At 46.6% G+C, this 144,179-nt stretch overlaps 2 protein-coding genes and 1 pseudogene across 2 annotated transcripts; 2 read left to right on the forward strand and 1 right to left on the reverse strand.

Moving 5' to 3' along the window:
* Window positions 1-34,367: 34,367 nt before the first annotated feature.
* Window positions 34,368-61,202, forward strand: Usp22 (ubiquitin specific peptidase 22). The gene is made up of 13 exons (XM_038326270.1): window positions 34,368-34,698; window positions 40,424-40,556; window positions 42,312-42,425; window positions 47,097-47,198; window positions 47,953-48,122; window positions 51,538-51,685; window positions 52,310-52,415; window positions 53,630-53,788; window positions 54,650-54,776; window positions 55,829-55,920; window positions 57,300-57,362; window positions 57,770-57,919; window positions 58,567-61,202. The coding sequence occupies exons 1-13, from the start codon at window positions 34,528-34,530 to the stop codon at window positions 58,607-58,609; spliced, it is 1,578 nt and encodes a 525-aa protein (XP_038182198.1). The 5' UTR covers window positions 34,368-34,527; the 3' UTR covers window positions 58,610-61,202.
* A 6,155-nt stretch (window positions 61,203-67,357) lies between these two features.
* Tnfrsf13b (TNF receptor superfamily member 13B) lies at window positions 67,358-76,877 on the reverse strand. Its single transcript, XM_042054884.1, has 5 exons — window positions 76,764-76,877; window positions 75,643-75,769; window positions 73,428-73,673; window positions 67,977-68,147; window positions 67,358-67,572 (listed from the first exon to the last, which is right to left on the reverse strand). The coding sequence occupies exons 1-5, from the start codon at window positions 76,875-76,877 to the stop codon at window positions 67,358-67,360; spliced, it is 873 nt and encodes a 290-aa protein (XP_041910818.1).
* A 31,877-nt stretch (window positions 76,878-108,754) lies between these two features.
* Window positions 108,755-109,366, forward strand: LOC119813279 (annotated as a pseudogene).
* The last annotated feature ends 34,813 nt before the right edge of the window (window positions 109,367-144,179 follow it).

The raw sequence follows: 144,179 nt of genomic DNA on the forward strand, positions 1-144,179 counted from the left end.
TATCTAATTCCAGTTCCGTGGGCTCTGATGCACTCCTCCGACCTCCACAGGCACCAGGGACACTTGTGGCAAACAGATATACATGCAGGCAAAACATCCATACACACACACCATAAACAAACAAACAAAAGCCAAACAAATAAAGGAAGGAGACTGAAAGGGGATGTCTTGTTTACAACGGTCTAGGAATGCCTCTGTGGTGGTGTGATCGTGTGATTTAAGAAAGTTTTTCCCTGGCATCTGTATGCCCTTCAAGGAGCTATTATAAGCCCACCCCTCTTCCTTCCTCTTCTGTTTTCTGGCCACCATGATTTGAGCAGCTGCTTCTGCCACATGCTCCCTGAATACTCTGAAGCCACCGACCCAAAATAACAGGGCCAGCTAACCAAGGACTGAAATCTCAGAGGTAGGACATGAGCCAAAGTCAAGTCTCTTTACAAGCTGAGTTACCCCAGGCACCTTGTGAGAGTAACAGAAACCTGGTCGGCACAGCCGGTAACACTGTGGCAACCTGATGGGCACAGCTCAGCAGATACAAGGAGAAAACAATGGGGTGCTCTCATAGGCACTTTTCTATACTCTGGAGTGTGGGTACAACTGTTCCAAAAATGCCAGACGACATAAATGCGCTGCTCCTATGAGTATTAACCACATGTAATGCATATTGAGTCTCCAATTCATGGAAGACCAGTTTGCAAAGGCAAAGGTTCTCCCAAAGGCCTTGAACTTACTGGAGATTTTACGCTTATGTAAGAGTTTCCTGGGAGTGTTTTCATTTTTAATTCTCCGTGGTGTTGTCGGATGTTGTCCCACTACGGCTGATCCTGGGAGTCTGAGGCTTCGATAGGGTGTGTTGTCCTATGTGGCAGTCCGGGTAGGACTTTCCCACACACACTGTCAGTTTGCATCTGTCAGTAGCGTCCCCGCCTGCACAGCCTCTGCTGGTCTCACTCTCTCGTGTGTGAGGGGCTTTGTGGTGTCTTCTGAGTTGAATATTTATATACTCAAACACTCTATTTGCATTGTTCCAGCTTAGGTTAGGAGGGTCCTCTCTGCCCCTAAGTTGTTCCTTCCTCCAATTCTCTGGTTTTCCTGAAAGATTTTGGCTGTTCTGCTGTCTAATTTGAATTCATCAAGAGTTCACCTCACATGTGAGGTGACTGGTAATCTGGGTTCCTTTCTTGTAAATAGACAGTTTGCTGTACTCAGAGAATCTAATTACACCACCTCCCCTGACTGTGGCTTTGCTGCATGGCACGGACCGTTCCGAGCACATTGCGGTTTTAATGTACTCAGTCTTCACAGCCACCCATGATATAAACATTATATACATGGGGGTGGGGGGATGGCACAGGGAAGCTGTAATTGGCCCCGAGGTCACGCACCCAAGGAATGCCACCTCAGTATCTCCCTTAAGAGACTCTGCTGAATTCACCTCCAAGTCTTCAAACCAGTTGCCAGAGAGTTGAGTGTATGTCCCCTACAGTTCTTTTACTGTCTCCTGGATCTGTGCTTATGTCTCATTCTCATGACATAGAGCGTATGATAGCTTCACCTCTTTGCCATTACATGTTGCATTCTCATTCCTTAGAGTGTGTGTTAGCTTCGTCTCTTTGCCATTGCCATGGAAACCGTTTGGCATCAAGGGCTCAGGCTTCAGGCAGAGAGTGGCAGCTGTTCTCCTTAGCAGTGCGAGTATAAATGTAGACTGACTTTCTGGTTTGTTAGTTTTCGCTTTGATCCTTGTGGGTCCTTTCTCCCCTTCACTGGTACTTAAACTACATCAGCCCTTTCATTTTTCCCTTCTTATTCCAACATATAAGGGATCTAACTCTATTTTTTTTAACAGAATATAGTTCGGCTATGTCCCAGAATGAAGTTTTTATTCTAATTGCTTTCCCAGTATTTTTTAAATTTTTAACGTGTGTGTGTGTGTGTGTGTGTGTGTGTGTGTGTGTGTGTGTAGGAGGAAGGTTTGAGGTGGAGGGCTATACATGTGCCATGGTGTGTGTGCGGATATCAAAAGACAACGTGTGGAAGTTAAGGCAGTTTATTAATTAATAAGATACAACTTTAAAAATAACATAGAGATTGCTTTCCTCTACCTTAAACTGGGTGGACTCCTTCACTGGGCCTGCACAAGCATTCAGTGGGTGACCTTTTGATATGAGGGGCCCAAAACTCTACTTTCTAACCATGCTCACCCCCACAAAGCTCTATATCTGCTCTTACCATGCCATCTACGTCTCCTTCTCAGGCCGTGGCTTTTAGCATGCTAGCAAGGCAAGAATGACTACACTGTATTAGTGACTGTTTTACACACGTGTTTTCCCTCATCACCTGGAACACGCTCCTCATCAGAGACAGCTTCGAACTGGCCAAAAAACAGGCAGATCACTCTCTTGTCTCCTGGGTTTGAGTTTAGGGATGTGTTTCTCTTGGCAGTGGCTTCTTGGCAATGCCACTGCCCACAGAGTATCTGAAGGCTGAGCAGGCTTGCTGGCCATTCGTCTACACACGTGTTGTATTCATTTCACAGCCCTAAGGAAGTCCACATGACTGAACTTCCTAGCATGTGTGCAAACCCCATGGGATTGATGGGGAGCTAGGATGCCTCAGGTGTTGACCAGGGTCAGTGTGAGAGGCTGCCTCCATGTGTGTCTGGTTAGTTTGTTTTGTTGTTGTTGTTTTAAATTTAATAATTTTATTTTGTATTTAATCTAAATCAGCAGATCATTCTTCAGTGACAAGGTCCTGAGAGAGAGGACCAGGAGATCAAAAGACAGGAAGACCAATAAGTTTGGGATCAGGAGGTCTTGCACAGACTATATCTATGCCAAGCAAGCTTAAGGAGTACAGCGTCTTACATACTATTCAGGGAGAAATGGATAGAGTCAGCAGGAGGCTAATCAGGCATTGATGAACAAAGGGGATGTAGGGTAAAAGGGCTAGCCACAGAAACGCACCCTGGGCCTAACCAAAGCCAGCCAAAGAAACACACTTTGGTCCTGAAACCAGAGTCAAAGAAACACACTTTGGCTCTGACCAACAAATCCCTGAGCACAAAATCCAGCCAATCTTTGAGCTTATCCAAGCTTAAGGATTGAAATCTGACCAATTCTTACCCTGAAAACCTTCACCCTGAAAAAACTCTGCCCCTAAGAAGCTCTATGTAAGCCCTGTTCAGCTGGGAGCTGCCTTTTTCCACCCTGGCCGAAGCAGCCACCCTCCTGGGTTCCTCCCTCCCAATAAATCTCTTGAACAAAGTTTGGGTGGAGACCCTCCTTATCCAGAGTGGACTGAGCCAGAGCAGAGCAGAATTGTAACACCTCACTGGGGAAGCCTTCCCCTAACCGAGCAGAGTTGTTAGATTGGGGAAAACCTTTCTCTGGAGCAGGGCTGGAAGCTGATACATTTACAGTGACTTTGTGGTACTCTTGGCTCCCGACTGCCATCATCCCTTTCCATCTGAGCTGCAATGCTTACAGGGAAGTCAAGGTATCTCAGCACACAGCAGCCTTGGTACTGATAATCTCAGTCTCTTCAGAAAGAAGCCAAAGTCCCAGGAATTGAAACCTTAACTCCTTCAAGGCCCTGATACTCAACTCTAGATTGGCCTTGCCAATCTGCTCCTGAACAAGGACACAGAGCTAGGTTCCCTTTGTCCTTTGATCAGGGCCTCTGAAAAAGCCTTGGATTGGTATGGCTCTCAACATATGTTCATAGTACTTTGACTGCATTTATGTGTGTGAACCATGTGTATACCTACAGATAGTTGTGAACCACTGTGTGCCGGAAGAGTCTTCTGCAAGGACAGTAAGTACTCTTAACTTCTGAATCATATTCCAATCCCGTTTGTTTTATATATATTGTCTTGTGAAGTAGGCTAGTCTGGTTTTGAATTGCAATTCTCCTGCCTCAGCCTTCTGGGTGATATTGTATTACAGCGTATATCACCATTTCTGGCCCCTCCAGAGTTCTTTTACACAGCAAGAGCAATTCTCTTTGTTCCCCATGCTTTGATTTTTCTGGGTATTTTCCTGTGTGGGGAAAAAAAAATCTAATCCCAAGAGAGAGAGGTTCATGCTTGTCCTTGAATCACAGTGTGAACTCAGCAGGTTCTTCCCTCCTCTGGGACATAAGTGTTCCTGTGTCCCTAAGAGGCAGGGCTGAGGAGGACATGTGTGATGTTGATGATCCAGGCTCTCACATCTACCATGGGACCACCACACCTTATCACCAAGTCCACATGGCTTAGTGAGGATGAGAACACTCCTTGCCTTCAGGAGAGTGGGGACAACAGGACCTGGCACTGAAAGAATGACAGGTGTGCTTTGTGGCCCTGGTCCCACACACATGTTGTCCACAGCCCACGTACCGTGTGACCAGCTGAGAACATGAGAACCATTTATGTCACACGGAGTCCACCTGCATCTGTCCTGTGAAGGAAGGATCATGTCACTCTGAAGTGTCGTCCCATGCATTCCTGCCCAGCAGGAAGGGAACACTGCTTCGTTCACATTGAAGGGTGCAGCGTGGTTTCACTGTAAGCCTTCAGGGGAATATTTGGGAAACCAAGGCCCAGAGAGGTGTAAGGACTATCCCAGGGCACAGGGCATGGGCGGAGTCCAAAGAAGTTAGGGACTGACTTACTAGGCCAGGACTCCATCATCAAAAATGTAGATTGCCTTAAATAGAGTCCAAAGATCCTGGGGACTGTAGGCAATTCTTCCCACATGAGACATTTTTCTCTCAGCAATACTGCAGATGAATACACACACACACACACACACACACACACACACACACACACACACACACGTACACTGACACCCCAGCTATGGGCTGATGTTGACTCAGAGGAACACGGAACTCTGGAAGATAAGGAAAAAGGAGAGTGGCTGTAAGCATCCCCTCAGTCTCCAGGAACCATGATCAAGGGCCAAGAATGAATGAGTCAGAGATGCCAGAATTTCAGGTCTGAGGGGTCTTTAGGGCACTCAGTATTCCTCCTGGTATAGGCCATCTCCATGGTAGCCAGAAGGGGACAGATCCTAGCATACAGTGTTCACCAGTCTGGCCACCTTCAGCTAAGACAAGTCTGGAGGGGGCACAAAGAAGGTCTCTATTTTCTCCCCACATATTGCAAGGTCACCACCTGTTACTTCTCTAGTTGGTGGTGGGAACCTGGGAGAGTTGGGCAGACGAAAGTCTCATGCAATAGCCAACTTGATTCGGAACATCAGATAGTTTATATTCTGAGGGTTTTCTGAGGGTTAAGCATGGTCTTGAGCAAAGTTCACATACGTTTAGGCTGTATACAGTCACAATGACAATCAATGCTTGGAGATATCTTTGAATAGCAGAAGTAAGATGGCGTGTAATCAGAAACAAACCCACTCCTATTTACTACACCTGGGAGGGGCACAAAAAGTCATCCCAAGCCAGGCGGTGGTGGCGCACGCCTTTAATCCCAGCACTTGGGAGGCAGAGGCAGACGGATCTCTGTGAGTTCGAGGCCAGCCTGGTCTACAAGAGCTAGTTCCAGGACAGGCTCCAAAGCCACAGAGAAACTCTGTCTCGAAAAACCAAAAAAAAAAAAAAAAAGTCATTCCAAGAACAACGCATGTTATGGAGGAACAGAGGTCACAAGACTCTTGTCACAAGCTCTCGGAAGTCACTCATGGACCATGTTCCAACAACACCTGTGGCTATACCTAGCTACAGCCACACTCATTCTCTGAGAAAGGGGTAAGGCTGTGGGCTTTGGTCCCATCTTATTGTAAAGAACATTCTGGCAGTTTGGTTTTGTGACTCAGAAAGTTTGCTGGTAAACTGTTTCTTGTAGTCGACTTTAGTTTCTTCTGTGCCCTTGGTGCCAATTTGTGAAGAAATCTTGAAAAGAGGCCAAATGGAATTCACAGAGGTGTGGCCAGATTAGAGGCTCCACTGTGTGGCTGTGAGCAAAGGCAGACTCGGGGCTGGAATGGGACGGCCCATCTAAGAGGACCTCTCAGGGTGGAGAAGGAATCTGACCATTCCAGAAGAGTCCCAACAATCAGGCCCACGTAGTTCTGCTCTCAACCTTGGTCGGTTGTTTTTAACTATGTTGTTCTATTTACCAATAAAGACTCAGGAGTGAGATAATTGGGGTGAAAACATTCTAGATTAGAGAAGCTGAGAAGCAGCCAACTGACCTTACTTTTTGGTCAGAGACACAGCAAAAGAGCGTCTCTCCTCCATCCCAAACCAAAAAGGACCATGAATCTCTAAGTCTCTCCATATCCTTCCTGTGTGTCTCTCTATCCATATCCCTGCTCCTCCATATTCTCTGTGGCTAATTCCTGTCAACTAGATGCTGGCCCCATCTCCTGATCCAAGATTAACTTTATTAACACAGTATCAGAGTTTCCCACTGTGATCAAATATCCACATCGGTCAAAGAAGCTTAGGCTTGCAGGGGAGCAGCAGTTAGCAGTCAGACTCACAACTGGCAAAAGTGCTAAGAATAAGGGACTGTGGAGTATTTTCCTCCAGGGCTCAGCAGACATCAGGGGAAAGGCATGGAAAGGACGTAAGGGGCGGAGGATGGGGAGCAGCATATGCTGTGCAATGTTGGTACGATGTGACGGATGCAGTCCTGAACTCAGAGCAGTGGCCTCCTGCACAGGACCTGCACAAGCCTGGGCCATCAACGTTCCATGACAGAAGGGAAAGATACGAATGAGGCCCCCATCCCTAGAAGGGCTACAGGCAATTGGTGCTTGCTGGGAGAAGGGGAATCATAGTCTTCAGTGGTGTAGCCACTGGTAAGTCGCCCTTGCTCAACTAAATAATCCCACCCTTATGCTCATGCAGGCAACCTTAAGAAAATGTAGTGAGACACACACACATGCACACCCACAAGTGTGAAAAGAGAAGGGGCCTTTTTTGGAAGATGAAGGGGTTCAGAAGACAAGAGATAAAAGAAAATGGGGGTATGTGATCAAAGTACTATATATAAGTGTGTGTTGATACATATATATTCCATATATTCTACATAATGGGGATTGAATTGAAACTGCATCTTATTTTTTATAATATATCCATGCTTACAATAGTAATTCTGCCAATCCAGAAGCATAGAAAGTCTTTCTATCATGGTATATTCTTTAATTTCTTTCTTTTTTTAATTAAAATGGATTTGTGTGTGTTTGTGTGTGTGTGTATTTGTGTGTATGTGTTGTGATGTTTGTGTGTGTCCCATGTCCTACGTGTAGGAGGCAGAGGTTACCTTTGTAGAATTGGTTCTTTCCTTCCCCTTTTATCCACAAAGATCCAATGTCTTACAAGTCTCATTGTAGGGGTCTTTCACTTTTGTAGTTAGGATAAGTCTTAAGTATTTTCTTTAACTTTTTCCTCAGCAAATTTATTTCTATTATATATTGTAGGTGTTGACTAATTAGAAAGCCATTTCCAGATACTTAAAATATTCATCTTTACACTTCTGTTGCTCTAAAGCCACTTCTGGTACCAAAATCTGTAGTAGTCCAGGTTTTCTCGAGGAACAGAATTTATTAGAATTAATCGTCTATGTGGAAAGGGGATTTATTAGAATGGTTGAGAATGGCTGCCAATGAAGGTCCAAGAGTCCAGAAGTTGTCAGTCCATGAGGCTGGGTGTCTTGGATGGTCTTGAGTATGAGCTGGAATTCTGAACAAGTAAGCTCCAATCAGAGTGAAGGACTGGACTTGCCAGTAAGAATGAGAACACACAGGCAAGGAGCAGGTTCCCTTCTTCCATGTCCCTTCCACCGGCTGCCAGCAGGTGTGGCCCAGATTAAAGGTGGATCTTCCCACCTCAAAAGATCTGGATTAAAGGTTTACCCTCCCACCTCAAAGACCTGAAATAGAAGTGTGTCTTCCCACTACAAATGATTTAATTAAGAAAAAGAAAATCCCTTCCCTCACAGGTGTGCCCAGTCGCTTGGTTTTTAGGTAATGCTAGACATAGTCAAGTGGCCAACCAAGAACAGCCATCAAATATACGAAAGCTACTGATTTTAGTAGGTTGATTTCTGTATACTGCAACTTTACTGAAGGTGTTCATTAAGTTTAAGAACCTTCTGGTCGAGTCTGTAAGATGGTCTAACTACAGGCAAGAGGTGTGTCTCTAATTAAGGGCAGTTTGGCTGCTTGTGACTCCCGTTTCCTTCACAGGTCTCTTTTGCTTGAGTGCTCTGAGACTTTAGACCCTGAACCAAAATGAAGAGAGCTGACGCCCTTGTCTCAATCCAGGTCTTAGAGAAAATGCCGTCGGATTTTCTCCGTTTCATATGTTGGATATAAATTTGTCATATATAACCTTTGTTATTTTGAGGTGTGTTCCATCGATTCCTAATTTCTCCAGAAATGTTATCATTTAAGAAATGCCGGGCACTGTCGAATTCTTTTTCTGCATCTACTGATCATTTTCATAGTGTCATCTTTGACTCAACCTCACATCGCTGGGATGAAGCCCACTTGGCCACGATGTGTGAGCTTAGGGCGAAGCAAGTGTTTTGCTGAGAATTTTCCCATCTGTGTTTAGAAGAGAAACTGGTCTGCAGTTTTCCTCTTTTGTTGTCTTTGTCTAGTTTCAGTTTCAGGACAGCATTGACTTCCTAGAACAAATCTGGTCGTGCCACTTCCCTCCTGGCGCCATTTGAGAAGGATTGTTACTAAATCTTCCTTTAAAGTTTGATAAAAATTTGCTGTTGAATCCATATGATCCTTTGTGTGTGTGGGGGGGGGGGCTTTTAATTACAGCTTCAATTTCATTGCCTGTAATGGGTTTATTTAAGTGTTTTATATTTTCTGACTTTAAATTTGGTGGGTCATATTTGCTTAGAAATTTGTTTTAGGTTTTCCAGCTTTTTAGAATACAAGTTTTCGAAATAATCCCCGATGATGCTCTGGATCTCACTGGAGTCTGTTGTAACCACTCCTCTTTCTTCTGCAACTTTATTATTATTATTATTTCCTCTTTCTTCCTGTAAGCAAGGATGCAGTGAAACTTCCAAATGGACCATTCCATAGGTAGAAAGAAAATTTAACTGGAGAAATTAATTGCCAGACTGCCTCTGGGAATAGAGGACAGCCACTTGGCAGGAAAACCAAGTGGATCTTACATGATAGTCAGCAAGATGGTGTTGAGGGGTAGTAGGGTTGAACTGACGTAGGCTAATAGGAGTAATAAGGAACCAGGTGCCCTTGTCTGAGGTAGTTAGGGAAGATAAGGGAGATAGTAGTTTTTTCTGGTAAACAGAAATTGGCTTTGCAAGATCCCTGAGGAGTGCTGAATTTAGGCTTCTGTTTACCTGGTCAGAGTCTAAGATAAAAGTTCAACACATAATATTGATATGGAGAAACCAGGGTGCCTATGGGTTTAACAGAGGCTTTCTCTCTTGCCTCAGAGCAGCTCTTATCTTGGGAGATACGGTGCTGGCTACTTAGAGTCACATAAAACTTCCACCGAGCCAATGGCCTCTGGGTTCTCTCCTTGAAATGTGAGGAATGAAATTAATGGACCATAAAGGTTGAGTTTTAGAAAAGCTTTATCACAGATTCATAAGTGGAAGCTTAAGGAAAAGAGAAAACACAGCTCTTGTACAGAAGGGTGGGGTCAGCTGAAGTGGGGTACCATTCAGGATCCTCAGACTGGCATTTATAAGGCTTTGCTGGATGGAAGCATGGAGCAGGAGGAACTGGTCAGTCCAGTTGGTCCTTTCTCAAGGTGTCCAGGTGCCTCTCAGTTCTCGTCACCCCTCAGATACAGCTCCCAGGAAGGGCCATCTCTGGGGGAAGCCAGATGATGAGAAGCCAGCATTCTTGCCTGACACCCCTAGCTCCTGGGCCTAATGATTCTGGCATCTCTGGCCTTCAGCAAGGACAGAACTGCTGGGAGGAACAAGGATACCTGGCTTTTAGTCGGGGAAAACCTTTGAGGGTCCTCTACCCTTCAGACAAGCACCTGGCCAGTTTCTGTATCCTGTTCTCATTAATAGCAAGCAAATATTTGAACCAATAGAGTTTTCTTTAAATGTTACTCATGGTAACATTTACAAACACTGAATAACTCTATATTCTATCAAAATGACTACTTGGAAGCCACTGACACACTGGTGTTCTCTCTCTCTCTCTCTCTCTCTCTCTCTCTCACTCGTTCTGAACATCTATACTGAAGTTTACTTTTTTACTTTGATCTTGATGCTTTCAACTCCCATTGGTTTTCATTATGTTAATTAAAATCTGCAAATAGATTAAAAAAACTTTCTAGGTGGAAATTGCACTTCTGGTAGGACCCACACGATGGGTCTTGTACCCTCTATTCCCTATGACTCAGCCCTGTGGGGTCAAAATGTTTGTTTAAATCTGTCTCTCAGACTCTCAGAAAGAACTTTTCCTTTCTAACAAAAATTCCCCTTTGCGCCCACTTTGAGACGCCATCTCATGGCACGCTAGGCTGCGGCCAAACCTTACTCTTTTGGCAAAATTTAGAAAATGGCTCTGAGATCCCCTGCATCTGAGGCACTGTGACCTCCCTCTCAGCTGTCAGAGGATGTCACATGTGCCCCACTAGGTCTGACACTAGCCTGTCTCTGTAAACTTAGCCCTAGAGGGCATTCTTGACACACAAGCCCCCCCCCCACCCTTGAGCTTCTCCACACTATTCATACCTCCACCTGCTAAAATTCAGCTCCTACTTCCTCCTGTTTAACGCCTCCATCTCCCCTCCTTCCACCTGCTTCCTCACATACTCACTTTAGAATTTCATATGTGGAACCGAGGGGACAATTCTCCTCAGAGAAAATCCTTTCCCTTCATGAGACGACTAAAAATGGGGACTTTGGTACCATCTGGTTACATGTCTCCTTCTCCATGTCTGACCAGTCCCAGATACAGAAGTATGGTCATTTAGCCAGGATCCCTACACTCTTCTTCAGGAATTCAAAGCCTGCTGTGGCTTTTGGTCTAACGAAATAAGATATCACTGTCATCCCAACCACCCACTGCACACACAAGAAATCCTGTACCCATTGCACACGCTAGGATTCCTGCGTCTGGTCTTTAGCACAGATGGGTTAATGGGTTCACCTGGAACCTAGTTACAGCCACGCAAAGCACCTCTGGGGTGCCAGGTTTGGAATCTCATTGATCATGTCAAATCACGGACATAGGAAGTGATGGGGAAGTCCATCATAAAACCCACCACCATAGAAGGTTGCAGGGATAACACATGGAATTCCTTCTTTGTCAAAGTCAGCTGAAGCCTGGACCCCCAGACTCGGGACGGCCAAGCCAGCCTGTCCATAAATCGACCCTCTTCAGATTTGAAACAAAAGCTTCAAACACCACACCAGGCGCCCCTAGACCCTCTCCCCACTTTTTTAGGCGTGGTCTTCATGTCTTTAAGAGACCTTGAAGGTGAGAACTGGAGGCTTCTGCAACTGCCACGTCCCGTGAGGCTCAGGAGGTCCTAGAGCTCCATCTAGTGACTGCCTGCTGCAGTTCGCGGAGCGGAGCCGGCCGCGCCTCTAAGGACAGTTTCCTATTAAACAGGGAAGGTCCAAAGTCCGGTGGTTTCCGTGAGACCGTGTCTAATCTGCAAAATGAGGAACCACTGGAAGCGAGATTCTCCCTTTCCCCCTTGGGAAGGAAGGGCAGCCTCCATCCAAGGACCCTCACAGTCAGGTCAAATGCAGCACAGCAATACGGCCCTTGCCTAGCACTTGTGAGATTCTAGATTTGATCCACAGGAATGAAAGGCGGGGAGGAGGAGGAAAGGGAGGAGGAGACTGGTGTCTAACCTGGCTGATGCCTGCTTACTTAATAACTGATTTTACACACACACACACACACACACACACACACACACACACATATACATATATGTGTGCGTGTGTGTGTATATATATATATATATATATATATATATATATATATATATATATATATATTTCTAATTTTGTAGTGCTGAAGATAGAACCCAGGGCCTCATTCATGCCAAACCAATACTTTACCACTAAACCATACCTCTGGTGCCCTAGAAAAGATACTTAAAAGGCTGTTTCATCTGGAAAGAGATTTAAATATGCACTTCTTAAGATTGATTTGGTTTTATTATAATTACGTATGTGTGTCTGTCTGTACAGTCATCCCTGGAGGGCAGAGGTGGCAGATACTCTTGGACTGGAGTCAACAGCTGAGCCATCTCTGTCTCAAGTATATATTTTGATAAAAAGATGTCCTCAGCATCATTTTGAAAGGACAATTGTTGTGATAGTTGCTCAAGAGAGCAAGACATCATGGATTTTTATGTTTGTGTTTGAAAAGGCTTTTCACATTATTATTGTGCGTTTGGGTACATGTGGGTGTGCATGCCACCACACACATGCGGAAGTCAGAGGACTTGGGAATTGGTTCTTTCCTGCCACCAAGTGGTTCCCAGGGACCAAACTCGGGTCATCAGGTTTGGTGGCAAGCACCTTCGCCCTCTGAGTCACCCCACTGACCTCGTGTTTCTGTTTTAAAGTACACAGGGTTCTGTGATAATCCTTCTACACTTCTTTCCATGGCTCCAAAACTTCTTTCTCATCTGTCAGACTATCAACACAATGTTCTAACAAAAGCCATCAGAGCCAAGCCAAGCCTGAAACACACACGACCAGTGTTTCAACTTCCCTGCAGCAATTAAGACACCTTGCCAAAGGAACCTGGGCTTCCAAACACAGGCAAAGACCTGGGGATCAGCTCAGCGGTGGTGGAGCCTAACACTATAGCAAACAGCCAACAAACAAAACAATAGTCAGCACAGAGAGAGGCAGGAGGTTCACAGGACCAAGGAATACAGAGGGTAGGTAGAAAAACTGAATGAAGCAGCCCTTTGATAGACTTAGTCAAGCAGGATTTATGCTCAGGAAGTTAACATGGCCCTGAGCTGGAGACTGGACCCTGGTCCTGTTTCCTCAGAAACTACAAAGTAAAAGCCAACCTGGGGTGATGACCTGTCTGAGAACCCTTTATCTGAAGCCCTGCGCGTGCTCTGCTCTCAGCTTCAAGGACTTTTCCACATCCTCGCCCACAGGTCAGGCAGCGCGCTCTCTGTGAACCTAGGGATGGGAAAAACAGTGTGTCTCAATACCAAGACCTGGGTCAAAGCAGACCTGTAGGTTCCCAGTCTCATAAAGCACCGTTGAATAAGCACAGCCTTCAGGAATGGTTTCCAAGGTAAAGGCGGTTCTGAAGCCAGCAGGCCATGCCACATGCCCAAGTGGCCCGGAAGCAGCTCCATTCCCAGTCCGAGGGCCATTCGGTGCACCTCTTCTCATTGTGTCCTCCTTCCTTCAGTCTCAGGTGCCACCAGGCTGCCTTGCTTTCCCTCGAGAAAATTGATAACACCAAGATGCAGTCATTCTTGTCAGACCCAGACAAAATTAGAGCTGGAAGTTACCAAGGGTGATGGGCCATCTGTCAAGAACTTTGTAATAACTCCAAAGAGGCTTTTTTCTTGATCTATATGTATCTGACAAATTGTTAGCCTCAGGAATATGTACAGATTTCTGTAGCAATGTTTACCTCTAACATCCTTTAAGGCTGCAACAATTGAAAGTCTCTGAAGAGAATACCTGCCCCAAAATAGTTTTTCCACTTGATGCTAGCCCCTGCCTTTGCTCTCTGACTTAGGATTTCATGACCATCGCAACTCTTACAACGGAGAGTATTTTACTGGGGCTAGCTTACAGTTTCAGAGGGCTAGTCCATTGTCATCTGGGGGGGAGGGGGAGCATGGGGCATGCAGGCAGACATGGTAGCTGAGAGTTCTACATCCAGATCAGCAGACAGCAGGAGAGTGCCACATGGGGCCTGGCTTGAGCATTTGAGACCTCAAAATCCCCCCCATGACACACTTCCCCCAACAAGGCCACACCTCCTAATAGTGCCACTCCCTATGAGCCTGGGGGCAGTTCTTAGAAATCACCAGTCTCCAAGATCAACGAACCCTGCATCAAAGTAGCTGTGGGTCCATTTTTGTCCTTTTTCCCATTCAGTGCTGGGGCTCAAACCTAGGGCCTTATAACATGTGAGGCAGGGGCATGGCCACTATGATATACCCCCATCACCCCTCTGGCCTTTAAACTCCTCTCCTTGTTTCAACTTCCTTGAGCACGCCCATCATCTCTCTAGCTGCAGGAGTCTCTTAAAACTCTGCTGCTTCCAAATGGGTGCACTTTGGGGAGCATCTCGAGCTGTTGTTCAGCTTGGTGCCTTTCCAGGCTCTTGCTTGTAAGGGGTTATGAGAGACACTTAGAAGATGGAGCTCCCCAAAACTTTTTGGTGTGTGTAGGAGCACAATCGATCAGGACTTGCTGGCCCCACCTGGGCCTTAGTTGCCAGAGGGCACAGATGGTGCTCACTCAGGCTTTTTGGGCTTGGGGGAGGGGAGGTCACAATCAACCAGCAGCCAGTCAGTGTATCTGGTACCATCATACCGTGCTACCCAATGTCTCTAGTCCTGGGCATGGGAGAGAGGAAAGGTTAACAACTCCCGTTGCTGGGGCAAGTGATGCTCAACTTCGTATTACCTGTAACCCAACCAAGAGCCATGGCTCTGGGCAGTCAGACACCAATGTGGTGAGAGAGTACAGGATGGGAGGTGGAAGATAGGGAAAAACGAAATGGTTTGTGGACTGGGGAGAGACGCATCTGAAGAGGTGAGGGTGGTGGAGAATGGGCTAACATGAATGGCCTGCTAGTCACCTGAGACCAGGGAGATGTCAGGGCCTGGGTTGTGACCAAAGGCCAGGTCTTGGTCTCTCGTCCTGGAGCAGCTAAGGGGACCTGTGTTGGTGTCTGTGACTTTTGTCACCGCTGGGGATTGTGCAGGGGCCTGTGGTCTGGGCCACCACCTGGTGTCCTCATTGGTGTCCGAGGGCTGCACTGCCCCGAGGGTCATGCCAATCTGGGTGGCCTGCACAGCCACCTGGGGCCATGTTGACAACCTGGCCCAGATTGCTGCCAAGGACCGTGTCTGGGTCCATGGTCCTGCCACAGCTGGTGTCTGTGTTGATGTCCCTGGTCCACGTTGGTGCCAGGGGCTATGCAGATGCCTCCCTCCAGGGTGGACAGGGGACGGTTCTGGGCCACAACTTGTAACCATGTTGGCATCCAAAGGCTGTATCGCCACTCTTCCAGGACCAGGCTGATTAGGGTGCCAGGACTGTCAACTGAGGCCATGGTATTATCTGGACCAGGACTATGGCTGAGGGTCAGGGTCTGTGTTGGTATCTATGACTCCTGAGACCATCGAAGACTGTGCCAATGCTGGGGTGGTAGGTAGGATGGTGGTCTGGGCTGCCACCTGGTGTCATGATGTCATCCAGGCCAGGGGTGCTGCAGACGGCCATGTCTAGGTTGGTGGCCCTACAGAGACAAGGGTCTGAGTTGATACCAGAGCTTCTGTTGTCATTGAGGGCCATGTAGATGTAGGGACAGCCACCTTGGACCATGTCAGTGTCCAAGGACCATGCCATATTTGGGATCAAGCTGATCAGGGTGGCTGGTGCTGCCACTTGGAGCCATGGAGATGTCTGGGCACAGGCTACTACTTAGGATCATGTCTGGGTCCATGAATTTAGGGTTGCCAGGGGTCTTGGGTTGTGCCTGTGGCTCCAGTTGCCACCAAGGGCTCTGCAGTTGCCTGGGGTCTGGTCAACCACCTGGGACAATGCTGCCGCCAGGGCCTTGCTAATATGGGTGGCCTATACTGCCCCTGGGGGCTGTGCTGGCATCAAGGACCATGTCTGGGTCCGTGATCCTGCTGCAGCAGGGGTCTGTGGTGATATTGATTGCCCATGCTAGTACGGGAGACATTGGAACCATGCTGTGTTGAGTCAGCCCTGCCCTTCACTGGCCATGGGAAGACTGGCCACGCCCCTTGCTGGAAACTGCAACAGGTGAGCTGGCCCTACTGCTCAGGAGAGAGCTAGCCCCTGCAATCAGGAAAGATGACCCCACCCCTCACCATAGGGGCACACCTCAGCTGGGAAGCACAACAAAACTGACCCTGTGGTCAGGGATACAGGTGAGGGATACAGGGATACAGGGCATGAGGGCATGAGAGCAGGAGAGCTGACCCCTGCGCCCCCTCGTCTGCCATGCAGTGGCATGGGTGAGGAAATATCCCCTCCCCTCTCTGCCTCTTGCTACCTGCAGCAGGTGAGAGAGCTGGCCCAGAGTCATGAGAGTGAGAGAACTAGCCCTGCCCCACACCAGGAGACTGGACCCTGCACCCCACCTGGGCAGCACACTAGGGCTGACCCTGTTGTCAGGGGGTGCAGGTGAGCCAGCCCTGAAGCCATGAGAGCAGGAGAGCTGGCTGACCTGCCATTCCCTCATATTCCCCGAACAGCAATCAGGAGAGAGGGCCCTGCTCCTCACCTGGGCAAAATGGTAGGGCGAGTCCTGGTGATGTGAGTGTAGGTGACCCGGATCTGAGGCCCTGAGAGCAGAGTTGGCCCTGCTCCTTGCTGTAGGCTGCATTGGGTGAGGTAGCCGAGGCAGTGCTGGAGAGCTTGTCTGGACAGTGACCATGAGGGAAAGCTGGTGGGCTGACCAACCCAGCTACCATCCAGGCCCAGAACCAGGGCTGTGAGGTGCCCACCCCAACATCCACCTCATCCATGAACTGCAGGAGCATGTGAAGGGGGTGAACCTACAGATCCAGAACAGCAGGATCTCCTTGACACAGGACAACAGCAGGATGTCTGCCCACTATGTGTGGTGCAGCAGGAACCAGGCCTGGAGTCAGACTGAAGACTCCAGGTAATAAAGAGGGAGGGACTAAAGGGCAAACTGTGTGACTCACGGCCCACGCCACAGCTTCCACAACAAGATTCTTCTTCTTTCTGTTTTTGTTTGGGTTTGGGGGGTGGTTCTCATTTGGGGGTAGTTTTCAAGGGCAGAGGGCAGATGCGAGGAGGCAGGAAGATGAGTGGGATCAGAATGTATGATATGAAATCCACAAAAAAAATCAATAAAAGGAAAAAAACAAAAAAATCAATAAAAGGAAAAAAGAGAGAGACTTAGAAGCTGCTCCTGCTAAAGAGCATCTGCTCCCCGCTTGGGCCAACAAGGTGGCTGAACACAGGATAGAAGCCTGGTCCCTCTGCCTTCATTCTGTGCCTGTCACCTTTTCTTTGGAATAGACACGTACTTGACTTCACACAAGAGTTAGACACTGAGTGTTTCTCTAAACTATCTCATTCCCCGCCCCCCTCCTCACACACAAACAGACTAAAGGCAGAAATCAGGCAGGGTCCCAAATCTGAAGTCAGCTTGGATTCCGTAGACTAGAGCCTCTTATGTCAGAGCATCCCCCAGAAGAGGACCATTACCCATGATGGCAAAGCTGTACCCCTGAGCAGAAGTGAGCATCTTGTAGGAACCGGATTGCTCCTGTCAGGCAAGGACAATAATGAGCAGACAGATAACATATTCGGCCACCTTGGTAGACCAGAAGTGAGACAGTGACTTGGTCTTGGGACTTGGTCAGGACTTCTTAATTATCTCTCTCTCCCTCTGCTCCAGCTCTTGTACTTAAACCGAAGCTCAGGTCATATCCTAAAGACGAGTTAAAGGATCCCTTTTCATTCCTCTTTCCAGCGCACATTGATTACATCTCCAGCTTCACACCGTAGTTTCTCCAGTCGGCCTTGGTGCGATGTGATGCCTAGCCTCTGCCCCAAGCCTCCAGGTAGTGTCCACGGCAGACAAACCAATCAGGCTCACCATGTGGTGTCAGCTTCAATGTGTCCCTTGTCGTGAGCTAGCTGAAACACCAGGGCCCAGTGAGTTTGCCCTGCACACTGAAGAGCTGTCACAAGCCATTCGTAGCTGACCGCTCTGGGTCTATGTCCAAATGTCCATGTCATGTCCTGCAGATGTCCAATGGAGGGGATGTGTTGGTAGGGTTGGCGTAGCGGCTACTTACAATATGAGAAGAACAGTCTAGTCTAGCGAGTTCTTTCTCATCCATAAAGCATATTTATTAGTATCGGGTTCAAGTTTTTAAACAATGATGTTTATATGGGTTTTTTCCTTTAAGACACCACCCTGTCTTGCTGATGGACACCAGTTAATAGGATCTAATATTAAGCCATCCATTTAAAATATTAACATTGCTGTGTGCTGTTGACTAAGTGTTTAAGATTCTGGATCTGTGTTTACTCGGGAAGGCATTAATTAACATGCAGCGGCGCATAGGCAGGAGAAGCTGGAAGGCTGTTTTGTTTAGAGTGTGTCCTGAGACTCTGCTGTTGGTTGAATAAGTAAGAGATGTTTTATTTCTAGTTTGATAGTCCTGGTTCTTTCCTTTAAATAATTTTTTTTAAGTTTCCTTCTCCCTGTTTGTATTCTCCATCTGGTTCTGTTTCTTACATAGAAAACTGGAAATTTTTCATCTTCTGAACATTTATATATTCCGCAATATGTTTGAATGAACAGTTAGCATGTAGATGCGTATAATATCTATTTTTAAAACATACTGGTAATTTCTTCTTTGGGGAGGATGGGACATCTAATCTTCCTTGTTTTTTTTTTCTTTTTTTTTTTTTTTTTTTTTTGGTTTTTCGAGACAGGGTTTCTCTGCAGCTTTTTTAGAGCCTGTCCTGGAACTAGCTCTTGTAGACCAGGCTGGCCTCGAACTCACAGAGATCCACCTGCCTCTGCCTCCCGAGTGCTGGGATTAAAGGCGTGCGCCACCACCGCCCGGCTTCTTCCTTGTTTTTTTGACATGGAGTCCGTAAGTACTGGTCTTGAACCTGTGAGCCCCAGTGGCCCTCACTTAGTCCCAGGGGAGCTCGAACTATTTGTCGTTCTACCCGCCATTTTGTTTTTCTTGATTTTTTCCTCTTATTTTCTTCTTTAATTTTCCCAAACTACTTCCATTCTCTCCTTGTTCATATTTATTCCAACTCTCTGATTTTTGGTACTTTAATTACATTTTTTCCTGCTTTGTTAGTTGAGTAATAATTTTCTTCAAACTTTGAAAGGGGGCATTTTAATATTAGGCATCTGATTACTTCTTTGACTTGATCTTATTGTTTAAAATTATTGTGTTTTCATCTGTTATTTTCTAAAACACTGGCAAGATGCCCTGTACTCCTGTTTCTCATTTGCCTTATATGTTCATATGTACTATATTATTCAACACATAAATGTTCATGGTATTTATTTACATTTTAACATGAATCCTAGTTTATTACACTAAATTCCTGGTCTTCTGTTTAGCTTGTGCTGTCTGCCAGGTTGTTTTGAGACTAGGGTAGGAATAGTCTTAGACTCAGTGACCTTCCTGTTTCGGCCTCTCATGTGCTGGGATTATTTGTGTGTGCCTTCAGGTCTTGCCACTCCACCTTTTTGTTTGATGATTATGATTGTTGCTTTAAAATGTATTTTATTTTTAAAATCTGTGTATCTGCCTGTGAGTATGTGTGCATGAATGCAGGTGTCTCAAAAGGAAACATAAGTCTCCCCTGGGGCTGGAACCAGGGTGTTGGCATCAAAACCCAGATCCCCTATAAGAGCTCAGAACTGCTGAGCTGTCTGTCTCTCTACCCCCTTTGTTTTAATCTTTTCTGAGATTTTTTTTAAATTGTGTTTTTGTACCTTCTGTTGATTTCTAATTTAAAATTTTAACAGATTTTTCTAACCACATACTTTCCTTTTTGAGATGTGCTTTTTGTTGGTGCTGGGAACTGAACTTGGCCTCGTGAATGCTAATGAGGTGCTGCCACTGAGATAAGTTCCCCACCGACATCTCTCTCTAGATGCGATCTCTCTAGAGCGATCGACATAAGGGATTCTAAAAACTGCCCGACATAATCCTAAATGAAAAATAAAATGTATCCATTTTCATTTTACTTTAAAATAGACGTTAATTTATCCATTGACTTATTAAAAGGTTTATGTGTACATGTCTGTGTAAGCATGTGTCATATGCATGTAAATGACCTTTGGAACCCAGAAGAAGGCATCAGATTCACTGAAGTGGGAGCCAGTTGTGAGCACCTGACTTGCTGGGACTGAACACAGGTCCCCTAGAGGAGCAGCAAGCACTCTTGATGACTGAGCTGTCTTTCCTGCCTCTCTTTCCTTTGGTTGGCATTTTAAGATTTGTTTTTAGTTATGTGTATGGCTGTGGGGGATGGGGTGCACATGAGCGCAGGTGCATCAGGCATGGGTGCCAGGAGTTGAATTTGGGTCCTCTGCAAGAGCAGAAGGCACTCTTTCTGAGTCCTCTCTCCAGCCCTGTTCTGTTTTCTGATACAGGGTCTCGTGTAGTCCCGGCTGGCCTCAAATTCTATGTAACTGAAGTTGATTTTGAAATTCGGATGAGATTAAGGCACGCCCAGTTTATCCACACCATCCAGTCATTAGCAGTGAACCTTTTGACTTCAGTAACTATTGGAGGATAACCGTCCAAAGGTGGTATGGACTATTCCTAAGAATTTCATAATAAGATTAGGAGAGGGAGGGGAGTAAGGTGGATAAGGATAAAGAATATTACTGGTTCGACTGTATAAAGAAAGCAACACAAGTGGGTGCAGTGCTAGGAGGGAAATGTTGGGATGCTCTTAGAGTCCCCAGATTTTAGAAAATGTTGCATCAGTGGAGGGTTGCAATTAAGAAGTAAAAACATCACACACCTTTAAATCTCAGCACTCGGGAGGCAGAGGCAGAGAGATCTCTGTGAAGCCAGTGTGATCTACACGGTGGGTTCCAGTCAGAATGATATAGTGAAGAAAGAAAAAATAAAAGAGGGGAATGGGATGAGAGAAAGAAGAAAAGGCATAGGAATGAGAGGCAGGTGTGTGAGACGAGCCTGAAATGCACAGTAAAGCATGCCTCAGGGTGAGATGGGGTAGACGAGCAAGCACTGTAAGCGGTACACAAAGGGCAGCAAGACTAGAATATACATATACACATTATACATATACACATTATACATGTACATATACACATTATACATATACATATACATTAGCAGTACACAAAGGGCAGCAAGACTAGCATATACATATACACATTATACATATACACGTTATACATATACATATGCACATTATACATACACACGTTATACATATACACATTATACATACACATTATACATATACATATACATTAGCAGTACACAAAGGGCAGCAAGACTAGCATATACATATACACATTATACATATACATATACAGAGAGGAGCCTAAGTAAGAGAAAGAAGGAAGCAAAGAGAATACTTACACTGCTGGCACAGTTGAAAGGTGGTGTCCTCAGTCAGATCTCTCTGGATCTAGAAGGTTCCATATGCTGCTGTGGGGAGATATGAGTGGGAGCCTTGGGCTTTGCAGCCTTAGTGTTCATGGGATCCTGCACGCAGTGCAGCGTGTAAGCTCTTTCCTTGTGGTTCCCTCAGCCCCCTGTGTTCCATGTTCTCTTCAGGTCCTACATGTCTATGTTTGTGAGCGGCACTGTGTCTCTTAGATTTTCCGTTCAACCCCCTGGGCAGCTGTAATTGGCAGGTAGGATGGTGCCTGTACACCGGGATATTTTCAGTTCTTTCTTTTCCATATGTAACTCATTTCCGTCTTGTACTGCCCTAGCTAAGCCTTCCAGTGCTGGAACGAATGAGAGTGGAGAGCATGAACACCTTTATTTGGGTCCCACGTTTAGTGAAAATGCTTTTAGGTTTTCCTCCACTTAGTATGAGGCTGGCTATAGTTTTGTCTTGTGTGGCCTTTGTTGAGATGTGTCCTCCCTACTCCCAGTTTCTTCAGGAATTTTTTTTCCATGAAAAAGTGTTGGGTTTTATCCAAAGCTTTTCTGTATCTATTGAAATGATTATGGATTCTACCCTTGAGTCCATTTATGTGATGTATTATACTTATCGATTTGTGGCTGTTGAATCATTCCTTCATTTCCAGAATGAACCCAACTTGATTGTAGTGAATGAGCTTTGGACAAGTTCTTGAATTTGGCTCATAAATATTTTGCTGATAATTTTTGTTTTTCATCAGAGAGATCGTTTTATGGTCTGTCTGTGTGTGTGTGTGTGTGTGTGTGTGGTGTGTGTGTGGTGTGTGTGTGTGGTGTGTGTGTGTGGTGTGTGTGTGTGGTGTGTGTGTGTGTGATGGGCGTGCAGTTACCTCGTTTTCATTATCACTATAATACTGGATTTGTAAAAAGAATTAGGCAGAGTTCATTCCTTTCCTACTTCATGGACTGTTTGAGATGCCTGGATCTTAGCCCTGGAAGGTCTTTTAGAACTTACCAGTGACTCCATGTGGGCCTGGCTGCTTTGCTATTGTTTGCTTTTTAGCTTTTGCTTTTTGTTTTATTGTTGCTTCAACCTCATTTTTTAAATTATGTCTCTCATCTTGGTTTGATTGTGGTAGGCCATGTGTATATAGAAATTCACTGATTTGTTTTAGATTTTCAGATGTAGCAGAATACGTGTTTTTAAGTTTGTTATATATTGGTGTGTATGTGTGTGCATGTACACATGCATGTTGTGACATGCCAGGAGAGGTCAGTTGGATAACTCTGTGGAGTCAGGACTCACTTTTAATCTTTAAATGGGTTTCAGAATCCAACCCAAATTGCCAGGCTTGTGTGGCAGGTGCCTTTACCCATGGTAGATTTATTTTCAGTGTTTTGAGGGTTCTCCATACTGATTTCTAGGGGGGCTGCACTAACAGTAAGCAAGGATTCCTCTTCCTTGGCAGCATTTGATGTCAAGTTATTTTGAAGGTCTTAGTCATTTTGACAGAGGTGAGATGAAGTCTCAAAGTGGCTTTAATTCGCATTTCCCTAGTTGCTAGGCAAGATGAAAAGGTTTTGAGTGATTTCTTGGCAACTTTTACTTTTCCGTTGAGAATTCTATTTAGATCTCTAGCCCGTTTTTTAAACGGGTCATTTATTTCCTTGACTCATTTTTGTTGCTGTTTTGTTTTTATTTTTTAGTTCTTTGCATATTCTGGATATTAATTCTCTGTCAGACGTATGGCTGGCAAAGATTCTCATTCTGTGGGCTTCTTCTTCACACTTTTGTTTCATGAGATCCCACTTGCCAGTTGCTTGCCTTCATTTCTGGGCAAACATGATCCTATTCAGAAGTCCTTTTCTACACCTAAATTTTGTAGGGTTCTGCCCATGTTTTCTTCTAGCAGTTTTAGCGTTTCAGGTTTCAGTTTGATGTCTTTGGTCCACTTGCAGCCATTTTTTTTTATAGAAATGGGTCTAATTTCATATCTATTCTCCTGCATGTGGGCATCCAGTTTTTCCAGCACCATGTGTTAACTGAAGATGCTGTCATTTCTCCAGTGAGTGTTTTGTGCCTTTGTCAAATATCAGATGGCTGTGGTTATGAGTACTCATGTTTCTGTCTTATATTTCATTCCACTGGTCTATGCAGCCTGGTTTTATGCCGCTAGCATATTGTATTTATTACTATAGCTCTATAATAAATCTTGAAGTCTGAGGTGGCAGGTCATTTAGTACCATTCTTTTTGTTCAGGATTGCGTTGGCTATCTGAGGTCTTTCTCGTTCCATAGTTTTGATTTTTTTTCAAGTTCTGTGAAGAATGTTGTGGGCATTTTGGTTTTGATTGCATTGAATCTGTAAGATGCTTTTAGTAGGATGGTCGTTCTCACAATATTAATGCTGCCAATTCATGGAAATTTCCATTTTCCAGTGTCTTTCTCAGGCTCTTCTTCCAGAGGTTTGAAGTTTTCACTGCAGAGGCCTTTCACTTCCTGGGTTAGGTCTATTCCAAGGTATTGTATTGTCTTTGGTGCTACTATAACTGGGTGTGTGTCCATGATCTCTTTCTCAGTGTGTTTCTTGTGGGTGTATAGGAAGGCCTCTATTTTTATAAGTTGATTTTGTACCCTCCCACTGAAATCACTGATTATTTTCGAAAGTTTTCTGATGGGGTGTTCAGGGTCTCTTGTGTATAATGTATCTCTTGAAAATAGTGACAGTTTGACTTCCTTTTCCATTTGCATCCACTTAAATTCCTTTTCATACTGTCTTGCTGCTGCTAGTGCTTTAAATGCTATATTGAAAAGGAGTAGGGATCATGAACGTAGGGATCATGGACAGCCCTGTTTCATTCCTTATTTTGATAGGATCAAATTTTTCTCCATTAAGGATAATGTTGGCTATGAACTTATTATATATAGCCTTTATTATGTCAAGGTATTTTCCCTCCAGTCCCACTGTCTCTCAGATTTCAATGTGAAAGCATGTTGGATTTTATCAAAGGCTTTCTCTGCATCTCTTAAGATGATTATGTGATTTTCTTCTTATTATTATTTAATTGAAAGTTTACATAGCAATCCCAGTTCCCACTCCCTCCCCTCCTCCCACTCCCCCACCTTCCCCCCTACACAGCCCCCCATCCACTGCTCAGTGAGGGTAAGGCTTCCCATGGGGAGTCAACAAAGTCTGACACATCACTTTGAGGTAGGACCAAGGCCCTCCATACTATATCTAGGCTGAGCAAGGTATTCCTCCAAAGAGAATGGGCTCCAAAAAGCCAGGTCAAGGAGTAGGGATAAATCCTGGCCCCACTGCCAATGCCCCAAAGACTGACCCAGTCATATAACTGTCCCTACATTCAGAGGGCCTAGTGTGGTCCTATGCTGGTTCCCCTGCTGTCAGTCTAGAGTCAAGTGAGCTCCCATTAGTTCAGGTAAGCTGTTTCAGTGGGTATCTCCATCATGGTCTTGACCCTTTGCTCACATGAGAGCCTAGATTCTCTGGGGTCATGGACTATAGGCTGGCTATCCTTTGCTTTAAATCTAATACCCACTTATGAGTAAGTACATACCTTGTTTGTCTTTCTGGGTCTGGGTTACCTCTCTCAGGATTTTTTTTTCCTAGTTCCATTCATTTGCATGCAAATTTCAAGATTCAGGTTTTTTTTTAACCACTGAGTAGTACTCCCATTGTATAGATTACCACATTTTTTTTTATCCATTCTTAAGTTGAGGGGCATCTAGGTTGTCCCTAGGGTCTGTTTATTACAAATAATGGTGCTATGAACATAGATGAACAAATGTCCGTGTTGTGGTATGATTCAGTATCCTTTGGGTATATGCCCAAGAGTGGTATTGCTGGGTCTTAAGGTAGGTTAATTTCCAATTTTCTGAGAAACTTCCATATCAATTTCTAAAGTGGCTGTACAAGTTTTCATTCCCACCAGCAATGGAGGAGTGTTACCCTTACTCTGCATCTTCTCCAGCATAAGCTATCATCTGTGTTTCTGATCTTAGTTATTCTGATTGGTGTAGATGGTTTTTTCCAGAGTCATTTTGATTTGCATTTCCATGATGGCTAAAGATGTTGAATGTAGGGCCATATACAGGAACATATTTCTACACTGTATGGTGGCCAGACTCTCAGGCCACAGTTTGCACCTGGCCTCATAGAAGATGGTCACCTAGCCTTTCCAGACAAACTGTGGCCATCCCTAACACAGGGTCAGGTATGCTAATGTTGCTTTGCTCCTTCTTTATAATTATGGAGATCGCCTGGGAAGAGGTGCTAATTCAGGCTACTTGACAGAGGAGCTATGGTTGAGGATGTGATCTTAGTCCCCCTACCTGGGAAACAGAATGCTAATGAACTTCCCCCTCAATTTACCTTTTGATATAAAAGCTGTTTGTATAATAAACGTGGGTGATCTTCAGGATGTGAGTGAACCCTGAGACTCCCTCCTGATATTGCTGGGTGAACTGTGTCTCAATTATTCCCACGCCTCTACACTGGTCCGGGAGATAATTATGTTGGGGCTAGACATTGACAGCTGAGCAGTTCCTTCTTAAGCGTCTTTCAGTCATTTGAGACTCTTCTGTTGAGAATTCTCTGTTTAGATCTGTACCCCATTTTTAATTGGATTATTTAGTATTTGATGTCTAGTTGGAGTTCTTTATGTATTTTGGAGATCAGTTCTCTGTCTGATATGGGGTTGGTGAAAATCTTTTCCCATTCAGTAGACTGCCATTTTGTCTTATTGACTATGTCCTTTGCCTTCCATTAGTTTCTCAGTTTCAGGAGGTCCCATTTATTTATTGTTGCACTCAGTGTCTGTGCTACTGGGGTTATATTCAGGAAGTGGTCTCCCGTTCCAATGCATTCAAGGCTACTTCTCACTTTCTCTTCTATGAGGTTCATTGTGGCTGGATTTATATTGAGGTCTTTGATCCATCTGCACTTGAGTTGTGTGCATGGTGATAGATATGGATCTATTTGCATTCTTCTACAAGTTGACATTCAGTTCTGCCAGCACCATTTGTTGAAGATGCTTTCTTCTTTCTCATTGTATAATTTTAGCTTCTTTGTCAAAACTCGGGTGTTCATAGGTGTGTAGATTGATATCCAGGTCTTTGATTCAATTCCATTGGTCTTCCTGTCTGTTCATATGACAAAAACAAGCTGTTTTCATTACTGTAGTTCTATAGTAGAGTTTGAAGTCAGGGATTGTGATGCTTCCAAGAGCTCCTTTATTGTACAGGATTGTTTTGGCTATCCTGTTTTTTTTTTAATTTTCCATATAAAGTTGAATATTGTTCTTTCAAAGTCTGTGAAGAACTGTATTGGGATTTTGATGGGGATTGCATTGAAGTTTTAGATTGCTTTTGGCAGGATTGCCATTTTTATTATGTTGATCCTACCTATCCAAGAGCGTGGGAGATCTTTCTATTTTCTGATAGCATCTTCAGTTTCTTTCTTCAAAGACAAAGTTTTTGTCATACAAATCTTTCACTTTTTTGATTAGAGTTACCCAAGATATTTTAAGTTATTTGTGTCTATTGTAAATGGTGATGTTTCTATGATTTCTTTCTTAACCCTTTTATCATTTGTATATAGGAGGGCTACTGACTTTTTTTAGAGTTGATCTTGATCCTGCCACATTACTGAAGGTGTTTATCAGCTGTAGGAGTTCCCTCATAGAACTTTTGGGGTGGGTCACTTATATATACTATCATACCATCTGAAAATAGCAAAAGTTTGACTTCTTCCATTCTAATTTGTATCCCCTTGGTCTCCTTTTGTTGACTTATTGCTCTAGCTAGAACTTCAAGAACTATGTTGAATAGATATAGAGAGAGTAAATAGCCTTGTCTTGTTCCTGATTTCAATGGAATCACTTTGAGCTTATCTCCATTTAATTTGATGTTGGCTGTTAGCTTGCTGTATCTATTTTTTTATTATGTTTATTATGTTTTATTATGTTTAGATATATTCTCAACTGAAGGTCCTTCAGATAACTAGTTTGTGTCTAGATGACATAAGACAAGTCAGCGCACAGAGCAAGAGCCTTCACCTGCTAAGCCATCCTGCCTGCCCAGAATTTTAAATCATTATTTATTAATGTAAGAAGAGAACACAGAAATTCTATAACTACATGACAGTAGTGATTAAAAAACAGGTACTAATGTGCATTTTTCAGTATTCAAAATTAGGGTTTGAATGCCCTGTAAACATGCTTGAATTAAAATCATACTCATTAAACAAAAGAATCCTAGGCATTCTGTACCGTTTGGAGAATGAACCATGATAACTTCACTTTCAGTTCTAATGAGTTAGTTTATGTATGCAGCAAAAGTTAGCACAAGCTGGAATAGCAAGTTGGTAAATGAAGCAGGCAGCTGAACATCATCAAAGCAGGTGCCTGTAACATCTAGCAGAGACAACCAATCGGATGGCCAGATTGAGAAAGCGACGACGGCATCATCAAATTGGCGTTTCTGACACTAAGCAGAAATCCACCGGGAGAGACGCAGTGACACTGTCATTTCTAGTTAAGGGAATCGAGTTTCTTGGCTTTCTATTCCCTCTGCAGACATTTTTTACCCCATAGGAAAACAATAGTACTGTTTGAGATGGTTATCTTTTTTAGCTCTTCTCAAGAGTACAAGGTAGGTTTTGTTTTGTTTTAGTTTTTTGTTTGTTTGTTTGCTTGCTTTTATTTTTGAGATAGGGTCTCAGTATGTAGCTCTGGCTGTCCTGGAACACTCTATGTAGACCAGGCTGCTCTCAAGCTCACAGAGATCTGCCTGCCTTTGTTTACTGAGTACTGGGATTGAAGGAATATATTACTTCAACCCAAGGACACAATGTTCTCAATACTATTATCTTCTTGCTGATTTTCCCTCTTCCTGTTACACAGTAAGGGGGACAACTTGATCAGAATAGGGTTTAGAAGACACTTAACATAAATGTGTTTAAGTCTAAGGCAAGGGAGGACCTTTTTTTTACCTCAGAGTCGATTTGCAACAAGCTTAAACAACACACGACAAACACAGAGACAGCACAGACTTAATTTAAATTATAGTTAGTCAAATTTTTATTTTAAGCTGCAGGTGCCCTAAGTTCCTTTGGTTTGGATTTGGACTTAAGGCCCAGCTTGGGGTGAGGGGTGATTTTAAAGGCAGGTCACAATTACTTCATCCCTGTGGAATTTATAGCTAAGCGAGGAACCGACACACTCAGATGCAGAGTTTAAGAAATCAGAACAACAATCATACCATACATACCAAGGACAAGTGCTCAGCTATGTTCATAACAGCACTGTTTGTCATAGCCAGAACCTGGAAACAACCTAAATGCCCCTTGACCGAAGAATGGATAAGGAAAATGTGGTACAAATACACAATAGAGTACTACTACACGTGGAAAAAATGCCATCTTGAAATTTGCAGGAAAATGGATGGATCTAGGTAACCCAAAAGGATAGTCTAAGGTAACCCAGACCCAGAAAGACAAATATAATATGTACTTACCCGTAAGTGGCTTTTAAACATAAAGCAAAGAAAAACCTGCCTACAATTCCCAGAGAACCTAGACAACAAAGAGGACTCTAAGAGAAATACATGGATCTAATCTACATGGGAAGCAGAAAAAGACAAGATCTCCTGAGTAAATTGGGAGCATAGGGTTCATGGCAAAGGATAGAAGGGGAGAGGAGAGGAGAGGAAGGGGAGCAGAGAAAAATATATAGCTCAATAAAAACAATTAAAAAGAAGAAACCAGAGCAAGTAGTTAATCATTTCATAACAATTTTATCAGTTTGGGGAGGAAGGGGGCAAAGAGTCAGAGTTGCTAGGAGCTTATCTTTAGGAATTTAAAATGGGTGCCTAGTACAAAACAGAATTTCCCTTAGCCATCACAATGTATATAACACTAGGCTGCCCTTGAACTTGTGATCCTCTTGCCTTAGCCTCCTAGGTGCTAGAAAAATAGACATGAAGCACCATGCCCAGACTCACAATATTTATGGGACTTAATCACATAAACTTCTCTGAAGTCCTGGGGGTCAAACTCAAGGTCTGAAACATGCTAGGTAAGCCATTGTCTGCTTAGAATCTAAAGTTCATGGTTGACTTTTTTTGTAGGCCAATATTCTTTTCTCAAGCATGCCTCTTTGCCACACCAACTCCAGTGTCGTCTGTGTGACATGACATATGTCATTATGCTGGACGGGAGCGACATGTCCCATGGGACTAGGCTTCCTGGAGGTCAATGGCAGACAGCCCGGTATTGGCTGCCCTTGGGGCATAGACAGGTTTCTCGATTAGTTAACTATGCGGGATATGAGCTTTGCACAATTTCTTTCATAATAGTGATAGTCTTTATATATACAAGACAAGGATTATCTCTTCAGGAACAGCTTTGAGATAGGGAAGCACAGTATGGGAATGTATAAGACTACAGCAGAACCTTTGTCATTCACGGGGAGTATGATGAGCAAGGGAATAGATGGGTTAATGTTGATGGACAAAGACTGTTATGTTATACTTTGAACTTTATGAATAGGCTTGCTAGATCCCAACCCCCATGGTGTCTCCTGCATAAGGAGGTACTAAAAGGTATATCTCCACAGGTGCAGAGAACTGATTAGGCATATTTGGTCACTAGATGATATGAAGAAAGGGTTAGAAAGAGGAAAGGCCATGATAGCGATAATGAGACAGAAACTTTCTATTCTTAAGATGAAACCACTTGACTGAGGTTTACGTTCCCAAGGACAAGATTTCCTTTTCTAAGGATGTTTTATGTCTAACACCTGTCCCTGATAATGTGACTAAGAGAAGCATTCATACTGTGCCAACTGATGACACATGACCTTCTGGTTTGTTCTTTGTTTGAATACTATATAATGAAAACATGAATTTAGTAAAATTGCAGCAGATTCCAACCACTCTCTTGTGTGTTGTGTCTGTCTGTCATTCGCCGAACTTATGCCTTCCTGTTACCAAGACCCTGCTTCTCCCACAGTCTGGGTGGCTCCCCTGAGCTGGTCTGTGGCACCTCTTCTCTCATCTGTGAAATGTTTTATTCTGTAAAGTTGTGTGTGTGTGTTTTGTGATTCTCTTATGAACATGCTTGGTTTTATGTCAGTTGCTAGTTTTATGTCAGCTTGACACAAGCTAGAGTAATCAGAGAGGAGGGAACCTCAACTGAGAAAAATGTCTTCATAAGATAGGACTTTAGGCAAGCCTGTAAGTCATTTCTTATATGTGATTGATAGGGTAAGGTCCAACTCATTGTGGATGGTCAATTCTGGATTGGTGGTTCTGGGTTCTATAAAGAAGCAGGCTGAGCAAGTCATAGAGAGTAAGCCAGTAAGCAGCACCCCACCATGGCCTCTGCATTAGCTCCTGCCTCTAGGTTCCTGCCTTACTTGAGTTCCTACCCTCACTGCTTTTGATGATGAACTGTTATATGGAACAGTGAGTGAAATAACCCTTTCCTCCCCAAGTTCCTTTGGTCTTAATGTTTCATCATGGCAATAGTAACCATAACTAAGATACAAGTTATAAATCAGCAGGTAATTTTGAATACTCAAATATTTTGTAGGCATTGGACAGTAGGAAATAAAACACAAAAATTATAACCTCATCAATTTTTCATTGGGAGTAAAAACAAAAACAAAAACAAAAAACTAAGGGCTGGGAATGTGGCTCAGGTGTTGGAGTATTTGTCTAGCATGCATGAAACCCTGGGTTTGATCCTTAGAACCTTAGACACTGGGCAGGATAGTGTTTAACTATAATCTCAGTACTCAGAGGGTGGGTACAAGAGTTGGGGAATCCTCAGCTACATAGTGAATTTGAGGTCAACATGGCAATATGAGACCATGCCTAAACTGACACACACACACACACACACACACACACACACACACGTAGTTGGATTTTCTTTTACTCTAGCCCGCTTTCTTTTAAGTTAACAATGAGAGGTTTTAATGTCATACAATGAAAACCGTCACTCTAGCCCTCTTTTTAAAACTCTTTTTACTCTTAGCTCTTTTGGGGGATTGCCACCCAGCTCCCAAATAAATATACATGGAGGCTTATTATTTTCTTATGAATTCCCAGTCTTAGCTCGGCTTGTTTCTTGGCAGCTTTTCTTAAATTATCCCAATTACCTTTTGCCTCTGGGCTTTTTCTTTTTCTTCTGCATATCTTACTTTCACTGTTAGTCTGTGGCTGGCTGGGTGACTGGGTGACTGGCCCCTGATGTCCTTCTCTCCTTGCTCCTTTGTTGCTTCTTTCCTCATGCAGATTTCTCCTTCTATTTATACTCTCTGCCTGCAGTCCCACCTATCCTTGCTCCTGCCTCGCAATTGGCTGTTCAGTTCTTTATTAGACCATCAGGTATTTTAGACAGGCAAAGTAAAACAGTTTCACAGAGTTAAATAAATGCAAGATAAACAAAAACAACACATCTTTACATCATTAAATAAATGTTCCATAGAATAAACCAAAGTAACACACCTTAATAATATTCTACAACACTCACACACACCAAAGAGAAAGTCAACTAAACAAGTAACTGTACACTGTCAGATAAAAGTGATACATTCTTTCAAGTAAAATAAAGCAGGAAGTGAGGGTGGGGTGGGAAGGTGACTGTCATTTGCAACAGTGTGACAGTGGAAGACCAAACTGTAAAGGAAGCTTCTGATGAGGCCTGGGAGCTTAGGGGATATGTACTGTGAGCATTTTAGGCAGAGGCTCTGGGTGTCAGCTAATTTGTCCTCAACACGGAATTTTTGTTTTTGTTTTTTTGAGACAGGGTTTCTCTGTACAGCTCTGGCTATCCCAGAACTTGCTCTATAGACCAGGCTGGCCTCAGACTCAGAGATCCAGCTGCCTCTGTTTCCCTAGTGCTGGAATTAAAGGTGTGCACCACCACTGCCCAGCTCAACACGGATTCTTTATTCTAGTTTCCCATCCATTAAACCCCACAGCTTTAAGCACTTCAGGATCAAGACAATCCGGATGGCAGTTTTTGTTTTGCCCGACCTTTGCTGGAACGCTGTAAAACAGAAAACAGTGGGACAGAACACACCAATAGAGCACCGCACCTAAGCTGAGGGGCTTCCCTGGCCTCTTTGCTTTTCCAAGACCGCACTTGTACTTTTCTTCAATTGCCCCCACCCCCCCGCAACCCTCCACAAAATCTGCCCTGAGCAACTCGTTTACACGTAGGATTCCCAAAACCCTCAGATGTTCAAGAGTTAACTATAAAATGGTGTAATATTTGCCTCTAACCTATATGGCCTGCATGCACACTAATGGGTTGTGTGTCCCCCACCCCCACCTTCTCTCTCTCTCTCTCTCTCTCTCTCCTCTCTCCTCTCTCTCTCCTCCTCTCTCTCTCCTCCTCTCTCTCTCTCTCTCTCTCTCTCTTTTGTTTGTTTTTTCAAGACAGGGTTTCCCTGTAGTTTCTAGAGCCTGTCCTGGAACTAGCTCTTGTAGACCAGGCTGGCCTTGAACTCAGAGATCCGCTTCTTTCTCTTTTTAATATGAGTCTCACTACTTGTTTAGGCTGGCCACAAACTCCTGGGCTCAAGTGATCCTCCTGCCTCAACCTGAATAGTTCCTGAATAGTGGTGTACACAGTCCCACCGGTATTCCCCGCTCTTCTGTATGCTTTAACTCATCTCTGGGTGATATCCAATTCATCAGAGATTCTAAATGCCAAACAGGACAGCATGCTTAACCGTGTCTAAGTCTGGGTAAGAGCATCATTGTTTCAAGGCCAGGCTGCTGCTAGCTAACTAGACGAGCCTTAACTGCAGTTGCTCCTGGGACTTGTGACATCGGAAATGCTATCTATTTCCATAGGACGCTCCCCGCCCCCCGCCCCCGGCCCCCGCCCGTAAGAGCAGTTCTCAGGATGCCTGTCGGCATTTCTCTAGGCTGCTAGTTGCTTTCACCACAGTGCATTTGGTGAACTCTCTACTTCGCCATTTTCTGTCTTGGTGAATTATTCCACTGCTCCACATCATAGGTATCTGTCACCAGAGTTTGACACCTAGCTGCTGTACTGTTTAAGGAATAAAGGTGGGGGAGGGGCTAATTATTGAGAAGATAGCAGTTTGCAGGGAAGGAAGACCGAGTTGACTGACGGCTCATTTGTGGAACCCCCAGATAGGAGAGCTGAATGCATTATAGGTCTGTTCTGTCCCCACTTAATAGGACCTAGAGTGTGTAATGTGATTAGTGCAAATTGAGTATGCTGTACCGAATGTGAAAAATACGAGATTCCAAAGCCAATGCAAATTTTTTTAATACTTCACTAACAATTTTACAGTATCACACGTGGACATGGTATTGTCTTTATTGGATTACTTTTACCTGCTTCTCGTTGCTTTCTAGTTCAACAGAAAAGCACTGGATTAGACCCTAGGGAAGGAATCTCAGTCTGTGTTCTTGCCGCACCCAACCCCTGCTGTGGCACTGCGGTACCCAACACAGTTGCCAAGATGGCAGTCTGCAGAAACGCCCACACAAGAAAACTCCAGCGACCAACAACCACAACGTGGAAAACCCACCCTGAAGAAAAAGCGCAGACGCAAGACCCACCCCACCCCGACCGGCGCCCCGCCTCATTGCGGCAGAGCTCAGGCCGGTGCAAACCGGTTCAGTGGCCTGATGGACACTCGGTTTTACCCAATCCTTAGCAAGCCCCGCCTTCCAAGTGGAGACTCGAAGCGTCGCGTCGCTACCGTCTCGGAAGGCGGCTCCAAAGCAAACCGGACCAGCCCTCCAGCCTATGATAACCGCCGACCGTGCGGCAGACAGGCAGACAACCAATGGCGTGACACGAGGGCGGGATTCCGTTGGCCCCACCTCCTCGGGCCCGGCGTCTCGCGGGATCTAGCGGACTCGAGTGGGGCTCTAGGGCGGGGCCTAGAGCGGCGGAGCCTGCGCACTGCGGCCGCCGGCCTGGGTGACGTTATCCTCTCCCGCGAAGAGCCCCGCCCCGTCCCGCCCCGCCTTCCTCGAAGCCCCAGAGTGCTGCGTGAGCCGTCAGGACTGCAGTCTCCTGCCTCGGTTCTCCGCGCGGTCTTTGTCTGCCGCTTTGTTCTCGCCGCGCTGGCGTCGTCCTCGCCCCCGTCTCCGCCCGCCCCGCGCGCCCGGGCCTTGCCCGCCATGGTCACCCGGCCCGAGCCTGAGGTCGAGGCCATGGATGCTGAGCTGGCCGTGGCGCCGCCGGGTTGCTCGCATCTGGGCAGCTTCAAGGTGGACAACTGGAAGCAAAACCTGCGGGCCATCTACCAGTGCTTTGTGTGGAGCGGGACTGCTGAGGCCCGCAAGCGCAAGGTGCGTCCGAGGCCTGCCCCGCTCTCCTGCCTGGGGCACGGGGAGTTGGTGGGGGGGGGGATAGGAGAGAAGCCTGGCAGTGCGGGAAGGGTGTGTGTGTGGGGGGGGGGGGGGAAGCCTCGCGGTGCAGGGAAGGAGCGGGGAGAAGCCTTGCCGTGCGGGGAGGGGCGGAGGAAGGGGCGAGGCAAAGCCTCGCGACGCAGGGAGGAGGTAAGGGGTGGGCGAAAGGAAGCCTCTAGGTGCGGGGAGGGGAGTGTCCGAAGAGGAAGACCCCGCCTTGGCGATCGGCCTAGACCGTCGGGGCCGAGTAGCCCTCGTCCGTGAAGGTCGTGGTGCAGGGTTGGGGTCTGCGAGGTGGTTCTGCGGATGGCGTCCGGGGCTGAGACCCGCAGCACACAGATGAGGCTGGCAGGGCCTCTGCGCACTCGAGCTGGGAAGTGAGGTTTTAGATTGTAGGAGGTGATTGACATCCGCGGCCATCGAGGTAGTGGCTGTTTTGTTGTTTACTGGTCCTGTAATCCCAGCAACTATGACTGTATTGTTAGTGATTTGAAAGTCGGAAAACGTTCTTTAATCTTAGACTTCGTTATTACAATTTGATTTTGAGGTGAAAACTGGAATGGGCAATTTTTTTTGTTTCTGTCTTGAGTAGCATTTCTTAATGGGAAAACTAACAAAACGGGTTCTAAGTCATATTAAGTATTAAATTCTCTCTTTAGTTTTTGAGACGGTTTCTCTTTGTAGCCCTGGCTGTCCTGGAACTATGTAGACCAGGCTGCCCTTGAACTCACAGAGACCCACCTGTTTCTGCCTCCTGAGTGCTGGGATTAAAGCCGAGCACCACAACACCCGACCTAATTCTCTTTTTTTTATCAATCATGGTGGAAGACACCGCAATAACATCTTTTAGTGTGACTAAAAGTTTATATTCTGTAACTGCCTGTTAGGGTCAGAAATTTATTGTATTTTGAGACAGAAGTCTTCCTATGAAGAAAGGCTGGCCCTAAACACCTAAGTCTCCTGTCAAAGCTTTGTGAGGATTGAGATTGCACAGGTGAACCATCATGGCACAAAAATGCCAGTTGACACCAATGTTCCACGGTCATAATTTTGTCACCGATCCATTCCATTGCTTCCTGGATTGAGATGTGTTGTAAAACTCATTTTTACATGGGAGTAATTGGGGGATTCTCCCCTTTCTCTTTCTATCTCTCACTTCCCCCTCCATCTTTCCGACTAGTTCCGTGAAGCATCACACAAGGAAATGAAAATTTTCCTTTTTAATTAGAACTGCTCAGCTCAATATTTAAATTTCCACTGTGCTAGAAGTTCTTTATTAAGTGATGTTCACAGCCCAGAATTCAGACACCCATGCAACACTCACAAACCGTGTTTTGTTGAACTACAGTGAAGTAGGAAATGAAGGCAGCTAGTTGTGCTCTTGAAGGTGCCTGAACTTTAGCTTATATGCGGAACTCCACTTCTCTGAAGTTCCCTCCACCTCAGAATGTTTTCATTTCACAAGCCAGTTATTCTTTTAAAAAATATTTGACCAAGCATAAGAGAGAATACAAATATCTGGAAAAGTATTGATCTACAGCCATCAGAGCAGTGTCTACCCCCAAGGAAAATGACAGCAAACAGGATATGGGAGAAAGGGGAGCCCTTATATGCACTGTTGGTGGGGGTGTAATCTACAGCCTTATGTAAACCAGCAGAGACCCCGCAAAGAACTGGAGCTAGACTACCACGTCACTGAGCTGCTCCAGTCCTTTGTATAGACAGGGACTCTAAGCTCAGGATAGTGATGCAGGGGGACCGGGGAAGAAATCCAAAAAGTTGGTGGGGGGAGAGGGATAGTGTTGGTGGTGAGTTTGAACAAGGTACAGTAATAAATATGTATTAGGATGTCATAATGAAACTACTATATGATAATTAAAAATGAAGGAAGAAGCATCGTTAGGTGTCTGTCAGGGTTGTTTGCAGCTGTGGGTTATGACTGACAAGAGAGTACCTTAATGTGAATGTTGTGGAGAAGGCTCCCTGCAAAGCCCATTCTTGTTTCCACCGTCCACAGAGCTAGCTTTGGGTACTGGCTGATGGGCAGGCTGACCCGAGGCAGGCCACATTCCTCTGAAGAGGTCACCACAACAGCCACTCTTTGTAGGTGGGAAGCAGCCCCGCTATCAGTGGTTCTAGAAGCCAGCTGTGCTGCTCCCCAGGTACCCCCTCAGCACCCTGTGCACCCCATTGTGCCTCTCCCTGGCAGCTTCATTGCTGATACATAAATTGGGTTTTTAAAACCTGAACCTTGAGGATGACTGGAAATTCATCTTCACACTTAGTGGTATTGGTAGGGTGGACGCTAGGGTAATAGCTGATAGGAATAGGAATCCTGGGTCACCGTTCTAGGGCTGCTGTAAAACTCCCCAGTATAGCCGGGCGGTGGTGGCGCATGCCTTTAATCCCAGCACTCAGGAGGCAGAGGCAGGCGGATCTCTGTGCGTTCGAGAACAGCCTGGTCTACAAGAGCTAGTTCCAGGACAGGCTCTAAAAAAGCTTCAGAGAATCCGTGTCTCGAAAAACAAAACAAAACAAACAAACAAACAAAAAAACTCCCCAGTATAGGAGGTGAGATGTCAGAAGGGCCTCCCTGCCAGGACTCTAGAGAATTCATCCTGGCCTCCCTCTTCCGAGACCCAGGCCACGGTCTCCAGTGACCATTTTGTCATTCACGTGGGCTTAGTTTCTGGTCTGGTCACTGTCTTTTAGGAGGGGAGGATGCTTGTGCCAGCATTGAGTGCTAACCAGACTATAATACCTTTTCTAAATAGGATAGCCTCACAGTTCGTGGGGTTAATACCTGCCTTTGTTTAAGCATCATGATTTTAAACTGAATGTGTTTACTCTAGGGTTTTAAGGGTTTTTTTCAGTTCTACGAATTAAAACCTTATCTAAATTAAACCCTTCACTTGTAGGATAAATGAAGCCAGAAGGCATACCATAAATAAACTCTATGGGTAAATAGCATCCACTTTAGAGTCTTAAGCTGTCATACCATCCAGTGGCCACTGATCATACATGCCATTTTTTTATATTTATTTATTTGTTTTATTATGTATACAGTATTCTTTCTGCAGTCCAGAAGAGGGCACCAGGCCTCATTACAGATGGTTGTGAGCCACCATGTGGTTGCTGGGAATTGAACTCAGGACCTTTGGAAGAGCAGGCAATGCTCTTAACCACTGAGCCATCTCTCCAGCCCCATACATGCCATTTTAAATAAAAGTTAAAATTCTGGTTGTGCTAGGCATACCAGTAGCCTGAGCTCAGCATGTTGCTGTGATATACCACAATGAGCAGTGCTAACAAATAATATAAAATATGTAAGGGGAGGTTATTATTAATATTTGTTTGTTTTTTAAGAAGGCATTTCCCTATGTAGTTCATACTGGCCTCAAACTCAGCAGTCATTCTGCCTCAGCTTTCAAAGTGCTGGGACTACAGGCGTGTGCCACTGTGTTTTGTTAAAAGTGAGGGGTTTATGACTGTATCAAAGACTACCTGCTGTTTTCTGTATCCATTACAAATTCTAGTCTTTTGACTAGCTGATAACATTTGGAAGAGAATCTGCCCCGTTTTTTTTTTTTTAATCTAGTGTCTTCTATAACAAGTGGCAAACCTGTAGTTCTGCCTTAATTTTACTGTGCTCCCCTGTGTAGAGTCACCAGGTGAAGAGAAGAGGCAGGTCTTCCTTGAGAACTTTCTCTTGCTCTCATACTCACTCAGAGACGCTGCTTCTTTCCTGTGTTGTAATCCTACCCCTTATGAGACACATGTGTACTCCACAGTTTAAACTCTGTTTACTCTCCTCTGACCCCCTTCCCCATGCTCTTCCAGTGAGCTTTGGTGACCCTTTAAATTATTGCAACATCTCACCTATTAATTTACCTATGTAGGTCCTTTTTGTGTTATTTATTTTGTATTCTGCTTGTTAAACCACTTGTAGAAGATGTGTACATTGTAATGATTATTTATTTATTTGGTTTTTCAAGAAAGGGGCTAGAAGAGGGCATCAGGTCCTCTAGAAATGGAGTTCTAGAAAGGTGTGAGTTGCCACATGGGTATTGGGAATTGAACTCAGGTACTCTCCAAGAGCAACCAGTGCTTCTAACTATCAAGCCATTTCTAGCTCCATTTTTGCCATTGTTTTCTTCAAATTGTCTGGAAATCAGTTGATGGCATCTGGGTGATATTGCCATCGACCTCCATGAGAATGAAGACGTAGTCTTATGACATGATAATGAACACTGCTCACGAATAACATGAGAATATAACTGTCTCGTCTCGTGCATAGTCCACACTTAAATACTAACTTGCATTGCCTTCAGTTAGCACAACTCCCTGAGCTAACCTACAGTGAGAAGTGACTAGGACCAGATGTTCAACACTCTGGATCCAAACCTATGCACAAGTTTAGCAAAACTAGAAATTCAGTCCAAGCCCAGCACGTACAGAGCAGTTGAACAACTCTGTACAACCACGCCACCCAGAGTGTGCCAGCTTCAGTCACTGAAGGAACAGTGGAGTATGAGTTGGAGTGTTCATTACTATGCAGTCTGCCCACCTCACCAGATTTCGGCACATTGTATCTACTCCCTGACTCCCCAGCCGAAGTCTGCACAGTTGACTTGTACTGTGTGTGTCATAGCCTGTGGTCATGCCCATGCCCATATCGGTATGTCTTTGCTACAGAGTGGTAGCACTGTTTATCTATTCATTGACTTGGTAGGTATTTGGTTTATTTTTGCCATTTTTGAGTACCATTGATAGTTTTATCTGGTGATTCTAGTGTCCATGAATGATTCTGTTTAAGTCAGTTGTTACTGTGATGATTATAGAAAATGGGCTTTGTTTCGTCTTTCCCACTACAGTTATATGGAACTCTACTAGGAAGAAGACTTCAGGAGAGCTAGTATGTGTGCTTGTATAGTAGTAATTTTAGTATGGATTTGGATGTCTTTTGTTCTTTATCAGGTTTAAGTAGTTCATTCTTACTGTTGATCTATATCAACATTCTTACTGTTGATCAGATCGTGCCTTGGTTGCCCAGTGAGCATATTAACTCCGGCCCTTCCTCCTCCCATCCGGCCTGCAGTGCTGCAGACTGGCACATTCTTGGGTGGTGTGAGTATGTAGACTTGTCTACCGCTGCATTCATACTTGCTGTGATTGCGTTGCTGGGTTTCTGTGGCCTGATTCTTAGCAGTGGGTTTTTCTTTTTTTCCTGTGTGTATTGCTTTGATTTGTGTCTCTTTTCTGTAGTTCTTGGGTTGTTTTATATATATTTTTTTTTCTTTTAAACTCATTGTACATCGTTTTTAGAACCTTGATTCTTAAGCTTCAGAATGATAACCTGGGCTAAGGATGGCTGGGTGTGAGCTTTGGCTGGAGTGCAGGTGAACTTGCCTGGGGCACTATTCAGTGCTGGGTGTGAGAAAATGATGTCATCACCATAGCTGTTCTCTTGTTGATTTGTTTTTGAGCTAAACTAAGTGCTTTGGGAAAACAGAAAGAATGGAATGCTGTGTAAAGACTCAGAAGAAAGCTCCTGTACTCCCTCCCACCAGTGCCCAAATCGTGATCCTCTGACTTGGACTCCATGTTTCCCCTTGGGCACTCCTGTTGCGTTCATACTGCTCATAACTCCTTCTCTGAATTTCAGGCAAAGTCCTGCGTCTGCCATGTCTGCGGCATCCACCTGAACCGGCTGCACTCTTGCCTCTACTGCGTCTTCTTTGGCTGTTTCACCAAGAAACACATCCATGACCATGCGAAGTCCAAGCGGCACAACCTGGGTAAGGCCTCCTCCTGCAGTGGGGGCTGGAGGGTAAGGCACCTCCTGCAGTGGGGGCTGGAGCAGGCGCTCTGGTAGCATGTTATCTTCCCAAAAAGCCCACTGGGATGAAAGAATCCTTCTGAAACTGAGCTCTCAAGTGGGCGTTGGCGTTTGTTTGAGACTTTTAAACTGGTGTTATAGTTTAACAATGAGTTTTCTTGGTTTCCAGTGGTGTGGTTTCATGAAAGGCTAGCTGAGCATTATATGACATCAAGTATATGAAGTAGTTATGCGTGTATATGTGAAGTAGTTGCACATGCGTGTGTGCTTGTGTATGTGTTATTGCTGGCAGTCTCATGCTGTGAAATTGCCATGTGGCCAAAGATAACCTTAAACTGAACTTGTGATTCTCCTGCTTCCACCTCCCCGGTGCTGGCATTGTAGGTTATGTGTACCATGCCCAGCATTTGCTTTGTTCTTTTAAACAGTCTTGTTACATAGTCCAAGATGGCCTCAGACATGGATCCCCCTTTTTTTTTAATATTTATTTATTTATTATGTATACAATATTCTGTCTGTGTGTATGCCTACATGCCATTAGAGGGCACCAGACCCCATTACAGATGGTTGTGAGCCACCATGTGGTTGCTAGGAATCGAACTCAGGACCTTTGGAAGAGCAGGCAATGCTCTTAACCTCTGAGCCATCTCTCCAGCCCCATGGATCCCCTTTTGTTAGTCTTCAGCGCACTAGGATTCTAGGCATGCATCGTCACACCTGGCTTGGTGGTAGTGATGTAAGCACGTACAGCCACCAGTTTCCACCTTAGCCCTGTGTCCGCCTCCTTCCCCAAGTCCCTAAGTTTTAGTGTGATAGATTTTTCTTTTCTTTCTTTTTTCTTCTTGAGACAGGATTTCTGGCTGTCCTGGAACTTGCTTTTAGACCAGTATGGCCTCGAACTCAGCCACCCACCTCTGCCTCCTGAGTGCCAGGACTAAAGGTGTGCACCACCACACTCGATGGGCTTTTATTTTCATTTCTCTTGAAATAGTTTCTAGGGCTGGAGAGATGGCTCAGGGGTTAAAAAGCATTGACTGCTCTTCCAGAGGACCCTGGTTCAATTCCCAGCACCCACATGACAGTTCATAACTGTCTGTAACTCCAGCTCGAGAGGACCCGACACCCTTAGCAAAACACCAATGCACATAAAATAAATTTTTTTTTTAAAAAAAGAAAAGAAGTAGTTTCTAGTTTAAAGTAGCAGTTGGGACAGATACCTTGATAAGTTTGGTGTCTGTGCTATGAAGTCAAGGTTTTTTTGAGTGGAACCTGTTTCACCTGTCCCTGGAGAAGAACGACTCAGTCAAGATATGGGACAACAGCAAATAGCTCTTAGTGTCCCTTACAAGATTGTCAGCTATTGAGGATGTAGCGAAGTCTCATTCCCCAGCCAGACAGGTCACTGAGAACCCTTGTGGACCTAAAATAAACTCTCTGAACTTTTGCCCTAGTTTTGAATTTTGTGCTTGCACAGCTGAAGCAAAGCATCCTGATCCTTGAATCAGTACTTTACAAGGCGCAGGTATGTGCCTCCCGTTCTCGCTCGGCCCTCGGGTTAGCAGACATACTTCATCCACCCTGGATAAACCCTTGCAGTTAGAACTCCTGTAGTTCACAAAGAAAGATGCTCTGGGCAGCTAGTGTTCAGCTGCCTGCAGCACTACCTTGCCATACTAGATTTAATTTTGTTCTCTTCCCTCCTTTCTTTCTGCAGCTATTGACCTGATGTATGGAGGTATATACTGCTTCTTGTGTCAGGACTACATCTATGACAAGGACATAGAAATCATTGCCAAAGAGGAGCAACGCAAGGCTTGGAAGATGCAAGGTGCGTTCATGGTGCTTAGAGAAGGTTAGGTGATGAAGAAATGGTCAAGGAAGCTGGCTTGGGCTGGGTAGGAGAGAAAAAACAAGTCCTACTTTTCCTATGGCCGTCACATAGCTCACAGAAGTGATGAAACTAATGCAGGAACCATCAGATGGGTTATTGGTCCTTAGGAGAGGATGGATGAACTGAGATGGGTTATTGGTCCTTAGGAGAGGATGGATGAACTGAGATGGGTTATTGGTCCTTAGGAGAGGATGGATGGGCTGAGATGGGTTATTGGTCCTTAGGAGAGGATGGATGAACTGAGATGGGTTATTGGTCCTTAGGAGAGGATGGATGGGCTGAGATGGGTTATTGGTCCTTAGGAGAGGATGGATGAACTGAGATGGGTTATTGGTCCTTAGGAGAGGATGGATGGGCTGAGATGGGTTATTGGTCCTTAGGAGAGGATGGATGAACTGAGATGGGTTATTGGTCCTTAGGAGAGGATGGATGAACTGAGATGGGTTATTAGTCCTTAGGAGAGGATGGATGGGCTGAGATGGGTTATTGGTCCTTAGGAGAGGATGGATGGGTCTTCCACCACAATACCCCAGGCTGTGTCCATCCTCCCCACAGAAGGTCTGTTAGACATTACAATCCCTCCCTTTTCTTACTCCGTTTTCAACCCTGGCAGATTGGGATGTTGTATTGCCTCTTGCTGGATTGGCGTGGGAATTCCTTAACTATTGGGCCAGGTGTCTGGCTCAGTGGTGAAACTATTTCCTAGCATATACAAGGCCTAGGGTTTGAACCCAGCATTACATACATACACACACACACACACACACGTATGTGTGTGTGTGTGTGTGTGTGTGTGTGTGTGTGTGTGTGTATGAGGAAGCAAAAACTGTTGAAATTTGTCTTTCTTAGATAGGGTTTCTATTGCTGTGAAGAGGAGGAAAACATTAATTGTAGTGACTTGCTTACAGAAGTTCAGTCCATTATCATGGCAGGACATGGCTGTGTCAGGCAGATGTACTGGAGAGGTAACTGAGAATTATACATTTTGCATGGGCAACAGGAAGTGGTCTGTGTCTGGGCGTGGCTTGAGTGTATATGGGCCCTCAAAGCCCACCTCCACAGTGATACACTTCCTCCAACAAGACCACACCTACTCTAACAAGGCCACAACACCTAATAGTACCGTTCCGATTGGGGACCATTTTCTTTCAAAACACCACAATGTCTGTGCCTAAATGATACAATGATAAGAGCTTCTTTTACAGTGGAGTTAGATGCATCTTAGAGACAATACCGTTAGAAATTTTGTTCTCTATTTAAGATTTATACACACACGCGCGCGCGCGCGCACATTATTTTTACATATTATGTCAAAAGCAGCCTGTCACAGCATTCACAAAACGTGTGTATTCCAGGTAAGCAAAGCCCAGAAACCATGCAGAAGTCCCCCTAACACACAGTGTCAGTCTTGTAGCTTTTATTTCCTAAATTTACATTTTATGCATTGAAACTTTTAAGTGCCCAATGAAAATGTATGGTAATAGTTACTCCTTAAATGTAAGATATTATGTCTCTTCTTGGTAAAGTTTAGTATAGTAAGATATATAGTAAGGTAATCCTTGGGTTTGTTACCTATAGGGAAGCTGCCCATTTCCTAAATGTTTCTATTTGCAGAGGTCGGCGTCTTCTATTAACCCATCATGAAAAAAGTTTTATATTATAATAAGTATTGCACAAAGATCTTTAGCAAATACTGTCTCCATGATCCAGCCCCCCCCCCCTTGGTTTTTTGAGACAAGATGTTTTGTGTAGCAGCCCTGGCTGTCCCAGAACTTGATTTGTAGACGAGGTGGGCCTCAAACTCACAAAGATTCACCTGCCTCTGCCTCCCAAGTGCTGGGATTAAAGGTGTGTGCCATCACCGTCCGGCTACCTCCATGATTTTTATACGCATTGCAGCCTTAATAAAATCTCATAGTTAACAACTGTGTACACAGTATGCCTGTTAAAGAAACCCCTAGTGAAAATGTGTAAGGAGAGGCGTTTAAATTGTGTTGTGTTGGTGCCAGTGTGTAGTGGTCTGCCTGCCCTTGTGTCAACATCAGGTGTGCTGTTGCTCTCCATCTTATGCTTAGAGACAGGGTCTCTTTTTGACCCGGGAACTCATCATTTCAAAGAGACCATTTTATCAGTAAGCCCCCAAGATTGGACTGACTCTGCCCCCCCCCCCCCCACTCTGGTGTTACAGGTGCATGCTGTTCTTCTGGCTTTTACATGGGTGCCGGGAATCCTAATTTGGGATGTTGTGCTTACATAACAATCACTTTAGCCACTAAGTCATCTCCCCAGCCCAGTGAAATGAGTTTAATACATATGATTAGAGGCCTTGTACATTTTCTCTCTATAACACAGGAGGTCAGTCACAGTGAGGGTAGAAGTTGGTGAGACAGTGGGACACACGGAGCAAAGGAGAGCCTGGCAGTGCTGCGTTTGTCCATATAGACATCTGGCCTCCAGCAGCTCTGTCCTTCATTCTCAGTGGCATCATTCTGGCCATGTGCCCCAATGCCCCTGTGGTTGTGACTCCTAAGGGACGCTGCCTGAGTCAGAAAGAAGGCAAAACTCACTCTGAGGGCACATTTGAGAATCTGGCTTAGTCTAACCTTTACCAGATCAGTATCTCTACCTACCTCATCCAGACTGAATGGTTCTGCCTGCAGAGATCCCTGAACAATAATTTACTCTTAGCCGTAAAGTATTGTGGAAGACATTCTGTCTGAAATATCAGAAGTACATACCAGTTCCTTGTAGGAGAGGCACCATTTCCCTGATTGGATGGAGAATGGAGCGGTGGCTCTGCACCAGTTTCATGTTTCTGTCCTTACATGTGTTTCGTGTCACACCCTTAGTCACAGGTGCAGCAGTGCTGTGCAGCTTTGTTCTTTATTATTTCTGGGTTTACCTGGTGTCCTAGAGTTTCTATTTCTGTGACAAAACACCATGACCAAAAAGCAAATTGGGGAGAAAGGGCTTATTTGACCTACACTTGCAAGTTGTTGCTCATCTACAAAGGAAGTCAGGACAGGAACTCATGGGAGGAACCTGGAAGCAGGAGCTGTGCAGGCCATGGAGGAGTGCTTCTTACTGGCTTGCTCTACATGATTTGCTTAGCCTGCTTTCTTACAGAACCCTGGACCACAAGCCCAGGGATGGCACCAATCACTAATTAAGAAAATGCCTTACAGCCAAATCTTATGGTGGCCTTTTCTGAATAGAGGCTTCCTCCTCTTAGCTAATTCTAGTTTGTGTGTCCAGTTGACATAAGACTATCAGCACACATGATTTCCCCCACTTTCCAGAGAAGCTCACAGTTGTCAGCATTAACAATGCTGGGTCTGTGTCCCTCTTGACCAGTAAGCAACATGTCTCTCATGTGTCAGCATCATTGCTGTGTGCTGGGGAAGTAGACCACAACCCTGACATGACTGGGGTATTTTTTTGAAACTTCCCCGTTTGCCTTCTGTTGCTGTCAATCAAACACTGACCCAGAACATTGTAGTCTTCCAGGTCACAGTCCTTCACTGAGGGAAGTCAAGGCAGAAACTGAAGCAGAGGCCATGGAGGAAAGCTGTGTACCGCTTTGGTTCTCATGGTTCACACAGCTATCTTCCTTATGTACCCCAGGACCACCTGCCCAGGGGTGGAGCTCCCTGCAGGCCAGTTTGATGAAAGCAGCTCTTCAGTTGAGGCCCTCCCCTCCCAGATGATCCTAGCTGTATCAGGTTGACAAAGAGTTTCTGGAAGGTAGAAACAGGTGCTCTCAAGAGTCCAGCATTTCGTGGGTTTTAGCCAGTTGTTTCTGTCCCCTCAAAACAATTCATATCACCATTATGTGGGGGATATATTTCTTTGTGCAGAACACTTGAACCATTAGTTGACATTCATGTGCTAGGGTCATCTGGGCAAGCGATGGTTACTGAGTTAGAAACTGAAAGTAGTTTGGGACAAGTCCTTCTGAGTGGGGTGTGCGCCAAGTGCTCTGCGTTACCTTTCGGGTACCATTGTCGTGGGTTCCAGTCTTCAGTACTATCATCAGCAAGTAGATCAGAGTGCATTTTCAGCAGGCTGTGGTGTATGATTTCTGGCACTTGGGCGATGAGCAGACTGATCTTTGAGGCCAGCCAGTCTACATAGCAAGTTCCAGGCCAACCAAGGCAACATAACTCAGCCGACAAAACAAAAAAAGAAAATGCATTTTCTTTCTCTTAGGCAATTCTGAGGATCAAATATGGGCCACACATCGGTAGGTAAATGCTCTCCCACTAAGCTGCACCCCAGACTTAAAGTACATATTCTGTTAGTCTCATTTCCGGAAAGATCCTTTGTGAGTTACTAGGTTGCCCCATTGTAGCTGATATACTATCTCTGGATCCAAGGCATTTGAGAAATATTAGTGTCTGGCAGTTTGATGGGTCGTGTTTCTTTCCTTAACTCAATAAACATGGCGTATTCATAGACACTCGCTAAGGGAGACTCGTGTGGTAATCTGGTACCTCTCAGCACAGTAGGGTGTTAGAAGAAGGGTCCCTTCTCTGAAATGCAGCCTTACAACTGTTATTTACAAGAGAACTTAAATAGCAGTGCCTGAGACTGTTTTCCACTGCTTAGGTGTTGGAGAGAAGTTTTCAACTTGGGAGCCAACCAAGCGGGAACTGGAACTGCTGAAGCACAACCCAAAGAGGCGGAAGATCACCTCCAACTGTACCATAGGTGGGTGAGGGGGCGTGCAGGGTGTCAGATAGGTAGAAAGCCTTGCCTTTCTGTTAGTACAACATTCTTTCTGGGCCATGCCTTAGTGGCCTTCCTGGATTTGTTCAGCACTCAGCTCTTAAGTGCCTAGTCTTCAGGGGTCTTGTAGATGTGGGATGCAGAGGAATGAGTGGAGATGATCCCTCCCAGTTCCTTGGCATCTGCATGTTTGAAGGCACTCGCATGTGTTTTGGTCAAAGCTGCTCTTCATGGAGAGTTGATAATGCAAGTGAGTGAGATTGTTCTTTTTTTGTTTTTTTGAGACAGGGTTTCTCTCTGTAGACCAGGTTAGCCTCATACTCAGAGATCCGACTGCTTCTGCCTTCCTGGTTCTGGGATTAAAGGTGTACATCACTACCCCCGCTTATAACCACTTCTTCTAAAAAGGGGGAAGTATATTTTAGAGCTTGTTTGAAAAGTATTTTGACTTGTTACAAAGGCTCTTTTCTGATTGACGTGCCTGTTTTCATAGTAAATACATTTGGGTAATACTGTGGAAACATAAAGAACAAAGTGGAGGGGGCAGTGGTGAAGAGCATTCTGCTGTCCATACAGAAGTTAGAGAGCACTGCACTTTCCTGCTCTTCTCACACTGCTTGAATGGGTGAAGAAAGTGACTGGTCATGGGGGTGTGGAGGAAGCTTCGGCTGGGATGTGGCGTCCTGGGTCTGCACTCAGTACACGGGTAACACTGCTCTCGATGGCTCCCATCCAGGTCTGCGTGGACTGATCAACCTGGGGAACACATGCTTCATGAATTGCATCGTGCAGGCGCTGACCCACACACCACTTCTGAGAGATTTCTTCCTGTCAGACAGGCACCGCTGTGAGATGCAGAGCCCCAGCTCCTGCCTGGTGTGTGAGATGTCCTCTCTCTTCCAGGAGGTGAGTGCAGGAGCAGCTGTACCGCTGCTTCTTCCCTGCTTCTAAACAAGTGAAGCAGTTGATGATAACCATACCTAAATATTTTTCAATATGTGACTGTGCTGTGGAAGGCATAGCTTTTTACAAAGGGATTGCTAGAGATAGGTTGTTGGTTTGGTTTTTTTGGAGACACATTGTTCACCAAAGAGAAGAGCCCTCAAAGTAGGCAGTCAACTTAAGGATGGCTTTCATCTCCAGGAATCCTGGACGTTTCATATGTAAATGCTGTTGTCTGGGTGCTGGAGAGTTAGCTCAATGATTAAGAGTACTGGCTGCTCTTCCAGAGGACTCAGTTCATTTCCCAGCTCCCATATTGCAGCTAACAACTGTCTGTAACTCTGATTCCAGGGAATTTGATGCCTTCATGATGCCTTCATACATATACATGCAGGCAAAACACCAATGCACATAAAATATAAATAAATAAATCATTAAAAAATTTAAAAAGCTATTGTTTGATCCCTACATTCAAGACATGCTGCAGATGTGCGCCAGCCCCTTTTCCTGCTTCATTCTCAGTGGCAGTGGATAACCCTTCCCAAGTATGCTCAAAGGCCTCTGCTCTGCAAACTGGCAGCACAGAGAGCCAGTGCTTACTAAGGCTGTCCTTGATCTCATGATAAAACTTGTTGTGCCTATCAATGTTTATCCCTGAGCAAAGCGATGTCCCCTTGTTCAGGCTTGGTCTCAGCACTTACTTAGTGGCCTCAGACCAGGTATCAGAGCTGAAATAATTCTTTGCCCATCCTAGAAATGGGTTGCTCTGACCTGCACAGAAGCCAGCAGGCTGGTCTCATTTCTTTCAGTGATCTTTTACCAGTGTGCATCCAGGCATCTTTGCTCATGTGTTGTCAGGACTGCCTTAGGCCACAGCCCAGGATTGAGGAGTGTACAGAGTTAAGCAGTGACTTTGTAACTGAAATGATTCAGCTGACCTTTCCAGAACAAGTTTGCCAATTCCTGTCTAGTCCAGCCATTACTAACACCTGCAGTTACTGGTGACTGAGGCTACGTGACAGACAGGAAACATTGTCAGAGATCATGAGGGAAAAGAAAACATGGTGAGAAGTGAGTGCTGGGGTTCACTGGTTTTAACTATTACTTGTAACTAATGCATCGCTCTTGGATCATTTTAAATCTCAGGCTTAGTAAGGTGTAGTAAGTAAACTTCCTAGTATATACATCTGTGAGTACCAGATGCTTAACACCTCCAACCTCATACCTTTCTGAAGCCAAGCCCCCTGCTCCTGGTGACACAGGTTTTTGTCCCCTGTGCACATGATGTGGATGGATGTGTGCAGGTGCAGGTTTTGTGTATGTGCAATGCTCTGCCATCCTTGCTGGGTTTTACCTGCTGTGTCTTACTGTGTGGAGCATCAAGGTCCATGTGCGGCACTTTGATCAGTGCTCTCCTGCCAGAGAAGCCTCTGTTGTGCAGGGGCCACAGTGCAGTTGGAGGCTGCCTGGTTCAGACACTTTTGAGTGGTTTCCAGTTTTTACAGTTAGAGAATGTAAGTGCGTTACTATATACAGGGTTTCGTGTGCAGTGTTTTCCAGCACCTTTCTTGGTTTAAGCTGTTATTTTCATTGCTGCCCTTGGTTTTTAGTACACAGTCTTAAACAGTTTACTGCTCTAAGTACTTCATGGCTTTAGTGCTGTGTAAATCTAGTTCTCAGTTCTAGTCTCTAGCTGGTAATTGCTAGTAGAAGTTGAGATCGCTCATCTGATAAGCAAAACCCAAAATGTTCCAAATTCCAATACATTTTGGTCACTGATGTGATGAATTTCACACCTTCCCTGGGATAGTTGAGTGCACACACTTCCTAAATTACTTTCTTGCTTTATGTTGAGTTTTGCATCTAGATTGGGGCCATCTGCAGGATGCCTCATTTGCAAACACTCCACAGCCCTAGACACTCTGGTCCCGGCCCTCTCAGGTTCTCAGCTGTTCCTCGGGACAGGCTGCAGCTGCAGCTCTTCACTCACCGCATGCGCACAGAACTGGGTAAAGAGTGATGTCAACCTTTGTTGGATTTTCACTACACACTGTTATTTTCTTACTAAAACATGAAAGCAGATAATTTGCAGCTCTGAATTAGTTTAATACACAGCCTTATGGGTCATGACAGAACTGGAGGTCTCTCTCTCTCTCACACACACACAAACACACACACACACACACAAATCTGAAAGCACAATAGTCAGAACTTCAAGTCCAAGTAGATTCTGATTCTGAGGTATTTTTGGCAGGGCTTGCCAGGGTTGTGTTGTGTGACTTCACCCCAGCCTTGGTTTTGAATACAACACACTGTTCCATCTGTGCCAGAGCCAGTGTTGCCCCAGACACCTCAGTGACAAGACTGTTGTGTGATTCCAATGTATATGCAAAGTCTTCTGCTCTTACAGAAACATAATGGTGTTATTACAGAAAACAAAGACATTGAGTATTTCCTACCGTCATTTCTCAGCATGTAAAATTATATCTTCATATAGCTTTAGATTGTGATGTTGAATGTCTGATTTTAAAAATTGCTGTTTGCTGGCTCGAGTTTCATTTTTGTTGTTATAAAAAGGCTTGGAATTAAAACAATTTTCCAGTTTCTGAAATGGCCTTAAATATACTTAGTGTCATTGTGTGCTTGAATTTCCATGAAGTGACTTCCCAGGCAAAGAGGTGACAAATGAAAAAAGTGGAAGAAGCCCTGAGATGAGTTTGGGAAGTGCACTCTGGTAGAAGGGGTGTTGGGTGCTTTGTGAGGCAAACATTGTATAGACTCAATCACTTGATTTTGCTCTTCATTGTGTAGGCTTACCAGCAGAAGTAAAGTGGAGAAAAGTGAGATTCGAATCTAGTGAGTCCAAATAAAATTACAGTTGGTGGGGCTAGAGGAATGGCTCATCAGTAAGAGCACTGGCTGCTCTTCCAGAGGTCCTGAGTTCAATCCCAGCACCCATACGGTGGCTCACGACCATTTGTAACTGTAGTCTCATGGGATCAGATGCCCACTTCTGATGTGCAAATATACATACAGGTAAAACACCCTTATAAATAAAGTACATAAATAAATAATTTTAATTTTTTTTAAAAAATACAGTTGTGAAAAGAAAAACAAGCATTTGCCGGGTGGTGGTAGCACACGCTTTTAATCCCAGCACTTGGGAGGTAGAGGCAGGAAGAGTTCTGTGAGTTTAAGACCAGCCTGGTCTACAGAGCGAGTTCCAGGACAGCCAGGGCTATTATACAAAGAAACCCTGTCTTGGACGAAAGAAAGCAAGTCTATCTGAGCAGACCACCTATCCAGTCTGTAGCCATGGATTTTTTGCCTGATGAAGACTGGCAGGTATTCTAGTTGTCCCTTTTCCTTCTCTAAACAGTTTTACTCGGGGCACCGCTCCCCACACATTCCGTACAAGCTGCTGCACCTGGTGTGGACACACGCCCGGCACCTGGCGGGTTATGAACAGCAGGACGCACATGAATTCCTCATTGCAGCCCTGGACGTCCTCCACCGGCACTGCAAAGGTGGGCCTGCCACCATCTCCCTGCTGGGCTGGGCAGGTGGGGACTTTCCTTAAAAATGGAGCAGAGCAAGGCTGTAGATAATGCTTGATTTGTCTTATAAACAGTGTAGTTAGGTTCTGTTTCCACTAAGAAAAATTGCATGGCCGCTTCTAAGGAGTTCTTCACAGTTTGTTTTGTTATTATCAATTGAATTTGGGTGTTTTCGGAGGCAGCATCTCACTGTGTAGCTCAAACTGGCCTAAAGCACAGGTCCTCTTGCCTCCGCCTCCTGAGTGCTGGGATTATAGGTGTGAACCTCTGTACAACAATAGTGGTCCCAGGGTGAGCATGCTGGCACATCTGTAATTCTAACACCCAGGTGGCAGAGGCAGGCAGATCTCTGCAAGTTCAGGGCCAGCCAGAGCTACCTTACCCTTACTCAGAAAAGAAAGAAAGGAAGAATGACACACCCCACCCCACCCCTGCCATCAGATAGATCTCTTGTTGATATATATGCCTTCACATACCTCATAGAGTATTGGTCCTCGTGGTGTCTTCCTGTCTACTGGGTGGATGTGGACTTACTGACTGCTTTGTGCTGTCTTGGTGACATTGCTAATGGTAGTCACACATCTCTGTCCTCAGGTGATGACAATGGGAAGAAAGCCAACAACCCTAACCACTGCAATTGCATCATCGACCAAATCTTTACGGGTGGGCTCCAGTCTGATGTCACATGTCAAGTCTGCCAGTAAGTGTTCCCATCAGCTGGACAGTCACCATGAATGTTTTAATCTGCATAACTGTGCCATATTGCATTTCCCAGTCTGCAAGGGAAAGTCTTCTGTGTTCTTCAACCCTAAAGCTCAGCACCACTTCAGAGAAGGCTCCCTGAGCTCTGTGGTGTTCATAGTGGAGCACCTGCACTAGTGTCAGGTGAGGGATACTTTTACTTAAACAGCTATGCTTGGTCATTTGACGAAAAATGTCTCTAATAGAGAAGACACGAGGAATCAACAGATTGCCTGAGTCTGCAGGCTGAGAGCTCTTCCCTTGGGGCCCTAAAGAGTTTTGCTGTACTAGCAATTAGCAGGGTGTCCTTGGCAGCTTCATACATATCTCTCTGCTTTTCTTAAAGTCTACAAAACTAAGATCCAAAGCAGATAGCCCCTTCAAATGGCAGATGATTGACTTCCTTGCTCCTAATGTGAATTGGCTCCTTTGCATTAGCTCACATAAAGCCAAGGTTGTTTCCAGGTGTGGCAGTTGCTGAGCGCTTTCACCCCCAGAAGCAGAAAGGATCTTTTGACGGAGGCTAGAGAAGTGCCCCAGTATATTCCACACCATCCCCCAGTGCCCACCCGTACCCTTATCAGGGTTCAAGACCAGGGTGCAGGAATCTGGGGGTGCTCCTATGGTTTTCTAGGAGCAGAGCTCCTTTGAGCCTTGTCTTTAATCAGTGTAAAATTCCTCTATCCCTGACCTATAATGACTACCTCTGTTAGCAAGAGGTAGCCTCGGATTTTGGTCCCTAGCTGAACCCATTTTCTTATTCTGAGTTTCCCCTTTCAATATTGTAATGTAAGTCTTCTAACAAGAGTCAGCCTTGTTAAATGCAGTATTGTTTATGGGGCTGCCAAGTGTGGCCTGTGCACTCTGTGGAAGGGGATTTCTCACTGTCTTTGTCCGTGCGGAGCACCTGGTTTCTGAGCAGTGTTGCTGCAGTTCCTAAGTGTTGTAAGCTGGATCCCAGCAACCAGGGTTCTGCCTGTAGCTCAGGACTTTATACTCTGCCAGACTTCCCAAATGAAGTCATTACTGTGGACATTCCTGTTATGTCCTGAGGCTTCTGATGGACAGGTGGGCAGAGAAGGCAGCGTGTTTAGCCTGTCTCTAGGAACTGCCTCAGGCCACAGTCCTCGCCAGTCCTCGCATGCCCTCATGTATTTTCATCTTTTCCTGCAGCGGGGTCTCCACCACCATAGACCCCTTCTGGGACATCAGTCTAGACCTGCCCGGTTCTTCCACCCCGTTCTGGCCCTTGAGCCCAGGGAGCGAGGGCAGTGTGGTTAATGGGGAGAGCCATGCGTCAGGCACCACCGCTCTCACAGACTGCCTGCGAAGGTGAGGCGCCCTACAGCACTGCTCAGAATGCTACTTCCCTCCGCTTCACTGCTCAAGTCAGCCTTTAAAAAGTAACAGAAAAAATGACGAGAGAGAGAGAGAGAGAGAGAGAGAGAGAGAGAGAGAGAGAGAGAGAAAATGAATGAATATTGGCACATTGAAGATTACCCTGCTGCTATAAAGTGACATGGTGATCTCGGTGCCCAGTGCTGCATCATAACACCCCCACCCACAGCCCTTGGGCCTCACCTAAGCAGTTCAGGTCTGGCTTCCTCTAGAATTCTCGGAGGTTTATGAGTGGAATCTCATAGCACATCACCTGTGAGGTAACTCTTCCACTTTGTCTTGATCTCTGGCAGCCCAGAGAATTGTGTATGGGGTAGATCTTGCCATTCCACTACTAGCTGGTGGCCCATGGGTGATGACACCATTTGCTTATTGAGCCCTTTGGGTCTTCTGAACGGCTGCTGTCCTCATTTGTAGCTTTGTGTGGATGTACGCTCCATTGTTCTGAGACAGGTTGAGTTAGTTGCTGGAATGTATAATACAAGAATATTAACCACCATTTCCTCAGACCTCTCATGAAAATATATTTGTGTGTGTATGTGTGTGTGTGTGACAGAGAGAGAGAGAGAGAGAGAGAGAGAGAGAGAGAGAGAGAGAGAGAGAGAGAGAAAAGTGTGTGTATAGATAGGTGGGTTGGTAGAAAGAACAAACTTAAGAGAAGCAGGAGAAGACAAAGACGTTCTTTGTGCTGTGAGATACAACACCTTTAACTGCTGCTGTGCCCTCAGGTGCTGAAATAACCTGTCCCCCTTCTCCCTGTCTTCTACCTTTCTCCTGTTTTCTAAATCCTTTTAGATTTACCAGACCGGAGCACTTAGGAAGCAGTGCCAAGATCAAGTGTAGTGGTTGCCATAGCTACCAAGAGTCCACAAAGCAGCTCACCATGAAGAAGCTGCCCATTGTGGCCTGCTTCCATCTCAAAGTGAGTTTCCCAGAAAACTAGCCACAGGGCAGTCCAGCGTTAGCCTGCAGCACAGCCTCAAACTCACCAGCTCAGGTTAGAGCCCCTCAGTGTGTGCCAGTCCCGAGAAGCAGGAAGTAAGACTGCCTCCTGCACCTTTCTGTGTCTTGCTGACAGAATATACGCCTCCGTGTGAAGACAGGAAGGAACTGCTGTAGGAAGTAGGATTAGATTTTACTACTTCTGTCTCTGTGAGCGTAGGCCAGAGCGGGTGTCAGGTGTCCTGCTCTGTCATACTCCACTTTACTGCGTGGAGACAGGGTCTCTCACTGAACCTGGATATAGGCTTGAGGTTGGCAAGCCCAGTGGTCCTCCTGTCTGTGCCTCCCACAGTGTTGGGGTTACAGGTGCGTATGTCCATCTGTTGGCATTTTAGGTGGGTGTGGGGATTTGAACTCAGGTCCTCAAGGTCTTGTAACTGCTGAGCCCTCTTTAACTTTGTTTCACTAAAAGACCCTGGCTAGGGGTGTGAGTCAGTGGTAGAACTCTTACCTAAAATAAACAAGGTTCTGAGTTCCACCCCAGAACTGCGGGAAGAAAAGATCGAGAAAACAAGGACCTGAGCATTATGGTCTGGGCCAGGCTCTTTGAGAAAAGCCGAGTAGTAGGAATTTGAGTCTTTTTGTTGTTGTTCCATGTGTGGCTGTTTTACCTATATGTCTATCTGTGCACCATGTACATTCCTGGTGCCCACAGAAACCAGAAGAGGGTGTTGGATCCTCTAGAACTGGAATTACAGACTGCTGTGAGCTGCTGTGTGGGTGCTGAGACTCAAACTGAAGTCCTTTGGTAGAGAACCAATGCTAGTATTTGAGTCTTTAAAGGCTATGAATGATTTGTGCTTCCTGTCTTTATTTTAATCCTGATTTTGTGTCGACCCAAGCAGGACTATTTCAGGAAATGAGTGAGTCAAGTGGAAGCTGGTCGAGGGCCCTTTGCTGGAGCCTCCAGTCTGGGCAGCCCAGCTGTTGCTCAGTCTGCTCATTTGTTCCCTTCTCCCTTCATCTCTGCAGCGATTTGAACACTCAGCCAAACTTCGGCGGAAGATCACCACATACGTGTCTTTTCCCCTGGAACTGGACATGACTCCCTTTATGGCCTCCAGGTAGAAAAGTTCGGTGTCCGGTGGGGAGGCGAGTTGTCTGATGGGTGATCAGTGCCGGGTAGTGACCAGCTGTGTTACAGCTGTGTAGGCCGCGCCTCCCTCCCCAGCCTCAGTACTTACCCTGCTCTTACCTTGGCTGCCTCCTCCTGTGACTCCTTCATTGATCACTTGTCAACTTTCAGAACTGGCAGAAGATAAAGTCACAGGCAGACCACATGACATGTTTTGGTTGATGGAGACAGATTTTGAAATACAGATAAACAGGGTTTAATTGCACCAGTGGATTCTCATCTTTGAGATCAAATTCTTTGTATCATAGACCACATAAAATTTAACCCTCAAAAAACCACAGTGCTTGCTAATGTGTTTGCTGTCTCTGGCTGGCATCTATAAATGTGGTAGCTTAAAACAGTAGAAATTTATTCTCCGAGTAATAGAAGCCAGAAATAGGAAACTTGTGAGAAGGGTCCTGACAGGGTCCCTCATGTCATCCGCTCCTGGAGCTTCTGGGCCCTTCTCTGGCTGTTACTGTCCTGGGCCCTTCTCTGGCTGTTACTGTCCTGGGCCCTTCTCTGGCTGTTACTGTCCTGGGCCCAAGGCCCTTCCGGAGTTTGTCTCAGCCGTTGGCCTGGGTGCTGGTGGTTAGGGGTAGAGCTTGGCTAGAAAGCCTCGTTTTAACATCTGTCATCACATCTGCACAGGTTTTATAAATAGGTCACGCTCACAGTTTCGGGGTCAGGGTGCAGGCATTTTCAGAAGCCGCTGTACTACCTTCAGCAGGTTTCCTGTTATTAGTCATTGGTGCCCTTCCTTGTGGGCTGTGTTCCTGGGGTCACAGGTCACTGACTGCAGTGATGTCAGAGATCATGAGAATTCTCTTTGGAAAATGAGGTGCTAACATGTCCCGGGATGGGGTGACGTTGTTGCTGATCCCAAGGTCTCATGGGTCTTGCTGTCTTCTGCTAACTTTGGCATTAGGTAAATAAATTAGTTTGAAACCTAGCACTCCGTGCACAGCCCTTCCTCCCATTCTGTCCAACAAGCTGCTAGTGAGACGCTTCTTGATGCCTCTTGAGCTCTTTAAGAATGTAGTGTGGGGCTAACTTACAGCCTTTGGAAGGAATTCTTTCTTTATTTGGTGTATTATAAGCAAAACATCACAAAGCCAGGATCAGAACCCCTAGAGGCAGAAAGTGGCTTCAGGGCCCACGGGATGTGAGGGGTTGCTGCACAGAAGCAGTAGGAGGTCAGCGAGCTCCAGCCCAAGCTGGATTTCTCACCACTGTGGGGCAGATGCCTAGGAAAACTCGCGTGTAATCCTGTCGTTGGAGCCTGTCCCTCTTGTGGGTTAGTAATTAAGTCTTACTGCTACCTTACAGCAAAGAGAGCCGGATGAATGGGCAGTACCAGCAGCCCCTGGACAGTCTCAACAATGACAACAAGTACGTGGGGTTGCAGGGCCTGGGGGCTGGGTGAGAGGGCATTTCTCAGATAGCTGACCCTTACTTCCGTCCTTACAGTCTCCCCCCTGGACAGACTCCCTTCTTGTAGCACCCCCCCCCCCTTTATTTAAAGAGACTCCTGGTGTGAGGGTTTGCCTTGGAGCGCAGCATAATGAACTTGCTCCTGGTACTGTTCCTCTTGCTGTTGGCAGCACAGACAGATGGCACAAGCAAAGCAGTTACTGTCACTGTGGCTTGCCACTTCTGTGCAGTGCGGTTCTAGGAGTTCTTTTTGCTGGGCCAGAGCTGGGCGGTGCAGAACTGGCTCTCCCAGCTGTGCAGCCAGCAAGCTCTGCTGTAGGCTGTTCAACAGACCATGATTGAGATACTCTCTCCTTCCACACCAGGTACTCCCTGTTTGCTGTTGTTAACCATCAAGGGACCTTGGAGAGTGGCCACTACACCAGCTTCATACGGCAGCACAAAGACCAGTGGTTCAAGTGTGATGATGCCATCATCACCAAGGCCAGCATCAAGGATGTGCTGGACAGTGAAGGGTACGTGTGGGGTGAGGTTGGAGGACCAATGCTGCTTTTGTCCATCCCTTGTGTCTGACCAGAGCCACAGGCTAGACTGAATCTGCCATAGTGGGCAGTGGCTCCTTGGATCAGATGTCACTTTTAGGTCATGTTTACAGGGTGGGAGTGTTGTGGAACAGAGTTACTGTCTGTGTGTCCCCTAGATCAGAGAACATTGTGGACAGCATTTGTCCTGGCCATGCTGTGCAATGGTTCTGGTCACCTTCTCTGCTGCTTTTGTTGCACATGGTGTATCATCATACACCCTGAACCTCCTCGGGTCCTTAGAATTACCAGCCCCTGGGGTCAAGACAGACCACCTGCCACAGATGGAGATGGTGGGTGTGAAACTTTGGGCCCTGGGAGCCTCCAGAAAGACCTCATGGAGAAAGTGTGCTACTTACTGGGCAGGGGTTGGGTTTAAAGGAGACGTGGACTCTGCATGAGGGTAGCCCCGCTGTGAACAGGAGGTCGCCAATTCAGGCTGGGTAATGGGAGGCCCGTAGTGTGTCTCTTTCTTGAGGTGCTGTAGTGTCCATTCAGAAGTCAGGCTTGTGAACCGTTCTTGACTGACCTGACTACTTTGGAAGTTAGGATTAAGCCCACTTTCCCCTTTGCCTCCTCAGGTACCTACTCTTCTACCACAAGCAGTTCCTGGAATATGAGTAGCCTCCTGCCCTGCTGGCCAGGAAAAGAGAGAGAATAAGTTGGCAAGCTTCCCGACATGATCCCTGGTCTCCCCACATCAGAACACCGTGGTCTCCCTCCTGTGCAGATGTGCCTCACATATGGCCCCTCTGCACCAGGAGATGTTAGGGTGGGCATGAGCTGTAAGACTTGAGTGGGGTGTGCCCTTGGTGGACAGGAGCCGAGGGGCCACCTCTTCTCAATCTTGCGGTATGCTGAGGATGGATGTCCTCAGAGCAGACCAGCCTCTGCCTGTCACCCCACACGGGCGCTGTTGAAAATGAGCCCATGAAAGCTAGAGTAGCAGAGATGATGCCAGAGGGCAGAGTGCTTGCAGCAGCCTTCTGTGTTGGGTGGCATTAAGGGCAGGGGGTGTGTCCTTTCTAAAGTTGTAAAATAGCCCTGGGCCCAGGTTGAGGCCACCCACAGGCTTAAAAACATCTGGTGTACAGATAACTTTGTATCAGCTAACTGCATGTGGAAACACCAGCCCAGACATTCCCTTTGTTTTCTAGAAATAGGCATCGTCTCAGCCCTACCCCTTGCTCTTCTTCCACGCTGGTGAATTCATAGACGTTATAGCAGTGACGTGAACGATGATCGAGTTTATATGGAAAGCTAGGCGGCCTTTCCTGAGAGCAGAGTGTCTTGCTTTTTGATCAGTGTTGTTTCCTCACCCTGCACCCCGCCTTCCTCCCCACACAGCTGGTGGCCAGGCACGGGGAACAGGGTCTCTGTTATCTTGGTCTTTGGTCCTTTTGCCTGTCCGGGTGGTTTAGTGAAGGAGTGAGATTTGAGGCTGAGTGGTCCAGGTGGAGGCCGCATTGCTTTGTGTCGCCCGCCTGCTTCCCTCTGCTCTGTTGGCTGTAGTTTCAGTAACGGCCAGAATGAAAAGGCTTGGTGACAGTTCTGCTGACAGTCTTGAAATTTCTTGTAAGATATTTTGCATGTGTCTTTGGACAAGGCTTAGGTTGAATATTTCTAAGAAGTTAAAGTCTAGGGTTTAGTGTTTCTCTTCATAGCACTGCCTTTTTGGTGGTGCTTGCCTAGGGGCCTGCGGCACGTCACCCTGGGGTTTCAGGGCCGCCAGGCTCTGAGCTGTAGTCTACAGCAGGTATCATATGCATCATTCGTGCATAGCAAGTACAGCTGTATTCCGATTGTCCTTTATTTACACACCTTAAATTTGAATTCCATATACTTATCATGTGTACAGAATTTTTTTAACTATTTGAAAATAAGAAGACTTTTCTTTACTGACAGGCTACAAAAAAGCAAGGCAGGCTCCAGCCCAGCTCCTTAGCTAGTTGTGACGGGATGCGGTAGCTGTGGCAGAACTAAGTGGCCGCTGTCCAGTCAGTGTAAAATTCACCAGAAGTCAGGGGCACCTGAAGCCTCCTGTGCAGTGTACCCATGTTCCTATTTCTGCATTTAAAGCAAAGAACAAACTTGAAGCATGTTTTAGAAGAAGCCCTTTTTGAGAAATATGGGTGAACCCAGATTCTCAGACATGGACCCGTGTTTGTGGGACTCAGCTGTGGAGGTACCCTTGGGGAATCTTATTTTTCTGTTTGTGAACCCCCATAGGAAAGACTTTACTGCGGTTGGCCTATAGGAACCAGAGCCCAAACCTCTTCCTGAAGGTCTGCCTCTTTGACACTGGTGGATGGGGCATCCAGAGACAGAGGAAATGAGCAGGTGTGCTGGCCAGGCCTGCTTTTTCTGTCCCCACAGCACACAGCCCATCTCTACCTGAATTTGGGGCACTGAGGAGGACAAAACCTGTTTTCTGCCAGAGTGACTTTAACCTTTTATATCCAAATGCATTCCCCTTCTTTACCGTGGGCTTAACATTCTAAGCACTTTGCTTTGTGCCTGCGGCAAGGAGGCCAACCAACTCCTTGACTGCCGCACATCTGTCTGGCCGTCTAGGGGACCTTCAGCATACTGTCTGTCAGACAGGCATGTGTGGACGGCTGGGGAACAGATTGGAGCGGTGGGCTTGGGAAGTTCTTTCAGTTAACCTCTTTTGATAGCAGGGCAGGAAAAGGGTTTCCCATCCAAGGACCATCCAGTATAGGTGCCCAGATGGTTGGGAAGTGTGTGACCACAGGACTGCGTTACCCAGCCCCAGTCTAGAGCGGTGAGCAGACCTCTCTGTGACCGCTGGTACCAGCCTCACAGGAGACCAGACTAGCTCTCTTCAGATGTCTTCAATTCAGGAGGTGGGGTGGGATCTGCAGTTCCTCTTCATCCCAGGAGTCCCCCCTCAAACTGGGCTCTGGCCTGAGCGACCTACACCATGTGAACCTGAGTGCTCTTGTGTTTGGCTTGGTATGTATGCTTTTCCTTGTGTAAAATCATTGTTCTTTTGACAAGTGGCTTGTTTCATTTATTATAGCTTTGAAATAAAATGTGAGGGGAAAAAAAATCCAATGATTGTATTGTGGTTAGAAATTTTATTACCAAGACATTTGTCACTTTCTCCCCTGTCATTTTGAGGGGCTTGGCTGTCTCCTCCCTGGTGACTTTCAGTCTTTCCTATATCCTAATAAAGCTGCATTTTATTCTGAAACTGACTGCTGACCCTGTTACTAACACAGGCAGCCACAGGGTGGGTAGTAGCTTGCCATGGGTTGCCTGTGGGTAGAGATATTGTGCACTCCACCTGTTCTGTAATGAATCAGCTGCTTAACCCTCCTACCTGCCAGGCATAGGGCCACCCTTTAATCCCCGCTCTTGAGAGGCAGAGGCAGACAGATCTCTGCCTGGTCTGCATAGTGAGTTCCAGGTTAGCCAGAGTTACACAGCAAGACCCTCGCTCAAAACACAAAACAAACACTGCCGCCTTCTATGGGCAGGAGGATTAGTGAGACAGGAACACTCGGAGCAGAGAGGTGTGGTGGGTGCCGATGCCTCTTCCCCATCCCAGCCTCAGGTGGTCAGAGCTCACCTGGTTTGATCAGACCCTTGTCTGAGAAACCAGTGAAATCTGAAATTCTGGCCCTCCTTGTTTGGATGCTCTTTTATCAAAATGGTCCAGAGAAACGTGCCCCTTAGAGTCCAGAGTTGGTCCTTGACCTCACTGTGGCAGTTTCGACAGGTTAGATGGGACAGCTGCTAGGTGCCACAGGTGGAAATTCCTCTACCCTCAGGGTCTAAGATTAACACTCAGAGTAGTAGAGCCAAGTGCATTAGTATGCATAACATTGTGGGTTCAATCCCCAGCCCTAACCCCCCAAAAAGGAGGGGGCTGGAGAGATGGCTCAGCAGTTAAGAGTACTAGCTGCCATTCCAGAGGACCTGGGTTCAGTTCCCAGCATATATATGGTGACTCACACCTGACTCCCAATTTCAGGACTTCTGACACCCTCACACAGACATACATGCAGGCAAAACACCAATGAACAAAAAATATATTTGTTTGAAGCCCATTTAAAGGGCAGATACAAAGGGACAGGGAGATGCATGGGATCAAGATGTGTGATGTAAAAGCCACAAAAAGCAAATGTTTTTTTTAAAGCCCATTTAAACAATCATTTATTTTTAAGATAAGAGAAATAAGAACAAGTCTGAGTTTCTAATACTGATCAGATTTCATAATCCCCTGAGTTCTCGACCCGATGCTGCACTGGCTTGTGAGGCATCAGCATTACTTAATGGTTTCTAGTTCCAGCATGAAGCCTGCCATGACATCCCATCGGATGAACTTCCACTTACAGTTCTCCCAGAGTCCAGCTAGCAGGTGAGGTGATGGGAACAGAAGCCATTGCACTGTGCTCTGGCAGGCTGGTGCAGAGTTGGCAGAATGGTGGTATGTGAGGGTGCAGCTTCTATTGCAGAATGCTGTTTGGTTTACTTTAGAGCCCCAATACACCCAGTCTTGAAGACTGCGGTCACAGCTTCCACCAGACAAAACGATGGGAGCGGTGGGGCTGATGCCACTCATTCCCAGCAGCATCTCATCGTGGAGACATCTGGTCTCAAGGCATCTATATGATCACTCGAGGAGAGCAGTGCTAATGTGGAACAGATACCACGGGCTTGAGCAGCTTCCCTTCACATGTTGGGCACAGAGACCAGAGGCCCTTAGCAACAGGCCTCAGGTCAGGGAGAGCAGCCACTGTGGTAGAAAATGAACAAAGCTCCCCAGATTCCAGGAGCTGCTGGGTAAATGGCAGCAAAGCTGGTTGGCCTTGGTTGGGGTACAGGCCAAGAACCATTGGGGTTGAAGGAAGAGGAGAGAAGTATCCTCCGCTGTGGCTGAGTGGCAGAGCCTGTCCCACTGTTGGGGGAGAGGTGTCGAGGTGTTAGTGAAGATTGTTCTGTCCAGGGTCTGAGGGCACCTGGACTGTCTCAGCCTGAGAGAACAGCAATGCATTAGATACTCCCCCTAGACACTCACTGTCCCATTCCGATGACAACAGTCATCGCCTGAAACCCAGGGAGGGCCAGAAACGAGACCCTCCATGTGGCAGAGCCCCAGGAGAAAAGCATAAAGCTGAGGTAGAACAGGAGCGTACTGAACTCAGTTGCCGTCCAGAGCCCAGCATCACTAAGGGAATATGAAGCCAGTGGGGCCCTGAGAGTAAACAAGGCAGCAACCCCAGCCCACCTCAATTCACAACTAGGTTAACTCCACCTCTCGCTGGTGGATCGGCAGAAATGAAGGTACTTCCCCAATCTTCTCTTCTGCACGTCTGGCATTCAGTCAAAAGTGGCACAATACCCAATGACAAGCCCGCTGCCGAGAGACAGACGACTGGACAGAGCAGATGGGTGGACAGCATGTGTGAGTAGGTGGGGTTGTAGAGCGAGATGGAGGCTATCAGGAAGCTTCGGGAAGAAACAACAGCATCTGTGGTAAGAAAAGTATGTGCTCTAAACGCCCTGAAGAGAAGAGAGCCTGAAGAGAGGCTGGTGATGAAGGAAACGGAGAACCTGAGGTGTGGTGGGAATGAGCCAAAGAGAAGCACAAAGACAACAGGCCCTCAGCTCTTGAAGATGTAGGAGAGAGAGAGAAGATAAAACGTTACCCCTGTACCACCCCCAAAAAATCGTAAAAGAGGCCAAAGCAGAATAAACAAATTAACCAATACAAGGAACCCTTAAACAGCACGTACAGACTCCTGGGGGAGAAATAAGACAAGTGTATTCTAGAGGAGCAAGGCCAGGGATCTGCAGGGGCTGTGCGTGCTGAGTGTTACAGCTCTGGTAGACAGGTACCCCAGCAGAGTGTCACAGGCCCTTGCTCCAGGAAAGCTTTCCCTAATGCAAATGGAACGACTCTGCTCCTGCAGGGGAGGGTTTTCCCAGTGAGGTTGTTGAAGCATCTCTGTTGAACTCCCCTGGAGTTGGGAGCCAGGGAATACAACAAAGTCACAGGGCATAACAAACCTCACTCGAGAATTATTGGGAGGAATCCAGGAGAGTGGCTGCCTCTGCCAGGGTGGAAAAGCGCAGCTCCAAACTGAACAGGCACTGGGCTTATATAGGGTGGGGATTGGTAGAACCTCAAGTCCTGAATTGGGACAAGCACAGAGATTGGTTGGATTTCATTCTCAGGGATTGGTTGGATTCCAAGTCCTGAGTTGGTTAGGGGCAGGGTGTTTCCTTGGCTCTGCTCCCAGGTCCAAGATATTCTTTCTCTGGCCCTTTCTGCTCTACGGAGCAGCCACGGGAAGACCACGTGGTGCACACCCCTGTCTGGCCACACGTGGTCCTTTGCAGGAACCTCATCCATTGCCATGCACCGCGCCCCTGTGTCTGTGCTCTGTGTGCTAGAGCCCAGTTCGCGAGCTTCAGGAAAGGGGCTGGAGGTTGAGAATACACACGCAGAAACAGACCGACACACAGACCTTCAAACACTGGTATCAAAAGCCTCCCTTTATTAACACCATGTAGGCTTAAATACACTGCAGTCAATGGCCAACAGGTGAAAATCCCATCTTCTGATACTCTAAACTAGGCACAGCTTCTAGTAACTTCAATTAGAAGGTTCTAGGAGGGAAAAGCAGCTGAAGGCCAGGACTCATTAGTCCCAACAATCCATAGTGGGGAGAAAGATACCATCAAAGAGGCTGAGGGAGGCTGGTCCAGAAATCTAGGTAAGAAAATCAAGAAATGAAGCTGGCCGGGTGTGGCGGTGCACACCTTTAATCCCAGCATTCGGAGGCAGAGGCAGGTGGATCTCTGTGAGTTTGAGGCCAGCCTTGTCTGCAAAGTGAGTTACAGGACAGGCTCCAAAGCTACAGAGAAACCCTATCCCAAAAAACAAAACAAAAAATCGTGAAATGAAGAGGCTGCAAATGAAGAATAAAATTTTATCATCTCTCATAAAACTTTACCATCTTCAAGAAAATGGCTGCAATGAGAAATCGTGTTGAGGAGAATATTGATCAAGAAAGACAAACACCAGGTTTTCTCACATTTACAGAATCTAGACATTTTTTAAAGACACAAAATGAGGTGGATACTGGTTTATGTGGAGAAAAGACCAGTGGAAGGAGATGAGAGAATTATGGGGTGGGGAAGACTACCAAAGCACATTGTATACAGGCTTGTAAAAGCTGCAGCAAAACCAGTTTTCAGTTAATATATACTAATAAAAAAGTTTGTAGGGGGACCATGCGAGTGGAATCAGGCTATATTCTGCAGGCTGACCCAACACAACAGATAAAGTTGGCAAAAGAGCCCTTCTTTACAAAGAGAAGAAAAAAAATTACACACAGTATCCACTGAAAAGTGGGCAAAACACTCTCAAGATTGTCTTCATCTGAGGCCGAGGCTGGGCTCTCAGCACCTTGTGTCCTGGCACCTCTCGCCCTCAGTCCCAGAAACATCTTGCACTCACAGCCCCTTGGGTTTGGATGAGCAGAATTTTAAAACCACAGATCTTAAAGACTAGAAATAGCTTCATCTCCCAGACAAGCTGAGCACTGCTGTCTGTCTCTGAGCATGTGCTGTGTGTTCCTCAGTCCACAGCACATGTCTGTAGCAGGGGCCAGGGGCTTCCCAGAAACTGTTGCAGGAAGCTGATCATGGTGGGCATGCTATTGATGTAGGCTGGCTCAATACTTGGTGAGACATGCCTCAGACAAAAACTTGTTAGATGCCAACTTGTCAACAAAGATAAAGCAGTGGTGGTATCACAGGGCCTCTGTCATGGGTTGAATTTGTCCCCAAAAACGCATTATGTTGAAATCCCAACTCTTAGTGCTTTGAATGTGGCCTTATTTGGAGTTTTGACAGAGAAGTCAAAATGAAGCCATTAGGTGGATCATAACATGAGATCTAAAAGGGAGAATGAACAGAGAGAGAGAGAGAGAGAGGGACAGGGAGGGGGAGGGAGAGGGGGAGGGGGACGGAGAGGGAGAGAGAGAGAGAGAGAGAGAGAGAGAGAGAGAGAGAGAGAGAGAGAGAGAGAGAGAGAGCAGAGTGTAGAGTGGCAAGGAGAAACCAAAGACAAACCTTGCATGTGCAGCTTCAGACATGTGCAGCCTCAGGCGTGTGCAGCCTCAGATAGGTGTGTACAGCCTCGGTGTGTGTAACCCCAGGCAGGTGTGTGTAGCATCAGGTGTGTGCAGTCTCAGGTATGTGCATCCTCGAACATGTACAGCCTCAGGTGTGTGCAGCCTCGGGCTTGTGCAGCCTCAGGTGTGTGCAGCCTCAGGAGTGTGCAGCCTCAGGCTTGTGCAGCCTCAGGTGTGTGCAGCCTCAGGTGTGTGCAGCTTCAGGTGTGTGCAGCCTCAGGCATGTGAAGCCTCAGGTGTGTGCAGCCTCAGGCTTGTGCAGCCCCAGGTGTGTGCAGCCCCAGGTGTGTGCAGCTTCAGGTGTGTGCAGCCTCAGGAAGAGCCAATTCTGCAGACCCCTTGACTGCAGGCTTCCAAACTCTGTGGCAGCCACCTTGTGTTACCAGAGCTGTCATCAGTGTTATACTGTGAAGGGCGCCCTTCTCCTGTACAGCCTGCTAGCTGTGGATGGTGAGGGCAGGGGTGTCCTTGTGGGTAGGTCTGCCAAGTACCAGGGTAGGGAGGATGATATTTCACTGTGTAGTTTCACCTAAGCTGGCTGCGAAAACGCTTTATGCACCTGGAGGTTTAAATGCAACTAAAAGGATAAGTGTATAGGTGCTCATTAAAAATGGATGCAATTGAACATGCTCGTGGTGAGGTCCAGGAAACACCCATCATCCTTTTAGACATCTAACCTTCACCTGGAGTCTCTTGCCTTCCTGGCTACACCACATTGGTCACATGCACATGTGAACATACAAACCTGCATGCACCAAATTCATACACATGCATGTGCATGCACATATACATGCCACTCATACAGACACACATTCACGTACACATGCACATGACATAGTCCAGCATCTGCACACACACATACAAATTATTTTATTCACAAACCTACATACTGCATTCAGTTATCTGCCTAAGGCCCTAGGGAAGGGCACTTCTTTGTAAGAACTGTGAAGACGATGCTCCAGGTGCCTGGCGTTCTCCATCGTCCTCCACTAAAGAGTAGTGCACAGGTTGACTGCTCTGCCTAAAGTCTGGGAAACCGTGGCACAGGTGGTACTGGGGATGTGGGTGCTGTGGGTGGTTGCTTCATTGTGGGTGGGTGCAGCCAGGCTGCCTCTCTCGTGTCTTCCTCCTGTCTCTTCTCCATCCCTCTCCTCCTCCTGCACTCCATCCACTTCATTGTCTCCTTCTTCACTGGGTGTCAAGCTCCTGGACCAGCATCTCCGATGGGCACGCGCACGACGCCAACCGATGCACGCGCACAGGGCTGCGGGGCAGCGGTTCCTGCTAAGCCAAGAGTCCCAAGCGTGTGAGTGCTCTCCTGTGTGGGCGACCTGCGCTCCGGGAAGCAGAAGCTACATGTCTCGACAGGCTGGGGTGGCAAGGCCACCTCACTGCAAGCCTCTGTCGCGGGACCTGAGGGGACAGAGAGGGTGTTGTGGGCACTGAGGTCTGTGCCACACTGCCTGGATCAGCAGCCCAGCGTTTCTACAGCCACCCCAGGACTTCTCATCCTGCGTGCCCCCGCGGAGGCTGTCAAGGCTGGGCTCACTTCTCCCTGAACCCAGAAACCATCTAGCCCCCGCCCCTGGATGCCCCCCCTTTCTGGATCGCCTGTCAAAGCTGAAGCTAGCAACCTGACACCCACCCTTTCTCCTGGCCCTGCTACTTGAACCTGACTTCGCTAAGATACTTCAGGATGCCCAGGCCTCTCCAGTGGGCTCAGAACCTGTCCGCCCAGAAAGAGGGGTAGTGGTGGGTGGGGAAGGGGAGATATGCTGGGGATTACCCAGGAAGGAGGCCTGGCTTTCTGTACTTACGGTGGGGAGACTTTGCCTGGGACACACGTGGCCCTGAACACTGCTTAGGAAGCGGCTCTCTACGCCGGAGGAAGCAGGCCAATGCCACCAAGAAACAGCAGAAGATGGCACAGAGGCAGAGCCCCAGTGTGCAGTAGACAAGGGCCAACTGGTCGCTGCTCACCCTCAGTCCTGTGGATGCTTCAAGAGAGAACATGAGTTCAAGGGGTGCACCCGCTCTCCAGTTTCCCCTTCTCACAAAAGTGTTACATTCAGGCCCGTAGCTACTGATACCCTCCCTCATTCCAGGACTAAGTGCTCTCCCTACCATGGGCTTTCTTTTTACCTCATTAGGCCCAAGCAATCCACATGGCCATCCCCAGGCCTTCCTGGATGGTGAGGACATAGAATTCCTTTCCTGGCCCCAAGATAATCACTGCTATGCTGAGTATTGAGAGAACTGGCCCCTCCTACCCCAAACTGATGGCGCATTTTTCCAAGACCTTAAAGCTGGACCTCTCTGGAGCTGGCCCTTTCTGTTTTCTCCACGTGTTTTGGAGGTAGACCGACCCAGGGATGGATGCGCACATTCTTGTTTGCAAGGATGGCAGTCCAAGGAGGATGGGTTCTCCTAGCATCACGGGGAGCCTGGACTTGAAATCAGGACCAGGGAGATGACTAAGGAGTCCCGGGCACAGGTGTGGTGGGGGTGGGGGGCGTAGGACACTTTACACTCAAGACTTAAACCTCGGGTTTTGAATGAGGGACTAAGACCTTGTCCCAGGCCAAAGCTCTCTGCTCCTGGCATTGCTCCTCCCAAACTATCCCCTGGGTCCTGCAAAGCAGTCACTAGGGCTTACATACTCTGTGCTAGGGAAACAGGGGAGGGGGGGAGCCACTCCCTCGAAGGAGGAAGTGGAAGTAATAAACTTATAAAGGGGTTATCAATAAACTTGCTCAGAAAACATTAAGTCCACAAAAGTAAAGTTTAAAACGGAACACTGCGTCTTCCAGGCAGTTTAGAGGGCAGGCCGGGGGGACAATGCTAGTTCATCCCTGTGCCTCTAAGCAGGCCCAGCAGAATTCTGCCTGCAGGCAAGAGGACCCCAGCTGCCTAGGAAAAGCAGGGCTGGTCTATCTCAGATAACTATGGCAATACTTTACACTGTAAATCTCCCCATCTGTCCAAACAATCAAACCTTGGAATTCTGTCTCTGTAGGACAAAGAATAATTGCTCAAAGTGTGACTTGGGGCCGTGAGTCCATATAAGCTGAGGGGATTTCGGTCCAGGGCCGGATCCCTTTTGCACATTAGCCAGAATCAGTCACACACTACTACTCAGTTTTCCCTTTATTGATCCCTTGAGTGGCTGGAGTGTTTTCTCTCTGAGAAAGCATGGCGACCCCACCATAGCTCAGCCCATTCTGGGTGCCAGGTGCTTTTTGTACTGGACTCTCCTTAATTCTCCTGTTCCTTGATGGGGGGCTAGAAGATAAAGGGGGTGGGTCAGTCCCTTTGTACTGGGATGTAATCTGTAAGTCATCACATTCACCGCTGAGTGAATTGTGTACATTTCTTTTTTTAACCATGTTCACAACCATGTTGCACAGCCATCTCCACCCCCTAATTTGAGACTGTTTCTGTCTCCAATGAAAAACTTCCTGTCCCTGTCCCATTAATGTTCCCTCCCCATCTTCCCTCACCCGGCCCCCAGGGACATTTATCTGTGCCCTATCTCGATGGACTGACCAGTCTATCCTGGACATTCTGTACCTCCCACCCACAGGTTTGCGGAAGTGACTCAGGATACCCATGTAGTGTCCATGAGACACTGTGGACAATCTGGACTCTATTTCTCCTTTAAGTTGTCAGTTAGATGCTGACTTTAATGGAGTTCTCCTAGTTTCCAGGCATTCACTCCTTATACAAACTGGAGTCTGACGTAACAAGCAGCTTATTGTACAGATACTGTATCCTTCGGCATATGTTTTGTTTTGTAATGAGACTGTCTCATGACGTTGAGACATTTTCCTCATTAACTGCCTCTTAACATTCCTCACGTAGCTGTAATAGACCCAATGGCTGACCTCTGAACTTAAATGCTGTCTCCTCCATGTATGTACACCATACAGTGGGTGGCGATAACAAAGAAATCATCGGTCTCACTGATCCTACGGCAGAGCCTGTCAAGTGTCCTTTGGCCTCTCCACTTCCCCTAATGAGGGCAAATCTACCCAACTGTTTTAGTTAGACTCTCAGGAAGAGCTATGATACACTAGCAGTCTCACTTTTGCTGTGCTACGGATGCTCTGTTGCACACTCAGCTCACTCCAAGGACACACACTATCACCATCCGACTGTGATGTTCCCGAGCTTTGCCAGATGTTAAACACTGTGGTCCCTTGAATGGGCCCTCCTCTGAGGGGCTCTAAATGCTGTTCATTCTACATCACCCCTTTGCCAGTGCGTAAGCTGTTAGAAGAGTCTGAGCCTCCGCGTCCCTAAGCAGTTGGGGACCTCTGAGAGTGGAGGGATGAGGGACTAGAGTTAGCCAGACCCCCTGGTAGGCAGACAGAGAGCAGGGCTGAGACGAGGTAATAAGGGTGGTGAACTTCTCAGATGCCCAGCTTCTTCCTTATCTGAGGCAAAAGCCTAGCTGCTTAAAACAAAGGCCTAATGGTTTTTCTCAGTGGGGCCCCCTGCTGATGGACTGACCCTATGACATGGATTCAAAGCCAGATTGAGAGGCCACAGTTATGAGCCAATCAGCTACCCTGTCCTTGTTCAAATCTGTCCCAATCAATCCCTGTTGATCATGGTGGCACACACCTTCAATCCCAGCACTGGGAAAGCAGAGGCAGGTGGATCTCTGCGAGTTTGATGTGTATCTAGCTACACAGTAAGTTCTAGGAAGCCAGGACTAGATAGAAGTACACTGCTTAAAAACAAAACGAACACATGAAACAAAACAAAAATAAGAAACAAAACTGACCGACCCTAACTTAGGAGAAAAAGACCCTTCAAAAACTTAAAAATCAAAACCTAGCTCTTGAGGAGAGACTGAATTTGGGGGCTCCAAAGTCTCCCCTCTATCTTGTAGAGGTTTTCTGCTCTGTCCCTCTTTTGGGTGTGTCTTCATTAGTCTCTAACTGCTAATCAAGCTTGCCCTGCCCCACCCTCAGGCTTCCACTTCACCCAGAAAGATACTGGGGGACCCTTGGAACAGTAGGGAGGGATTTCCTAAAGGGCTTGTACCTCTCATCTTCTAGCAAGACATTCGAAAACTCGCTCCTCCCCAACATCTGCTCGAGGCATCTTACCAGTCAGAGACCAGCTGACGTCACAGGGCCCCCCTTACGTGCTGGCAGACCCCACCTCCCTGCGACCACTCCTGTCAGTTCCTTCCAACCTCCAGTGCAGCTCACCCCCCCTACCTGTGCTCCACAGGCTATCGGAAGCACTTCCTCACAGACGGCCTTCCTGGCGCTATCCACCATTATCTGTCTGAATCCTCTGGTTCCTAATACTGCTGGGGACAGGAGAACAACCTGTCTTCCCTACTCTAGGAAAATCCTATCAAATCCTTAACAATCTGTCCCCATTCAAACCTGACCCTTCTGCGGCCTGTGGGTTCCTAGAACCTGCCTCACCTTACCAGTGTCCCCTCAACACCAGAACCTTTTGCCTAGCTCAAAATGAACCAATTAATTAAAATAAACCTGTCTTTCCTAGTCAGCTTGCCGCCGTTCACTGCCATGTCCCTGGGACGCTCTTCCAAAGTGCCCTGCAGAGGGAATCTACACCGAGTAACCATTCTTGACTCCATTCCCTGTTTTCTCTATAAAGCATGGCTCTTTGGGGGCTGCAGGACGAATGTCTCTGTGTGCTTGCCCAGTAGCTGGACGGGTACCTGTCCTCTTAGCCCTCCACCTCATCAATTCCTTTTATACCCACGAAACTCTAATCCTGTCTCGAGACCTACACCGACAAGGGCAGAGAGGGCCTTCCAACTCATCTCTCTTCTTGTCTCTCTGGACATTCTTCCAGGGACTATAAGGAGGACAGCAGAAACGGGGGGTTCTTTGTATCAGCCAACCTCCCTTCCGTCTCGGCAGCTTGTGGACAGCCCACATCCAGATCCTCTCCATGCGCTGCAGACCCTCCTCCAGGGACAATGCTGCTTCTTCACCAACAGATCAAAACTGCTTCAAGACCCCACACGGAAAACTCAGGAGCAAGCCTCCTCTGGGTGGGCTTCTGGCTCCTGCCCATCCTGGTCCCCTCCCCTCTTGCTCCTTTCCTCCTTAACATCCTCATACTTAGAGTTTATCCTGTCTTTTCAACTTTTTCCCCAGTTTCTCCCAGATCGCATCGTTGCCTTTCCTCTGCTCTACCACACAAGATGAAGTAAAGACAATGCCTCTTCTAGGGTCACTCCAGACTTGAACCCCCAGATGATGCTCCTCCCTTCAGATAGTAGCCAGATAGAAAACAGCACCTGCATCCCTCATATGTAAAGGGTCTGGGATTAAAGGAAATTTTCCCCCTTGCCCCTCACACAGAACCGACGCCCTAAAAGAAGCCCAAGGTCCCAGATCTGCCACCACGGAATTCCCAGAAAGCAGCTAATCCCCTGGAGGGTCAGAGGAAAGCAACTGACCTATCTTCCATCCAGCCATTCCAAGAAACAGTTCATGTCGAAAAGCAGTTCACTTCCTCATTCTGCCCCTGACAATACCCTCCGCTCTTCTTTCTGTACCCTTAGCTATGCCAGCCTCCAAACCACGGAATTTGCATTCCTCTGCAAGTTCAGAAGCTGTGCCTCTGGGTCTTGGGGCACCACCTCTCAGACCAATGAATGTCAACAACTTTCATCATGAAGGTTGATCGGAGTTTTCATCATTTCCCTCTGATTAATTCTTTCATTTACCAAAAAAGTCTGCCACCTACACCAGGCCCTACGCAATCATTCTCTTCAACTCTGCTCTGGGCTGGGCCCTGTTTGATCCCATGAAATGAGAAGCTCAGAGTGGCTGTAGAAAGGGACAACCCCGGGAAGCTGGTTAGGCCACACCAATGTATTGGGTGTCTCAGACGCTAGAGGGATGTGTGCATGGCTCAGCAGCTGGCCGCTTAACCATAGCACCGTGAGGCTCAGGGTCCAGCCCCAGCAATGCACAGAATCAAGGGGAAAAACTGAACAGATTTGGAATATTTTCATTACAAAGACTTGGTTCAGTGTCTGGGGCGTCAGATTTGAGCAGTATACATCATGGACGTGTGTCAAAATGTCCCAGAGACTTCTGAAATTTTCGTCTCAATTTTTCTACCCTGGAGTGACCTCCCTGGCTTCTGGCTATTTGCCAGCCTGGGCCTCTTGAACCTAAGACACTCGTTATTGCAGCCTGCTGCCTGGCCTCCTCCCCATCCTGATCCTCGGATACCGTAGGCGCTGACCTCTGGCCACTTACCCGATTCTGTCTGCAAGCTTCCATGTTCTGCTCCTTGGTGCCTTCCTGAGTTGCCTAGCCTGGCTTCCACTTCCCCGGCCTGTGGTCTCCTGAGCTCGGGCTGGAGGTTCATCTGGCTTCTGGCCTTTTTCTCACAGAAGTGTGCGCATTGCTGAGGGTGCTGCGTGCAGGTGGAGTCGCAGCTCATGCAGACCCCCAGGAGATGGTCGTAGTACTTGCCATGCTCTCTGCGGCAACTGAGGAACTCTGGGAGATGCAAAGAACAATGCTACTGGGTGTTAGAGACTTCCAGGAGCTTGGGGTCTGACGAAGAACTATGTCAAAGCAAAGGAACAAAGCAAACCGACCCTATATGGTTCAATGTGAAAACAGCAGTTCCAGGTCAGTTGGGCCCTCTGGGTGCTCTCTAGCCATATGATTCGCATTTGGATATTTATATCTATATTTATACGCATCTTCTTGTACCTAGCTGAAGATGCATCTTGTTTCTTATTGGTGTTGTTTCTTCTATGACCCATAAGTTTTTCATACTTCTTAGTTTCCAAATGTGGTGGTTTTCTACATATATTTCAAATTTTTTAGATTTATTTTATGTGCCTGGTGATTTGCCTGCATGTATGGATTGCATCACATGAGTGCCTTGTGCCTGTGAAGCTCAGAAGAGGGTGTGAGACTCCTAGGGATGGTTGTGAGCCACCGTGTGGGTGCTAGGAACAGGACTGGGTCCTCTGCAAATTAGCAAATGCTCTTAACTGCTGTGCCATCCCTCTAGTCCCCTCTACGTATCTTTTAAAATTAATATCTAGATTATTACCTGGCCATATAAATTGTTTATTTGCATTTTCAAATCTCCTAAAGGGGAAACACACTTCAAGGTAGTGGAAGGAATAGAAGAGAAAATGCCAGAACCCTCCTTGAAGAGCTGGGGAGGGGAGCTGGGAAAGTCCGTGATGATGTATTGGCAACACGTGGGAACCACAGCAGCCTCCACAGGTAATGATGCTGGGCAGAAGTTATGCCCCAAGGGTCCCAGCTGGTGAACAGATGATGGGAAGCTAATCTCCTGGGTGAGCGGATCCATTCACAGCTGCACAGCCAGAAAGGCAGGGCATAGTCTACTTGGAGGAGGTTCACTCGAGAAGGGGAGATACTACCCACTCGCTTCTCAATAAACTGCCTTCACCACATACCCAGAAATAAAGAGCCAAGTGACATTGATTGAGACCCTTCCCCAATCACGAGCTTTCTCCCTTTAAGACTAATAGAGTTTTAGATTTCTTTAAATATTTTAAATATTTAAATATCTTGCCCACCAGTGTGGACAAGATTGCTCAGTGGATAAAGGTATTTGCCAATAAGACTGATTACCTAGTTTGGTCCCCAGGACCCACATGGTGTAAGGAGAGAACTAACTACCAAAAATATCTTCACACACACACACACACAGAGAGAGAGAGAGAGAGAGAGAGAGAGAGAGAGAGAGAGAGAGAGAGAGAGAGAGAGAGAGAGAGAGAGAGAGAAACTAAGGTTTAAAACCGAGTGATAATCAGTAAATATTTGAAAAATACTTGAGTGGAAAAAACAAGATTGGAAATGAAAAGGCAGAATTTTAACACTTTCCGAAGATGTGCAGGTGGGTGTGCTGTGCTCGCCTATCCCCGTATTTATGTGTTTGATAATTTCCACAATAAAATGTTTCAAAGCAACAATAGAGCTGGGGAGGGGGGTACACGCCTGTAATCCCAGTACTCAGGAGGCTGATGCAGGAAGATCTCAAGTTCAAGACTAGCCTGAGACACACAGTAGAAAAGGCAGAAAAGGAGGTGGCAGGGGAGAAACATTGTATTTACTGACTGAATTACCAAAGAATAAACTTCAAGATAAAATTAAAGGAGGAGATAGAGATGAAGTATTACGTGATGAGAACTATTTCCTCCTTTGTGGTCAGAGAAGTCCTCCAGGAATGGCTAAGAGACACTGAAGGCTGAGTGAAAAGAAGCGAAGGGAAGATTAGGGAAGTGCTTTCAGGCAGGGGAGTAGGCAGTTTCCCAGGGCACGAGGCAGGAAACAATGGACGTTACAAACAGTTGAAAGGCTGAATGGAAAGAGACCACACGGCAGATGGCATCTCTCCATCCCTGTCCTCCACCTGGCTGCAGATGGGCCAGAGGGGTTCTGGGGCAGGCGAGGGAATGGCTCAGACTTCAGAACTCACTGCACAAGTCTGTACAGCTGCGCTGGCTCCTCTGGCTGCAGGAGATGCAGGAGACACAGGTTTTGGTCAAGGAGTCCCAGTACTGCTCTTTGGGGCAGTTTGCCATAGCCGCCCCTGGCCGCCTGTCCTGTGGAAGGAGAGATGGAGCATTAGGAGAGAGAGCAGATGGCCAATCAGAACCCAGGTGGCCTCTCCTGCCACACTTAGAGATGTTCTCCATCTCAGCAGGCAGAGGGCAGACAAAGCTGGCTGCAACCCTCGCCTGTGATCTGGGCTGGGTTCTTTCCCCCTCCCCCCCCCCGTTTCCCATTTGTAAAATGGTTTCTCCGAGGGTCCCTCACTAACAGAGTTGCTCCCTGTCTGTTCATGCATTGTTCTTCATGTGTCCTAGGCCTCCTCCCCAGGATCTCTGCTTATTTCCCCACCATCCGTAACATCTGCCTAAACAGAGGGCTCTAAGGACCAGGTTATGTGTAGACAACCTGGCACTGATCTAGATACCCAGCCCGGGCTGAGGTGGCTAATGTTAGACATCAGGGGTCTATGAGTCAGCCCCAAATGACTGACATTGGATGCCTGGGGAGCCCAGAAGCAAACAATGATGTCATCTCTTCTCTAACTGTCCTTGACAGAATGTCATTTTTGTGTGACTCTTTATAAATATGGCTTTGAGGTCAGAGGTAAAGGCTTCTTTACCTTCACCCTTGCCAGCTTGTCTGCGTATGTCGCCTGTAGGCTTGTATGCCTGTGAGACTTGTGTGCTGGTGTACATGTGTGTAGGTGTGTGCCTAGGTACCAACCATGTCTGCCTAGTGGTCTGGGTAGAAGTCTTCATGCAGAGTGAGTAAATATCTTTAAAAAAATAGATTTATTTATTTTAATTTTATGTGTGTGTATATATGTATGTATATATACCACATGTATGCCTGGTGTCTGTGGAGGTGAGGAGAGGATATTGCATCTCCTATAACTGATGATATTGGTGATTATGGGCTGCTTTTTATTGGTACTTGAAACCAAACTTGGGTCCTCTGCAAAAGCAGCAGGTGCTCTTAACCACTGAGCCCTAGTACAGGATGCCTCATCTGCCCAAGGCCCCTTCATCTCTGCAATCTACTTGCCTCGTGTGACCCTCCTTCTTTCTTGGCCTCAGAGCACGACCTCAGAAGGACCCTACTGTCTCCCACTAGCGTGCACATCCCCTTCTTGCTCTTCACTGTGGTCTTGGCATTCATGGGTGTGGCTGCTTCCCACCATTGTTTAGGTTCACCATGGGCATGCCCAACCACAGTGGGGCAGAGCAATGCCAGGTCACAGTGGGCAGAGCGACACCAAGTCACACTGGAGCCTGGTTACACTGGAGCAGGATGGCCCTAGTCACAGTGCTGGTGTCACTGAGGCAGGCGAACACAGGGATAATTTAGTCCTAGGGTACTTGGTTTCGGTTAGGCAAGTCTGTCTCCTGGCTGCCCAACTCCCTCCCCTGCAATACTACACACCCACCCCTCTTCAAACAAGGCACCTTCTAACCTCAGACCCCCACCTGTGTGGAGGTACACCTCTCTCTGAATGACATAAGTTGCTCTGCCCCTAACAACCATCAAATTCAGTTTCTATTCAAACACATTCCTAATGTACCAATAGGAAGAACAGCAAGACCAATCCAACTTAAACTGGTTTTGGGTGCATATCTGGTAGGACAAAACTGTGTCCTCAGGCCAGGAACTTTTAGGGAGCAACCCCTTATTTACCAGCTTATGCATATGCATAATTGGGCACACATACGATTAAAAACGGCTGCATTATGGGAAGAGACATATGCAATAGAAAAAATTCCTATATCACTTTATCCATCAAAACAGAGACGCGTCCATATTACACCCTTAGAAACCAAGCTCCTCCTCCTCTTGAACTGGGGCTCTCGAGTACCTTCTTCCCTCTGTGACCACTGTTCCTTTGCAGTGTATTCTGATCACTTTGATTGCTTTTGCATAGAGAGTTTTCTTGCTACTTTGCAATCTGTGTGAGCTTTTGTTTCATTCTTGAATAAAATACCAAGAATCTGCACACAGTCAGTGCAGACAGCCATCCCAACCACTGGCTACAAAACTGGAGCAGGAGGATGCTGGCTCACCAGGAGCCCAACAAGGACCAATAAGAGCCAGCATCTAGACTGCGGTGAACTCAGGTGGCTCACTATTCAACAAAGAACCCTCGGTCTTATCAAAGGTTTACAAAAGATGCTAGCAGATACTTCCTAAAGAAGACCGAACCACCCACAGGCACCGGAGAAGATACTCAGCCTCATAGCTCATCAGGCTTATTGCAGGCCTATCCAGCCATTGGGGAGGCTGGGGCAGGCTCCCCAACTTAGCAAGACTACCTCAAAACTAAAAGTAGTAAATAAAATAACAATTTTAAAGGCCGGAATACAGCTCAGTGCTTGAGCACTTGCCCAGTATACATGAAGGCAAGGGAAGAAGGAAAGAGGGGGGAGAGATGAGAGGGAAGGAAAGGGAGAGAAGGAGGGGATGGAGGGAGGGAGGAAGGAAAGAAAAAAACCCTCAAACCTGGGCCATGAAACATTACAATAAAATTACAGAACCTGGGGATAAAGAGAGTTGTGAAAGTAATGAGACAAACAGAAGCTGTGTGCCAGGAGACGGACCAGCAGATGATCCTCTGCTGCCCAAGCCTGGAAACCTCAGTCTGACCTCTGGGACCCCTGTAGGGGTTAAAGAAGATAACTGACCCTGCCAAGTCATCTTTGACCTCCTCATGCCTGCCCTGGCACCTGGGCCCTCACACGTATGTACATTCTCTCCCTCCCCGCATACACATCAACAACATCATCATCATTATGAAGAAAAAGAAAACTGATGGAGATGAGAAAGAAGGGGGTAGGGGATCTAAAGGCCTGGAAGAAAAGAGCTGCCAGCCCCAAGTTGTGTTCTGAGCAAAACTGCCTTTCAATAATGAAGGAGAAATGAAGACAAACAGGAAAACAAATTCTGAGGAAACACATTTCTGGTACCAAAGGCTACTAAGAGTCCTTCATCCACCTGCCTCTGCCTACCCAGTGCTGGGATGAAGGGTGTGTGTCACTACCACCACCAGAGATCTTGACTGTAACGGCAGTGACTAGACAGTGTCATGGAGCCCAAGAAAGGATGAGGAACACTGCTAAAAGTCCCTGCACAGGAAAACATTAGTTTTTATTTTGCTTTCTTTTTATGTAGATGGGCATTTTGCCTGTAGGTATGTCTATGTACTATATGCGTGCCTGATGCCTGCGGAGCCCCTGCAACTGAAGTTACCAAAAGCTGTGAGTTGCCATGTAGGCCCTGAACCCCAGTCTTCTTGCAGAGTAACTAATGCTCTTAACTGCTGAAGTGTATCTCCAACCTCTGTTTTATTTTTTGAGACAAGGTCTCCTTATATAGGCCTAGCTGGCCTGGAAATCTCTATGTAGGCCAGGCTGACCTCAAACTCACTGTCTCTGCCTCCTGCATGCTGGGATTAAAGGAATGTACCAGCCACCATGCCTGGGTTGTCAATTAATGTGTGTGTGTGTGCGTGCGTGCGTGCCTGCCTGCCTGCCTGCCTGCCTGCCTGTCTGTCTGTCAGCCTGTATGTCTGTCTGTATGTTTCTGTGTCTCTGAGTGTATGTATGTATGTGTGTGTGTGTGCGTGTGTGTGCACGCAAGTGCATGTGGTACTAAGGTACTAGGCTTTCCTAGGTGCCAAGCACACACTCTTCCAGTGAGTGACATCTCTTCCAGTGAGTGACATCTCTTCCAGTGAGTGACATCTCTTCCAGTGAGTGACATCTCCAGCTCTTTTGTTTTACTTTGAGACAAGGCCTTGTTAAATTGGCCCAGGTCGCCCTTGAATCCCGTCTCTAGCCAAGAGAGGGCCTTAAACTTGCAATCTTGCTGCCTCAGCTTCTTGGTACCTGGGATCATGGGCTTGCCCCACGAGGTCAGCCAAGATAAACTTTTACAAAGGCAAGAACTATTGCATGCTTGTTATGAGTTGAAATTCCTGTTTCCCTACATAATTTAATAGACACTACATAAAACAATTATTAAAAACCTATGTTAATAGTCATTCAGTGTTCAAAGAGAAAATATGTAACAACAGCAACATAAAAGGAAAAGCGCAGAGAGTTTTAGGAACAGAGTTTTGCATATTAAGGAAACTAAGTAGATATTCAAATTAAGATACCACAAGATCAACTTGTTAATTTTAATTTTTAAGATAATCATTAAGAAAATAAATTTAAAACTACATAAAGGAGGGTGGGGCAGTGCCATGACTCAGTGGGTATAGGCGCCTACTACCAGTCCTGACGACCTGAGCTCAATCACCTGACTCCGTACAGTAGGAGACAATTGGCTCCCACAAATTGTCTTCAGACCTCCACCCACTCTTCGTGGCACTGAAGTCCCCACACATACACACATCCATGCACAAAATAAATAAAGTGGAAGCAATATATAAACAGCAGAAATAAATCTTTATCAAAAAAACATTACATATAAACGATCTGAACTCTCTTATTTAAAGGCGGAAATGGGCAGACAGATTTGCACAAACCCACAAGATTCATCTACATGCTATTTATAGAGCATTTGTTTTTGTTTGTGGTGGTGTTTCCGATGAGCCCAGGGACTAGAGCACTAGGCCGTCTCCCCCCTAGCCACGCCCCAATCCCAGCAATCAGATCAAAGGACACAGAAGAGCTAAAGTAGAAGCAGAGAGCAAGACACTTTATAGACACAGTGCTCCAAAAGCAGACGCAAACTCACGATTATTATCAGACAGAGTACGTCGTCTGGCAAGCCCCAAAGAGACACTGAAAGAAAAAGCCCAGACCGATAGGTCCATGACTACAGGCGCAAGTTCCTCAACAACATGTCAGCACACCCAACAGCTGCGCATTAGTTACCACTATCAAAGGGGATTGTTCCTAGACAGCTGCAGGCATTCCGTTCTACAAACAACCATCAGTTCCGTGTACAGCACTGAAAGAATTAAGACAGAAACCGTATAGGCGTTCCAAAGGTTTCAGAAAAGGCCTCTGACAAACTTCACCACCTCTTCTGATTAAACAAAACAAAAACAAGAAAATACCAGGAGTAATAAACTAGGGTTAAAAACAAAACTTTTGCACAAGAAAGGCCATAGACAAAAAACTTTGCATACAATTACGTGCTTATGGGGAAAAACTGAAAAGTTTTTAGGTAAGATCAGGAATGAGGCAAAACTGTACCCCTCACCCTCTTCTGCTCAGCATGGTGCTGGGACAACCACACATTCGGCCTCATTCCCAACTCCCAGTCCCAGGTCCTGTGGTATTTTTTCTTTTGGGTCAAGGTGGCCTCTGGCCAAAGCCTCATCCAAGTCTCTGAGAAACTTTATGTACTGGCATCCTTGGTGAACATGTATCTGTGGACTTGGTTGCTGGTTACAGATGAAATTAGAGTAACAGGCTGCCCTAACTCTGGCACCTACGTAAAATAATAATGATAAACGAAATAGAGGTATCCAAATTGGAATGAGAAAAGGTAAGTCCACTCTGTCCACAGATGATGTGATCTTATAGTAAAAAGGACCTCAAAACTGTTAGAACTGATAAAAAATATAGTTGAGATTTTTTTAAAAATCAACAATCAAAAGCCATTGAATTTTCATAGACTTGCAAAGAACAATCCTAAAGGAAATTAAGGAATAATAACTTATAATAACACAAAAAGAAATAAAATACTTAGTAAATTTAACCAATGAAGTAAACGAAGTATATGCCAAAATCTATAGAATACCGTGGAAAGAAATTACCTAAATAAGTCAAAAGACTTAGAGACTGGAAGACTTAAGAAGGCAATATGGCCCAAAACAATTTACTAATCATATAGCTGACAACTGAATCCTAACAACTTTTAAAAAACAGAAAAGGTTAACCTAAAAATTCAAATGGAATTTCAAGAAACCGAGCAGTCAAAACAATCTTAAAAGGAAGGGAGAAGCTAGAGGACTCATTCTTCCTGGCTATAAACAGCTCAGAGCTGCCACAGCTAGCCTTGTAGTACCGGTGTGGACAGGGGCGACAGGGGTCTGGCCAGTGCAGCCGGATGGGGAGCACAAACAAACCTTTGTAGGTACGAGCAGATGGCTTCTTCACAGGACTATCATGAGCATTCAATGGGGGCAAAAAACAGTCTTTCAATGAAGAGTGGCTATGGTTCAAATTAGAATGTCATACATTTTAGATGTTTTGCAATCAGTCTAGGAGAGAACGCTGGATAGACGCATGCAAAAGAATGAAGTTAAGTACTTAACCAATGCCACAAAAAAAACCCCTCAAAATTGATCAAAGACCAAGGGACATGCCTTTAAAACTTAAAAAAGATGGGCTAACGAGTTGAATAGACATTTCCCCAAAAATATACATGAAGAGCAACAAACTCAGGGAAAGATGCCCAGCTCAGCACTGGAGAAAGGCAAACTGAACCAATGAGAATCCATATCTCCTTCTGGGACAGCTACAGAAAGAAGATAGGGGACAAGGACATTCAGTGAGGACCCTGTGCATTAAATGGGATTTGACAGTGTTACCATGCTGTGGCCACTTTGTCAAGTACCTTGGCAAGCTAAGGCATTCACCCCAGTCACCGTGCCAGCCAGCAATTCCACATCTAGACAGCTGACTTTCCTAAAGAATAGATCCACCCAATATCTAAACACACTTTTTTCACAAAAGCATTGTCCTCTGTCTGCAGAGAGTAGCAGCCACCCAAATGAGGTCATCAGATGGATGGATAAGAAATGCAGTCTATCCCTAACATGCGATATTCCATGGGTGACCTGTGAAAACACATGAACTAGAGGGAATTGAAGACACAGCATACACTGAGCGACAATGCTGATACAAAATAGCCCAGATAAGCAAAGCTCCAGAGATGGGGGATGGGCTAGTTGTCGTCTGAGGCTGGAGGTGGGAGAAGGGAAGATTGACAGGGTTTCTTTTGGGGGTATTGTGGTGGCTACACAACTGTGACACAAAAATCACAAAATCATTTGCTTTAAGTGGAGCTACTGGTCTCCCTGTTGAGCGGGTTAGATGCCCAGGCCACCTTGAGAGACTCCATGACCCACTGGAGGTCTGGAGCCACCACAGCCACTGGGTCAGACAAGGAGACGCAGGTTGACAGAGGACAAACGCTGGCTGTTAGGAAAGAGCTATGCCCACCCTTCCTTCTCACCCACCACCCACATCTGTGTAAAGTCCAGAAGCACCACCCAGCCCCTAGGATGGGCAGAAGACCCCCAAGGATGATGGTGGTCCAGGCAGCAAGGAGGTTTGAGAAGACAGCTCTGTTGGTAAATAGCAGGAAAGAAGGAATTGCTTTTAGAAACCAGACCTGTGCACTGGGCTCAGACCAACACAGAAGCTCCCCTGTACCCTGAAGCCCAAGAATCAGCAGGACTTGCAATTCCTAAAGGCTCCCCGACATGATCACCAGTGGTGCTCCATGGAAGACCGCTGTGACAGATTAGTTTGAAACCTGCTAAAGAAACCCAAGACAGTAGCTTGCATCACCCAGAAAAACCTAGTGTATCTAGTGTGGTACTGAGGGCGCCTTTACCGAGGAACGTGAGGTCACTCGCTGAGCAAAGCGGGGTGGCAGCAACAGATGCTTCTGTCCCATGCTCCAAATTGATGGGATTCTTCACCCCTCACTCCAGGCGTCAAGGAAGGCCACTTTGAACCCTCACATCTGTCAGTTCCCACCTTTTGAAAACTGGACACATGACATGTTTGGCTGCTATTGTGAATACCCTGAAAAAGGAAGGAAAGACTCCAGTCTTTCAATGCCAGTCAGAGGCTACCGTGAGCAAGCAGTCCCATGTGGCCACTAGGATAAAACACCTGGGGAGTTTTAAGAACACGGTGAGGGCCAAGCTACAGCTTTTTGTATTAAACCAAGTACTTGTGGTTTATTTCGTTTTCGTGCAAAACATGTTTCTATTTGAGCAAAACAAAATTATTTTTTTAAAAAAATTAAGGTGGTTACTTTCATTTTAATGGCTTTCTATTATTATTATTAACATTGTCATTATTTTGTTTTTTTTTTTTTTTCAAATTAGGGTCTTACTATGTATGTAACCCTGGCTGGCTGTCCTAAAACTCACTATGTAGACCAGGCTGGCCTCAGACCCACAGAGATCCACTTGTTTCTGCCTCCTGAGTACTGGGATTAAAGGAGTGCATCACTACACCTGGCCAGTGGTTTTCTATTTTTAATTTCATGTGTAATGGTCTTCGCTTTTGATATAGAGGAACTAAGATCAGAAAGAATAGATACCTATTTCATGGTGGTACAAATATAAAAAATATTAAAATGTTTTTAAGCTGGAGAATTTTTTGTTGCTGTTATTTTTAACTTCCCAGAGCCGTTGTTTGTGACTCTTCAAGAGGCTCTGAAAGGTGGAAAACAGGTTTGTGGTTTTGAGAACCATTTTGTAGTTGAAGAGAAGCAGCTTATCCGAGGCCAAGGCAAGTGTATAACCAGCGATAGCTTGAACTCTTCACCTGTCTTAACCTTCACTGCAGCACCGAAGTTGCTGTGGGTTCTAGCACATTCTAGCTGATCCCTAACTCCTGGTCCCAGTGGGTTCTAGCACATTCTAGCTGATCCCTAACTCTTGGTCCCAGGTCCTTTGGCATTTCCTCTTCGGTCAAGGTGGCCCTGGTCACTGCCCCATGGGATTCTCTGAGAAACTTGTCTTGGTGTCCTTGGTGGACATGGTTGCTGGACAGAGACGAAAATTCTAGCAAGGGCCTGCCTGAGCCGAGTCTGGGATGTGGGACAGGTGGAGCTGCCGTGAGCAGCGAGTCCTACCTGATGGGGAGTCTTAGAGGAAACCCTTTGGGTCCCCCACAGCACTACATGTAAACAACCCTGCTCTGTCAACAATGGTCAAAGAAAAGAAGGAGAAGGCAGAATGGGGACAGGGAGAGGTTGAAACACAGAACCCAGTCCCTCTCGTGGGCCCCCGAAGGACCTGGGCTGAACTTAGCTACCGAGGATACCATAGGCACTTCTTGCTCAACACCTGTGTTCTTGGGCACTCTTTAAGAGTTCTTAGACCAGGACAGGCTCCAAAGCCACAGAGAAACCCTGTCTCGAAAAACAAAAAAAAAAAAAAAAAAAAAAGAGTTCTTAGAAATTCATGACAGCTAAGTGGGGACAGAGTTGTGAGTGCTGAGTCCTGAAACATCTCATATCTACCAGATTAGAAATCATCCAGAGGCCCAAGGAGAAAACCTGGAGCACGTGGGTACAGAAAGAAGGCCCCTACATGTCTGACTGACCCATAACCCCTGGCAGGCAAGACCTGAACCTGGAGACCTCTCCCGTGTACAGGACTGGGGCTGTTCCAAAGTTGGGTAGCCCTGGCTTGTACCTGGGGTGACACTGCTGGATCCCCAGCCCCCAGAACACCTTCTTGGCCCTCACCCACTACAGCTGGCTACTCACCACGCTCCTGTGCCACTGCTCCAGCCTCCTGCCTGTCCTGGCCCACGCTTCTCATTACTCAGGGCGTTTATTATTAGCCTGAGATTTTGTTAGGCCTAGGCCACACTTCCTGGGTTTTCCCCTTGACCTGGGCATGTAAATAAGCCACCCTGCTGACCTGCGCCTGCGCCTCAGTCTACGGAGTTCAGGTGGGTGACCTGACCCTGTTGGCTCAGCACTGGGGGCTTAGCTTGACCTGGCTGTGAGACGACAAGACCTGGGCACTTCTGGATCGCCCCCGGACACTTCTGGATCGCCCCCGGGGACTTCTGGATCATCCCCGGGCACTTCTAGATCGTCCCTGGGCACTTCTGGATCGTCCCTGGCCCACCTCTCAGGGGCCTGGTTCCTGTTCACTGCCCACTCTCCAGGCTAGGCCACCCAAACAGCTCTTGTTGCCTAGGACTAGCTTGAACTCAAAACTCTCCTGTCTCAGGTTCTAGAGTGTTGGGATTGGAGGTGCGCTCCACCACACCTGGACCACAAAGCCATCTGTGACTGCCCAGGCTGTTAGGTGCCTATTCTTACAGCAGGTTCTCAGCACACCATGACTCCACCAACAAGCTACATGAAAACAATCAATACTGCAGCCCTGATTATCCTGTGATGTAACTTCATTTCTGTGTATGTCTTCATTTCTGCAGGTCTTCAGGATCCTGCAGGGAAAGAAAGCCCAACAATTGCCCTCCCAAGTCCATGGCAGTACTGTTCACAGGAGCCCAGATATAGAGTCAATCTGCATATCATCAGTGGATGAGTGGATAAGAACCAGAGTGTGTGTAAACAATGGGATTCTATCCATTCTCAAAAGAGAAGGAAATCCTGCCATTTGCGTCACCCCACATGAATGGAATTGGAGACCCTTGTATTTAAAAATAGAAGTCAGGCTGGATGTGGTAACTCACGCCTTTAACCCCAGCACTTGAGAGGCAGAGGCAGACAGATCTCCAAGTTTGAGGCTAGTCTGGTCTACAGAGAGAGTTCCAGGACAGCCTGGGTTATGCAGACAAACAGTGCCTTGAAAAAAAAAAGAAAAGGAAAGAAAGAAAAGAAAAGGAAAGAAAGGAAGGAAGGAAGGAAGGAAGGAAGGAAGAGAAGAAGAGGAAGAAGCCATGGCCTAGAGTGAAGGCCTAGTGGTTAAGAGCTCTTTTGAAGAGCCAGGTTCAACTCCCAGCACCTACATGGCAGCTCACAAATATCTGTTACTCCAGTTATAGGGGATCTAATACCCTCTTCTGGGCTACATGGACCCAAGATACACATGGGATGCACAGATACATATGCAGACAAGACACCTATACATGTAAAAATTTTAAACTTGAAAGTATTTAAATAGAAAAAGAAGTCAATCCTGGAGAGACAAAGCCATATGTTCTCACTCCTGTATGGAATACAGAGCACAGAAATCTTACAGTCCTCAGAGGCTGTGGAGGGTGAAGGACAGGGACAGCTTGGTCCTCTCTTCAGCTGGGTAGTTCTGTGGTTCTGTTGTATAGCAGGCTAACTAGGGTCCACAGTCATACATCATGTAGCTCAGTCAGAGGAGAGCTGCAGCGCCGCTCAGCGGTCAAGCATGAATGGGGCTCTGGGGTTCATCCTCAGCTCTGAGAAACAAAGTGGCACATAGGGCAATCCCAGTGCACAAGAGGCTAAAGTAGGAGGCCACAAACTCTAGCCAGCCTGGGCTATATAGTGAGGCCCTGGAGAACATGGGTGGGGGGAAATACAGTCTGGGAACTGGGGTGGGGGTACGGGTGCTGGTGCTTGGCATTCACAAGGCCCTGGGCTCAATATACAGGACAGAAGGGTGAAAGAAGAGACAGAAAGAGGGAGACAGAGAAGAAGCAAGGAAGGGGAGGAAGGGAGGGAGGGAGGGAGGGAGGAAACTGAACAATGTCAACCAATGTCACCCATCAGGGCTGAATCTCTGAGCATGACCCCAAGACAGGCTGCAGGTGATCTAGGAGATAAGAGCATCCTGCTGGAGCTTGTGGCTGCCCAGAGCCATTTTTGGGTACAATCTACCTAATACTGACCCTTGAGACCTCGAAAGTCCGTCACTGGAAGCTCATGAATGGCAACAGGAGGCTGGCAGCAATGCACTACCCATCCAGTGGAGGATGGCTGCATAGCCAGGGTGCAGAGGTCAAAGGAGAAGAACCAGCAGCTGTGGGAGTGTGGGAGAGGCTGGACTTGATAGAACAGGCCACTGAGGAAAAGTGGTGGAGCAGGATGCTGACACACGCACACACACACGCACACGCACACATGCACACGCACACATCCACACACATTCATACATACACTCATAACATATACATACACATGCACACGCACGCATCCACACATATACATACACACACATTCATACATACACTCATAACATATACACAATCACACATACATGTACACATTCACATATATACACATACATGCACAATATACATGTGCACATGAATACACATGCATGTACATACATACACATGTACACATACACTGGTCCTCTTTTCCCAGAATTATGTGCCTGGGAATGTGATGTATGACAGATGGGACAAAGGGTGGTGTTTGAGGGACCCCCAGTCCTACATGGGAGGTTTTCATAGCTAGTGTTAATGAACAGTAGCAAAACCACAGCTGGGCCAAAGGAGTGACAGAATCCATTGCCAGGAACATTCTGCCTCCATATGGGAACGGGGCAAGCTTGGGGTTTATGAAATTTCTGGGCCATTTCCCCTCCTCACCTATCTGAGCCTGTTGGAGCTGGACTCTACTGCCTCACTGAGGGCTGTCTGGGGCCTGGGCCCGTGTGGGAAAACTGTCTGGGGTTGCTGAGCCTTCCACCACTGGAGCTGGGATGTGTAAACCGAATGGCTGTCCTGAGTCTCACGTGCCATCTTGGCCAATACTTACAATGCAACAGCCAAACAAAGCCCAGGTTCTCTGGGAGACAGCAGGGAAGAAGGGGAGGGTCCCTTCAGTCACGTCCAGCCACCACTGGCTGACGCTCCAGTGCACATGTGCTCTCTCAGAATAGTGCTGGCAGTTTCCAAACCTCATTCTGAAACCAGACTTTTCTGTGCTGTCTCCAGGGGCACCACCGGCTTCTCACTGTGAGTCACATGGCCAAAGTTTTAGAACTCGGAGCAAAGACACTTTGCACACCGCAAGGATTGAGAGCTAGTTCGTTTACGCTAGCAGGGTCCAACAATTAAAAGGCGTAGGCAGCTGGGACAGGTCCAGAGAGCAAACCCTAGACCATCTAAACACCTCAGCGTGCCATTTCCAACATTTTTAGCTGAGTCGAGCCCCATAGCAGTGCCTCTGGGGGATGCGACCATCACATGGCACCCTTTGCTTACATCATGCTGGCTGGGACAGCTCAGATGTGGTGTTTCCCATGTGACTCAGTCTCTGAGCTCTCAGAGGGATGGTAGGGCTTGCTGCGGCCCCAGCTCTGCTCCATTGCTTCAGTCTGTTGGGCTGTACACCATCTCACTGAAGGCCTTGAGTTGCCTCTGTGGAATTGCCTCATCAAAGGCAATGTTTATCCCAACTTTGCTTGTGCATGTGGTGGGGTTTGAACCCAGACTCATGATGGCAGATAGCGCTGACCTACCTCCCCTCTTGTCCCTGTATTGAGGCACGCTACTTGATAATATCCTCTGAGTAGGTTCTGAGATAAGCAAGTGTCCTGAAAGGGCTTTTTTTTTTTTTTTTTTTTTTTTTTTTTGGAAAGGGACATTTTCAAAGCTAGAGCTGAAGCCCTCGTCAAGACTGCAATTTATACACGAACCAGCCATGACCACTTCCCAAAAGGGCTAGACCCACCTGGGCAAATCCCAACTTCAAGAAGCAGACAGCAGGCTCTTTATTATCACTATTTATTATATGAAGTCCTCAGCTTCTTATGGGAGGAGCTGGACACTCTTTTTACTTTAACATTTTTTTCCTGATTATGTTTTATTGTGAAAATTTCAGAAGGAAGAGCACAGTGGATATGGGAGCCCAGTCAACCATGGGGGCCTCCACCTGTTCATGGAGTCTCTTCAGCTGTGCCCATCTGTGCCCTCCTGCTGAATGTCACCTCTGTCTCCCAGTCTTGTTGTCTAAAGCAGTAGTCTTCAACCTGTGGGTCCTGATGCCCCTTGGAAGGGATTGAATGACCCCTTCACAGGGGTCACATCAGATTTCCTGCATATCAGATGTTTACAATTCATAACAGTAGCAAAATTACAGTTATGAAGTAGCAACAAAATAATTTTATGGTTGGGGTTCACCACAACATGAGGCACCGTATTAAAGGAAGATTGAGAAAGTTATATCTGTTATTTTCAATCTTCCATCTCTTCTTTGATCTGTACTGTGGTTTATCTTGATACCCCAGGTTCATGTGCTGAAAGCATGGTCTGGGGCCTGAGAAGCTGCTGGGAGGCGGTGGACCCCACAGAAGATGGGGCCTATGGAAGGAAGCTGGGCTGTTGGGAGCCTGGCCCTCCCTGTCTCTTTTCTCCCCACTCCGCCCACCTTACCACAGGCTGTGAAGCAGCAGAACCATCACCAGGAGTTAAACTTAGGAAACCACCAACTAAATAAATCCTGTCTCCTACAAGTTGCTTCCATCTGGTTCTTCAAAATGATGAGAAAAGAAACCGACCTACCAGGCGTCTCCATGGAAGGCAATGGCCCCTTTGAAAGCAGCGACACCTGGGCTGGTGCTTTGGCTGTTTCTCCCACGCCCACCCTTGCTTGCCCAGCACTGGCTTATGTAGCTCAAACCCAGCGTAACAAGGGTGACAGCTTAAACTGGTGATCCTTGGCCAAAACAGATGCCACCCTTGCAAGCTGCTGGCTTTCTAAACCTGCCATCATTTCTCTATTTTTAGTGCCTGTGAGGAAGGGCTCTCTCTTTTTACTGTCATACTGATGAATGTCCTGAAATCATGTGTTAAAGATTTGCCTTTGGCCTGTGGTGTTAACGGAGCTAGCGACGCATGTAGGGGTCAGAGCATATGTTGTAGAAGCCAGTTCTCTCCTTCTGCCATGTGGGTCTGGGGAACAGACTTAGGGTTAAGTCAGGCTCGGTGGCCACTCCCTCACGGAGCCTCAAGAAACCTTTAGATCTTTTTTTTTTTCCCCCTTTTTTTGACTAAGGGCTTTGAGTCCTTTTTTTTGTTTGTTTGTTTTTGTTGTTGTTGTTGTTTTGTTTTGTTTTTCCTGTGCTGGAACTAGCTCTTGTAGACCAGGCTGGCCTCGAACTCAGAGATCCGCCTGCCTCTGCCTCCCGAGTGCTGGGATTTAAGGCGTGCGCCACCACCGTCTGGCGAGTCCTTTTTTTTTAAAAAAAAAATTATTTATTATGTCTACAATATTCTGTCTGTCTGTATGCCTGTAGGCCAAAAGAGGGCACCAGACCCCATTACAGATGGTTGTGAGCCACCATGTGGTTGCTGAGAATTGAACTTAGGGCCTTTGGAAGAGCAGGCAGCGCTCTTAACCTCTGAGCCATCTCTCCAGCCCCACCTTTAGCTCTTAAGATAGGAAAAAATCCATTTCCCTCCCCAATGGTCCCTTGTCTCTTGAGTTGAAGTCCTCTACTGTACAAATGGGTTTGGGAAAGCTGCCTCCTCCGGGATCCTTGGGGCTTTAGAAGGGGAGGGACCTACAAGTTGATGGCCCTTTAGGGGAACACGTATTTTACAGGTGGGACAGTGGTCATGAACCGTGTGGGATCTGGGCCATTTGAACATCAGACTTGTCCTCAGACCCCAACACAGAACTCAGCACATACCATCCGTTCAGTCAATAGTTTTTGAATGAGCAAATGCGTGGAAATTAAAAGCAAGTTCACAAAGCCCCAAGTTCTGCTTCCTAGAAGAGATGACCAATTTGTGGGATGAGATTCAGTGAGCCAGGTCCTTTGTGAAGAGAAAAGGTCACACCCTGAGGGAAGGTTGGGGGGGGGTAGTGACTCAGAGAGATCTCTGTGCACAGCCTATGACTCACAGACCAGCCAGGTGGGAGCACACAAGCCAAGAGTAACCTGGATCCATCACCTGCTCTTCTCTCCCACACCTCCTGTGTCTGTTCCACCACAGACATCCCTGGGGTGGGCCAGGGACATCCCTGGGAACACCCACAGCCATTGTCCTGCTTCCCTGCCCTGGCAACACTTTGCCTCCTGTCCTCTGCACCACAAAGTCTTGGCTCCAGCATCTCCTTTGAGAGTCCATTCTACTACTGACCAGAGTCCCAGTCCGTCTTAGTGAGGGTTTCTATTGCTGTGATGAAACCCACGGTCAAAGCTGTGTAGAGAGGAAAGGGGTTCTTTCGCTCATGGTTCCGTATAACAGTTGATCATCAAAAGCAGTGAGTGCAGGAACTCAAGCAGGAAAGAAGCTAAAGCTCCTGAAGGCAGACGCTGCTGCAGAGACCATGAAAGGATGCGGCTTACTGGCTTGCTCTCCACGGTTTGCTCAGCTTGCTTTCTTAAGAACTCAGGACCACCGGCCCAGCAATGCCTCCTCCACATCAATCACTAATTAAGAAAATGCCTGTGGGCCTGCCTATAGTTGGATTTTTCTCTTTTTCTTTCTTTTTTGTTTTGTTTGTTTGTTTGTTTGGTTTTTCAGGACAGGGTTTCTTCGTTTATCCTTGGCTGTCACTGTCTTGGAACTGACTCAGTAGATCAGGCTGGCCTCAAACTCACAGAGATCCTCACCAGTCACTCACTTGGTGCACAGATATACATACAGGTAAAATACTCATACACATAAAAATAAATTAACCTTAAAACAAAAAACATGTACTATTATACCCAGCTTTTAAAAAGAAAATAAAATTAGTTTTTAAATAAATACCCTTCTGGTTGACATGTGGAGTGAAAGAGGAATCAAGGATCCTCATCACTTAGGTCTGTGTTATGAGGTTTGTTCAGCTGTTTTTTGTTTTGTTGTTTAGGGTTTTTTTTTTTTTTGAGACAGGGTTTCTTTTTGTAGTCCTGGCTCTCCTGGAACTCACTTTGTAGACCAGGCTGGTTTCAAACTCACAGGGATCCACCTGTCTCAGCCTCCCAAGTGCTGGGATTAAAGGCATGTGCCACCACTGCCAGGTTTATAACTGGATCTTATAGAGGCATTTTCTCAGTGGAGGCTCCTTCCTCTCCAGTGACTCTAGCTTGGGTCAAGTTGACATAAAAATAGCTAGCACGACTGACCCTTGTCGAATTGACACATAGATCGATCACTACTGAGTCTCAGACTTTCCTTTCTTATTCACTCCTAAGATCTCACATTAATAGGAACATCACAATATAAAATATTCTAAAGTTTAAAAGCCCCACTGTGTTTAAAATTTTAAATATGTCAGCCTGGTCTACAAAGAGAGTTCCAGGATATCCAACAGAGAAACTCTGTCTCAAGAAAAAAAATTAAATACTTAAAATTTCAAAGTCTCTTTTAAAAATATCCAAACTTTCTTTTTTTTTAGATGTATTTATTATGTATACAGTGTTCTGTCTGTCTTTATGCTTGCTGGCCAGAAGAGGGCACCAGATCTCATTACAGATGGTTGTGAGCCACCATGCGGTAGCTGGGAATTGAACTCAGAACCTCTGGAAGAGCAGCCAGTGCTCTTAACCTCTGAGCCATCTCTCCAGCCCCCAAACTTTTTTAGAATCCAAACTCTTTGTAAAATTCCAAAATATCTTTAAAAATTTAAAGTCTCTCAGTGATACGAGGAACATACCTAAACATAATAAAGGCAATATACAGCAAGCCAGAAGCCAACATCAAACTAAATGGAGAGAAACTCACAGCGATCCCACTGAAATCAGGAACAAGACAAGGTTGTCCACTTTCTCCATATCTATTTAATATAGTTCTTGAGGTTCTAGCTAGAGCAATAAAAAACCAAAAGGAGATCAAGAGGATACAAATCGGAAAAAAAAAGTCAAACTCTCACTATTTGCTGATGATACAATAGTTTACATAAGTGACCTCAAAAATTCTATCAAGGAAATTCTAAAACTCATAAACACTTTCAGTAATATTGCAGGATACATGATTAACTAAAAAAAATCAGTAGCCCTCCTTTACACAGATGATAAATGGACTGAGAAGGAAATCAGAGAAACATCACCCTTCACAATAGCCACAAATAACATAAAATATCTTAGAGTAACTCTAACCAAACAAGTGGAAGACCTGTATGACAAGAACTTTAAATCTTTGAAGACAGAAATTGAAGAAGACACCAGAAAATGGAAAGATCGCCCATGCTTTTGGGTAGGTAGAATTAACATAGTAAAAATGGCAATCTTACCAAAAGCAATCTACAGATTCAATGCAATGCCCAGCAAAATTCTTCACAGACCTCGAAAGAAGAACAGTATTCCACTTCATATGGAAAAGCAAAAAAACCCAGAATAGCCAAAACAATTGTGTACAATAAAGGAACTTCTGGAGACATCATCATCCCTGACTTTCAAACTCTACTACAGAGCTACAGTACTGAAAACAGCCTGGTATTGACATAAAAACCGACAAGAGGACCAATGGAATCAAATCAAAGACCCCGATACTGATCTGCACACCTATGAACACCTGATTTTTGACAAAGAAGCAAAAAAATATAAAATAGAAACAAGAATATTCAACAAATGGTGCTGGCATAACTGGATATCAACATATAGAAGAATGAAATATATCCATATCTATCACCATTCACAAAACTCAAGTCCAAATGGATCAAAGACCTCAACATAAAGCCAACCACACTGAACCTCATAGAAGAGAAAGTGGGAAGTACACTTGAACACATTGGCACAGGAGACCACTTCCTAAATATAACACCAGCAGCACAGACACTGAGAGAAACAATTCATAAATGGGACCTCCTGAAACTGAAAAGCTTCTGTAAAGAAAAGGACACAGTCAAACAAGACAAAACTGCAGCTTACAGAATGGGAAAATATCTTCACCAACTTCACATCAGACAAGGGTCTGATCTCCAAAATATACAAAGAACTCAAGAAATTGGTAATCAAAAGAACAAATAATCCAATAAAAAATGGGGTACAGCCCTAAACAGAGAACTCTCAACAGAGGAATCTAAAATGGTTGAAAGACACTTAAGGAAATGTTCAACATCCTTAGTCATCAGAGAAATGCAAATCAAAATATCTCTGAGATTCCATCTTACACCTGTAAAAATGGCCAAGATAAAAAACACTGATAACTTATGCTGGAGAGGTTATGGGGAAAAGGGGACACTTCTGCATTGCTGGTAGGAGTGCAAACTGGTACAGTCCCTTTGGATATCAGTGTGGCCATTTCTCAGAAAATTAGGATACAACCTTCCTCAAGACCCAGCAATACCAGTCTTGGGTATATATCCAAAGGATGCTCAGTTGAACCACAAGCACATGTGCTCAACTATGTTCATAGCAGCATTGTTTGTCATAGCCAGAACCTGGAAACAACCTAAATGCCCCTCAACATTTATTTCACTCACAGTCCCATTTAACAGTTCATCATCAAAAGCCCCGTGGGCAGGAATTCAAGCAGGGCAGGAATCTAGAGGCAAGAGCGGATGCAGAGGCCATGGAGGGGTAGTGATTACTGGCTTGCCCTCCATGACTTGCTCAGTCTGCTTTTCTATAGAACCCAGGGACAACAACCCAGGAGTAGTCCTACCCAAAATTGTCTGATTCCCACACCATCAATCATTAAGAAAATGCCCTACAGGTCTGCCTCTAGCCAGATCTTAGAGAGGCATTTTCTCAACGGAGGCTCCTTCTTCTCCAGTGACTCTAATTTGACATAAAACTAGCCAGTGCACCACCTGAGCCACATCTGGCTACCACGAGCTTATATTTTCTCTGTATGCATTTCTGTGCTCATAGGGGCCACCTGCTTTCTCAGCTAGAATGTGATCTCCAGGCGGCACATGGTGGCACATACCTCTAATCCCAGTTCTCAGGAGGCTGAAGAAGAAGGAAAGGCACAAGTTTGAGGCCAGCCATAGTGGGTCATATAGTGTTGACTGAGTTTTTGTCCTACCAGGTCCCACAGCTGTTTAGTCCCAAATAAACACACACAGGTCTACATTAATCATAAACTGGTTGGCTTAGTAGCTCAGGCTTCTTATTAATTAATTCTTACATCTTACATTAACTCATTTTTCTTGTCTGTGTTAGCTATGTGGCTTGGTACCTTTTTCGAGGCAGTCACATCTTATGTCTTCTGCATCTGGGTGATGACTGCAAACTGACGCTTTCCTCTCCCAGAATTCTCCTGTTTTCATTGCCCCGCCTCTACTTCCTGCCTGGTCACCCTGCCTCTACTTCCTGCCTGGTTACTGGCCAATCAGCATTTTATTACAATTGACAGGGTAGGCTAATAGTCGGTTATCAAAGTTTGCTAACCACCTGTCATGTGCCAGGCACAAGTTTGATTTTTCATCCTTTGAGTGAAGGCAAGATGGTTGCAGCCCTTTCACATATAAGAAAGTGGGGTTAGAGTTCGAGGCCAGCCTGGTCTACAAGAGCTAGTTCCAGGACAGGCTCTAGAAACTACAGGGAAACCCTGTCTCGAAAAAAAAAAAAAAAGAAAGAAAGTGGGGTTAGAGAGACTTGGCATTTTGTATACAGCTTGTGGTGTGGTGGAGAGGGCATTTGCTTCCACGAATCTCAAACCTCAGATCATGCACTCCTCCTACCAGGAGCCAGACCCTGGCCTACGAGAGCCATATTCCTACTGATCCCCAGGCTCTTCTAGCCAGTGGCCCCAGCCCCTGAGAGGACCCAAGAAGCAGAGAGGTCACCTGCATGGTCCACAAGCAGCCAAGCTCCGACAACAAAGCAATAGCAAAGTTGAGGCAAAGATTCTGTGCTGGCGGAGCCCTTGGTCTGCTGGAGGTGGGGTCAGGTGGGCGAGGGTCTCATTCCCAGTAATGTTACTGTGCAATTCTGCTGTGGTTTGGGAAGGAAGGTGCCTTCTGCGTTTCAGGCTTTCTTCCTGCACTCCTCTCTGGTTCCTGTGCCCTGACCTACCACACATTCGTCTCAGAAATCTACACCTCATCTCAGATCCGCACTGTGAACACAGCCCATCTGCTGTACCTGTCATAACCTCGGAAACCCTGAGCCCAAACAAGCCACTCCTCCTTAAGATGCTGCTCTGTCGGGCATTTCCCCAGAGCCACTGGAGTTAACAGTTCCATATATGGCTTTAGCTTTATCCTGCAAGAGGCTCATGGTCTCTCTCAAATCCATGCTGCTTAAAAGACCCTCTTACGAGTGGGGGTATAACCCATCAGTGGACCTGCTTGCTTAGCAAGTACAAGGCCCTGGGTTCTGTCCCCACCACCCTCTCTCCCACCACACACACATATAATTTTTATTCAGTTACCATCCCCTGAACTATTGCCACTGCCCTATGCCTTTTACTCCTTTGGGACTCAAGTTACATACATCTTAGTTTTTTTTAGGTATTAGGTTTCAAATGTAATTTATGCTTTTATATTATTATTATATTATTTTGACTTTGAGACAGGGTCTCTCTGCATAGCCCTGGCTGCCCTGGAACTCACTCTGTAGATCAGGCTGGTCTAGAACTCACAGACATCTACCTGCCCCTGTCCCCCAAGTGCTGGGATTAAAAGTGTGCACCACCATGCCTGGCTTATTTGCGCTCTATTTAACTTTGTTCTTCAGTCAGGATATTTTCTCCCGTCTTATCTTCCAGTTCCTTGCAACTCTCTCCAGCTGTATCTAATCAATTATCAAACTCATCTTTTAAATTTTTTATTTGTTGCTGAATTTTTTAGCGCCACATTTTTAAATTTGTAACTAATCCTTCTTCATTTCTTTCCAATACTTTTCTCTCTACTTTTTTTCTAAAATAGTAAATATTTTTAGTGATGACTTAGCTTCACAAAAAAATGTGGAAAATGCAGAGTTCTTGTATATCCTTAGGCAACTCTGCAACACCTCTCCCCCATCCGTGTCGTGTGCAGAGGGTGTTGTGCTTTCCTCAAAGCTGTGACAAGACCCGTGTCAAGAAGCAGCTTCAGGAAGAGTTTGTCTTGGCTTCTGGTTCAAGAGGGTCCGGCACACCACGGTATGAAAGGCGAGGCGGCAGGCTCGGGGAGTCAGCTGGCCACATCCACACTGCGTCTGCAGTCGGGAAGCAAAGAGTGATGGGCAATGTGGCCAGCTCGTGTTCTTCTTTCCATTCAGAGGCTAGTCTCCTAGGTGACTCTAAACCCAACCAAGTTGTCCAGCAAGATTAAGCATCTCATAGGGCTGCAGTCAACGGATCCACACTGCCAAGTCATTACCCCTCAGAATTCCTGGTTTGCCTTCCTTGCTGTGCACCCTAAGTTGGTCTCTGACTCTGGACTCAAGTGAGAAGCAGCAGCGTGGCTGCCCGGTTCCTCCCTGCCAGGCCCCAACCACTGGGCTGACTCCCTGGCACTCTTGGAATTGTCTCACCTTGCCTGGCAGGAGTTGGACCCAGCACCTGACATGAGTAGCAAGACATCTGGTCCACTTAGCTGTCCCCCAGGGATGCTTTCAGGGTCGTATTTGGTGTCCCCAGCAGAGTGGAAGAGTCCAGATAGCTGCTGTCTTGTTTTAGCCCTCAACGGTGGCTGTGCTACCAGTTAAATAAAGTGGAAAGTTAAATAAACAAAGTGGTTTATTTATTTACAAAAAAAAAAACATGATAAAGTGCCCACCTTGTCAGCACACACACTAAACTGGGAAGTCTAACTATGCAGGCTCCAAGGTCAGAGTGAGAACTTCTGCGGTCTTGTGTTTGCAGACAGCTTTGGTTCACAAGCCAGCACCTAAGTGCTAAGAATAACTGGATTTACAGACAGGATCTGGTAGGTGCCATTAGGATGGGGAGCCACCATAGACACTGAGAACACAAGGCATGGTCTTCTGTTAGAACTTGGGTCCTGGGTAGGTCACATGGCCCTCACCCTTCCTTCCTTTTGGACTCTATTTTCCCCTCTGTGGTAGTAAGCCATGGCAACCTCCACTTCCCAGGGTGCAGGAAGCTTTGCCTTTGAGAACACACCCAGCGCCTTGCACTGATGAACACCAGGTCTTGTGGTTTCTCACTGTCAGGGTGTGGGGTACACTCCCTTACCTCCTGCTGTGCAGTCTGAACCAGGGCTGGATGGAGGGCAAGCAATGGCAGCCTAGAGTCCAAGACCCCAGTGTTCTCCACATACTCCAGTGTGAGGAGGCTGAGGTGGGGCCAGAGAGATGACCACCTCACACTGATCTCCTGTGACCCTAAATGTAGGCTCCCCTGGCCCATCAGTATGGTAGCTTTTTATTGCAGCAAAGACCCAGAAGAGCTGCAGACTGGCCAGGTCTTCGCAGGGGACAGGGAAAGCATTCATCCACTATAGGCAGCCAGGACAGAGGGGACAGCATTGAAGTCCCATGTGGTTGATTCCTGTGGCTTCATCCTTCACCAAGACCCATTGGGACACTGGACGGTAGGGAGGCACTGTCTCTCCCTCTTCCAGCCCCAGCAGGTTTCTTTGACTAAATCCACACAACCAGGGCCCAAAGCCCAGTCTGAAGAAGGCTCACTCTCTCCCCACCCAAAATAAGGGTCATTACTGCCTGTGAGGTTAACCTTGTCTAACAGTGAACTTGTGGTATCTAAGCCTGCCCACCCCCCAGCATTACATGTGGATTTGTTTGCTGTGTATAGCTGTCCTTCATTTATGTCTTGTTGCTGGTGTTCCGTTCTATAAAGACCCACAATCCTACCCATTATCCTGCTCACGGAGATTTAGAGTAATTACTATCTGGAACTGTTACAGACAGGGCTGGCATGAAGGTTTTCAAAAATGTGAATCATAGTGAAAACGTCAACATTTCTAAGTTGAACGCATACCCAGGGGTGAGGTGGCTCCTGAGAGGAGGTGTGTATTTGGCTCACGTGATGGTTGCCACATCATTTGAATACTTTCTACAGTGCCTGTGCCCTCTACCCTGGTCATATCCTGAGGCCCTGTAGAAGGATCCGCGTTCATGTCCCTCTGCCACTTAGGAGTTGTGATACTTGGGCAAACCACATGCCTTCTCTAAGCTTTGGTGTTCCATCTGTGAGTGGGGTGAGCGATGGGGTCCTGTCTGCCAAGTGGGGTAATTGCAGTGTCCTGACTATACGTGGAGTGAGCCACAGTGTCCTGCTGCGAGTGGGTCTTCAGGGAGGAGTAAGAGAGGTGAGAGCTCTCACCTTGAGTGACAACTCTTCCCTGCCTTGGAGGAAGGTACATCCACTGCCCTGCACGGGAGCCTGGAAACATCACCAGACTCTGGCTCTTCCCTGTCTGAGAAGGAAAAGGCCCCACACTGTGTTTGAGGTGCTGCCCCATCCCACAAAGGCTTATTGCTTGAACAATTATCCACAAATTACATAGTGAACATGAATAGTGATGGTATTTGGAAATTGGGTCCTTGGGAGGTGGATCCCTAAGATTCGATGAGGTCATGAGGGTGGGGCGCTGCTATAGCATTATTGAATTTATTTGTTTGTTTGTTGACAGAGTCTTGCTGTGTAGCTCAGCTGGCCTGCAATTCATGTTCCCCCTGGGTCACCTTCCTGGGTGCTGCAGTGACAGGCCGGTGTCATCGTTCTGTTTCCTGAGGAGAGCCAGTATGCCTGGTGTGCTTGGCCTGATGCCCTCTGCCGTGCCATGTTGCAGTAGGAAGCCTCTAACTAGGTGCTTGACTGACTCTGATGTCATTCGCTTGGATTTCTCAGCCTCCAGAACCGAGAGCCAAACAATATCTGTTCTTTTTTTTAAAGATTTATTTATTAATTATGTATGTATACAGCATCTGCCTGCATGTATCCCTGCAGGCCAGAAAAGGGCACCAGATCTCATTATAGATGGTTGTGAGCCACCATGTGGTTGCTGGGAATTGAACTCAGGACCTCTGGAAGAACAGTCAGTGCTCTTAACCTCTGAGCCATCTCTCCAGCCCACAATATCTGTTCTTTATGTGTCCCTTGGTCTTGGGTATTTAGCAATAGCAGAAAAAAAAAAAACACCAGCACATCCTGGGCCATTCTAGGCCATTCCAGGAGCATCCACCTGAGATCCAAATGGCTCTTAACTCTCCAAAAGTCATGCCCTATCAACCAGAGGGCTTTCCAGCAGTGAAGAGCACAGTTGAGCCCCCTTTGGAGCACTGACCTTGGCCCCATAACCTGTACCCCATCCCCTGGCCATTTACAGAACCCCATCTCAATAAAGATGTGTAACTCAGAACTTAGGTGCCCAGGATGGATGTGGCTCTCCCCTCTTCCAGCAGTGTGCACCCCACTGTAAACCACTCCAGAGACAAGGCATGCACGCTGCTATATGTGATGGCAGCCAGTCACTATTTCTATATACCAGGTAGTGCCCAGTCTGTCACTAGCACCCCACACCTCATACTTCTCCACCTGCCATCCCCTCCAAGGCTTCTCGTGGTACACACAGAGCCCTCCCGTCATCCTCCACAGGCCCCGCACCCACAGAGCCCCCGTCATCCTCCACAGGCCCCGCACCCACAGAGCCCCCGTCATCCTCCACAGGCCCCGCACCCACAGAGCCCCCGTCATCCTCCACAGGCCCCGCACCCACAGAGCCCCCATCATCCTCCACAGGCCCCGCACCCACATCAGAGCCTCCCTCTTGTCAGAAGCTTCCTTCCCTCCTCTCATTCTCCTCCTCCAGACTGGGAAGGGTCATTTCTGGAACACCTCTTCCAGCCACTGCACTAATGACACCCCCAGTGTGTCACCATCCCCAGACCCTGTCTGTCTCTTTTGCAGCTTACACTGGCTTCACGTTTTAGCTGCTGGCTCATCTGCTTTCCGGTAAAGGAGAGTCATAGCTGTGAACGTGTCCCTGGCATGACCTATCCCGGGGTTATGAGCACTTTTCAAGGCAGAAGACAAGTTTGGAGGTGACAGGAGACCTGCTGAGGTCACACAATGGTGACTGTTGGCCTCCGAGGGACTTTTGTTGGCATTTCCCAAACCCTCACAGGGTGCCAGCGCTTAGCTGACCCTGGACACAGGATGAGCGAGCCATCAGTCCTCCACAGATGGGAACCAGAGTCTTGGCCATGACCAGGCATGCAGCCAATGGCTGGCCGTGCTCAAATCAGAACCCAATACACCTGCTTCTTGAGCAGCTCTGGAGAATCATGGATACTGATCCCCCAGGGAAGTCTCCTTAACACACTCCACTCTCACCCAGTCCATGTACAAATCATGTCGGAATCACCTTCCAGAAGATTCTGGGATAGTTGCTCCTTGCTCCTTGCCTGCGCTAATAGCTAGCTCCCCTCTCCCCTGAATCAGCCAGAGCCCTCCTGGGGCCCCTCCTGCTGCCACCTGTACCCCTCCTGTTATTCCTATCCAGACACACAGGGCCCTGCTAACATCAAACAGCCTGTCCCTCCTTTGCAGGATTCTCCACTGGCTCTCCAGGGCCTCTGAAAGCCCAGCTCTGTCCCAAACTGGGGCCTGCACTCTCCGCTGCTCCCCTCCCCTCAACTGCAGGTGCCTGACTTCCCTTCTCCACCCCAAGCACAGCTATTGTCTTTCCGCCTCAGGGGCCTTCAGGCTGCTGTTCCCTGGGCCTGGATTGCTTTGCCTTGAGATCAGCCAGGTAGGTAACCTATAACTTCCTACTGATGTTCATATCTCACCCGACTGTGCACTCCTGTGTGGTCCAACAACTACATGGAGAAGGAAAGGAGGAGAGGAAGGAAGCCACACTGCCATTTTTATTCCAGGGAAAGCAGTTTCAGTGGGTGCCCAGGAGCAAGACAGATGAAAGTGGAGCTCACAGTGGGGCACGGCTCCTTGCAGTGTCCCAGAGGCAGATGCTGAGACTACAGAGGGATGAGGGTCATTTCTGGAAAAGCCTGTCCCAGTCCATCTCTAACACACTCTTTCCACCCCTAACCCCGCCTACCCATCTGGTCTCTAGGACAAGGACCTGAGAGTAACCAGGCTAAAGAAGACACCCCTGCTGGCAATCCTCCAAATTCCCGACCTCACCTCTGCTCTACACAGGGCTACTACCCTGGGGACAGGAAGGTCCCTGAGGATGAGGGCCCTGGACAGGGTGTCCTCAGCCTGCCTTAGCCTCAGTTATGATTCCCATACAAATTAGGGGCACTGAATGCTGTCACCAATGGGACAGCCCTTCGTGTCTGCTGCCTCCCGGGTGTTTCACTCCTCTGACCGCCAACCCAGGACAGTGTCACCTGGTGTCCCCTCTCTACCACCCCTCTCCAGAGTGGCTTGGGTTTCACATACCACAGCTAGGACCCCAAAATAGCCTGCAGTCACTTGCTGGTGCCGAAAAGGAAGTGAGAGAGGTGCGCCTCTTCCCCTGGTGGAAAGGGCCTCTTCAGCGATGACATCCGGTTGTTCCCCAGGGCCTTGCTGTCCTGGTTCCCATCTCATCCTCCTGTGGGAGACAAAGGCTTAGCTGGCCGGGGAGGCAGCTGCATGCCAGGATTCTCTACAGTACATCATTCCCCGTGAGCCATCACAGGGGACACAGAATGTCAAGAAAGTCCCCTGGAACCTGAGTGACTGTACTAGTCTTCTGTTTCTGCCCTGCTTGTAACACCATATTTCTTGGGGGGAAATTGAACCCCAGCAGATGACGGTAGGTAAGGATGTTACCTTAGCATACATTATGAGACACTTTAAATTCCCACATAGTCCCCAGCGTTGAACATAAGATTCCCAGGTCTCAGAAACTGATACTGTTGATTCTATGGGTCCTTTAAAATCTCATGTGGTTTAATTAAAGTTGCAGCTTCCCCCATGGGAAGCTGAGGTCAAGGCACTCATCTTCTGAGGCTATCGTAGAAAAAATTGCTGCTTTTAGCAGGATGTTCAGCCTAAAGGAAAAGTTACAAGGGCCTTTTCTGTCCCCACACATATTTGGAGCATCTCAGGAGAACGCTGGCAAAGCAAGAGTGGCGTGTTGCCAAAAGGAACAATTTATCCCTGACTGCATCTTACAAACTCCACCCGTACGGAGTCTGGAGTTGATGATCCTCTCCACTGAATCCAGTCCCCCTTGGAGACGCTGTCCTCCTCCGTGGCCTTGCGCTTGGGCTGATGCATCTGGGAAGAAGAAAAACAAGTTCATCTTGCTAACTTATTCTCGAGTTCTCCCCTCTGCCTCTTGAGTGAACTGAGGCCTTCAGGTCTTCCGAGTGCCAACGGATGTCCTCTGACAGAGAAGCATCACCTGCCAGACACGGGGCCAAGGCCTAACCGTGTCTTTCATTCTTGCTCTGATATAGCAGGCATTTAGAAATTGCTTTTACTAAAAAGTATCAACTCATCACTTGGGTATAGAAAGCAACTAAATGTAGGATGAAGGCCTGGTATTTCTGCCTGTTTTGGGTTCATTTCTTTAACCTTGGGTCAGATTTCTGCCTGACCCTACACGGATGCATTGGTTACAATGCTGTATCTGCTTGCCTAACCTGTCTCAATCTCCTTCAAGACTGGAGGCACAATGGGAAGTCTTTGAGCTAGGCCAGTATCTCCTTGGATTCCAGTAACAACACAGACACCACACCCCCAGGGTGAAGGCAGCTATCTGCTGAGGTGAGGTGCAGCCTGGAGCAGAAGTAGTCATCCCAGAGGAGCAAGCTTGCTCTCCTGCAGTGTCAGAGGTGACAGCTGCTTCACAGCTGCCTTGTAGAACAAAGACTGGGGCAAATTATCAACCAAACTGTGCCTTGACCAAGACTACTTAATTATGCATAACTTTTAAATGTATATTACTATTTTCCTGCATGTACGTATGTGTACACATGAGTACATGTGTACCTGGTGCCTTAGGTCCCTTGGAACTAGAGTTACAAAGAGTATGAGCCACCTTGTGGGTGATGGGAATCAAATCCAAGTCCTCTGGAAGAGTCGCAAGTGCTCTTAACAACTGATCCATCTCTCCAGCCCCTAGTTATGAATAACTTTTAATCCTATTCCCATTCCTTCACTGTTTAAGCCTAAATCTCACGTCAGTGCTAGGAAGACAAACTTGGGGTGATTGGATCCATTTATCTGCTCCTCTTCCCTCAGCACTGATTTTTTTCCTCTGTTGTCCCCTCGTGCTCGTCTCTTTAGTTGATGTATTAAGAAGGGTGACTAAGCTGAATCAATTGCAGCTGCCAAAATGTGTTTCTGCCTCCAAGCTCCAGTTGCCCCAGCAGAAGCACTTCGGATAGTCACACCAACCATGGGCAGCGTTATAAATGGTTTGACTAGTTCTAGACACAAGCAAAGCATTTTCTTCCTAAAGCCTCCAAGGAAGTACTTAGTGAACAAAACTCAGAATTACTGTGTTTCAAATGCGTCAGTCATGTGTTATTATAAAGAACATCTTCTGTCTGTGGAAAAAAACTAAGTATCTATTTGCATGTACAGGCAGAATCGCTGTTAGGAATGTACCACATGTAAGAACGCCAGGTGCTGAGACCCCATGGGACCCAGTGATCACACCTTCCATGTGTACGGCGTTCCTGTCTTGTGTGAGCCAGGCTTACAAGTAGTCAGTGTCATTATGAACAGCACACATTTGACACATCAATACTGAGCACTGGGGTGACTCCAAAATAAACCATTTTCATAGGCCAGGACCTCTCTGAGCCATTTTCAGCCATTGTTCTATCTCATTCTGAGGACTGGATACCATTTGTGGAATTTGAGGCAAGCGCCTAATCAGGTGCGTTTGAACCAAGACAAAGACAGACCAGTGTAGACCAAAAGGAGCCATAGAAAAAAGAGGAATTCCTATACTATACTAATCCTCTCTTTCTTACTTCTGGTAAACACATTACTGCACGCAGCATGGGCCTCGATGCCATAGTAAGGGCCTGTACAAGGGAGATTAAAGGAGCCTGTCTCAAATTAAATAGACCTATAACCCATAAGGAAGTGGAAGCAGTCATTAAAACCCTCCTAACCCTCACCCCCCCACAAAAAAACCTAGGGCCAGATGGTTTCAGCAGAATTCTACCAGATTTTCAAAGAAGAGATAATACCGATACTCCTCAAATTGTTCCACACAGTAGAAGCAGAAGAAACATTGCCAAACTCTATTTATGAGGCTATAGTTACCCTGATACCCAAACCACACAAAGACATTACTAAGAAAGAGAATTGCAGACCAGTCTCACTCATGAACATTGATGTAAAATTATTCAATAAAATTTTGCTCAGTAAAATTACTCAGTATTGACAAACCAAATCTAATAACACATCAAAAATATCATCCACCATGATCAAGTCAGTTTCACCCCAGAGATGCAGGGATGGTTCAACATCTAAAAATCCATCAATGTAATCCACTTCATGAATAAACTGAAAGAAAAAAAACCACATGATCATCTCATGAGATGCTGGAAAAGCCTTTGACCAAATCCAGCACTCCTTCATGATAAAGGTCTTGAAGAGACATACCTTTTGATATACCTAAGCATAATAAAGGCAATATACAGCAAGCCAACAGTCAACATCAAACTAAATAAAGAGAAACTCAAAGTGATCCCACTAAAATCAGGAACAAGATAAGGTTGTTCACTCTCTCCATATCTATTCAATATAGTAATCCAAGTTCTAGCTAGAGAACAAGACAGCAAAGGGAGATCAAGGGGATACAAATTGGAAAGGAAGAAGTCAAACTTTCACTATTTGCTGATGATATGATAGTATATATAAGTGACTCCAAAAATTCTACCAGGGAACTCCTACAGCTGATAAACACCTTCAGTAATATGGCAGGATACAAGATTAACTAAAAAAAAATCAATTGCCCTCTTATATACAGATGATAAATGGACTGAGAGAGAAATGAGAGAAACATCACCTTTCACAATAGCCATAAACAACATAAAATATCTTGGGGTAACTCTAACCAAACAAATGAAAAACATGTATGACAAGAACTTTAAATCTTTGAAGAAAGAAATTGAAGAAGACATCAGAAAATGGAAAGATCTCCCATGTTCATGAAGAGGTAGGATTAACATAGTAAAAATGGTAGTCTTACCAAAAGCAATCTACAGATACAATGCAATCCCCATCAAAATCCCAATACAATTCTTCATAGACCTCGAAATAACAATACTAAATTTCATATGGAAAAACAAAAGACCCAGAATAGCCAAAACAATCCTGTACAATAAAAGAACTTCTGGAGGAATCACAATCCCTGACTTCAAACTCTATTATAGAGCTACAGTACTGAAAACAGCTTGGTTTGGGCATAAAAACAGAGAAGTAGACCAATGGAATCATGTTGAAGACCCTAATATTAACCCACACACCCTTGAACATCTGATTTTTGACAAGGAAGCTAAAAATATAAAATGAAAAAAAGAAAGCATATTAAACAAATGTTTCTGGCATAACTGAATATCAACATGTAGAAGGATGCAAATAGATTCACATCTATTGCCATTCACAAAACTCAAGTACAAGTGGATCAAAGATTTCAACATAAATCCAACCACACTGAATGTCATAGAAGAGAAAATGGGAAGTATCTTTGAATGCATTGGCACAGGAGACCACTTCCTAAGTATAACACCAGTAGCACAGACACTGAGAGAAACAATTAATAAATGGGACCTTCTGAAAATGAGAAGCTTCTGTAAAGCAAAGGACACAGTCAACAAGACAAGACAGCAGCCTACAGAATGGGAAAAGATCTTTACCTGACAGAGGACTGATATACAAAGAACTCAAGAAAATAGACATCAAACTACCAAATAATCCAATTAAAAAGTGGGGTAAGATCTAAACAAAGATTTCTCAACAGAAGAATCTCAAATAGCCAAAAGACACTTAAGAAAATGCTCAACACCCTTAGCTATCAGAGAAATACAAATCAAAACAACTCTGAGATACCATCTTACACCAGTCAGAATGGCTAAGATCAAAAACACTGATGACAACTTATGCTGGAGAGGATATGGAATAAGAGGAATGCTCATCCATTGCTGGTGGGAGTGTAAACTTGTACAGTCGCTGTGGAAATCAGTATGGCGAATTCTCAGAAAATTAGCAATCAGTCTACCTCAAGACCCAGCAATACCATATTTGGGCATATACTCAAAGGATACACACTCACACCACAAGGACATTTGCTCATCTATGTTCATAGGAGCATTATTCATAATAACCAGAACCTGGAAACAACCTAGATGCCCCTCAACTGAAGGATGGATAAAGAAAATGTGGTACATCTACACAATGGAGGACTACTCAGTGGTAAAAAATAATGACATCTTGAAATTTGCAGGCAAATGAATGAAACTAGAAAAGAAAAACTAGTGAGATAACCCAGAAAGACAAATATAGTATGTACTCACTTATAAGTGGATAGCAGACATAAAGCAAAGGATAAGCAGCCTACAGTCCACAGCCCCAGAGAAGCTAGGACCCTCATCCAGAAACAGATGGAAGCAGATGCCGAGATCCATAACTAACCATTGGGCGCAGCTCCCGGAGTACAGTTGAAGAGAGGGAGGAGTGCTAATATGAACAAAAGGGTCAAGACCATGATGGGGAAACCCACGGAATCAGCCGACCTGAGCTGGTGGGAGCTCACTGACTTTGGATTGACAACTGGGGAACCTGTATAGGAACAAACAAGGCTCCCTGAATGCAGGGGTCAAAGTGTGGCTTGGGCAGTATGTGGAGACAATGGCAGCAGGACCAGGATCTAACCCTAATACATGAACTGACTTCGTGGAGTCCATTCTCTATGGCAAGATACCTTGCTCGAGGCACAGGGGGAGGGGGGAATGATGGGACAGACTTAATTAACTTATTAACTTCCTAGGGGAGACCTTACCCTCTCTGAGGAGCAGATGGGGGATGGAGGGAAGGTGGAGGGAGCGAGAGGAAAGGAGGGAGGGGGAACTGGATTAGTATGTAAAAATAAATAAATAATAAAAAGGAGCCTGTCTTGAGCATTAAACCGGTGAAAATATTCTGCAATACTCCCTGGCTCCTACTTAGGCTTATTTGGCTTGGTTTTGTCAAGGTCAAGTCAGGGTCTCATGTAGCCCAAGCTGGCCTCAAATTCACTAAGTAGCCAAGGATGATTTTCAACTGCCAACTTCTCCTGCCTTAATTTCCAAGTGTTGGGACTGCAGGTGTATGCCTTCATGCCTGGAAATTTTGACTTTGACTTTTTCTTCTATCTCTTTTCTGGGGACTAAGCCCACAAATGCAGTTTCTCACCTGAACTGTCATGGCTGTTCTTTGACTAATATTTTCATGGGAACCAAAAGGTCAAAAATTAGAGGTTCCAAACAGGCTTGGACCCAATAGGGGAGTTGAAGCCTCAGGACTACTGAAGCCTGGAAGTCAGGTCCCTCCCCTTCTCCTCCCCACTTTGCTGCTTTGTGGCATCCCCCTCCCTCTACCCTCTCCTACTTTGATAACCTGGCTATGACTAGCAGAAGTCCAGTCAGGTCTGATGGGCAGCCCCAGGCTACCAAAATATGCCAGTTCAAATTGGCCCTGCTGGGAGAATCTACAGTGGGGAAATCTAGCCTGGTGTTACGTTTTGTCAAAGGGCAGTTCCGTGAGTACCAGGAAAGTACCATTGGTGCAGCCTTCCTCACCCAATCTGTGTGTCTAGATGGCACAACAGTCAAGTTCGAAATCTGGAACACGGCAGGCCAGGAGCAGTACCAAGCCTAGTCCCCATGTACTACAGGAATGCCCAGGCTGCAATTGTGGTTTATGATATTATTAATCAGGAACGTTTTGCCTGGGCAAAGACATGGTCAAAGAAACTTCAGTGTCAAGCCAGTCCTAGCATTGTTATTGCCTTGGCAGGGAACAAAGCTGTCCTTGCCAACAAGGAGTGTGAATAGGCTCAGGCATATGCAGGTGACAACAGTTTATTAATTGGAAACTTCAGTTAAGACCGCTCTGAACGTGAATGATCTCTTCCTGGCAATGGCAAAGAAGTTGCCGAAGAGTAAGCCCCAGAATCTGAGTTGGGGTGTGGATCTCCATAAGCAGTCCCACCAGAACCAGTGTTGTAGCAACTGAGGGTGACTGGCAGCAAACACGTGTGGAGTTAGCATGAGAGCTAAGACATAACTTCTGTCTCTACCCCTCAGCACACAGCCCCTGAGGTAACAGCGCACTGAGCCCTGGCTCCCAAGGGCTGCCTCCTGACAGCTCCCTTATGGCATTTTTAATACTTCAGCAACAAACCCCAGGCAGATGTTGCCACTACTATGCCCTACTCTGGGGTCTGGGCACAAATTTCCTCAGGACCTTCCTTCCAAAACAAACTGCCTTCACTTTGTAGTCTAGGTACAAATAGTGACCTCCTCACTGTTACTCCCCTACTGTGTTCTTCCCGAGTTTCAGGGAGGCTCTGTCTCCGGTCTCTCCCCTCTCCCACCTCTCATCACTCCCTGTTCTTGATCCTGTTTCCTCCTCTTCCCAAGATGATGAAAGGTAAACCCAGGGACTGAGAAGGGAGACAATGTAATTTTAGTCACATTAAGGGCCCTGCAGGGACGGTAAGGCTCAGAGAAGGAGAGGGTAGGGAAACGTGTCTCTTTTGTTTTATTTACCTGGTAGGAGTTTCTTGTCTGTGAAACACCGTAGCGCCCATGAGCTGGACTTGTGGAGGATGTTCCCAGGGAGGTGTGAGACCAGGGGAGCAAGTTCACAGGCACCATGTGGGAGTTGTATTGGCTGATTGGATAAAGGTTGAGGCGCAGTGTCTTCTGTGGCTCTGGAACTCATCCCAAAGCTGTTTTCCCTCACCCAGCCTCTTAAGGAAGTTCTCCCCACTCACTTCACCCCCCATTCCAGTGTGGGGATTGGACCTCCGAGTGCTCCAAAGAATCCTCATTGGTTGCCTGCATCTTTAGCTCTGCTGTGGTCTAATTGGAGGAGTTACCAGTTTCTGATACCCATCTTCAGGTTATACACAGGCATTTCCCCTACCGCAGCCTTAAGATGCCCTTAGCCTCAGACACCATGCCTCTGTAGTGTGCACTTTAATTGACAGTAGTTCAGTTAGCATACACGTTTTACAGGAGTTCTGATTGATTTACCTATCCTTCAACCTTTTTAATTAAATAGAATGTACAATGTGTGAGGTTCGGGGGGCACTATAGAAAACAGTAACAGCAGCAGCTACTCGAGCCCCATCTCCACTGCTAGCCTCCTCTGACTGGTTCATGCCTCTGTTCTTGGGTATAGGTCTGTCTGAGCAATTGGGGAGTGACCTCAGAACAGCATGGGCCACGGTAGTGGAGGGAAGGAGGGCCAGGCAAAGGGAGTGTTCTCACTTCCCAGGATTCACATACAACTTGCTGTATCTCACCTTGTCTTGTCTATGTCCTTGTAAACACTCAGTCTTTATTCTCACTGTATGGGCTGTCCTGTCTCCTGTTGCCCCCTTTCTTATCTCTTTTGTTAGTATCTTGAGTTTAGTTCCTCCCTCCTCCACCCAACTCTACTTAATCTGTGTACCAGTCAGGGCTCCTGCCTTGGAGGTCACTTGTCGTATGACAGGCACAGAAGGTGCCTCACGGCTTCCTTGTGTAATCAGAGGGCTTGGTCCTTCCTAAGTCTCTGGCCCCTACATCCTTCTTTAGGTGTTTTAGGGTGTTCGTGGGAAGCTATCAGGGCAAGAGGGAACTCAGTTATTTCATGTGCTAGCCAGAATTTTTGGAAAATTTGCAGAAGAAATGAAAGACCACAGTAACCCAGAGCTAGAACCTTTCCGTCCCTTTGGCTGACAGACTGACGGCTCTTTGTTCCAGAGCAGCTGAGGAAACCACAAAGTCAAGATTCTCAAGAAACCAGCTCAGGTTCTTTCACTTAGGCCTCAATTCTCCTCCTTTTCCAGGGGCAGCCTTAGTCCTCACGGCCCTGAAACACACGTCCTTTTCCAACGCTATCTTCCTAGAACTGTTAAAGCACCCAGGTGCAGCCTTTTTACAAGTGAAACATCTGGGGTGGCTGAATCTTCTCTGCAGTTTTCATGGGACGAAAGTGAAGATGGTTTATGACCTAGGGGCTAGGAAACCATTTCCCTAGGCTTTTCTCCTCCCTCCTGCTTGCCCCCAATCTTAGGAACAGTATTTACCTTAGCTTCTGGGCCTGGCTGAGGCCTCCCCTCTACTCCTACCAGCTCTTCTGCCTTTGTTTGGACTCTCCATCCTGGCCAGAATTCCTGATTCAAAAAACACATGGCTAGTAAGCTTCTTGCTTTCCCTTGTATCTGAGTCCCAACCAGCTCTGGTTTGTGATGTTTTCCCTTTAAGTTCGGTCCTCCCTAGCCAGCCAAGGTGATTTGGCTCGGACATAAACTATGAACAGAAGGTGTATTATAGTCAGGGTGGCCTGGCCTGCCCAACTCCCCGAGTCTCCTGAGAACATTGCACATGGCTTCAGCTAGCCTACATTCTAACACAGGAGGGCAGGGGATACCCCAGCTTAGAGCACACTTCCACTGTGTCAGTGTGGTGGGACTAGGTCTCAGCCCTGACAACAAGGCAGTTGTCTTTGAGGGACCCAAATGATGGGACTCTGACCGTCTTTCCTATGGTCGGTCCCTGGGACATAGTCTCAAAAGTTGGTCTAAATTGGATCCCCAAACTTATAAAGGGAGAAAAAGAGGAAATCGTTTTGTTTTACTTTGTAACAAAACAGATCAAGAATTCTGGCAACTTCATGGCACACTGAGCTGTAATCACCCGGTAACTAAAACTCTGTGGCTAGCTCAGGGAGGACGCTGAGATGCCTTCCTGGTCTATATACTCCATGACTTTTCCACAAAGTTTTCCGTTGTGACAGGAATGCTGCGTGTGGCTTTCTGGAGACTCAGACACAAACTCGTCTTTAAATTCAGCCCCAGATGGCACCTTGACGACCTTCCTCTGTGTGCACCCCAGCCTCTGCTCCCCCACTGGCTTCTCTGCCACCAGCCTTGCTCCTCCTGGCACCTCTTGCTCTCACCTCCCTCTTTGGCTTCTCCCACATGGCACCTTGTTCTTCTCTGCCTGCAGAGCTTTCTACCACTGCTCTCCCTGAGAGCTGCCTTCTTCCTCATTGCTCACCCAGGAACTTCACACAGGGAACTTGGAATGATAAATAGCTATGCCCTCTTCCTCAGAGGACATTCTCCTCCTTCATGAGGTGGCTAATGGGACCTAGGCACCACCAAGTACCTGCTCCTTCTGCATGTCTGACCTGTCTCAAATATAACCCAAAGTAGATGGTTTAGTCAGTATTTTCCACCTTCATTAAGGACGTCAAAAGACCCACTGTGGCTTTAACCCAACATGGAAAACAGCTGTCTCGTCCTAACCACCTGCTGCACACATGAGAGGTCCCAGTCTAAACTTTAGCACACAGCTAGGCTTATGAAGCCCATACTCATACCCTAGTTAATAGGTGGGCCAGGCTCCATTGCAATGCCCATACAGAGCCCCAGTGGTCGTAGCAGGCTACTAATATAGAAAACAGCCAGGGGGAGTTCCACCAAGTCTGTATGATCATTTCTTCAGGGGGATGAAAGGTTGATGCCAAACCCGTTAACTATGACTGGCTATGGGAGATAACACAGGAACCTGAGAACCCCACCCTCTTGTGTTACAACCTAGGGCAGCTGAGAGCTGCACAGAATGCTAATGACGACCCTGGAAGTCAGGGAGGCCAGGCCACCCTGCCGGTGTTACACAACTGCCGTTCCCAGCACTGACATTAGTCAGAAGCCTGGAAAACTAGACCAAGGTCCCCAGAATCCTCCACCAACTTTACTGGGCACAGCCTTTGAGGTCTTTAGAAAATGAGAGTCAGCAGGGTCAGGTTGGAACAAAGCTGATAACAGGCAGGCTGCACGCAGGGTTGTAACAGTCCTGTCTCTGACTAGCCCAGGCAATGCTCCAGACAGTGCTCCAGAGCCATCTAGTGGCATCCTGGTTCAGTCTAACCGCACAAGCGTATTCAAATGAGCCTGCACCGTATTCAAAAACTGTTTGCATGCGGTGAAGGATAACCATGAATGTGGTCCAGCACAGAAGCCTAAATTTACTTGAGATATTATGAGATTGGATTTTTGTTTGTTCAGGCATCTTGGGAAGGGGGAGCTCATAGTGCAAGCTGCATAGTTCTCAGTGTGAAGTTTGGAGACAGACGACAACCTCATGTTGTAATGTCGAAAGGTCAGATATGCTTAGAGGAAGCAAATCCAGCCTCGGGTTTGAACAGTTTTGCTGCTATTGTTGCTGTCAGCCAGGAGTGCCCAAAGCCAACGAGCTATATCACTCCTCTGGGGCAACTTCCAATCAGCAAGATGGGGTTCTTGAGGGAAGGCCAACCTTTTGTCCAGGACCTCATGTTAAAATAAACCTTGAACAAACTCTACCAGACCCCGACTAAGGCTCTATGGTGAAACTCCAGCCCTTTCTCCTATGGAAGAAATGACATCTGTGGCTTCATGTCATGCACACTTTCTGTTTAATATCTAAAGTCAGTGAGTGCCAGCCAAAGGCCACTGCAGACACATCTGTAGCTGAGACCATCTGGGTCTGCCAACCTTTTTCCCCTCCAGAGGAGCCTGCTCCAGAGAGCCAAGCCTGCCAGAGCCTTGACCTCATTGGACTGTCCACGCTCAAGAGCTGTAAGGACTACATTGCTGTTGATTACAGATTACCCAATCTTATAAATTTTGTCATAGCAGCATGAAGGGACGAGGACAAGCATTTATCTTCAGTTCACTGTTGCTGTGATTTCAGGCTCTTGAGCACCATGGATATTTTGTTCAAAATGCTTCTGAGAGTGGGAAACGTCTCCTTCATGACCATTTCATTTGTCACTTGAGGCCTCCATGGTACAGTGGAGGATGCACCATGGACCAAGACTACCGTACGGGTCTGGTAGGAGGTGTTAGGGGGAAGGTGACTAGTTTTAGGAGCAATTATCTATGCTGGCGGGGGAAGACGCTGTGACACTTTCCAAGGTTTCTAACACTCTTTCAAGTCGCTTTGTTGTTTTGGGTCAGGTTTGCCAGAAGAATAGTAAAAGGAACTGGCTTAAACCAGTCAACACCAGAATCACTCTTCTAGGTGCCCTAGAGTGAAACGTATTATATTACAATCTCGTGACAAAGCTGAGATCTCCTCCCAGGTTTGTCTCGTCCACTAGTTCTGAACATCCAGTGTGTGAGGGAGTGGGCTCTGACACCAGGTGAGGACTGAGCCCAGCTCAACACCAGAGTAAGCCCCAGTCACCCAGGATGACTCCTATAACCCTGTGCCCAGGGAATGGCTGCCTTGGGAAAGACCCCAGTACTCTCCTTACTTGCAGAAGGCTTTAAACTTTTTATACTTCTTACTGGCTTTGCATCCACCAGTCCGCGACAGTGGCAATCCACCGAGATGGTTACCAAAGGCTTGTCGCAGGCTATACACTGGATGAGCTAGTTCACTTGGCTCAAGACAGTGTGTTCTCAGGGCAACGTTCCCACCAACCTGGCATAGTAGGTTCAAAACTAGAGGATGAGATAAACCCAGATTCATAATGAGATTATAGCGGACAAATTTTACTTGACAAATTTGCTTGAGGGCACCAAGAAGAGTTAATGGGAACAGGCTGTAATGATGAATGGCAGCCAGTCAGGGTGGCCTGCCGACAGTGCCGCTGGCACAGTGTGACTTGGAAGAAGCTCATGTCTGGCTGTGGCTGGCTTTGATTATGGGAGAGGTTTGTTTTTATCCCCTAGTATCTTGTCGTATGCTGATGCACGGAGTTGTGCGTGTGTTCACTGGGAGAACTATGGCGTCCTGAAGATGTCAGGCCATGTTCTCCAGCACCTTCTTCCTTCTTAGAAGCTGAATGTTGAGAATGTGGTGGCAGATGAGCTGGAGCCATCACACCCCACACACCAGAACATTCGCTACGCTTGGGTTTGGTTCAAGGATCTAAAAGAGATGGGGAAGGAGCCAGAGCCTCGGGTCCAGAGCCACGGTGGCTGCCCCAGGGCCCGTTGGAGAAGGGGCCAAACAATAAATGAAACTGACTTGAATGCCTGTCTGCATGGCCACCTCCAGCAGCTCTCCGCACAGAACACTCTCGGCGCCCTAACTGCCGGAGACTGCAGCAGCAGCGCTCCAAAGACAAATGCTTGCCTCGGTTCATTTGTTGCTGCTGTAACAAAAATTTATGAAATTGGGTAATTTATACACGACAAAAATGTAGTTTTCACAGCTCTCGAGTGTGGACAGTCCAAGATCAAGGCTCTGCCAGGTCTGGTGTGGGCTGCTGTGGGAATCATCATATATAGCTTTTATTATGTTGAAATATATTACTCCTAGTCTGTGTTTCTTCAGGCCTTTTATTATGAAGGGATGTTGGATGTCTGGATTTTCCACATCTATTAGGATGATCATGTGATCTAATTTATGTCCTTGAGTTCATTTATGTACTATGTAAAATATGTAATATCTATTTATTTACATATATTGAGCCATTCCTGAACTTCTGGCATAAATCCAACTTGATTATGGTGATCCCTCTTATGTGTTTTTAAATTCATTTTTCAAATAATTGTTCAGAATTCTTTAGTCCACCTCATCAGGGAACCTGACCTGTGGTTTTCTTCTTGCTGCTCTTTCATTATTGTTTGCTGTCATATCAGGATACACTGGCTTCAGGAAGAATTTGCCAGTGTTCCTTTCTCTATTTTGAGGAATAGTTTGAGGGTCATTGGTTTAGAGTTTCTTTGAACTTCTATTTAAAAAAAATCACCAGTAAGTCCCTCAGGACCTGGACGTTTTAAATTTGGAGATTGCTAAGGGTTGTATCAGTCACACTGCTTGTTATGGTTCTGTATAGATTATAAAATCGTGCCCTCCTGGTTTAATTCCCATAGGTCATGTGTTTCTATAAATGATTTAATTCCCATAGGTCATATGTGTCTGGTTTAATTTCCATAGGTCATATGTGTCTGGTTTAATTTCCATAGGTCATATGTGTCTGGTTTAATTTCCATAGGTCATATGTGTCTGGTTTAATTTTCATAGGTCATATGTGTCTGGTTTAATTTCCATAGGTCATATGTGTCTGGTTTAATTTCCATAGGTCATATGTGTCTGGTTTAATTTCCATAGGTCATATGTGTCTGGTTTAATTTCCATAGGTCATAAGTGTCTAAATTTCCATAGGTCATATGTGTCTATAATTTCCATAGTTCATATGTGTCTGTCTATAAATCAATCTATTTCCTTAGATTTTTTTTCCATTTGGTGGAATGTGTGTTTCCAGGCAATACCTATTGGGTCTCTGGATTTCATTGGTATCTGCTGTAATGGCTCCCTTTCATTTCTTATTTTCTTAATTTGGGTCTTCTCTCTCTTATTTTGGTTAATTTTGTTAACATTGTTTATCTTTCTAAGAGCCAAACAACACTGTTCCATCGAATCTTTGTATTGTTTTGGTTCCATTCCATTCATTTATTCCCTATCTTAAACATTTTTTTCTATCTACTTATTTATGTTTGTCTTGTTCTTTTTTCCAGAGCCCTCAGGCATATCAATAAATCTTTTTTTTTTTGAGATCTCTCTGATTTCTTAATGTAAGTACTTAGAGCTCTAAACTTACCTTCTTGGGCTGCTTTCATTGTATTCCATAGGTTTGGGTGTATCATATACTCATTTTTATTTGATTCTAGTGATTTTTTTTCATTTCATTCTTGATTTCTTCAAGGCCTCTTTTATTATTCAGAAATGTGTTTAATCTCCATGAGTTTGTGTGTGCTCTAGGGTTTCCCTTGCTGCTGAATTATAGCCAAACTGCCTGTGACTAGGTAGGATACAAGGGATTATGCCAATTTTACATTAATGCTAAGACTTTCTTTGTACCCTAATATATCATCTAGTTTGAAGAAAGTTTCATAGATTGCTAAGAAAAATGTGTATTCTGCAGGAATTGGATGGAATGCTCTATTGATGGCTGTTAAGCCCATTTACTCTAGGATGTCATTTCGTTCTAAAATTTCCCATTTGGTTTTCATTGGGATGGCCTGCCAATTGCTGAGAGTAGGGTACGGGAGCCATCCACTGCCATTGCGTTGAAGTTAATCTGTGGCTTTGCATCTAATAGAATTTGTTTTGTGAAATTTGGATGAACCTGTAGTCAGGGTATATATGTTTAGAACCATAATGGTCTCTTGATGAATTGTTTCCTTATTCAGTATGAAGTGACTGTTTTATCTTTTCTCAATCCTTTTGGTTTGAAGTTGGCGGTTGCTCTTTCAAAACTTGAGATACTTCCACCCAGGCCTCCTGGCTTCTAAAGTTTCAGCTGAATGGTCTGTTGTGATTCTGATGGACCTGCCATTGCATGATTAGGTGTTTCTCTGCTGCTTTCCAAACACTTCCTTTGTTGTGTCCAGCTAGGGCTTTAACTATACTACGACAGTGAGGGAAGGTCTCTTCGCAGTCATCTGGTCCTAAATGTATTCTTCCCTGGACTGGCATCTCTATCCCAACTCTGGGAAGTTTTCTGTTATGATTGTTTTTAAGTATCTCTATGCCTTTAGAAGCAGATCGTCTCCTTCTCTGTGCCTAGCACCTGCAGGTCTTTCCAGCATCCTCGAATCCTCTGGAACTTTCCTATCTTTATCCTTTTCCTTATTTCATTTTCCAGTTCCCCACCTGGCATCCAGCCCAGAAATTCCATCCTCTTCTCCTCCATTCTGTGCTGAGACTTCCACACAGCCTTGCATTTGCCTCCCTGTGCTTCTCGTTTTTAGCAATTTCAGTTTTTCTCCAATATTTCCACCCTTGTTGAATTCCTCTTTCACATCTTGCATTACTGTTCTTATTTTACTTACTCTGTGTGCTTATTCAGGAGCTTGCTTTCTTTTTTTCATTTTTTTGAATGTATTTGCAATCATTCTTTCAAGCTCTCAGTCTGGGATAGCCTTTAACTCACTTTCACTAGACGCTGTTACTGTAGTATTACTAAATTTTGGAGGCATTATGTTGCCTTGGTTTTTGTTGTTTATGTTATTGCATTAGAATTTATACATTTGGTGCTATTTCTTTGCTTGTTTTTTTAATTTTTTAAAGTTTTTTTTTGCTTTATTTGCATTTTATTTTATATGTATTGATGTTTTGCCTGTGTGTATGTCTGTGTGAGGGTGTTAGATCCTCTGGAACTGGAGTTACAGACAGTTGTGAGCTGCCACGTGGACAGTGGGAATTGAACCCAGGGCCTCTGGAAGAGGAGTCTGTGCTCTTAACTGCTGAGCCATCTCTGCAGCCCTCTTGGTTAATTTTTGATTAGCTAGAATCTTTCAGTTGAATCATTTGCAATATTGACGTGGGACTTGGACACGGTGGTCTTGAGTGCATAGTTCAGCAAACAGTTCCTCCGTCCGGGAACACGGGATACCTGTGCGGACTCTGTGTTAGTCCCTGAGTAGGATATCACCGGTGAGGTCAACCACAGCTGCCTGATGTTGCTATGCAGGTGTCAGACCAGCCACTTAATAGCATTTGATTTCGGTAACTGTTGAAGGACAACCAACCTAGGACAATATGGAGTGGCCTCAGATTTTAGTTAACAAGATTAGAAGTAGGAGGGAAGTGCGGTGGAATAAGAAAAGAATTAATAAAAGCCGGGCGGTGCGGCGAACCCCCCTGGCCAGCAGGGAAGAACGACCACCGAGTTGAGGATTCTTCTCAAATCACGCTTTATTGGAGCCTCTTGGTTAAGGGGAGAGCTGGAAACGAGGGGCCCCCAGCACCAAACGGCAGCTGCTTATATATGGAGAGTGGACACGGGTCATGCCTGAGGGAGGTTCTGTCTAGAGCCTTGCCTAATATGGAGTTGTTTACTTGGCCCTGCAGGGGCTCAGCGCCATCTTGTGATGGTGGCCGGCAAATCGGCTCCCTGCAGTTCCCCCTTTTAGTTTTTATAGCAAAGTAGGCAACAAGGGGTCTTATTCCCGTTCTGGCTCCCACCTCATGATGTGGGGGCCGATCAAGGGAGGCCCAGGCTCGTGGTACTCCTTCTCCTGTGCAATGGGACAAACCCCTAGGAGGTGCAAAGGCAGTACCTCAAGCGTTGTCTCAGCATACCTTCCCTGGTGCAATGGGAACAAGCCCTACAGGGGTGCAAAGGCTATGCAGGACAAATGCCTACTGGTTCTTAAGAACCGATAACCATATTTGGGGAGAGTCACCACACTCCAAAGCGGCTAAGGCCTGTAGGACAGCAACCTTATCTCTATTCGTTTGGGCTCGAAGACGGCAAATCAGCCACAAGCAGACCATGCATCCTCCCAGACAGCATGCCAGAAATATCCCAACCACCACCCATTCCTTAAAAAAGGAGAAAGCGGAATATAGCCAGTCAGAAATCTGTTCAAGGGTGATGGGCTGGACACGAGTATTATTTAGGATAGTGATCTGGAACAATTGATTCTGGAGAAACAGCTCCGCTTCCCGCGACCAGTTCCCCAATTCTTCATGACTCATTCCTGGAATTGTTAAAGATAAGAGAAGTAATGCACACATGTTTCTGATAGGAGACACATTCGATCTGGACCAGACGGGTCAATTTATCCATCTGAGTCTGCACATAATCTATCCTCTGATTGGCAGCTATTATGCCAGAAAGGATACAATTGTTGATTTTATTCTGGGTTTCTAATGCATCAGCTGTCCTTGAAACCACGTCGTTAATTGTGGTTGCCGTTTGTGCCTGATTAGCCATGGCTATGAACTCTTATATTTTTGGTTGTGAGCCTAGCCTTTAACGGCTGAGCCATCTCTCCAGCCCTCGTGACTCTGATATGCTACCAGAAACATTAAGGAGCCAAGTCTTAGTTAATTGTAGCATCGCCAGGGCTGAGATGTCTACCGTGGCTCCTACTTCATTAGAGAGCAACCATTGATACCAGGACCATCCTGATCCGATAGTAGAATCTTGATTAGACTGATTATAAAGGTATTGGTGACACCCTAAAACGAGTGGCATTTTTAGGGGTGGATGCACCTCCCAACGGTACCATGGACTCCACTCTCATGGCCAAGATGGTAGCATTGCTAGATGTAGCATTACTGGGCCCTCCTCACCCTGAGGTGGCACCCTGAGTCACCTGGGCTAATGCTGCGCCCAGGGACCCTATCCTAACTTTACTCTGCATCAGGGGATCCATCCAATTGGTCAAGTTCTTGCGTTAAAACCTTATGCAGGGTCCCTTCCCCTCAAGGGAGAAGCATAGAGTCCCATTTAGGGCTATCTTTGTAGCATTAAACAACTCCTGTTTAGCGTCTGAGTTAGGCAGACAGGGTGCCTCCAGATCGCAGGAGGTGGAAAACAGTATGGGCAATATGGAGGAATTAGCATGAACAGGCATTGGCATGGGCCAGGCCTTCGTTACCACCCATAATGTCATTGGACTCGTGTTCAGCAGGGCTGTCTCCATTGCCAGGATCAGCATCCATGTTGTTGCAGCCCGCATCTTCAGCTGTTGGTCTCAGGCTCCTTGTCAGCCGTGTCAGTACCCAATGAGGGACTTCTTGACTCTGTGGGAAAACACAAACAGCTCCCCCGGATCCCGCAATGACTGGATCCGGTCCATACCATTTATTATCCAACACATCTTTCCACATAACAGACACTCCCTTATCTTCGGGGGTCATGTTAGCAAGTCTATCAGCCGCTGTTCGGCTTTGACCATCAAAAATTAAAAAATTAAATGTAAAAAATGCCAAAGCAATTCTATCCCTGGGGGATGTTGTTTCTGCTATTCCCCTTTTTTGTTTTGTTAGAATATCTTTGAGGCTTCTGTTAGCCCTTTTAATAATCCCCTGGCCTTGGGGATTATATTTTTTATATTATATATATTATATTTATATTTTATATATTTTATTATATTATATTATATCATTTTATATTTTATTTTATTATATTATATTATATTTTATTTTATTATATTTTATTATATTTTATTTTTCTCTGTCCAAGGGCTCTCTTTGGCCCATTTTCCTGGACTTAACTTTTGGATCCTTTTTCTTTTTCCTTTTCTTTTTCTTTTTCCTTTTCTTTTTTTTTCTTTTAGGCCTATCCAAGTCTCCCCCTTTTGATTCCGATTCTGATAAGTTGTCCTGGTGTGTCATTAATGCCTCTCTACCTTTTCTAACAAGATCTGCATTATCACCCTCCCGTAAGCAGTTGCCTATTCTTTCCTCATATTTAGCTCTTTCCAAGTCCTGTCCTAATTTTTCCCATGAAGGCAAGGTGAAATCCCCAGAGACCGCGAACCACGGTGCGTTCTGGTCAATGTCCTTTACGACCGTTATCAATCTTCCTTAATGTGCACTTATGCACGGGCGCCCTACCGGGGAGCCGCTCAATTTATGGCAGTCTTACTTCCCCCTCAGAGAAAAGCCGTTTTATCTACAACGGACTTACTTTCGATTTTGACTAGGCGCTGTCGCAATAACAAAGGCACTCTCTTGACCAGGCTTCTGGCAGCTCAATCAAAAACAACACAGGAACACACAGATCACAATTACCACAAAAGCTAGGCAGAACACTTCAGGGCTAAACTCCAGCAATCATTATACCTGGGAGACTTGCTTACCGACGCGTCCCGCCCCGCGTGTTGAGTTCTGGATCCTCTGGCCCCTCGCCAGTGACCGAAAGATGTCCCGGCGTCCCGGGTTTCGGCACCAGTTGCGGCGAACCCCCCTGGCCAGCAGGGAAGAACGACCACCGAGTTGAGGATTCTTCTCAAATCACGCTTTATTGGAGCCTCTTGGTTAAGGGGAGAGCTGGAAACGAGGGGCCCCCAGCACCAAACGGCAGCTGCTTATATATGGAGAGTGGACACGGGTCATGCCTGAGGGAGGTTCTGTCTAGAGCCTTGCCTAATATGGAGTTGTTTACTTGGCCCTGCAGGGGCTCAGCGCCATCTTGTGATGGTGGCCGGCAAATCGGCTCCCTGCAGGGCGGTGGTGGCGCACGCCTTTAATCCCAGCACTCGGGAGGCAGAGGCAGGAGGATCTCTGTGAGTTCGAGGCCAGCCTGGTCTACAAGAGCTAGTTCCAGGACAGGCTCTAAAAAAGCTGCAGAGAAACCCTGTCTCGAAAAACAAAAAAAAAAAAAAGAAAAGAAAAGAATTAATTATTAGATTGAGTTTAGGGGGAGAATCTAGTAAGTGATAAAATAGCTTGAAGGGGAAAGTTGGGATACAGTGAGGGCTCACAGAGTTTAGGAATTGTTAATTAAAAAGTAAAACGAAGAGGGATAAGTATAAGAGAGCTAAGAAAAGACACAGGAGTCAGAGAGGAGCCCATGAGCGAGCTACGGTTGGTGCGCAGTAAAGAACCCTTCATGGTAAACTGGGAAGAAACATCAGCTACACTCCTAACCCTGCCTGAGCAGTGTACAAGGAAAGTAAAAACCTTCAAAGCTGGGCGTGGTGGCGCACTCCTCTAGTCCCAGGACTTGGGAAGCAGAGGAAGGCAGGAGTTCCAGACCAGCCTGATCTACAGAGAGTCTCAGAACAGCCAGGGCTACACAAAGAAACCCTTTCCTGAAAAACAAAACAAAAACAAAAAACAAACAAACAAAAAGAAAAAAAAGTAAAACGATTGTGAGACACACACACACACATATGAGAAGAGGGAGGTTAAATGATAAAAAATAAAAATAACACTTATGAAGAAAATTGCCGATATTTCTGTGGAAAGGTGAAAGGTTAAGTTCTGGCTCTATGCGGCAGCCTAGGTGTTCTTGGGGGCTCTGGTGCGGGGAAGGGACCATTTTTCTCTGGGACCCTGGCAGGCTACAGGGTCTCTCCAGGTGCTGCAGGTCAGGCGCTCTGGCTCCAGGTGCTGCAGGTCAGGTGCTCTGGCTCCAGGTGCTGCAGTCAGGTGCTCTGGGGACCTGGCAGTCTACAGGGTCTCTCCAGGTGCTGCAGTCAGGTGCTCTGGCTCCAGGTGCTGCAGGTCAGGCGCTCTGGCTCCAGGTGCTGCAGTCAGGTGCTGTGGGCATCACCTCCTTTGCTGCGCTGTCTGTCAGTTTTTCTTTGCTTTTTGGTGGTTTTTCAAGACAGGCTTTCTCTGCATGGCCCTGGAACTCACTCTGTAGACCAGGCTGGCCTCAAACTCACAGAGATCCACCTGCCTCTGCCTCCTGAGTGCTGGGATTAAAGGTGTGTGCCACCACACCCTGCACTGCTGTCTTTTTGCTTGTTTGTTTGTTTGTTTTTACATGATTATTAATGTACATTGGCACAAAAAACCACAGCTCTTATCTCAAATGGAATAAGAGTTTATTCTGGAGTCATTTTGAGTGACCATGGCCTGGGAACACGGATTTAGGTCACCCAAATCCTATGTTCCAACACGGAAGCAGTTTCATGAAGCTTTATAGTTTTACAGAGCAAAGAAAGTCATAAATCAAGGTAAGTTTAAAATTCATGGGTGGGTAGCATACCAGAAAGGTGGTTACAGCAAGATGGGAGAGGTCTAAGATGCTATCTGATGACATTCTTAGCTTTAGGGGAGCGGAAGCTAGTGGCCCACTCAGTTCCGAAAGTTTCATCTATTACTCACAAGATTTAGTTCAAACACAAAGATGGACAAGAAATGGATGTCTTGGAGGGCTAGAACTAGCCCAAGATGAGGTAACTAACCTCGGGACTTGGAACATTCCATTCCCATTCCAATCTCCACACAGGACTGAAATTCCAGTTAGCGAGTCTCCGAGTCTCCATAGTCTCCGAAGACAAGGCTTCTCAGCTTTTGTTCACAGACTGCAGACTCTGCTGTTACGGGTGAGGCCTGCAAGAGAAACTCACAAGATAACACACCCTCTCTGTCCTTGCTCCTCTTAGGTGACCTAAACCTGGCTCTTTGGGAGGTACTGCTGGCCATTTTCTAACAGGCTACATGACCTTGAAATGAGCATGCTCGGGAATGTGCCTGCCTCCACTAGTCTTTGTGAGACTCTGTGTCACCGATTAAAAAAGAAAACAAAAACAAACAAACAAACAAAAAAAAACAGAAACAAAACCACCCTCCTTTTGTCAGGGACAGCAGTGCTTTGAGAATTATCCCCTTACTTATGGCAATAAACCTCTACGAGTTTTGCTCCTGAGCTTTGCACTCCCTTGGGGGTATGGGAAACTGTGAGTCATTAGGAAAGGCGAGACTGACTCCTCCAATGAGTCCTAGAATACACCACTGCTACTAGTGATTGGCATCTAGCCTGGGTGTTCCCAGCTTGTTTGGCCTCTTACCCAAAGAACTAAAAATAAGGGCTCATACAAATCTGCAAAAGATGACTTTATTTTAAGCAAATTGGCCATATAGATGAGAAAGAGGTCCACCATCAGGACTGAGAGCAGGCCACACTAGTGAGCGTCCTCGAGGGCCCTGACTATTGTTTTGAGACTTTTACGGAGTTTAAGAAAATGAGGAGTTCCATTGCCAGGGGTGTCATGAGGGTTGTTCTCTATGTTGACTACAGGCTTGGATTAAGTAATATAAACTCTTGGTCACTGCACACGTCCCTTCCCATAATGCATCTGATTTCAATCACATGTGTATCCAATTAGACACAGGTATAAGTTAGTCGATAGGAATTTCCCATAAAAGTTTTCTCTGAGGGCACAATTTCATCTCCTGCACAGGCACCAAATCTAGTTCAGGCTGGATCAGCCTTTCCATTATTTGGACCATAATACATTAAGAATATATGACTAGACCACTGGGCAGTGGTAGCGCTTGACTTTAACCCCAGAATTTGGGAGGCAGAGGCAGGTGGATCTCTGAGTTTGAGCCCAGCCTGATCTACAAAGTGAGTTCCAGGACAGCCAGGGATACATATGAGACCCAGTCTCAAAAAACAAAGATGGTCATAAGGGGAGGAGAGACTCACCTTGTTGCTCAGAGACTGTGTTTGTATCCCGGGGCAGGTGAGGTCCAAGGTTGCTAAGTTCAGAGAGGGCTGTGTGTGCACTGCATGCACAGATGAAGGAGTGGGCCGCTGAGCATATTATTAGAAGAGTTAGGGGTGGGCATAACCCAATCCAAGCGGAGTCCCAAGTTGCTGAACTTCCCTGTGCTTGCCTGCTTCATCACTATTATGTTAGAAATCTCTTATTTTAGTGTCAAAAATAGTTCCTAGATATCAAATATAGTTAATTTTATCTGTAACCAGGGAAGTGATAAAATACAGATTTTTAAATTTTTTTCTATGTGAATGTATTTATGGATCATATAATAATATATGGACCCTCATGTTGCAGAGAGCCAAATAAAGTTCTGTATACTTTAAACCTTAGATCTTTATCCAGGGACTGGCAAGGTGAGTCTTCCAGGCCCTCCCCTCCACTCACCCTCCTTAACCCAGTCTGGCAGCCCTTGCCTGCATGGCAACAAACCTCTAGGCTTCCCTCAGGACCCATCTGCCTGCCCTGACCCTCAAGTCCCTCAAGTCCCTCCCACACCATGTCTAACCTCTCCACCTGGTCAGATCTACCCTCACACTCCAAGCTTAGACCGGACATACATCCTGCATACCAGCTCAGTCCTCTCGCTCCACCCGACATCATCCGGCCCAAGTCATTTCCAGCCTCTAGGCCCAAGACGCCCCCACACAGCCTCTCTTCTGCCCTATCCTGCTCTGCCCATATCAGACACAGAAGGCCACATGCTCACATCTCATTGCAAAGATACAAACACTGTAAAAGATCAAGCCAGGATTTCCTCGCCGAAACCTAACGGTCCTGTAGCCATGTGTGCAATGAAAGTAACCTTGGTGAGACCAGGACAGAGGCTTCTAGGAGGGCAACCATAAACTTCACAAAAAAAAAAAAAATTAACAGTTTAGAAATGACACAAATGGCTCGATGAAATTATAGAGCAAAAATGTAAGGAGACTAAATGTCTGACCGATGCCCGAGAACACAAAAACATAAAGCTGCTGTAGACCTCTGAACCGACACAGCAGGAGCCCGGCAGGACCCCACTCTCTGCTCCTGTAGCCCACTATACCCCACCCCCACTCCAGGAAGAGAAAGAGACTTAATCACATAAAATCACAGGAGGGAAAAAAGTCTTCACAGCTACTTGCAATCACTCTTCCAAAGCAGCCCTTGACGGGAAGGGATGCTGCCAGCAGGTGGCAAGATACACAAAGCTGTGCTGATTTCCTGCAGCCAGAATGGTCTAGGAGAGTCTGAATTGCATTTTAACTGCAAAGGGAAATGCTAATTTAAGTTAAATATCGAATTTCAATAAGATTTTTGTAGGGTGCTAAAAAAATCTCTTGGTTACCAATAGTTTTGGTTGTATTTGTCTCACCAGAACTCAGCCTGGCTTCTGGCAACTTTATATTTACCAACTTGAAACTATATCTAAGATGGGGAGCCTGTGCAATTTATGAAGCTATGTGAAGCATAGCTTTGTCTTACTGCGCTTCTTTTCCCATCTACTCTCAGCGTGTTGGTGCTCTGCGGTGGGCATGCTGGGACAGAATGCTGGCATCTGTGACTCCTTCCAGGCTTTATATTAAGGCCCTTTAAGCTGATGCAGTTTTTCTTTTGTGTTCTAAAAGATGTCACCGAGTCACGTAGAATAGTGTCAGCTTATCAGAAATGAGCATTCAGGGGGTGGGGGAGGCGTTGTCTGCCACGCTGCAGTCTCCCTGCAAATTCTAAGACACGCCCAGTTTGAATTCACCCGATAGGAAAAGTCTGTGAATGAAAACTCAGTGCTCCTATATTGGGCCCCAAGTTCCCAGCATGCCCCAACCACAGCCAAGGGCACCAAATACAAATAAGACAGAAGCTGGCCAAGAGCTGTAACCCCAGTAGGGGAGTCTGGCGCAGCATCTTCCCTCAAGGCATTGCCAGGACACCCTGAAGTGCCCCTTCTTGATGCAGAAGCTGAAACTGGTGGTGTCACTTCTGCCCATCCTTGTTAGTAGCAGAGGCACAGATGGGCACTGTGATGCCCCGCCCCAGGGCTACCTGTTCTGCTGTATCAGGCCCAGCCGGTGGACTTGTATCGATCTAGGTCGACTTGTATTGATCTAGTCAAGCTAGAAAATCGCATTTCCCCCCCACGCCATAAGGGGGAAAGAAACAACAATAGGTGGAACAATATCATCTAAAGAAAAGTCGTACGACAGCGCCCGTTTCATTCCCTCGGAATACTTTAGGACCCTATGTGAGACGGAGGACTGGAGCACAGAGATCAAATCATCTCTAAATTCAAGGTAATTTGCATCTGTTTTGTGCTGATGGTGACTTTGATAGCAAGAATAAATGAGCTGTCACCTCAGCTGGGTTCTGGGGAGAAGTGTGCCACGCTGAGCGGCTGGCTCTATGATGATGCCTAGCGTGCCAGAAGTTTGCCGCGCTGAGTGGTTGACTTTGCAGTGAACAAATGGCCACACTCACCAACTCACTGACTTTTCAAACCCTTACTTTTGTGAGTCATTCATGAGTGGTAAAGCATTTTATATCTGACTGGGATGGCTTCTAAAGCCACTAGTGATCACAGGGTTAACTGTCTCATCTTGCTTAATTAAGGAGTCCTGAGAAGGCTTGTCACTTGCTGCATCCTAATAAATGGGATATTTACCTACACATCACCTGTCTCCCATAAGAATGGCACATTGAGTTATAAAATGAGAGTGAGATCCGTAAAGGAACCACAAACAAAAGTACCAAGCAAACGTAGGCCTGCTAGGCAGGATCAGGACATCCACTCACAATGGGCCTTGCCATCCCATAACCCAGGAGAGGAGAGCAAGAGCTGGCCGGTGGGATTGCAGGAGATTAAAAAAACCACGAAAGAAGCAATCAGTAGAGTGAAGAGATCCTACAGAACAAGGGGGAGGGGGGTTTCCTTCTTTGCCAGTGCTACCTCTGACAGGAGTTTAATATCTAGAATCTATAAAGAACTAAAAAATTAAAATGCCAAAACAAACCCATAAATCACCTAATCAATGAATGGGCAAATGAATTGGACAGTTCTCAGAAGTAATAAAATTGGTCAATAGATCTATAAAAAGATGTTCATTTGATTGCTGTATCCCTTAGGAAAACGCAAGTCAAAATTGCATTGCGGTTTCAGTGCCATCCCCCCTACTTGGTATGACTGTCATCTGGAAAACAAGCGGCAAACCCTAGTAAGGACACAGGGGTGAGGAGTAGGGGACGAAGGGGAGAAACAGAGCACAGTGCTGGCTCAGCCACTGTGGAAGAAACTCACAATAGAGCGCCGGAGCAGTGCCACCCTGGATGTACATCTGAAGAACATGAGGGTTGCTACATAGTTCTCTCCCATGTCTTTTACTGGACCTCATACTTAATGTCAATGTTTGAGGATCAAATCAAACATGACAATACCTATGCATCTCTGGAGATCTGAGTGGCTTGCCATGCCGTGGATACTCTGGGAATCCCAAGTCCCTTCAAGGAAACTCTCCTGCCCTACTGGGGACACAAAGTGGCCTCTGGAGTGTGACTGGTTCACAGGACCTAGGTGCCTACACTTACGGCTTGCAAAGGCTGTGATCAGAGCCCATGTTACCTGGTAGCCTCAGGGTGGTCAGACTTCCCACAGAGGTATATGTGCCTTCCCTAAGAGTGTGCTGAGAATTTATTTGGTGGCCTACATGATATGGGCTGGGTAGTCCAACAATGACTATCTGCTTGCTGGAGAGGCTGAGAGCCCAGGAGATGCTCAGTTACAAGGCTGGATGCTTCAGCCACGCCAATAAAGGCCTGGAGGATTCCAGAGAGTTATGCTCTTCAGTCCACACAGGAAGGCCAAAGCAGCTGATGGAGGCATTGATAATGGGATAGAGGGCCTCAGGTGCAAGAAGCAAAGGTCAGTAAGCAAGCAGCGTTACTTTCCCCACCTCTGGGCCACTGCCAGAAGATGCTGCCCACTCTATGGACGGACCTCCTGCCAGAAGATGCTGCCCACTCTATGGACGGACCTCCTGCCAGAAGATGCTGCCCACTCTATGGACGGACCTCCTGCTTCCCCAAGGTAATTGTTCCTGGAAGCCCAGAGTCATGACTCTCAGTTGATTCCAGATGGCAATTAAGATAAACTATCATGCAGGGCCTGGAGCCACAGGGGTTTGGTTGTTTTGTTTTGGTTTGGTTTGGTTTGGTTTGAAACAAGGTCTCACTGTGTAGCTCTGGTTGTCCTAGAACTGACTGTGTAGACAAGACTGGCTTCAAACTCACAGAGATCCCGAGTGCTTGCCTCAACACGTCCAGAGCGACACGGATTGTTTTGATCCCAGCTACTTAGGAAGTTGAGGCAAGAGACTATGGCTTTGAGCTAGGCTAGCCTGGGCTACTTATTGAGTCCCTATCTCAAAATAAAAGGTGGAAAGAAACTGAGAGAGACTATTTATAATACTGAAGTAGAGGGCAATATTTTAAAAGCTCCTAAAAACAAACAGAAAATAAGGAAAAGCAAGAACAGTGGTCATCAGAACATCTTTGAGAAGTCACAACTCTGGTGCGGGGTGGTTAGGGAGAGACGGATGTGGAGAATCCCGGTGGAATCTAGTCAGCAAGCCACAGAGGAAGCTACCTACTGCCGGTCTTCATGACAGCTGAGCTATGAAAACAGCGAAGTCCCCACCACCAGGCAAGTGGGCAAAAGAAGATGGAGTATACATTTCTGTGGCATTTGTCTCAACAGAAAAAGAAAACATTCAGGGAAAGAGAACAGAATTGAACAACATCATAGTGAGAGAAACAAAAAGACATACATTGTATCTTCTCTGCCTGTGGGCCTAGCGAGAAAACTGGAAGGACACCCAAGGTCACAGCGCCCAGTGCGCCTCAGTGAAAGCGCCATCATACAATCCATCACGTTGGACGAGGAAAGTATGCTAATTAAAAAAAATGAGACTAGGTCTTACTCTGACCAGCCCAGCCTGGTCTGAAACTCCAGGCTAGCCTTGAACTCAGGACAATCCTCCTGTTGCAACCTACCAAGTGCAAAGATTATAGGCAAGAGTCAGCCCTACCCAGCTTATAATCTTTTATTTTTTAACACATACACACACACACACACACACACACACACACACACACACACACTATCTTGAAGTACCAGAGGCCTGTCTAGCGTCTGTTGGCTGAAATCCACATCTTAGAACCATGTCTCTCGGGAGAGTCCTGCCTCTCAGTTGCTGGTGACCGCTTTTCCTTGGCTTGAGGCTACATTACTTTGCTCTCCTCATTTTCTTCCTCTGCCTCCATCTTAGAAACACAGTGTTGACTGTAGTGAGCTGACCCAAGAACGCACTCACTCACCCTCACCTGAAGACCATTAGTGTACAGTCATATCTGCAAAGCCCTTTTTCCACGGCAGGACACCCACAGGGAGGAGGCAGCTGACCAAAACACGTCCTCTCTAACCTTACCTGACTGTGTTGGCGAGGCCTCTTTGCTTATCATGCGTGTGTGGTAACGCTCAAGTGCCAATATGGCAGTCCTGAGAAAGTCACAAGCAAGAAATGGCAGCATGGTTTGTTTTCTTTGCAAACAGAGTAAACTCTCCACTCCCTTCTCTCAGGTCAGCTTCTTTGAGAACACAGAGCCTGGCAACATCAGCACATTTCACCTGTGCTGTCCCTTCCCACCCCTGCCCCCAGACAGTGGCTTCCGGTCTGCAGTGCTGGGAGGGACACTCTGAGGTTCATACACGGGTCATAGCTGGTAATTCATGGCCACATCATGAGTAGGAAATATAAAGTGGTGTCTCTCTCAGTGGGACTATCTTTCCTCTCTATCCCGGAAGCGCTATGATCATGATTAATGTCCCCCTGGGGGAGCCCGGCTCGGCCTCCAGGAAATGGCATTTCCTTAGCTTACAGATGGCATCTGTGGTGTCCTCCTCCCTCCCCCGTCTTCACCTGGTCATCCCTCTGTCTGTCATCGTCCTAATTTCATCTAATCTCACTCCACCTTAATCATCTCTTCACTCTAAACACGAGTAAACACTCTGAGATAACAGGGGGTCATGAACTTGGAGAACACAGGTCAGCCTCCATCCTGTAGCTTTGATGGGCCGGCCCAGGAGAAGCTGGGCGGCAAAGTCCTTGGTGACGGGGGTGATAATTTGAGTAATGAGAACAAAACCAGCTCCAGAGGTCAGGTTCAGGCACAGCTCTGCACTCTGGATGTCCTGGGAAATGACAGTCTGGCACCGACTTTGTGACCTTCCCTTGTCCTTCTGAAGACATCCAAGTGGCAATCCCCGGTCTCCATCTCCTGCCTCTCTCACTCTCTCCTTTTCTGCCAGCACCTCTGATCTACACATTTTCTGCTCCATGGTAGGCTTGCAGCCCACTCTTCTTCCTCCACCAGCCCATCCCGACGAAAGCTCCAGCTTCTGTCTGCTGAGCCTTTATTAGCAGGAGGTTGGGACTTGTTGGATAAACTCCCACAAGAATGGAGACGGCTGCCAGACTCAACGTCCCTGGTCAGTCCCAACATCACATATCGATCTCATCCATGCCCTCATCAGCCCATCCATCCACCCACCCACACATCCATCTATCCCATCCATCCATCTAGCCACTTAGCCATCGACGGCCACTCATTAATTACATATAAGTTTAGTAAGTGCCTTCCACATTAGTCAGAATGCATCAGTGTACAAAATAGACGAAGCAGGCTGCCTCTCGGATCTCACATCAAAGGCTACATAAATGTTTTCTATAAACAGTGAGATATTAAATATTTTAGGGTTTGCAGCCCATATGGTCTCTCATAAATACTAAATTTTATTCAAAGGCAGCCATCTATCCATGGATGAATGAGCATGATTCTATTCCAAAGGACACTAGCATTGGGATTTTGTATTGTTTTTATACATCATGATTATGTTTTATTAAAGCGGCAGAAAAAGTGACTGTTTTACCCCCAAGGACTCATGTTATCTGCACATCACAAATGCTTTGATTGCATATATTTGTCCCTGAGCTCTTTGCCTTCAATGGTGTTCAGCACACAAAAGAGAAGTATTACCTCATCTCAGTAGAAATGTGCTTTGTGTTTTTCTTGTTTAGAAAAAAAAATATGGTGGATCTGACTCCTCTGGTACCAGTCTATTCCCACTGAATTTAGATTCTTGAAAACTAAGGCTGTGTTTTTACACACACACACACACACACACACACACACACACACACACACAGTTTGAGGTGACAGCTTCAATTTTCCGTGTTGGGTACTAATGAGCTGAAACGCCAACAGTTGAAGCAGCTGTGCTGAGACACCTTCATCACTTACATCCCGACACGCCCTTCTCTTTGATCAGCAAATATGCTTTTGTGAACTCTACCCCAGCAGGTAAGGCATATCAAGGAGCAAAAGGTAAACTTAAAATTAACAATCCTGATAGAATATTCAGGGTTTTTTTTTTTTTAAACTGGGTCCTTCAACAGAAATTAAAGCTAGTTATTTTTCCACTGTAGTTTGACTAGCCATTCTGTGTCCTTTTGTCCCTCTTTGCAGAGAAGATACTTGGGCATTGCACGCTGGTTAAGGCAGGAGACTTAGCTGTTCTCTTTAAGGACGTTTATTTATTGGTCCGTGCGCCAAGAGTTAGACACCAGAATGTGACTTGTCTGTAGCCTGAGCAGCACATTCCAACAAATCGGGGTTACCTGCCCTCTGCTGGCTCCAAGTGGAATATTTATCTATTTAGGAGCGTGTACGTAAGTCTGTATGATAGAACACGTGTGTATGTGGGGGTGAGTTTGCACATACACAAGGCCAGAGGTCAGCATTGGAAGTCTTCCTCAGTCTCTCCCCACCTCTTTAGAGATAGGGTCTATCAGTGAACTCAGAGCTCACAGCCAAACTGCCCACAAGCCTGTCTCCAGCTCCCCAGCGTGGGGATTTCAGGTGCCTGCAGTCATGCCCAGCTTTTATGTGGGTTTTCGGGATCCAAACTCTGGTCTTCATTCTTGTTTGACCAAAGCTTTACTGACGGGGCCGTCTTTCCTGCCCAACAACGGTATCTCTGGTGGGTAGAATGTTTACACATTTCCCCTTGAAAATAAAATAAGAAGAAGTAAGCCGGGCGGTGGTGGCGCACGCCTTTAATCCCAGCACTCGGGAGGCAGAGGCAGGAGGATCTCTGTGAGTTCGAGGCCAGCCTGGTCTACAAGAGCTAGTTCCAGGACAGGCTCTACAAAAAAGCTGCAGAGAAACCCTGTCTCGAAAAACCAGAAAAAGAAAAAAAAAAATAAGAAGAAGTAAAACAAGTGAGAATGTGAAGGCCGGTGTGGGCTCTGAGCCAAAGAACCCACATTCCAATTCCATAGAAGACATCATTGAAGGGCATCAAAATGTAATGCTTTGCCCAGAATTTTAGATTCCCAGTAGAGTTAGCAATGATGACACGTGGGAAAAAATGTCTGCCATGCCATTTTCTAAACAGGGGGTCTCATCTGTTGGCCTCGCAGAGAATGCTCTGTGAAGGCCAGGAACACCAAGCAAACATAAGTCAGCCCAATGACTTCAGTCCTCCAACGCTTTTTATTTGGTGTGTGATCCCAGTAGGCTCCAGGATTTTCCCTGCTGGGGCCGGGAAGCTTTCAAACTGGAAACACAGGCGATGAACATCCAGAGAAGCACATACAAATGCACAAGTGGAAAAGTCTCTCTCTCTCTCTCTCTCTCTCTCTCTCTCTCTCTCTCTCTCTCTCTCTCTCTCTCTCTCCCACACACACACACACACACACACACACACACACTTCAGGACCAGTTACCCTGTACTCTTTTGAACCGATGTCTTCTGTTATCCTTGAATGATGAAGTGCCATCAACTGCCAGCTCTGACTTTTCAGATATTTCTGCTGAGACGCTGCTCCTCTCCCTAAGTCCCACTTAGGATGAGCATGCTATAGACAGATGAGCAGGTGATACCATCACTGGCCAGGCCCACACATACTGTCGGCCCTGTGTGATCTCCCAGGGCAGTGATCCAAGTAGGGCCGGGCTCAGGACCTAGGAGTTCTAAACTCTTCTTCTGGTAAATGGCAGGCACTCTCTACACAGTAGCATAACAGAGAGCCATGCTATTCCAGCCGAAGGCTTTCCCACAGCTACTGGATAAGCATGGTAGTCTTTCTCCATGGCAAAGTTAGAAATCAACAATCTTAAAGAGAAGAGTTAGTGTTGCAGGGGTGGAGGGGATCACTTTCTTCATCTTCATGGGAATGCAATGAGCACCCACTGCTGAGACTAGAATGGCAGGTCTTCCCGTGAGGTGCGACACTACCACCTCCTGCCACTTCCCACTCCAGACGAGTACCAACAAGCTCCAGACGCTGCTGATTAGATCTGCACACATACCACGTGAGGGGTGGTGTGTCAGCTCTGGAGGGTAGCAGATACCTGCCCACTGCACTACTGGGTCCACTCTAGAACTGGTACTGGTGAAGGGAATGGTAGAGACGGGTGTTTGATCCATGAGGAACACGCCGTAGCTCTGAAGAGACATCAGGTTGCATCAGATGACACAGATCCAGGGCCACCTGTCCACCTGTCCTTTCCAGTTGTCTCTATCTGTATCAGTCTAACCCATAACCATCCCTACAACCATGACACCCCACTACCCAGCCTCCAGATGCCGTAAGGGCTGTGGTTTCCCTACTTCTGGCAGAAGTATAGAGAAGGTGAGCATGGGGTGAAGGCTCCAGACAGGTAGCGGCTATGATCCCCAAACGCTTCACTGGCCCCCGCCACTGAGTGGCAGACCCGCACACACTCTGTCCATTTCTCCCTCGTCAGCCTCCTTCCTGCGCATTTTTTCTTTTCTTCTCTCTTCTATTCTTCCTTTTTTTCTTTCCTTCTTTCTTTTCTTTCTTTTTTTTTTTTTTTAAGACAGGACCTCATTACGTGGCCCAGATGGTCTGGAACTCACAGAAAATCCTCCTGCCTCAGCCTACGAAGTGCTGATATCACAGGCTTAAGCTGCCACGCCCAGCATCTTAATGAGGTCTTTAACACCCCTCGTCATTCAGCTGCACCCATACCTTCGTCTCACTATTCTCCACCTTCATCTGAAACCCACACACTGCTGTCTACCTGCCAGTTCTAATGGCTACTTTTTTCCTTTCTCCTTTAAAAAAAACATTAGGTGCAATTTGTATATACTCAGTCTTGTGAGCTTTGAAGCCTAGAGGGACGTGGCACCTTCTGCCCGCCTCCACATCTCCTCCTGCACACAAACTTGTCCTACACACCTATCCCATTCCCTATACGTGTGCCCCGAGACTGTGACTTTGTATTCTCTAGAATGTCACTTGATGGTCCTATGAACACAGCAGGAAGAACACTGGGTCTGGCTTCTCTCATTCCACTTCATGGCTTTAAGAACATCCTACTGTGCCCATTTTTCTTTCCTTTTTCCCCATGCCCGCCACAAGAGGGCGCAGGTACTCGAGACGGACTGCCGAAAGTCGCCGTTTCTCGTCAGGAATCGAACTTGGGACCTCGGGACTTGCAAGCGCCGTGCTTAGCCGCTGAGCCAACGCTCAGCTTGGTTCCATTTTTTTTTTTCTTGTTACCCAATAAGATCACATCTGGAGTGGGACATGGTCTAGTTAGCCGGGAAGGAGTAATAACATGCCTGTGTAAAATACACACATCAACCTGATATGCTAAAAACATCAAGAAGCTGTAATGTGGAAGATGATCCTGTGCTTTGCCTGCAGAATCCTCTAACTTCGAGGAAGAGAGTACCTTCCTCACACTAGTGGAGAGAAGTAATCTTAGCCCCAAAGTCTGGGTCCTTGGAGCTATAATTGACCTGTGGAAATATCCCTCGGCCTCTGTCCACACACCTCCTGTAAACGACTGTCCTGGAACCCACTGACTTGTACCTACAGTGTAATTTCTATCATTGTAGACAATTCATCATTATCTGTCTAGTATGGGAGTATTTTAGTCAACCTGGGCTCATCCCTAGCTCTACAAAATTGTTCAAATGAATTTAAAACTCTGATGCTTCTCTCTTGTAAATCTGTCTTTTTCATATTTGGTTTCTAGAGCAGAGATGCCACTTCAGGTCAAAGATGGGTATGGGTCATTATCAGAATGCCCTGTGCACACTCATCAGCTGAGGGGCTCACGGTGCCTCCTAATTTTGGCTAGTCAAATAAACTTCCATAAACACCTGCTCGAGCTTGTTTATGGGCATAGTGTCAGTTCTCTTAAGTAGTCACAGCTTGTAGAGAGGCTGAGCTGATCTGAGAAGTCAGCCTATGCCTGAGTTGATTAAGAAACTTCCAGATTTTAGACATTTTTGCCACACTCATTCTCTGCTGAGCAAACAGGAGGCTCTGTTGTGCCTGCTGTCATCTTGTGCTGAGAGAGCCACAGAGAGGATGCTGGGTGCCACTGGAGCTGGAAATGGGGTCAGTATCATTTGAGGACACAGCTGTGGACGTCACCTGTCAAGAGTGGTAGGACCTCAGAGGAACCTCTGCAGGGAAGTGATACTGGACACCTACTGCAGCCTGCTGCTCTTGGAGCATCATATGGCCAAGTCTGAAGTGGTCTGCAGTCAGGAGCATGGATTTGAGCCATGGAGTGGAGCAGAAGCTTAAGCGTGGAGCCTCCGAGGTTGGCAAGACTCCAGAGGTCAAGAGCTAGCCTGAGAAACTCAGCGAGATGTCACACACACACACACACACACACACACGCACGCACACAACACACACACACACAGAGAGAGAGAGACAGAGAGAGAGAGAGAGAAAACTATTCTACTTGAAGTATGCCTTATGTGACATACGAACTCACATCAGTGCAAAACCCTGCGAATGAACATAGCCACCTCCTAGCTGAGCTTGAAATGGCACCAAAACCCCAAAGAGGTCACCAGACTGAGGAGTGCGCTGTAGTAAACAGGCTGCTATAGTTCTCCTGAGTCTGTGCCAAGAGCCACTGAGAAACCCCACAGACCCACATTAGCAGGCATCAAATAACTTACGACAGTGAGAGCTCACTTCAAATTTAAAAATAAATGGGGCTCAGGATGTGGCTCAGTGGCAATGTGCTTTCAACATTTGTGCCATGTGTCTACATTTATAAATTCTTCATGTTACCTTTATCTTGAGGATATAAACCCATGGGTGAGTGTTTGTAAATATAATCAGTCATGGAGAAACTGTAGCCCATTTAGAATTCTCCTTGAGCAAGGACATTTGTTTGATCATGGTGAGAAAAAAAAAAAACATTTGCTAAGAAACAAGGTGCTGAATGGTAACATACAGCCTGGCCTCAGACTGTTGCCCCCGCCTCAGACTGTTGCCCCTGCCTTACACTGTAAGTCTGATGTTAATTTTGAAATGGAATTATTATTGGACATTAAAGTAGTTCGACTATAGGCAAATAAACATAATGGTATAGAAAGAACCATTGGGAAGGGAGGGAGGGAGGGAGGGAAGAAGGAAGGGATGAAGAAAGGAGGAAGGACAGGCCAGATGTGGGTGTGGTTCAGTGTTAGGGCATGTGTTTAATATGAGCAGGCCATGGGTTCCACCCCAGAAGGGTAAAGGAAAGGAGGTAAGAAAAAAAAGAAACGGGAGAGAAGAGGGGAAGGAAGGGAAGGGGGGGGGGGGGCTGTCAAACTGACTTCCAAGGTGGTGGTGCAATTTTCAGATGTCTTAAAATGTCCAACAGATGCCATCATTCTGGCCAAGCCTAGTCCTCATCCACCTGGCTCTCACGCCATTCAGCAGGCAGCCTGAACGCCTCAACACCCTTCAAGCTACTTAAAACCCCAGCCCCAGCCCTCACCTATTGCCTCCCAGTCTGGACTGCATGGCTGGCTCTGAGTAGTTCAGGTCAGCTGGCTTTCTCTCTGCTCCTCAAACTCACTGCGCACCAGCTCGAGTCCACCCTGCCAGGGACATTGGAGCCTGTGCTTAATACAGTCCTCTGGGCACTGGGCACAGTTACCAGCAGGGTCTCTGAGTCAGGGCAGGTCCCTCGTGAGGTCTTCACAGGCTCTGATCATCAGCTGCACTTCACAGAGAAGAAGACAGAGGCAGAGAGAAGCTCACTCGCTGGCTTGGGTGGAGCACGAGACAGAGGCACTGACGGCCTGCCGCGGTACCTACAATTCTGTTAGCCACCGAGCAGGAAGCACTCGGGTGCCCTGGGCCTTCTTGGGATGCTTCAGAAGGGAGGCTGTGTTTGCCACTGAGGAAGGCAACGGCCAGCATGGCAGGCCCTGCTGACCAACGGTTAGTGACGAAATGCAGTTCACTGCAAATGGATTCATCAGATGCTAAAACAGTGTTCCAGTAACGTGGGTTTCCCTTGAAAGCCTGAGTACTCTTTGACGTAATGTGCTTCAAAGTGTTATTCTAAAAGGATGGCACAGGGCACAGGACATTTCTAAAGCGTTCAGCAGTGAGTTCCTAAACTGGGTCTCGCGTTGACTGTGCAGCTGCTCCCCTGCGCCTCTGGGGCCAGCTCCACAAGATCCTCTTGGCCCTCCCCACCCCCATCATAGGAGCTCACCTCCCACCCAACTAGGAACAACAGCCAACCACTTCTCTCCTGTGGTTCTTTTCTGTCTCTGATAGGGCACCTTCCAGGTGAAAGGGGCCTGCTTTTCTGAGTGCTGAGGCACAGCCACGAAAAGGAAGAAATTCCTGCCCTCAAGCACAATGACATTTAGAGAGGCCAAAGCAACCATGGTGTGTGTGCGTGTGTGTGTGTGTGTGTGTGTGTGTGTGTGTGTAGGGATGAGTGGTGGGGATGAAGGCTGGGCCCAGCGTGTTGCCCTTGGCATCCGTGTTTTACGTAGCATTGATGGAGGCTCATGGAGTGCTCTCAGGAACCTGAGTGGTGCGCACAAGGCTCTGTGGGATGCCATGGTACAATATCCATAGGGTCCAAATGGGGCCCTCTGGGGCTCTAGTGCCTTCCTGCCAATCCAGTGTGTCCCCCTTTCCCTTCTGTGGAGAGCACTTCCTTTTCAGAATCCTCACTTCTAGGGGACTTGGACCGGGACTCTAGTGCAGCATCTACCTCCTAGATCCCATGAATGGAATGCTCTGGACAGCAGGAGCTGGACCTGGCTTGCTTCCTGACAGAGAGTGGCAGCTTACAAACACTTGTGGGAAGGATGACCAGGGCTCTTCACTTCTTGTATAGAGAGGACAGTGCCCAGAGTGGCAGGCAGACGACAGGAATGAGCCCAGAATCTGGGCTTTTGAGTCCTCGCCAGCCTAAAAAGAGCCCCTTCTGCAGTTCCTAAGGAAGATGATGGGCCAGGAGTCCAGAGATGTCCTAAGTCCAAATTCCCCCAGCACAAAGCCCACCCATTCCATCCCAACCCTAACCTCAGGTTCTGGCTCCAGATTTCAGCCACCTCTGGCCTCGGGCAAGACCATTCCTTCTCTGGTGACTGGTGGCCAGGCTTTGTCCAGGCTGGGCCAGGCTGGGCCACAAGAGGGGCTGCAGAGCCCTCTCTGTAGATGGGAAGGAAGCCTGTAGGCCTCACAATCCATCTACTCACATACATGTAGAGGTGTACTGTACCCTCTCCTGGCCCTAGGGACCCAGGGAGACCAGTGAACAGCCCAGGTACTATAGGGTTAACATCCTCAGAGGCCATTGAGGATGAACCCCACCTCATGGTCTACTTTAGGACCCATATCCCGTTTCCCTGGTAACTCTAGAATGGCAAACATCAGCTTTGCCACCTTTTAGGATTTAAATTACCATACAAAAAGGTGGACATATTTGGGTTTTGTTGAGGCCCACTGAGGCAAAACTCTTATCTCCTGGTCAGAATAGAATCTAAATTCTACCTCTGGCCTAGTGTGGAGACCTGGCAATCTAAGCTTTCCCAAACACTGTATAGTATAGTTTTCTCCCCTAGGAGTCAATCCAGCTGGGCTTGTCAATCACCTGGGCAGGTATCCACCCAGCCCCACCCCAGGAAATCTGGTTCACCTGAAGACACCTAAGAGGAGGAAAGAACTAATTATCCCCTTAACGAGATCACGTATGTGTCCCTCCCAGGAACCTCTCCCCTTGGGGGGTTCCTCCTCACAGAGCTTCCACCCCGTAGCACCGTGGAGCCTGCCAACTTTTCAGGGTTACTCAGAAAAGCATAACTTACTTTTCCTTCCCTTCGATCTCTTTCAGATAATGGTCAAAGTCTGTGAGTGCTTTTCCTGACTCTCTAGACCTTCTCACTCATTCTGGGACACTCTTCCGCAAACCCTTTCCCATCATGCACCTGCTTATCCACCACCATGTGACTGCTCCCTGCTGTCCTCCACTGAACAAGTGACCCTCATTTACATAGCATGCCTTTTGCCTCTTCTCCCTTCTCCTGGAAGCTTTTGGCATTTACACCTTGCCTACCCTTTTGCTATTCTCTTAAATGCTCATAAACCAATCCTCAAGTCCCCTCTAAGTCCGTCTCTAGACTAAGAACTGGAAGGCAGGAACCCTGATCTTCCCAGTAACACAGGGCAAGATGGCTGAATGGAGCTGTTAGGGAGGTCCCGCTGTCTACCACACCTGCTCAGGAAAAAGAGGAGGAACTTCATTTACTTGCCAGGATGAGAGATGGGGAACCAGCCAAGACACTTCTCACCAACCCCGACCACCTGGGCTTGATCTCCTGAACCGACATGACAGAAGGAAAGAACTGACCTCTCAAGTTGTCCTTTGACCTCCACACACACACACAGACACACACACCACACAAATACATAAAGAAATATAATTTTGAAGCGCTTTAAAAAGCAATCTGGAAAGGAAGCATTTTATGCAAAGGTCTAAGGAACCAAAGGGAGGTGGGAAGTCTGGGGCAGATGGGCAGGAGAAGATGGAGGGAGAACTGAATGGGAGCAGGAAGCAGGGGCCGTGGAGGATAGGGTAGTGGGGACCAACTGTGAGTTTACATTCAGTGTGATAGGAAGCTGGGCGACCATGTTGGGATGGGGTAGACAGTGTATCGCAGTGGAATGGAGCGTCCTTGGAGGCCCTTTGTTGTTAAGGAATACATGAGAGGCTCTAGTGTGGCCCCTTGTGCTGAGGAGGCACCATGCACAGTTCCCTCGAGACCAGGGACCTCTACCATAGTAGACAGAATGAGAAGCGCAGACTACTCACCAGGCTGTTCGTAGGCTGACAGGCACTCTGGCCTCTGCCCTTGCCACCAGCAGGCCGAGTGTGGAGTGTCTGGGTTGATTGACCCAACGTTAAGATGGCTTGGGCCCTAGGCTTAGGCAAGTCCCATCTCAAATCACTGACCTTCGATGATCTTGGTCAAGTCCTAATCCTCTTGACAAACTTCCTCTAACACAGAGAAATGATGCCTCTTGGTTGGCCTGCCAGGGCATGGCTAGCGTCAACGGAGACTTCCAGGCACTAGATTTGAATTTAGTAGAAACTCTGCCCCCCCCACCCTCACCCCCGTCGTGACCAAGTGCCAACTACGGCGGTCTCATCTGTCTGAACGCAAATTCCCAGGGGATCCATTTCATCCCGGGTAGGGCAGGAAAGGGAGCTGTTGTCCTGTGACCACTCAGGCACAGCTGTTACACCTGCTCTCAAGTATACTGAGCACAGGGCTCAGAGCCCCAGCATAAATCCAAAAACTTTAATGCTACACAATGGTTCTTCCTACCTCCCAGCTCTTTCAATATGTCTGCAAGCTGGCCATTAGCAGGACCGTCTTAACTGATGGAGAGACAGAAGGTACATGAGTGCCCTGGCAATCAAGTGGCCTGAAATCTGACCTAAGCCAGGAGAGGGGATGCCGAGAAACTGCAAACTCGGAGGACACAAAAGGCAAGTGGTATGTAGCGACCAGGACCAACTGTGAAGTGCAGCCACAGGCAAGGCCGAGACCTGCTGGTCAGTGCTGTAAGGGAGGTTCGTGTACAAAAATGAGGTCACAACACTTGGGCCCCAGCTGGCTTAGATCCTGGTGAAGGAATCCTAGAAGAGCTGCAGGGCTATGTGTCTTACCAGACCAAGCCAGGAGCTGAAGAGCTCTTCCCCTCACCCCCAACACACTTCTGCAGACCCTGCTAGAGGAAAGCAATGCTGGAATTCCCCTAGACCACTGTACCGGGGCTAGCGAACACATCGCTCCTCCTCTGCTCATCTGGAACCACCTCCATCTGTGGGATGAGAAGCCCCTGGGTTTGTGCTGGGGCAGAGGGTTAGAGATCTGTCCACTCGTAGAAGAAAGTTGGACAAAGGAAGGGATTCCTCCTGCACAGGCTTTGGTCATGGAGATCCCAGGGTCTGAGCCCTGGGCACAGTGACATCAATTTCCAGAAAGAGCATTTATCCGCACTCTGTCCTCAGCTCCAGCCTCACCCTGGCTTCAGGTGTCACCAGTTTGACTTGTGCTGGGGAAGGTCTTCTTTTAGTCCACGGTCCTCCTCTCCCTTCTGCAAAGGAAACATGGTTGCCCATCTCAGGGCCAGGCAACCTCTATCCAAAAGAGCTCTGGGAGGGTCCAGGACATACCTGTAGGAATGGATGCTTCCTGTGTGGAAGGAAGGAGGGCAGGGCAGTAAGAGCCAAAGAATGAGGCAGAGAGGCACTGTGTGGAGGGGTTGGGGAGTGTCCATGGAATAGGCTGAAATCCTACCCTGGGGTCTAAGCAGAGGACATGCTGTCTCTTAGCAATGCTGCTGCCGTGTCCTACTCTGTCCCTGAAGATGAGCTTCTGCCCCAGGGAGTGCTATGGTCCAGCCTGCAGGGGCCAGAAGATGTGTGGATGCTCAGCATGTGGCAGAGGCAGGCAGAGGACAATGAGACACACATCTCAACACAGTAGCACTCAAAGAGATCAAAATGCATTTAATGTGGTCTAGTCTCGTTGCCTACATCTTTAGATAACGCTATGTATTGAAAATAACATGAAAATTCTCCAGTTTCACCATTTAAAATAGATTTAACATTCTATGACCTCACACAGGGCAGACACCCATACAGGGGCCTCCCTGTGGTGTGTCCTTCTGCCCCCAGGCCCTCAGCTGGACAAGGACCAGGTGGCACAGCACCAGCATGGGCTCAGGGCAGCCGCTTCATTCTGTGCAGCTCTCACACGCTGCACGCAGCACCCACCCCACTGACATTCACACACACGCACCCTGGGACCTTCACACACTCACACATGTTCGCGTGCACAGATGCACGCATGGCCTCCATCAGGACCTGGTACAGAAGCTTACCATCGGACTCCTCAGACTGCTGCACACTGTGTACAGCCTGCGTAACCAGGGCAGGGCAGGGACTCACGTCGGGCTGTGATTGTGTCTGTGGCCAGCACCCAACCTGACCAGTTCAGGTTAGTGAGCACCAAACCCACCTTACCCCTATAAAAAACAAGCACACATGTACCTGTGGGCAGACACACATGGACTACCTGCACATAAACACCTGTCTATACCATATATCAGTATACCAAGACTCGCACACAGGGAGGCAATCATGTGAGCACATCTGTACATGCAGGCACACACACCCCGGCTTCCTTCCTCACGCACTCCCCAGGGGCCAAGCTTTCCTGCTTGGCACAGGCACACGCTCCCCTCTCAGTGGCCTCCCCCATTAGGTGCACTAAAAAGAGGGGCTAGTTTGGTCTTTAGCACAAGCAATAAATAAATACAGGGAAAGAGAAAAAAGAGGGCAGGAGAAATTGAAAATACAGCATCTGCCTGCCTTTGGCAGAGATGAAAGGCAGCTTGAGCTGCTCTCCAGCAGGGCCCAGGGACTGGACCATTCTGGCAGACCTGGGCCTGGGAG

Source organism: Arvicola amphibius, chromosome 4, assembly GCF_903992535.2.
Source record: "Arvicola amphibius chromosome 4, mArvAmp1.2, whole genome shotgun sequence".
Classification (NCBI taxonomy): Eukaryota; Metazoa; Chordata; class Mammalia; order Rodentia; family Cricetidae; genus Arvicola; species Arvicola amphibius.

Bases quoted from the DNA above. Each gene is read 5' to 3' on its own strand.
- Usp22 (XM_038326270.1), top strand. From the start codon at position 34,528: ATGGTCACCCGGCCCGAGCCTGAGGTCGAGGCCATGGATGCTGAGCTG. The intron at 57,363-57,769 runs GTACGTGGGGTT...CTTCCACACCAG, and splicing joins AGTCTCAACAATGACAACAA to GTACTCCCTGTTTGCTGTTG. The intron at 57,920-58,566 runs GTACGTGTGGGG...TTGCCTCCTCAG, and splicing joins GATGTGCTGGACAGTGAAGG to GTACCTACTCTTCTACCACA.
- Tnfrsf13b (XM_042054884.1), bottom strand. From the start codon at position 76,877: ATGAATGCCAAGACCACAGTGAAGAGCAAGAAGGGGATGTGCACGCTA. The intron at 75,770-76,763 runs GCAAGTAGATTG...CTCCTTCCACAG, and splicing joins AAGAAGGAGGGTCACACGAG to GACAGGCGGCCAGGGGCGGC. The intron at 73,674-75,642 runs GTGAGTTCTGAA...TGCATCTCCCAG, and splicing joins CAGCTGTACAGACTTGTGCA to AGTTCCTCAGTTGCCGCAGA.